This window comes from Daphnia pulicaria, chromosome 1 (assembly GCF_021234035.1).
Source record: "Daphnia pulicaria isolate SC F1-1A chromosome 1, SC_F0-13Bv2, whole genome shotgun sequence".
Lineage (NCBI taxonomy): Eukaryota > Metazoa > Arthropoda > Branchiopoda > Diplostraca > Daphniidae > Daphnia > Daphnia pulicaria.
The window spans coordinates 20,251,602-20,368,749 of NC_060913.1; the positions used below are offsets into that span (position 1 = coordinate 20,251,602).

Here is a 117,148-nt window from a genome sequence, read left to right on the forward strand (position 1 = left end):
GGTCGGCGTTGTATTGTTCAAACAGTATGTTGAGGTCATCAGATGGATCAGTAAAAAGAGAGAGACTGGGCAAATCAGACATGAAGCAGTCGGCATCAATGCGGTCTAACTCACGATACGTAATTCTATTCTGTGGGCGCACAGGCCGATGGGCACGAATGAGCGTATGAATGGCAAAGTAATCTTCTATTAAAGCAGACACCATGCATTCACAGACGACGTTGTCGGAGATACGCGAGATAACGAGATCGAGAGTGTGGCCATCAAGATGAGTGATATGCCTCGGATGTGTTGGGAGAGGCCAAAAGAGTCAAGAAGGGTGAGAAACTTACAGGCAGTGGAGTTTCCCGCCACGTCGACGTGAATGTTAAAATCGCCAACAATTAGCAATTTGCCGCTGGATACCACGAGCAATTGAAGAAAGCCGGAGAAATCCGACAGGAATTGGCCGTCGCTGCATTTCGTAGACTGAGAAGGGGGGCGATAGACGATAACGAGACGGATGCAGGTAGAATTGCACTGGAGAAGAACCATCAAGTACTCAAATGATGTGGCAGTGTATCCAAAGGAGACAACATGGGTCCGATAAGATTCACGGTAGATGAGAGCTACTCCTCCTCCTCTCCTTCCACCCAGTCTGGCGGAGTGAACGGCGCTGAACCCAGTGGGGCAGATGTTCAGCAGGTCATCGTCACCGTGGCGCTCGTTGAGCCAGGTCTCAGTGACGGCAAGCAGATCCAGATCATAAGTAATGAGATGATGAGTGATGACGTCAACCCTCTTGAGTAGGGATCTTGCGTTAACGAGAGCAAAGGGCACGAATTTCTTCTTCGCTCTTGCCCTCCTCGCCGCCTTGCCAGCTCTGACACCGCGCTTACCCGGACGTTTGACTCGAGAGTTGTAAACAACACCCAGGCCCATACCCGGTTCACGCGAGATGCCAAGATTGCGGATGATATTAAGTATAGCATCATCGAGTTTTATCTGACTAGAAGTGGACGGTCGAAGAGAGAAGAGGCTTCTCCGAGACAATGCCTCAGGCACTTTACGTAAGTGACAGGTACAGTGGGTATGGAACAACAACACCAGCGAAATACCGAAATATTTAGCAAGATCGAAGAGAGGCAGAAGCACAGCCAAATAGATTAAAACAGGATCACGACGAATTAACCTCACCAGAAATGTAAAGCACACGAAACTAGAAGCACTTTTCCACGTATAAACAAGACAAAAAGTCGAGAGCCGAAATCGCCGCAGCCACTAAGGGCGCAGGCGAGCAGACGACTGTAAGGTCGTAGAGTTCCGCTTTCACCATTCCAAATTCATCGATTAACATTACTCCAATTTCTGACCAAGCCACTATCATAGCTGGAGTTAGCCTACCCAACTTTAAAGCTAAATATCCCCTAAATGGGCGGAAATTTCGTCTTTCTGCAAACACAGGCAAATCCGGAGTGCAGAGACGAACAAGAAAATATTTTTTCATAATTTTAAGGCCTTTTCCGGATTGATATTTGGAAAGCCGTGCCGTGATTTCGGTCTACTTGAGTCGTGGATTGCTTGTTAAAAAAAAAACAATCCACCAGTTTTCATAATCTTCTTATAAATCAGCAATCTTACGAAAAGGGTAAAAAATAATTAATACGCCTATTGTCCATAGATTTCCTGTTTTCCTTCCGATCTTCATCAGACAACTCACTTCCATCTTGTAAATCAACTACATCCCGAAGTCGTGTCGCAGTTACCGAAAACTCTACAGGATGTAAAATGCCCAGAGGCCATTAGCTTCTCATAATCCTTCCACCAAATTGTCTTATGCTTTCAATGCAATTTGAATTTGCGCCACGAATGCTGCATTGCCATTTACGGCAAAGTAAAAAAAAAATCAGCCGTCGGGCTACAAATCGCAGTCTGATTACATGAAAGCCCCAGATTTTCATGTCAGATTTTATGTAACTTTATTCTATTTGATATTCTCTAAATTTTAAGCTTATTTCTAGATTTTATTCTTATGGGGTAAATTTCCACAAAAATCGATCATTTTTTCGATTTTTGATCCCTTCCCCCACCCAAACGCCCCATCGCCCATCGTCAAGACAAAGTTTTTTTTATTTGACTTTGTGGTGCCTTTCATTTTAAGAACCTAAAAAAATTTATGCTTATGGGGTAAATCTGTGTCATTGTGGCTCCCGGACTATAACCTGTACATATAGGCTTCAGTTATTGTTTAATTTTAAGTATATTACTAATCTGGATTCCGTCGATGAGTCCCCGACGATAAAACGTTGTCGTGGTCCATATTACATCTTCGAAACAGGCGATGGATTAAGAATTCTACGGCAAACGCTTTACAGTCAGAGGGAAGGGTCAAAAGTAATACTACAGGAAGTGATACGCAGCACCATACTTCTGCCATACCTCATGCTGATTCATCAGAAAGTTCATCGGAGGAGTCCTCAGTTGATGATGACATTATCCAGTCAATTTTGCTGCAGAAAATGAGGTGTAAAGTCCAGTTCACCACCAATTCAGTTTTCAGTACATTCATTCAGCCCATTCTCAAATGTTTGTGTAAGCTTATTGTGAGAACTTTTTCTCACAGGGAAGCTGAAGTCTTCGTTCGATGGTATATTCCCGTACAACATCAACAGAATTTAAACAACAATTGATACATGCCTCAAATGGTTGGAGGCATTCACACAGCCGTAGCCGTATAGCCAGCGTCAAGCACAAGAAAGACACAAATACGACAAGTTAAAAACGGGGAACGAGCAGGCCAGTAGCAGGTCGAATAAACGGCCTGACACTTGACTCGTGAAAGGGTGAATCAACACTAGACTGGGTGAACAGCCCAGCGTTACCTGAAGAAAGAACTGCAATTGATGGGGTTTTATACGACAAACAAAGTCAACGCGATCACCAACGCAAGGTGAGTGTAATGAAAGAATGACAAAGGCAAATGACTTGTTTCCAGAAAAGAGGGGGAGGATATTTTCCAAGAAAGAGTAAGCTAGTGCATTCCTTACATTATCTTCAACAGTATTTTGATGCCGTCACTCTTGTCCAAGCAGAAAAAAAACAGGCTGGGTATCATTTCCCGCTTCCTGGACTCCCTTCCAGACGATTCTGGTGAACAAGACGGTCTGGCAGGAAGTGGTGGATGAAGTTTGGCTGTCATCAGACTCTACTCGCGGCCAGTGGCTGGACGGCCACTTCACTTATAGTTCCCCCTGTCCGCACGCTTTCATTTTCGAAGCTGTACCTAATTTGGCTTATGCACAGTTCCGTGGTCATGTCACCATCGATGATATTCAGTTCTCCAATGGCCCTTGCGTCGATATGTTCTGCTTCGATTGGTAAAATGTACAATCCTCTTATCTTTCGCCCTTTTTGTTCTCCATTTTCAGCTGAATGCTAATTCAATGCGGACTTTTGCCAGCGGTCTAACGATCCTGACGGAAATTTTAATTGGTCTTTGAGTCGGGGCTCCCTGTGGACGAGTACGGGGCCATTACGCAACCAGCTTTCATCGCAGCACAACTTCAATTTCGGTTTTGTACTCGTTCAACTATTGATGCCATACGATTGATGACACATCTTGGGAGATGACGCAAAAAAAGAGAGGGGACTTGCTAAAAATTCTTAGACGCGAAGTCCCATGGGGGTCGCGGCTTCTGTTATCCTCGAGTCTAATGATCTGAAATTATTTTCCCGTGTTAACGGATACGGCCAAACTGGAAAATTTAAAATAATTATAACTAATTCACGCATACTTTGCCCACGCTGAAAATTTTTATGCTTGTACAGACTATGCTATATGAGTATTAAATTTCAGGCTTCTGCCTTGTCCGAGATTTTTGCTAGGGCCTTGAAAAGTTTTAACCTTTAACTTAACTTTATGGTAACAAATTAAAACAAAATAAAAGTTTTAAATACACCATTCGAAAGAGCGAATTTTTTTCCTGTTTTTTCATTGATTTTGTTTTTCCTTGCCGTGAAAGGAAACGGTAAAAAAAGGTGAAAATCGCGATTTCGGTATAAAATTTTATTGCTGAACCAGAAACTTTGAAGTTGATTTTCAGCTTCCAGTTTGTTTTTAAAAATCTGATATTTTACACAGTGCATGATTGATGTATAAGGAACACACTGTAAAAAAATCAGACATTTCTATTTTTTCCGCGACGAAAAAATTCGAGTTGGGATGGAATGACCCAAAAGAATGTTTGATGATATCGCATTTCATAACTAAATGTGTTGATATTACGTTGGAATTCAGACTGTTGCGTAATATAGATGTCCTGGGGCAGAGTTTTATACAAAGCAGATGATCTCTACAACTTATATGAACCTCCTGACATTTGGCGCTCAGTTTGGACACTAAATCGTCTAAAAAAACAGAAACAGAGCATTTGAACATGATTTTACTGAATGAAAAAGTTATAGTATGTACCGGTACCATGTTGATTGGATCCCAGCTCATGTGAAATTTTGACAGACGTGTAAGAATGATCGCTCAACAAGAAGAGGGAACGCTGCACTGCTGTAGAAACTAAAATACAAACTATTTAAAAAACTTTTCGATAGAAAAACAACTAACAACCATCTAGAGAATGTAGAGTCTTCCATTAGTTGTTCTGATTGCCATCAGCGCTGGAATCTGAGGAAAAAGTTCGTCGACGAACGTTCAACTCGAAATCAAAACAAGAGTCTACGTTGTGGTCTATCACAATGAACTTGACACTCATCTGAAATACGAGTTTCTCACTCTTCTGTACTCAGGCACTAAAAAACCACCACTAGAAACTCTTTTTAGATCTTTTGTAGATCAAACTATTTCATTTTTTGAAATTGGATTTGATTGGTACGATTCTACTGGGAAGAAAAATACAATAAAAGAGATGTTTTTATTGTGTTGCCAATTTCCCAGCCAGAGCAATGTTTTGCAACCTAATACGATATAATGGTGCGTTTGGTTATGAGCACTGCCTGCATGAAGGCTCACGTGCTTGACATGTAAAAGGCATTTTTCAGGTTTTGATGTTATTCACCAACTTCCGGCCTTAAACGGACCAAGAATCCATGATTCAACACGCGTATAAAGCAATTCAAGAGAACGAACGATTTTGAGAAGTTAAAGTTCCTACCTAACTTCATCTAATCTCAAATCTTTACTTTGCCCGTGGAATAGTACCTGACATATTGACTTGTTTAACTTTGGGGCTTGATAATCAATTTTCAAAACAATGGAAAAAAAATAGAAACTGGTATTATTTTACGAAATTAATGTTTGTAAAAAAGTTCATGCAGTTCTAAGCTTCATTTGACTTCCAGATTAAATGTCCCGAATAGTACGATTTATGAAAAACATGAATCTGAGTTATATCTGAATATATCGAAGAAAAAGCATTTATGTTGTAGACTTCAGTTGTCGCTCTAAAAGAAATATTACCAAGTGTTCATTATAAACACTGGCTTCTGCTTGATATTGTTCATGAAGTGAAAATATTTAATATTGTATAAAAACATGTCTGACAACCTACACCTGTTAAAACAGACATAGGATACTCTAACTAAAGGACTAGACTTTTCGACAATTTCTATGAAACTCTATTCCTATGGAATAGTAATCAGCACCTTAGCCGACTCACATTGTGTTGTTCCCTATAATTTCTTTTCCCGTCATGAAACAATTTGTTTCAATAGAATTGTGAACAAACCGAGTTTTAAAATATCGCCACTAGACGATAAATTGGCTCCCGTGGGTATACTTGAAGGCGTGGTTGAATTGGAGGAAGGGGATCCAAATTTGCTTCGAAAAAAGCCCAAACCTTTCGGCTTCCTAAATAGAGATGGCTATGACGAAAGTCGACTTGAATCATATGCCATCTACCCATCACCAAACGGCCCAAGCTCCTGCTAGTTGTTGTCTTCAAGCGACAAGATTTGAAATCAGATTTTATATTTTCTGTATGATGAACTCATTAGCATAATTTTCGACTGGTTTCTCTTCTCAAATGAAGCTAAAAACTACCTTTTTCTTTTTTTTTGCTTCTTTTCTTTCCTGTTTTCAAATTGCATACCCTACCCTAAAATTGGCAAGACGCGTAATAATAAAAAATACAATGTTTAAAAAAAAGAACCAAAAAAACCATTTCTTCAGTAGCAATTATGGATATGGCTCCACAGCATAGTTAACTGCTGTGACTCTGTGTCCCAAAAATGATTATGATCGCAAACATGCCTATTTTTACGGAATGTGTTCGGACGAACAACGAATGAAATTGTGGGTGTCTATTATCGAAAGCTATTCCGGATTTCGGTCACTTAGAAAACATTTTCATTAAAAAAATACGGCAGTAGTGAGTAATGAGTTGAGGGTTTCCCTTGAAATTTCAAAATCAGCCGGGGCCAGAATTGCTGGGAATTCGGCTGCTAATGATGAAGGGAGGGCATTAGCCGCTAGACGGCGCGCGGAAAAGTGTCATGGCCGCTTTAACACGGCAGTGTCGCATCTCCTTATCTCTGGTTCAAACGAACTTCGTTTGGAGGACAAGGTTGATGTCTAAACGATGTCCAATTTTCACTTTTCTTTTGTCCCAAATACTTCAGTGTCAAAAGTATTAAAACTACATCAAATTTGCTACCTGGGTACTAACAGAAAATATTGATAAACTATTTACAGATATAATTAGAGTTTTCATTCATTTAAATTTTTACGTACAGTACCTACACAAAGTTTGGAAACACGGCGAGTGTTTCCGGCAAAAATCAGCGTTTAATTAAAAAAATTTGAAACTTTGTCCAAATGCAGACGACTATGTCATCTACCGTTTGTGCAAGTTTCAAGTAATTATTGATATATTTGAATTTTTTATGATTTTTAAAGTAGTATACACTTTAGCTTGGAAACATATGGCGAGCGCCGATGTTTCCAAACTTTATATCTAGTCTTTTGCGGATAAACTTCAATTCACTAAAATCTACAAAAAATCATGGTGAAAGAAAACTTTGGACCGTAAGCCGCCGTGTTAGAAGCGCGGAAACACTCGCCGTGTTTCCAAACTTCGTGTAGGTACTGTATAAATATAAAATTTTAATGTCAAGTTGATTAGGTCGAAATCGATCTCCCAAAAGGAATATGGTTGGGTCAAATTGTATACTTTTGTTTTTGGATTTCGTTGTTGTAAAAATACAAGAGAAAACCAGATTTTATTATCAATAAAACCATGCCAGTTATTTAATCAGGTCTAACAATAGTTATTATAAAGTATGGTTTGAACGAAGAATCATTTGGGTCATTGTATCATTCATAATAAGCTTTGGAAGCGCCCATTCTGGAAACTTTTCGAATCCAAACATAAAACTGCCATAGCTTACTGTCAACACACAAATGGTGAAGACACATATAATGTTCATGAAAAATCCTGTTTTCATCTGTAATAGTTGCCGTTCGTGTAAATTGGTCTTAAAATGTATTTAAAAATTGTCAGTTACCATATCTACTTGATTCATTTTTCCTGCAGCGAAAACGATTGCATTAGGAGGAGTGGCGACTGGTAACATGAACGCATAAGAACTAAATCAAACAGGCATTTAGTAAAAGCAGATAACTTCAGTAAATAATAAATAGATTATTTACCATGTGACTGTAGCAGGTAGCATGAGAAAAAGAGGGTTTACTTGTATGGTATTGGCCTGTTTAAAGATTCGTGAAAAATATTTACTTTTTTATGAAAATGGATGATTTTTACATATAATACTTGCCATTTCAGATAGAATGGGCAAAAGGATATTTGCCGTAGCCGTGTTAGACGCCCTTAAATGTATTACTAGTTTATTAATCGATCATTGCATTAAAGTTTTATTGAGGGATTAGAAACCAACCCGTTAATATGATAAAATTTCTTAGTAAACATATAAGCAATATGTTCTTTACCAAGCCGTCCACCACTCATTGAGACAGCGGGCTATCCCATCATTTTAAAACAATCGAACTATTTTTAGGTGTGGCAGTTTTCTCGTCAATTGCGTCAACAAAAACCGAAAAAAATCAAAATTTTGGCTACCCCCCACTACAATAGCTAGAAGATTGTGGTTTTCACCAATCCACTTAGCGAAAACTTTTGAACAAAGCCCAACTATTTGTTTATTTTTAAAATCCCTAACGATGATTTCCGAAAAATCAAAACTCCCTTAACGGTCTTAATGAGTGGTGGGCGGCTTGTTAAATCATAACGTAAAATTTTATCAAATTAAGATTATTTTGTTACACTTCAGTTACGGCGGCAGTCATTATACAAATGGTCAACATAATGATGAACGGAGGTAGGACACTCAAAACAGAAAGCTGAGCTCCAAGCCAAGTAGAAAGTCCGGATATTTTGGACGCATCAGAAATGGCAAAACCACCACCTTAATCAATCAAAACTATTTATTTTCGTTACAATTTTACATAACGTTTATAATATTACCTAGAAGAAGGACGACTCCCCAAGGTAGTTTGTCTTGTACGTACTTCCATTCCAAAAGTGCGGAACAAGATTCAGAAAATTGAGTCACTAATAGAAATGAATTTATAAAAAATAAATAAATGTACGTGATTAAAAACTGACTAATGCCTATAATTTGTAATAATCATTTAAAAAATACGCCACCTTCTCCTACATTCCGGAACCACCAAATCTTTGGCTTTGCTGGTATAATAAAAAGAAACATAACGATTGTCATTACCGCAGTCGCATCGTCTACTTCTCTGCCGAATGATAAAAGGTAAAAAATTGTCAAAACTATCATTCTCCTTAATATTTAAGTGTTTATGTTAATTACACTGCGTGTAAATATTCCGACCATCCAGTGATGAACTGTGGATCGCGAAAAAACCAAAGAAAAACGCACACAATGAATAGAATCAGAGTCGCAATTTCGTGAAAGGTCATTGGACCCAATTCTTCGTACTTTTTTTTAATCAAATTTTTAACGACTTTTGTTTTTCCATCTTCGTCGGTTGTTGTTCTATGAAAGAAACGAAGGTTTTATAAAGCAGAAAAAAGGTAACTTGAAAATGAACATTAGGTCGTGGGTGCTGTATTACAGATATGAGAAAACGACACCTGTAGCCGGTGTCGAAGGTAGCAGAAGTCTTCGTGCCACACCCGTCAGTCTTTATCCAAGATGTATCCCTAATACTATATTTACCGATATTTACCGTTTAAATCCAATAAACAGATATTGAAGCCAAATCCATGCCAGGAAGGTATTGATAAGCATTCCTGGAATATTAAAAGCCATCCACGAAGCAAAGTTTAATCCAGGAGCAGGCCCATATAACCTATGCAAAAATTATTATTTATTTCACAGGAATGTACTTGAAATATAACAAAAGTTTGATGTGAAGTAAGCTAGGGTCTTTCAGTATTCACTAATTTAAAAAAAAAGGCGTTGTTTTTTTAGTTTCGTATTTAAAGGAAATTTTAGATTTCATCCGTTCTCAAATGATTGACTCGGCTTTTCAGCACTATTTGAAAAACTCGAGGGTTAGTATGGGTTTTTTTTAACTAATCCTCAAATTACAAACGGCAAAAATCAGCGTTTCATTTAAAAAATTTGAAACTTTGTCCAAATGTACACGACTATGTCGTCTACCATTTGTGCAAGTTTCAAGTAATAATTGACATATTTGAATTTTTTAGAATTCTTAAAGTAACATACATTTTAGCTTGGAAACATATGGCGAATGAGCCGATGTTTCCAAACTTCATGAGGGTACTGTACCAATTATTATTCTTTAGTAATTAGTATTAACAGAACTCGCTTAACAATTAATACTTTTTTTTGCAATAAAAAACATTATTTGCAATATGTTCCAATAAAACAATCCATTGTTTAAAACTATCAACTATTCTGTAACATCTTAGCATATCCTATTGGCTATTGCAAAGATCATCAACGACTCACTCATTCAATATTCCTTTTAGAGCCAACTGTGGACCCGATCCAATCAGAGACCCAGTTCCCCCAATATTAGAAGCGTATGCAATCGACATGAAAACACCGCTGCGGATTTTCTTCTTGTGTTCTGGATTATGTGTGCTGTTTCATGAGAAAGTAAAACATGTTATACAACATCTCGTAATTCTTCCCAATTACAACTGCTAGTATAAAGTAAATGAAATCGAATTAGTCCAATTTTTTTGAGTTTAGTCCAATTGAGCCAGTTTTTTTGCTGTTAGTTGAAATTTTTCTAATTCTTCTAATGTAACTAGTAACAACTTGTAATTTGTAAAATAAGAGCATAAGTGATTGCAGTGAATTAGGCTTGAAGATGAAGCGCATTTATGTATATACTACCGACCTCCTACGGCCAGAAGGTGTCAGTTCTAGGCAACTTTTACCTACATCAGCGACGGAATCTATAGAACCAACAGTATCGATGCAACAATCAACATTTTCGGAACTAAGATTCATGTCGACTGATGTATTCTCAAACGAAGTAACTGGCGACTCTCGGAATGCGTTCACTCCTTCATTTTCCTTCATGTTAAAAAAAACGTGTACCATGTGATTATTGCCATCCTCTTGTTGTTTTACTTACTCTAACAGATTAAAGAAATTTATGTATTTCAGGAAAAAATAAGAAAACCTTAAACAGTTCTTCAACGACAGCTTCAACGATCGGAACCATCTAGTTAATAAATACAAATATTTTGCGTTTTTGTCGTCGTATTTGGGTTTTCTCAAAAGAGTATATTGACAAGCCTACCATGGCAGTAGTAGCTGTGTTCGAAATCCACATAGAAAGAAACATTGTCACCAACATGAAACCTAACATCAACCTATATTTTGAACCAATAATATCAATTTAATTCTTATTAAGAAGTGTAATTCTTGAAAGAAGTTCAGTATATCAAAACTATCCAAACCATCGAGGGCTAGCGCCAACAAGCAACAAAACCCTTAGGGCCGTTCTCTTATGTAAATTGCAGTGTTCAATAGCCAGAGCAACCATCAAGCCTCCTATGAGCCAAATATAAATAAATAAAAGAAACAGCAAGCAATGCAAATAGGCTACTGAAGTGTACCAATATATACACCATATATATATATATATATACTACTTTTATAATAGTATAAACTATAAATGATTGGGTATTGCTGATAATTATATTGAATGCGTAATTTGAACATACCTATAAACATCATGTTTGTTTCCTAGAAGCGTAAAACGAAATTTTAAAATTGTATTGTTGCATTAAATATCTAGCTTGACGCAATTTATTTCGTGTATATTTGCAATTCCTACTTTCATGTAAGCTGTGCAAACTTTTCCAGTATCCATTATGCCTAGCAGAGGGAACAGAACAACTGGAAGCAAACTCGTGATGGGTACAGGTAAAGCTTCAGTCATCCAGTAAATGGCCATTATGATGATTACATAGCCTGTTCGTGCTTCCTATACAGATTAAAATATTCGTTCTTTTCTTTAAACTAGTTGAATTCATCTACAATTGACTAAATAAAAAATATACACGATGGACCACTTAAATCGTATATCATTAAACAATCAAAACCAAAATTAATTGATAGTTCTATGTATTTTTGTATTTCCTTTTTTTATTTTGGGATAGTAACGAAAATAGAAAATAGTGGTGAAGGACTGAAGGGACGGGAATGAATCATGCTCTAACTCTTACGAATGGAAGTAGAATACATTAACTGAGTCTTAGAATGCGGGTGCATTCCACCTTCAAGGTCGAACAATCCATTAAAGCTTTTGAACTGTACTTCAGTTCTTTAATTTCCCGTTCATCCATATTAAATAATTTTAAAACTTTTCAGTAATGAAAATATATATTATTAAGTTTTATTTTTCCAAATCGCTTTAGGCAAGTAGTCTAACCTTCGTGTTCTTTCGTTTGCAAAATACTATACAAAGAGCAGGAGTTGTTAATCTGGATAGCGCGTAGACTATATGAAATGCTGACATCCACTCGTTTCCGGCAGAACGAGTTTTCTTTTATCAAAACCAGTTTCTGCGCTTTCTGATTGAGACAAATTTTGTTGACCACTGGCAACGGTCAACTTTTAAGTCATAATTACTACAGTCATACATAAAAACGACAATATTTTTATGACATAATAATTTACAGGCTTTTGAGTTCCCGAGGGCAATAGCGGACAATAGCTACTATTTTTGGCTGCAGCGTTGCGCAAAGTTTGCTTAAGATTCCAGTAATGTAAGTGAATAAATTCATATGCTCACAGTTAAATATTGTCTCAAGTACCACTTACCTTTCCATTGCCTAGCACTGGTAATGGCAGAAGGATTAACGGCAGAAGGACCAACACGTACGTTTTCCAGTTAGAAGACAAAGAGGGAATAATGCGAAAGCGTATTGTTTCGATTAATCCCATTTCGATCACCACAGGTGGCTTTTGGAGGAAAAAACTTAACAGAAAACCAGTTTAAGTTTGATTTAAAATTTTTAGACAACAGGATGTCACACAGAATTCCGTGAGAAGAAAAAACCAAAGATATGAGTGAGGAAATGGGAGAGTGGTATTTGTGACCTCCGCCGAAGACTTCTCAATCCCAACTGCCACACATCTCTCCGTGTACCACTGTACCTGGTACTACACTGTATGCTCCAAGTTATATTCTGGACTGCTGATCTATACAATTTCAAAGTTTTCTAAATATCAATTTACCTACTTTCCTTTCACATTATAATGTTTTTTTTTTTAGAAACTGGTTTTTAGTGATGTTGTCTTTTTAGTTATGTAGCTGAACCATTGCAATAACTTCATGAAACTCGTTATAAATTCGAGCACACTCTAGCACACTACCACTCTTAAACAAGCCGGCAAATTTCAACACAAAATTCCCCAGAACTACACATTGGAAAAACCAAAAATTAATGCATCCAGGTTTATTTTGCATCGGTTTCATACCAGTTTATACCACAATCAGTTTGCTGTAAGCCATCTTCGTAACTTCCCCAGGCATCGCTCCAGTCATACAACACTTTAGCATGAATCCAAGTCCCGTTGTGTCCCGTGAATATTGGTAATGTTACAAAAAAAAGAAGACTATAAAGAGAGCGATGTATTATTTCATGAATGCTGGCCAGAAACACGCTCTGTTAGAGGGTAAAGGAAACGCGCGAAACTTGCAATTTGACATAATTATATCTACACTCGAGGGCAAATTGCTTGACACCATTAATTTTGCAAAATCGTTTTACATGCTTGTCTTCTCAAAGTGTCTGAATGATCATTTTCTTCTTCGCATCATGAGTAAACCGATTTACTTTGAAAATCTCACTGTCATAAAATGGCTTGAGATTAAGTATGTTGATCTGGCGAGCCTTCAAATTTAAAAAATGAACAAATAAGTCGAATATTTTTTACATGGAGATAATGATTTCAATTAATTCATACCCGATCAACGAGGTCAGATTCTAGAACCTCTACTGTGTCTGGCTCACTGTCGAAACGGTTGCGCAAATAAACTGTCTGTTCATGTACCAACTGGCGAAGAAGAAAGAAGAGCAATTCGTTGTTGTCTCTTTTGTAGGCCAGATAACGGGCAAACGTCTATAAATATGGGAAGATACGTACATGTCATCGTGAGTTCGTGGGATAGTTTAGAATTTCAAAAATAAAGAGAAGAAAAAACGACTTACTTTTCGCATTGTTCTCATGACCGAATATTTTTGGGTATCAATGAAGGATTCCAGCATGACCCGAATGGCCATGTTAACATCGTCATCGATAACATATTCACGTAAGTGGAGCTTAGCGTGTGCTTCTGCCATTCGAATCATACTTTCTATGTGGCGAACAGTGATAGGAATGCTGCCAGTAGCCTACGCAGCGATGAAATCAAGACACAAATTACAGTAAAACGAAACATTAGGTTCAACCTTAACAATTGCAGTAACTGAAATTGAAGATGAATTTAGAAAACTTACCATCGACTCTCTTCGAAGATCGCTGTACATACGAGCGATCTTATCTTGATCGATTTGATGTAACTTTGGATGGATCTTTTCACGAGCATATGTGATATATTTTCGGAGAAGATCTTGAGGAATTTTGTCTACTCCCGCAAGGTTCGTATCGTTGATGTCAACGGGAGCGCTTTCCTCCTGGATGGAGAGAAATCGAGTTAAAAATTTCTGATGGAAAAATTTGAATAGATGAAGCAATGTACTTGATGATCTGACACATTTTCATTTGGGTGGTGCCGAATATGCGAGTTGACGACGAAGCGGGCAAGATATTCATCCTGGACGGCATCAACAGTGTCACGTACAACGCAGAGGATATCGAAACGTGATAAAATAGGTTCTGTCAAATCAACCTACAAAAATAGATAGCAATGAATGACACTGAATTCGAACAGAATTATCGTAAAATAATTTGTTACGTTTTCGGAAAAAGTAATAGACGGATCGTAGCGTCCACCTAACGGATTGGCGGCGGCCATGACAGAGCAGCGAGCCTGCAAAGAAGTTACGATACCAGCCTTTGAAATGGAAATACTTTGCTGCTCCATAGCTTCGTGAATAGAAGTACGATCTTGGTCATTCATCTAGCCAAAAAAATAAAATGGAATGAGAAGTGACATCAATATAACATTTTAAAAAGAAACAATTAGCATACTTTATCAAACTCGTCGATGAGACAGAAACCTTTATCGGCTAAAACAAGGGCGCCGGCCTCTAATGTCCACTCACGCGTAACGGGTGAACGCTGGACATAAGCTGTCAAACCGACAGCTGAAGCACCTTGGCCAGTTGTAAAAACGGCTCGTGGAGCAATCTTCTCCACGTATTTCAGAAACTGAGATTTCGCGGTACCAGGATCACCGCAAAGCAACACGTTGATATCACCACGCACCTGATGTTTCTGACCGGGATTCTTAGATTCCCCTCCAAATAAAGCTAAGGCAAGAGCTCTTTTGATATCCTGTAAGAATAAAGAATTTTTGACTTTAATGCTTTTCTAGAAATGTAACCAATGGAGAAAACGTATTTACGTTGTGACCGTAGATCGAGGGTCCAATGCTGGCGACAATACGTTCAGCAAGGCGTTCGTCTTTGCTGAGACTCATGATTGCTTTGACGTCCTCGTCAGTTAAAGAACGAGTCGATGCATCTCCGTCCTTTTTGGAAATATGATTGGCCAACAGAACAGTAGCAAATACAGGGAATCCCTGGGCAGTGTTTAGCGACCCATCATAGTTGTTGGTGTAGACGCCAGTAAGTTCTATTTCATCACCAGGTTTGCAGGTATCACACAAATCTCCCAATAAGATTGCGTCCTTTGCTCGTGGAAGACGACCAGCAACCACTTTACCAGGAGCTTCTTGGACTGTAACTCTCTGATAGTTTTGATATACTGTTTGCTCCATATTGATCTAGAAAATGAAGTTGAAAAAAGTTGCACATTTAAGGTTGCAATTAAGAAATTTACAAAAATTACAACTCGGGCCTTACCTGAAAAGGGCCAGTACTCTGACACTCTGGACAGGACGTTGGTTTCACTTCATTGTTTTGTGATTGAGAGAAAGGTCCCAAAACATATGAGCATTTGTTACAGTCGTACTTGACGATTGAAAGCTGTGGCAAAACTCCCGTCTTGAAGAAACAAATAGTTGGAACTTATCCCCGAATTTTAAGACAAATTTTATAACAGGGCGAAAAATTTACCTGTGCAGTGACGACGCCGTGAGTACGGACTAGTTGGTTCAAATGTAACTGCCGCAACGAACGGATGTCTTCCACCAGAGGTAGATCAGTAATCCGAACATGAATTTCCTTAGAAATTCGTTCATATTGTGGAAACATCGCCAGTACAATATCCTTAGTCGCTTCGTCAAAGATGGCCAGCATTTCGAGTGGTGCTTCAGGTAAAAAGTAGGCCAACACATGCTCTTCAGATGCAAGCTTGTTATAATCTAGTTCAAAGCTACTTTTGTTTTCTGGAACCGGCAGAAAATAATGCAAGTTTTAAAAAATATTTTACTTTTAGCAAATTATCACAAACCTTCACACATGTGCCGAATTTTCTCTTTAAATATCGCGTTGCCTTTTGAATCTGTGTAAGTTCGCAAAAAGTTCTTGAAACGGTTGAGGATCTCCATCCGCGGAGCAAGAAGTGACACCCATTCACTTACTGAATAGCCTTGCATGTCTTCCAAATTTTCAATAGATTCAATTGCCTATAAAAATATAAATCAGAATTCAGCCAAGATCTCTAAATGTAAAACAATGTATCTTCACACCTGATCATCTTGCACTTCCATTCCTTCAGCAGCACGTTCGGCCAATCGTCGTTTTCTTGCCGGACGGCTCTCATCATCATCATCACTCTCATCTAAACAAAACAATTCATTTAAATTATTGTCAAGACATTTTTCAAAATGCCAAAAACTTGCCATAGAACAATCCTCTTCGCATGTCTCCAACACCCATGTCTTGATCTCTTTTTCGCATTGCTCTTTCTGCTTCCCTACGACCTGACTCAGAGATAGCATCATAATCAGATTCATCCAGCTCTCCTCCATCATAACGATCCAGAGCAGGAATGGCCCGATAATCTCTGTTACAAGACATTAGCATTTGAAAAAGAAAATACAACTAAAGCATGAATTGTCATGTCAAATGAATCCTTACGCCTCCATGTTATCGCCAAAAAGCTCCTCTCCTTCATCTTCATCCTCTTCCAAAACTGCATTGTCATCATCATCTCCACCTAAATCCTGTTCATCATCAAATTCTGGTAGTTCATCATCGGCAACCGAGCCAGCTGCTCCTGCATTAGTAATTCCAGTTTCAACACTTGTAGCAGAGGCTCGTGATTGGGGCCTAACTCTTCTTCCTGCTCTACGGCTGGATGGAGTGGCAGGCTCCAAAGATGATTCACTCATTGGTGGGGGTGAAGCTATGTTATAATCCTGTCAATTATCAAGAAGTTGATCACCAGTAGTATACAGTGTGGGGATTCAAAAGAATTTCCGACACTTACCGACATGATTCGTGGCAATTATCACAGAGCACGGGATACTACAACAAAATTTGGGCTGAAGTAAAAACCTCGACAAGTTAAAGGAACAAACAACTTAACGGCGAGGATCAAATAGACAGGTCCAATCACCAGCAGATGTAGAGAAGCAACAGATAGCCTCAAAGGAGAAGAGAATAGTGGATAAAGAAATTTGGCGGGAATACATGCTGTGTTGTCATTTCCTGATTGCCATATTTTGCGCTCACCGCTCAAACAAACTGGAAGCAGCTCTGCTGGAAGTGGAACTGGGTGAGAGATGGGTGAGAGAGTGGATAGATATTTATTAAAGCTATGATATACATATAATGTATCATATTATAATATTATAAGATTATACACATACATTCGAATTTATACCAATTACTCTGTGAAAAGTGACAACTCTTCACAACGATCTCCATGCGCAGATGCGCTCTGTGTCTAAGTCTGAGAAATTCTGAAATAATTCTTTTTGTTCTCGATACCCATCGATACCCTCTATTTTTAATACCACATTTAAGAAATGTTTGTACTATGTTCACTACGCGACATCAGCGGGACGCCGGACGCGTCGATGTAGTAGATTCTGATCTTGTACAAACAAATTCGTCTTTATTTAAGCTTAGTAATAAAAGAGACTATTCCAAAGAAATGCAAGTGTTGGTAACAAATTGTTCCTTTTACGATTAACCTAATATGATCAGGCTGATTGCTGCATTGAAATGTGGGAAAACATGACTGTTCATGGAAAGGTCGTCAAGGTGCTTTTGTTGGCAAAAGGCAAAGCATAAGTTTACTCTGATCGTTGAATTGTAAAATCAATCGCTGGGAGGAGACAACGAATAGGACCTAGAAAAAACAGCAGTATATATCGTATGACTCGTTGACTTGTTATATCCATTTGATGACCCAAACCTGGCGCACAAGGATGTCCCTCCAAAGTTCTTATTTTTCTCTGATAGAGGGACACAAGTAAATGCAAATGGAGTCGCTAGGTGTCATTGTTAGCAATGTACAGGCAAATGGCTGAATAAACAGTGAGTGCTGCAAGCATGTCGATGCCCTTGAATGCTGATTATTGTCCTTACTTCAGATCTGTGATTCCATTGTACATGTCAAGTAAAGTTTAGGAAATTCTCTGTTTTCTCTGTAGTTTAGTGAGATATTCTTGCTTTTCTCCCGTTCGTGATTTCTGAGTGATTTGTGTTGGGCTGTGTTGAAAGACGTTTGCTGCAATGAGCCTCAAGAAGATACGCCGACGACTTTCTCAGACTTTCCGTTTCAGCATCGAGAGCTCCTTATCAGAGTTAGCTGAACACTTGACCATAGAAGAAAGCAATGGCGAAGTCAAGAATAATGGTAATGATTTACACACTACATTTGACAGTTTCAATAGTTCTAGAAATAATAATAGGTTCAAACTTTTTCCTTCTTCATTCAGGCATGCACCACACATCAACCTTCACGAAAAATCATAGGAGACTTTCGCTGTCTCACTCACGAATTATTGATGTCAATCACAGGCCAGGTAAGAAGAACAGTGCCTTCCAGTTATTGATTTGAAGCTTCTTCCCCTCTCACCACTCTTGTAGACTGTTGGGTGACGAACATTCCTAGCCAATTGAAAGAAAATATTGGCAGAGCATATGCTATGTCCCTTTCTCTCTTTTCATTTCCAATGAAATTCTGCTGCCGGTTGCTAAACAGTTGAAAGTGTCATTTCAGAGTTTCAAGCTAAAGTAGAAAAGCTGTTTTGGTGAATTAGAAGATAGCATATCACTGGATCTTTCTCCGGCCTTTGGTATTTTCCGGGTTGAATTTTCGTATCGAGGCCAACCGTTTTGAGATGCGAAAGAGGGTGTGATCCATTTTTGTCGTTGGAGTCCCAATCTCGCCCAACAGGAATCCGCTGTGATAAAAGTCAATAGAGAAATGCTCCTTCCCATGCATTTATTACAGATAATCTACCAATTCTTACAAGCTTCTAGAAGTCACGATGGGAACGTCTTAACCCAAAGGGAAACAGGACAGAACCTAATCAGATCACATGATTATTGTGCACCGGCTGAAAAGGTCTCTAGAAGCATGTAATCCAATCATTTTGTCAATGCCGATTTGCCAATCGTTTTGAACGTTGAACGAGTTCAGGCCGATTGCTTGACCGTATCAACCTGTGAGGGTGGACACTGGACGATGTTTCATAACGTAAGCTTATGATGTCATGGGAGGCAGGGTAAACCGGTGCGATTTTCTGGAAACGGAAACCGCAGACTTGTCATTCGTCCTTGAGAGAGCGAGAAGAGAGAAAACAAAAATGATTCTTTTCATAGTCAAGGAGAAGTTATCATCAGGTACGACCTTAAAAAACATTAGTACGTGGTTGTTTTCTTCCTTTTTTCTCTCGTCGTTTTTATTTTTATGTTACCCGAGTCGTCACGAGTTGTGCTCTTGCGACAGCTCTCGCTAGATGGCTGTATAGGTACGCCGTGGTGGCGGAACGCTGCGGGGTAGCGTGTCTTGGGCCTCTTCCGCGGAGGAAAACTCCTCCCCTTGATCTCTGTGTTGTACATGTACACAGCTCTCTCTTTCTCGTATAAGATGTTGTGAGAAGGGAGAGACAGATGCCAGTTGCAACTGGGAAGAGTATCGTCTCCGTCGAAATCCCGATTTGCCCCTCCGTGCGTTGTATAGCGTGCGTGCCGTGGAGTCTAAAGGTCACATGTTGCCAGTCGACAAACAACATTTGACTTTTTTTCCGCCTCGATTCCAAGTTTTGTTTGGTCAAGGACGGATTGGCAATTGGCAGAGACTTGGCAGTTAGTCGAATCGTGTGATTGGGCAGAGTGTGCGTGCGTGTGTGTGTGTGTCTGGCTGCTGCTGTTTATCGACTGGCTGATGATTAGACTTGGTGTGTGCTGTCGAGGATTGAAGTGAATTTTGACAACATCTGGACATGCCTCAACTGGCGGAAGTCGGCGTCGTCACGTCAGTGGTGGTCATGGATGAGATGTCGTGGTCGACGGTGGGTGGCCACAAGATCGGCCACTGGTTCGCCTCGTTGGGTTCCAGGGGACGCGGGCGTCGTAAAGCGGCCGCCGTAGCCGCCGCCGCTGCCGCCGCCAATTCCGCCAACAACGGCGTCGCCAATAACAACACCACTCGCAGCTTCACTCTCGGTAAGAGACTCCAGGTTAATCGGACTGTTTTTTTGTTTTTTTGTTGGTTTAAACTCGGGTCCAATCCATTCAGGATCCCGACACTTGGAATAAGCCGCTTAGATCGATACTCCTCTTATATTTATGTCTCTCGTCCAAAGAACATTTTCTACACGCACGAAACCAGAAAAAAGAAGAAAACAAAAATCTTGTATATAGTAGAAAAAAAAGACAAGGAGACCGAAACGACATCGAAAGCCTTTCGATTTACCGTTCGCTGTCGGCTGGCTGCCTTTTACGCTCTCTCATACTCTCCGGTTCGATGCGGTTTCGCGAAGGTTTTTTTGTGTGTCTCTTTTCTCTCGGTGTTGCTTTTCCTGCCTTTTTTTTTTGGTTCTTTTATCGAGAAAAAAAGGGGGGAAAACAGACGGTAATAGTCACGGTTTGGCAGGGTTGTACGGAATTCCGCATTCCGTCTCTTCGGTCTTGGCAAAAAAAAAAAAAAAAAACTTAAATTCTCTGGGAATGAGATTTCACCATTCTTTTGATTCCAGTAAGAGCGAAGAGGATGAAAGGTTTTCTCATTAGAAAACTTGCGAGTTCTTTCAAAGTTTATTCCAGTCTGGAAGAAAGAAAATAAAAAAAAAGATGACCCTCTCTATCTCTGGTGCGGTCCGGCAAAGTTTCACGGCCGGGCAGATTTTCAGTAGGGAATCTTTAAAGAAGAAAAACCCGAGTGAAAACGGAAGTTGCGTGTGTAGTTCGTCAAAAAAAAAAGAGCTAGCCCTGCATCTCGGTCAAGGAACTTGAAGCAGCAACTGGAATCTGGTCTTGTGCAATATTATCATTGGTAAAGTTTCTGTCCGTCTATTGACACTAGGTCTCATTTCTTCGTCAGAGATGGAGGGTGGGGGGAATGGGAAAGTCGGATTACCATATGACTGTAGATGGACTTTGGATGGCAGAACCACGACGACGGTCCGTGGTCGAGCATTATTCATGCGAGACTCCAAGCAGCATCTCAAAAGCCTCTCTAAGCTGCTCATATGGGGGTCTTATTGAGCCTTCGTTTTGTCCATGGCATAAGCAGTTTTCGTATTCAAGGCTAGTACCTAAGCTTAAAGACTCTCAAAAAGGGAATACATCTATACATGCATGGATGGCGTATGTATATACAATATTATATATATAGATATATATATAATATAGTTTATGCGCGTATTTTTATCTGGGAAAAAATGGGCGAGTTTCTGCTCAGACAATGGCATCTCTTTGTACTGTCGATCAAACGATATTGCTTCTTTTCTGTACAGTTATTCAGGTTCAGCTACCTCTCACGTTATTTATTTTTTTTCTTTTTTCTTTTCTTTTTACTTCCTTGTGTTGGTTTTGTGTTCCCCTATTGTCCCAATGGGAGTATCGATCCCCCGTGTCGATATATCGCAAGATACTCGGATCAAAATCCACCTGGCATTCGCTTCGGAATTGTTGCCTGAGCTGATCCTTTTCGTCATAATGCACACACACACACACACACACACACACACACACACATCCCCCTCTCTCTCTCTCTCTCCTTCTCTTTGGAGTGATCCCATTAATCATCCAAGCGACACTGTTTATCTCTCTTTTACGTCTTTTCCATTATGGCTGATGGAAGAGCACTCGTTTCGTTTCTCAACGACACAGATATCATTCTCACTCTTTTATTTATTTTTTTTTTCCAAGGGGAAAATAGAATGGCGTCTTTTAATCTCCCCTCAGACTTTTTTTTTTTTGCAGTGCTCAATGGCGACCAGTGCGTTTTTTAGATAAGAGTGTGTGTGTGTCCCACTTTTGATTTGTCGCCCGAGTTCTTTTTTTTTCGGCAATTCCTTCCTTTTTTTTGGCTGACGGAGGTAATATACTCTGATAATGAAAGCGGACACCCTCGCTGAAAGATGTTTACTTTCTTTATTGATGTTTGCTGATGTGAAAGACGGCCGATACCCTATTTTCTTGTTTGGATAGAATTTGTGTGTTTTCGCGACATCCTCTCTTTTCTCTCTATCTCTCTCTGGCCGGATGAAAGCGGAAGGCGGAAGAAAAGAGCCCGGAGACGATGTGACAGTCGCAGAGACGTCAACTTGATCGACTGGAATGGGATTGCAGGGCAACTACACGACATAACCCCCACGGACTGATGATCCGATTGAAAGGAAGAACATGGAAAATAGAAAGAAGCGAATCATCCATCTTTTGACGGTCGATTCCGGTTAAAAGATTTGCTTTCCATCAGTTAACAGAAGAAAAGAAAAAATGAAATAACAGTTATTGAACTTGTTAGGTTCTGCGCAGGGGAAAAAGAAAATAACCCGCACAAAAAACTGACATTCGTAATCTTCGGTAACTCGATCAAAGTAACAAATTACACTGGAAATGGGAAGCGTCCTTTTTGAAAAATGGGTTATAAATAGAAAAGTTCTTGTTGAGAAATAAAACAGAACTTTTTTGAACAATCGATAACCGCGGTGTACACGCGCACGGTTTTTGTTGTAGTCGATCGATTTTTGTTTTTTTAAGATAAGAAAGCGTTTGCTAGGTAAGCATGATTAAGTGACATTGAGCAGCAACTGTGAATGGCTGGCACTTTTTTTTTGTTCTCTTTTGTGTGACATTCCACCACCTCTTGGCCTCTTTTTGATGTGACAAAGTCAAGTTTTCCAGCTCGTCCTTGCTAACGAGTCAGTTAATGAGACCAAAGAAACTGAAAAAGAAAGTAAAAAAGACCGCCTTAGATAATGAAGATGTAACGCAGATAAGGAGGAAAAAAAAAGTTGTTTCCAGATCATAGAGCGGCGGCGGCCCCCACATCCGAACCTTAAATGAAACGCGCGGTAGCGCAAGCATCCGGTTTCTCCGGCCCGCCACACCCTGAAACTCATCCATCTTTTTTCTAGATTACTTATTTTTTCTATTTCTATTTTTACTTAATCTTTATTTTTATTTCTTTGCTATCGCGGTGCCACATTAGTACCGCCAGACTTGGCCCTAAGAAAAAAAAAATCCCCAAAGTCATTATGGCAGGCGGGTGGGAGATGATGTCAGTGTTTCTATATTTTCCTACACGAATCTTTCTAGCATGGGAAAAATCGATCAGCATTTTGTGTGTGTATTTGATATTTATTTTGATTCTTGAATGCATATTCCTAACATGGAGATTGCAAAGTCAACTCTCTCTCTCGTCTGAAATGTGAAATTGAATTTGCCCGACTCTCATTTCGGATGTGTCATTCAATCACCGAGCGACGTGCAGAGAGAGAGATGTAGGTGTAGATCTCCCTGGGATGTTGTCGGCCAGATGAGGGTGGTGATGGCAGAGGAGGGAGGGCGGGCGGGGGGATTGTAACGACGCCTTCGTGTTGGCGCCTTGTAAATCTCCCCTCGGGGTACAATTGAATTCGTTTTATTTTTCTCCCTTCCCCCCCCCCCCCCTTTTTTTTCTACACAGACGTTCTTCTTCTCGGCTGGCTGTCGTCGTCGTGATCAAGTTAGAGAAATGACGTCATGGAAAATATATCTAGAATGACATGCACGGACGTCAGATTCTTACTTTTCCCCCCCAGCCCATTTCTCCCCCCCCCCCCCCCGCTATTGAATTGCGCTATTGTTGTTGTGCGCCGCTGACGGAACTTGACTATGACGTCGATCAACTCGCACACAGCGTCTTGTATCTGGTGTCTTTCACGGTGGTATAAATATCTCGCCGTTGTCTGTGCGCTGCTGCTGCTGCTGCTGCTGCTGCTCGTCTCGCCTCCGCAGTTGTTTTATTCACTGCCCAAGAAGCAGCACACAACTCCCCCGACTAGCAATTCTTCTTCTTCTTCTCCCTTTCCTACTATATTCACGCATACACACACACACATTTATGAAGTACAATAGTTAGGGTGAGGAACCAAAAAGAGTAGTACGTGTCTGGCTGGCGAGTACAATCATTATTCTACCGGATTAGGTTACACTTCTACTTTTCTTTCTTTCCCTCTCTACCGACTGCTGCTGCTGCTGCTGCTGGTATATTGCGTTCAATTACCAGGCCCCCTTCTCGGTTACCTCACCCCCCCCCCCTTGACGTTGGAGTACGTGCTCTGGGCGAATCTTGATCGATCCTGTTCAAACGAGAGATTCCCTGGCGCCTTTTGTCTGTTGTCTGTTAACATCTCCATTCGCTTTTTTGTTGCCTTATTCGTCTAATGTTTTTAATGACCTGCAAAAGGGCTGAAATGGAGGGTTTTTCCTACCCTGCCAGAGGGATCGATTTTTGTCGAGCAATCAAAAAGTGATGCAACTCAAAGGACGGTGGATGGTGGTGGTGGGGTGGGAGAAAACTTTCTCAGGCCCCCACGTTCTTACGATTAATTGCGGATTGTATCCTTTCAGACGAGATCTTAAGCTCTACAGAGTAGAGTAGTAGGATCGTGTGTGGGGGGGGGAGGGGTAGAGAACTCCCTTCTTCTCTACACTGCAAGTCTATATGATGACATTTTGATTGCCACCCGGGCGTCTCCCCTCCGATAATTAAATCCCGCGTTGAATAAAGACGCCTCTGGCGCCGTTTTTTGAATATTTGGCATTTCCTAGTCTGATATTTTACCCAAATAAACAAGCTAGAAGAGAGAGAGAGAGAGAGATATTCATGTCGAAAGACGAGGCTCTCATTTCCTTTGGGAATCCTGACTCAGACTCACAAGAAGAAGAAGAAGGAAAAAAAGCTCGTAGCTTTATTGAAATGAAAATCAAAAAGTTGGATCGTCTTCGCCTTGGAAAAAGAGACCACACAGCCAATGAGACTAAAAGGAAATCAGTTTTCTGCGTTTGTGTGTAACAGTTGGAGCACGGGGTGCAATTTTCTCCGTTTGATGACACGCTGGGGAAGGATCGATCGACATGGCCCAATGGCTGGATGCCAAGTGGTTTGGCTTGACTAGTTCCAACACGCTTTTCCATCTCCTGTCTCTCCTGTGTCCTGTCCGGCGCGCGCCCGTGTAATGTTGGCATGGCTGGGCTGGGCTTGATCCGTCTGTTTGTTTTTCCCTCCTTTCCAAGCCGTCAATCACGTGCTGCACGAGAATCGGCCGTGAGTGCCGAGTCTCTTGAGCTCCCATGATGACGTCAAACCCCCAACCGACACACTACTACTACTACTAGCCATCCTTTAGAAGACAGCAGCAGGATCCATCAGCGTTTGTCACACAGCCCCCCAAGCAAATTCCGGCTATGCAAATGTTCCCCCCCCCCCCCTTTCTCTCATTCTGCTGATGATGATGATGATGTCGCGGGATCCATCTGCTCGATAATGTTGACCGGATTGACACACACGACGACGACGAGCTATATAGGCAGGAATGGAAATGAACTTGGTCCGGCCGGATAGGAAAGATTTTTTGTATTTACTTTGGAAATCGTTTGGTCTGTGTGGATCTTTTCCAACTCTCTATACGGCCCTGAGGACCCTCTTTTTCCGGCTGCCCGTATGTTTTCTTTGGAGATCCGCGTGCTTGAATGACGTCGGGATTTCCGTGGGACGCTTCTGACTCCGCCTCGTGATCGCGATGGGTTTTTCACGTGCGCCACGGGTAATCATCCGCAGGTGAACGTGGCATTGATGACTGACTTGGACCGAAACTTTCTTTTGAAAATCAAATCCAGACAGGATCAATGGATCATCATTGGGCAATGAATTTTTGTCCGTTGATTTTTTGATGATTCAAACAGTCCCGATTTTTATGACTTGAAGCAATTGGTGAATTTCACCTCCCAAACATGTGATGTGCTGGCCCGTCCCATCCACACACACACGTGTTGGTTCGCTTTGACTGGACCAGTGGACCACCGTCCGCATGGAAACCTTAGGAAATGCTCGAAAACGTGATTCACGTGTATCGGGGGGTGTTGTGTAGCCTGTTAGTCGGTCCGTCGTTAGCGCCAACCACGTTGCCTCGTGATGTTCCAATTCTTGATTGGTTTCCCTCTTGATTCTTTTGTGACACATGGCTCGGGAGCATAAAGAGACGGGCGGTCGGTCCGTCTTGGTTCAGTATCTCCACTGAAAGTCTCTCGAGTGAACATGTTTTCGTTGTCTCGTTCGAAATTGACCCAGTCAACTTTATCTCTCACCTCCTCCGAAGAATTCGACGATTGTTACAGCCAAATGGGTTCGCCACCGGCCCCGTCTCCTTCCCGCTACAACTACCAGGAGCGCGTCCTCGCCTTGTTTATCCAGCAACAACGAACGGATTGCTGCACTTCGTCCTCCTCGTCGTCGTCGTCGACGTCGCCATCGCCCGACAACGCCACTCCGCTAGGTGTGTCTTCGTGTCCCGCTCCACTTTGGTCGGACATTTTCGCGTCTACAAAAAAAAATAGAAATCGATTGGCTGGGAAACACAATCGGACCCGCATTTACTTTTGTAGTGAAATCGAAGACGACAAGGGCCGAATTTTATTTTTATTTTTTTGTCTAGTAGTTTTCGAGGGGCCTTTTTTTAATTTTAGAATTGGGTGGACGGAGGGGGGTGATGGGAACCACTGGGCAGGAGTAACACATTGCAGCTGGCCCGGTTCTCTTTCCACTTATCGCCTTTCCACTGAACAGAGAAAAAGTGGAAGGGAAGAAAGAAAAATATCCAAACAAGAGAGAGAAAAAAAGGGAATAAGGCCAACAAAAAATACAAAAATCTTATTTCTAGCGGGCACGATTTATTATTGGACGATGGACGTCACGACTAGCTGCTGCTGCTGCTGCTGTGTTTGGTCAACACACAGCAGCACATCTGTTTGCCTATAGAGTGGGCCCGGCAAACAAAGTTTGCTCTTGATACCCCCGTTGAAAAATACGCTGTTGGTCCTTCTTGTCCTTCATGACGGTCAATATTTGATTCAAGAAGAAGAAGAAGAATTGGGTTTCCATGACGCATCTATTGCTGGACCCGTTTGTTCTCGGATGTTTTGACGGGTATTTTTTTTTCTTTATTGATTTAGGGCTTAATTGCTTGACGTTACACAGTTGCATCTAACGGGTACAAAACAACCAGATTCATCCCGTCTTCTTACACGTTTAAAGATGGAGACAAATTTATTTTGAGGCAGAATCCATTTTCTAGTTTCCGTTTGGTCTGAAATGACCGTTTTCAGGTCATTGCGTGATTGTCGGTTGATGAAAAGAAACCAAGTTTGACGTCACATAAAGTCCGTCTTTAGAGGGAGGGGGGAAGGGACCGCTGATGAGGAAGGAGGTTCCTCCGACTGAATGACCGGAACTGTTCGTGCGTTTGTCCATCTTCGTGTGTAGCTACAAGAAGCAGGGGTGGGACAGGGTAGTCGTAACATTTAGACGTAATGCGCAGCACATTGACGAGCTATTGACCATCTTTTGTTGAAATCAACTACTAGGACCCATCATCGAGTTTCCCGAGTTCTTTTGACTTGCGGAGGCCAATGGCTTCCAAAAAAAATGCGCCCGGACCGCCAGTTCCTTTTGTGAGCGTTTATTTTCGGCCCCTGTGAATGGTGGCTCGTTAACAAGAAAAAGAGACGGACGAACGAACGGAAGAAAGAAAGAAAAGCAGAAAAATCTCCCCTCTCTTTCTCTTCTTTTTTCTACTATTATTAGTCCCAGAGAGCTGAGTAGTCGGTAGCTCTGGTGGCGTAGCAAACTGACCTTCTCCATGTTACTACCCGCCATTTTTTTTTAGACCAGTCTGGATGAATAAATAATGACTTTTGATCTTTCTTTCTGTATCGGCAGGTGTGTTGCACGAGCATCCGCGAATTGGCTCCGATGGCGAATCGGAAGAAGTTTCCTTGGCCTCGGACCCGGATGTCACGTCGCCAGTCAAAATGCGCCAAAAGAATCGCCGTCTGAGCGAGGTCTGTTTTTTTTTCTTCTTTTTCTTCTTCGTCATCATTCTAATTTTGTTTTTGTTTATTTTTGTTTATTTTCTTTTTGGGTTGGAGCAGCAAGACATTAGCAAGCGTTTGTCGTTACCAGCCGATCTTCGGATACCCGAGTCTTTCCTGGCCAAACAATCGAGCAGCAGTCCCATCTTCGACGGGCCGTTGACACGGACCAACCGGAGACAGTCCCTCTCTGAGATCGGCTTCGGCCGCATGGAGACCTACACAAAACTCGACAAACTTGGAGAGGTCAGCTCTTTTTCTTTTTTAAATCAGGAAAAAAACCTTTTAGATTTCTCCGACGGTATGCATTTTTGGGGGAAAGTGTGAGAGTGTGTTGTTTATGTTGTCGTGCGTTCCCCTGCCAGTCTATCTATAGCCACCGCCACTGGGAGCAGTAGCAGGAGCAGCTACGATGCATTTTCTCACACATCTCCTATTTCAGTGGCGATGGCTTTTCTTTTGCTCGCGTTCCATTCGCATTTTGGCCAGCGGCCCAATCAAGTCAGCGGTGCTGGAATGGCGGAAATGGAAGGGGAAGGGGGGTTTACTGGAAGTGAAATGAAGAATGAAAACACACTCGACTCGATGGGACAAACTGGTCCTGTTGTTTGGGTGGGGTGCTTGGTGGAGGTCTATAAATCCTTGAAAAGGACAACTAGTCCTTACAGCCAAGGAGTCGATTCCACGTAAACTGCGTGACACGTTCGTGACCAATTACGGGCATCTCTTCTTTCGAATGGCCGTCGTCTGACGGATGGGGGTTCCAAAGAGTGGAGACTCTTACTGCCTTCTTTTGGGGGTTGCCTTAAGGTGACTCTATTGGGCTAAATAAAGTTGGGTAGCAGCTGTGGCCCTTGCCTTTGCTGCTGCTGCTGCTACTGCTCGAGGCCATCACGTCTCCTCTCCTTATTTCCCTATTGTTCGCCTCTCTCTCCCCAACTCCCCACCAACTGTGAAGGATGTGTAGTGAGTACTCGGGGGATGTATTAATCTAGCATCTCTTTTGTGCAGGGAACGTACGCCACCGTCTACAAAGGCAAGTCGCGGCTGACAGACAACCTGGTGGCCCTCAAGGAAATTCGACTGGAGCACGAGGAAGGCGCCCCCTGCACGGCCATCCGAGAGGTTTCCCTACTCAAAGACTTGCGCCACGCCAATATCGGTAAGGGAAATCGCCTGTTTTCTTTTTTAACTCAACTCCGACTCACTCCTCCTACCAAATGGAAACATTCTTTCACCCTCTCTTCGACGCTCTTTTCAACAAAATACAAATCTCATTTCGTTTTTTTTTTTCCTGCCGAACACGGCTCCGTGAATCCAATCACCGACCCATCACCAGGGTGCAGAGGGGTTCTCTCTCTAGCTGAAGCTGTGTGTGTGTGTGTGGCTAAAAGCCGCCGCTCTATCGATCCGATTCTCCCGAAATCAAAACTTAACAAAATCCAACCTGATCCGAGTTGATGTAGGATTCATTTCCATTCTCCATCAGAAAGTTAACTTTTCTTTTTCTATATTTAGCTCAGGGGTGTGCAAGTCCTTTTGCGATTCTAAGGAACTCATTAAAAACTTACTTTCTATGCATTGACATGATTTCTATATACTACACCCAATGTCCAGGGAGAATGAATAATGCAGCGTCAATTGTATTTGATTTTTCTTTTTTGGCCCATCGTTATGTTCTGCACGAATTTTTACATCTACGTAGCAGATTACGAATGGGGGAAAAAAAAGTAAAAAATTGTCGACAGACGCACTATACTGATCATAATCGAGTGTAGTGGCCTCAGCAGTTTGCCCGTCTAGGCATTATCGATCGGCTGAGTGGGTCCGTGTGTTTGTGTGTCTGATTTATGGCTCATTGATCGAAAGTTGTGAGCGATGGAAAACTACCGTTAGTTGGTAGCCCGACATGAATCGATAGGCAAACTGATTGGGCCCCGACTAATTTACTCCGCATGGAGCACAGGGGGGTGCTCAACTGGGAAGTAGTCCACACCACCACCTCTCTCCACCCCTCTTCATGTTCCAGCTTCCCACTCACATACACACTTTTCTTTTTTTATTACTTCCCAATCTCCTATTCCGGACGAGCTTTCATCACCGGTCAGTCGCTAGGTCCCGTCCCTAATTGAATCTTCCGATAGAGAAATGATGGCCGTTCTGACCATTGGGAGGGGGGGGGGAGGTTGGAATTGGGGAGAGAAACGGAATTGGTGGAGGGGGGGCTTAAATGCTCTGATGATTCAATTCAAACGTGTATGTATCTTTTTTTCCTCTAGTGACCCTGCACGATATTGTGCACACGGAGAAGTCATTGACGCTCGTCTTTGAATACCTGGAAAAAGACCTGAAGCAATACATGGATGATTGCGGCAGTATTCTCAGCATGAATAACGTCAAAGTGAGTAGTAGCAAATAACTGACATTTTTATTGCGACATTTTGCTCAATAATTTTTTCCTTTTTTATTTTTACTTCTCCTTGTTGTGTAGATCTTCCTCTATCAGCTTCTGAGAGGACTTGCCTACTGTCACCGGCGGCGTATCCTGCATCGCGATCTCAAACCACAAAATTTGCTCATCAATGACAAGGGCGAACTCAAGGTTGGTTTTTCTTTTTTCTTTTTCTTTTTACCATTTTTCTTTGAAAGTCAAACAGTCGTCGTCGTCGCCGCCGCCGCCGCCGCCTGTTTGGCTTTCAGATTATATATTCCTTTGTTGCCCTGCTGGCCTCAATCTGCCATCGTTTATTTCTCTAAACTAAAGAGAAACATGCCTCCCAAGAAATGTTTGGGTAGCTGTTTGCCGTTTTTAGATTTAGAACGATATTATATTTTTTCGGTCACGTTTTTCTGTGCGAATTGAATAATTTTGCTTCGGTCCGGTTTTGGCTGGTCTCTGAAATAAAGATGGCCGTTGCGGGGCATTGATTTTCACGTAGGTGTATGTGTGTGTGTTTTACTAATTGTTTCGTGTATATTTGGGTACCCCCACCACCACCACCACACAGCTGGCTGATTTTGGACTGGCTCGAGCTAAATCCGTGCCGACTAAAACCTATTCGAACGAAGTAGTGACGTTGTGGTATCGCCCACCCGACGTCTTGCTGGGATCCACCGAATATTCGACTCCCATTGACATGTGGTAATAATGCAACTCGTTTCTTTTGTCTCTCTTCTTCTTCTTTGGACCTTCTCCATTACACCTCCATCCCTACGCACTCACCCACTTCCATCACTACACCCCTCAGTCGCCCATCAGAGACTTATTGATTGTCTCAAACCCGTTGTTATGGAAACCTTTGCAACGAGAGAGACACACACACACATATTGTGTGTAGCTGGAAATTCCCCGAGTTCTAAAATTTGATTTCGCCATTGTGTGCAGGGGAGTCGGGTGTATCTTCTTTGAAATGGCGAGTGGCCGGCCCCTCTTCCCCGGTTCAACTGTCGAGGACCAGCTGCAATTGATTTTCAGTCTGCTGGGTAAGACATTTTCCTTCCGACTTAAAGTTAACTCTACGTTGTTAGTAAAAAACTGCATGTAAGGCAAGGCATATGTCTATTCCGAGAAGAAGTTGACGTTTGCATCTGGCGCACATTTTTCTGATGATCTTTTCTGGGGCGTTTTCCACAGGGACACCGACCGAGGAGACGTGGGCGGGCATTCACGGCAACGAAGATTTCTTGTCCTACCGCTTTGACCATTGCGCTCCGCAGTCCCTGATCCACAGAGCGCCTCGACTGGACGGCGACGGACTCGATCTTTTGAACAAGTTCCTTTCTGTAAGACCCTCAGAGAAAGAGAAAGAGAAAAAAATCATCAGAATAATTTGTTTTGATCCTTCTTCACATCTTCTTTTCTTTTTTATGTTTTTTTTTTTTTGTATTATTAGTATGAAGCCAAAAAGCGGATCTCAGCCCAGGATGCAATGCGCCACCCGTACTTTCGATCCCTGGGATCGATGGTGCACAAAATACCGGACGGTAAATCTTTGATAACCCGAGCTGAGGCCGCCATTGATGCTCATCATTATTTATTTCTTCTTGTCCATTGCAGTCGCTTCGATTTTCACCTGCCAGGGGATCCAGTTAACGAGGGATCCAGGCTACCGGCCATCCAATCACGGAAACCATTCGAAAACACGACGTCAATCGATGCTGCTGTAATGATGACGAAAATAATAATAATAACGAGAAGATAAACTTACACCCAACTTAACGAAAAAACAAAAAAAGGTTTAAAAAAAGACAAAAAAACAAAACAGATTAGGGATGGAGAACCCGCAAAAACTCCCATCTTGAAATATGACACTCGTGTTTTCGTGTTATTCGGCTCGATCTTCTTACGTTTCAATTTATCATATTTAAAAAACAAACAGGAAAAAAAAGAAAACCTCCTCCCCCTACACACACACACCGTTGTTCTCACGTTTCCATTATTTCGATCCTTATTTTTCCCCCCTTCAATTCTCGTTTTTTGTTAGCGTGTTTAAAAATCATGCCATTCTTTTCCTTCTTAAAATTCTCCCGAATTGATTGAATTCTTCTTTTTCTGTGATGCAATATCGTCCGACCGTTCCGGTCGTGACTCCTCCCGTCTTTCCTTTTTTGATTTTTCCGCCCCCCACTCACATCTGATTTTTTCTATAATCCAAATAATGTCCCCCCCCCCCCCCAATTGATTTCATTTCCTCTCCCGTTTCTGGGTGATGGGCCACCAGTCCCTTCCGTCTCATTCAGATGGAACAGATTTCTTGCATGGGGTGGGCAAGGGGCCCCTAGACTTAATGAAGGTTACATAATCAATGGAGTGTATGGGGTTGTTGCTGATTTTGCACTTGTTGGCGGATGCTGCGGATCGTCTAGCGTCTTGTGTGTGTCTGTGTGTGTGTGTGGTTGTCAAAAACGCGTGTGTGTGTGTGTGTCTGTTGTGTTATTTGCTCGTTCGGTTCCCGTGCGAGCCCCATTACAAGATAACGTGTGTGATTGTGTATGTGTGTCGAGTCAAAACTGCCAACCGAGCTGCTCACAAGTCCGTTCCCTCTCTTCCGTACGTGTCACGCAGTCGTGAAATGTTTCGTCTCATGTGGAGGAGATTTGATACTTACGCGCGCCAGTGGAGGCCATTTTTTTTTTTATTATTATTTTTTGTTTGTTTAATTTTTTTTCTTCTTTAATTTCATTTTTTTTTCTTTTTGGAATTGGCATGAGACTTGATGACTTGGGTCCGACTTTTGTCTTTTTGAAACTTCCCGCCCTTCCCCCACCCCCGCCCTTCTTTTTTTGTTGACTCTCTCTCTCTCGCGTCTGTTGATGTGACCTACAAGTATATGCATATAAAATATAATTATATCACGTATACACGCACGTTACACACGAATAATGTGCGGGAGGGTGGTGGTGACGCGCGCGCGGGTGAGGATCAAATTGTTTCGAGATTCGATTTCCACTTTCAATTCGTTTGTGTATGTTGTTGTTGTTGTGTGTGTGTGGCCAGCAATGACGCGGTGTGTGGCGGCGGCGATGATATGACGATGTTGTTGATGACAAAGATGACAATAAAAAGTGCAGTGCGTAGTACAAAAGAACCTACCGGAATCTTGTGTGTGTGTGTGTGTCTCTATGGCCGTTTCCTCTCTCCTTCCGCAGATGCTTTTCATTAGGGATATGATGATGGTCTGCTACATGCAGACGACACAGTGCTGTTTCTGGAAGAGGCAATTACCGGATTAGTTTCGCCGCCCCGACTTCTTGTTCACACACGGAATGCTCACCATGTGAAAGCGCTGGGTGGGGCCGGCCGCCCCTTATTTCCCTCGGCTGGAAATTGTAATCATATGAAGTGGTGCTCGACTCATTCTTCTACTTCGTAATATGCATTTGTCTTACTTCTTCTCTCCGAGTCTATATGCAGTGCCAGTGGGTTGGTGGTGGTACTGTCGGAATACGGAAGGATGTTTTAACTTTTAGGGGAGAAATATGAGTCCATCAGCAGACATCTAGCGGCCATCGGACACATAAATTGTTGTCAATGACGGGAGACTCTCAATCGAACCAACAACAACGGCGAAAAACACATCGCGGCCGGGCCGACTAGGGCCGATGACCGGCGAATTGAACGAGAGGACAAAAGAAGTCAACCCTGTCTGCTGGCCATTTCCCCCCTCTCGCCTTTCATCCATTTCATTTTATTTGGCCGTCAGCCTTGAATTTTGGGCACGTCCGACATCAACTGAATAATACTAAAAAAACTAGTCTCATCTGCACGATCCCCCTCCCGAATCAACCTACTGCCATCACCAAACTCCTAACCTCCTATAGTGCGCCCATCCCGCCGTGACGACTTTTATTCTCTTTTCTCTCTTTTCTAGTTACGCCAGTTTTGTTTTCAAATCATAAAACAATGCGCATTCCAACATCCAACTGCATCCAACTGCATCTATCGCTAACTAGTCAAACCGCAAAAAAAAACCTATTGATTTTATTATATAGCCATTTTTACTCGTTCAGACTATCAAATATTCAAACTTGTGTAAGAGTAGTACTCAGCCTGGCCATCAAGCCAAAGAATCGTGAGCGAATATAAAATCTTTTTTTAGAAAAGAAATTCGCAAGAAATTGTTATGACAGGTGGCGTTGTTGGCCGACATGAGGAAGGTCGTTACGGGCACACGCCCAAAAACGATGTGCTGCAAACTGAAATCGTTTCTTTTATATGTGTACATACACGGACACTTAAATCGTGTTAACCCAACTTAGCATATCAATGTCGATTTGCGTCGGAAGAATGGCCGTTGCCAAGCAACGCATCAACAGTCTTTTGTTTCGTCTACAAAAGGGAATGGACAAGATCATCGTTGAGGCAACAACACGACCAAAATGTCACAAAATTCGTGTGCAAGTGTTTGGAGACACGGAACTTTGGCGATGACGAAACACAATTGGCTAAAAGGACGGAAGTGACGGTCATTGGGGTTTTTGTTGGAACGATTGCCAGACTCCCCCGGCCCCTTGGTACTTCACTCAAGGTCTTGACGCGCGCTATCACTATGGGCGCTTTCGAAAGACGAAAGAACAGAATATTTATCTCTTCTTGAAGAATTGAAATTCCGCAGAAATTACCCAGAGGGGGAGACAGAAGAGATAGAGGAAAAAGAGCCAAAGGCAATAGCAGACAAACATCTTTTAAGTCCACCCCAAAACAGGTTCTGTGCCACGGCAGTACAGCAGCAGCTAGGGCCGGCCGATCTCTTTCAAAAGCCGGAGGAGTCTCTGTCCAGACTTTTTATTTTTTCTCCACCCCACCCACACGTACATATACACATTTGACAACAAACGAGTGTAACTTGAACTCTCGTCTGTTCGTGTCTTGCCGCTTTGGAGAGAACAACAGTGTGTGTACTGTGTGTGTGTGTGTCGTGAACGAAAGGAAGGGGAAACCGGATGGTGTTTGGTGCAGTGTCGGTTGACGTGCACACATCAGATTTTCGCCTTGACTTTGCTGCTGTTGCTTTTTATTATTTGACTTTTTATAGATATTTTGTTTTTCCCCAATCTGGCACGTCCGTTTTCTGGCTAAAACTAACCGAAACAGCACACAGACCGGGCGACCCCCCGAGATCGAAATACAAAACCCAAAACAGCATCATGGCCGTCGTCTCGTCCAACAAAAGCCAAATCTATCCTTCACACTTGCTCGAGGAAACACCCGAATTTCAAGGTAAGCCAAGCATAAACTACCATCAGATATCCGACCGACTGATTGAATATTCATGATTAATCACAAGGGTCATATTATAGTTATACCTATATGAGGCTGTGTGTTGTTTGTGTGTCACGGACTAAATGAGGGCGTCTGTCAAATCTCCCAACATTTTTTTTAAAGCTATTTCGGGGCGTGTTACCAAATACACGCCTTACGATTCCCTCGTGAAACCCAGTAAGACGGTTTCCATTTCAACGAAAACTGAGTTGGGCCATTAGATTTAATGTACTGCGCTGTTGTGTGTGATTGCAAGGGATCTCAAATCATCCGTTTACATTCTATTGCGTGTCTGCTACGGAAATCCTAACGAATCGCGCACAGCAATAAACCGTATCCTAAAAACTTATATTGGTGTTGTCGACACGCAATACTCGCGGCAGATTCCATAGTCATAATAATAATAATAAGTAGATTTCCAAGCTTTTGAAATCAACGGCGGCTTTTATGACGGCCAGAAAAGCTTCAAGATATAAGAATTCGGCAACTGAAAAACATGCCCAGCTATTATTCAGTTGAATAAAACTCTGAATTGTTCAGTTTGGCCGTGTTAACGTTAAAGTTAACACAAAAGCGTCCAATGACTACACTCTACAATTTCAAACTTTTTCCCTTGCTATGCCCTAAATTAGTCTCTAGAAAAATAAAATAATCTTGAAAGTTTGTTTATCTTGCAAGTTGTGTGGGTGTTTATCAGTTAAAACGTAAGTCACTTAACGCAGTAACTCTTCCTGAAAAGGGGGGCCGTATTTCTCTTTCAACTTGTGTAGAAAATAATGAGAGATTTATGCGTCGAAATGTTTTAACTATAAAATCCCCTTGCTAGGTTTTTGAGTCGCTCTAGTTTGTTTGTTTATTTTAAACTCTTGCCAGTTGCTTATCAAATGTTTGACGTCGTTTGGGCGCCTTCCGGTAATTTTTTCCCAATGTATTTTTAATTCATTCATATACACAACAGATGTGGTAGCAAGTTCGCCTACCGGTACTTCAACCGACGACGCTGACCTAGCCGCTCTTCGCACGGGCGTCGTTCTGTGGAAACTTCGTGCGTGTGACTCTTGGTACCGACGGCGTTACTGGGTTAATACCCTAAACATGCGTCTACTCTACGATCCCAGTCACAAACCCTTTTGGCGCAACTCCAAACAGCACATCGACATCTCGGACATCAAAGATGCTCGACTAGGCTGGAAAACGGGTTGGTTTTGATCATAGCAAAATCCATAATTATATGGTATGGTGGTAATTAAGTTTCCAATGAATTTGCTGATGATTCTAGACATCTTCAACCGAGCCGGCCGGCAAGCTGAGAAGAAACGCGCCAAAGATCCCGAGCGGCCACCGATGCTGAAAGAAGACTGTTGTTTTTCGATTATTCACGGGCAGGCGAACAAAAGCCTGGACCTGGTGGCCAGTGATTCCGAGACTGCCGCCACTTGGGTCAGAGGATTCAAGTCTTTGATAACCGTCGTGCAATCGGCTGAGAAACGCAGATCGGATCAGCAGTAAGTATTAAATTTCCAGTCGAAGAGCATCATACAACACCAGCTCATTAGAGATTATAATAAAATTCCTGGCCAGTTTCTGGTTTCCAATTAACGTTTCAAGTGTTGTGGCAACACTGTATTAGTATTTCAAATAATAATCTCTTATTAGTCAAGGGATTCATATTATCTTTTCATCATTTTCCAGATGGTTGAAGCTGTTGTTTAATAAGGCGGATAAAGACGGTTCTGGCGCATTACATTTCGAAGAATGCTGCGAACTTTTATTGCATCTTAACATTAAGGTTGATCCGGAAACAGCCATGAAATTATTTCAGGTAGACATTATACTGTGATTATACATATGATTGCTTGAAATTATTTGGTAAACTTTTATCTGATTGTTTCTAGATTTCCAATGTGAACAAGAGAAAAATCAAAGGGGAACAGGCAATTGATGCTGAAGAGTTTATCCAGTTTTATCAGTTGCTTCTCGTCCGACCAGAGATTGAGACCTTATTCAGAAAGTAAATTCTAAAATAATTTTCTGTAAAATTCAATTGGGTTTATTAAATGATTTATTATTAGATACTCGGAAGAAGACGGGGCTTCAATGTCGCCAAACGGCCTGAGACAATTTCTAGAAAAAGAACAGTCGATGAAAGAAGTCAATGCGGAATTCGCCGTCGGATTGATTCGCCGTTTTGATCCATCGCCTTCCAAAGAAATGGGGAGGATGACTCTCGCCGGTATAATTGAATTCCCTCCTCGAATGGGAAACGACGCCCGTTTCTTATTTAACTTGTGCGCTCAAATTTTCACGGTTTCAACTCCATTCATTTCCTTTTCTTATTCGCACGTTCAGGTTTTACGGCGCTAATGACGTCTCCCATGTTCGATGTCCTGGATGAAGGTCACCGTGATGGAGTGATCCAGGATATGACCCGTCCTCTCTCTCACTATTTTATGGCTTCATCCCACAACACGTACTTGTTTTTTTGTTTTTTGTTTTTTTCTCTTTTTACAAAATCTCGAATATTCCTTGATTGCGTCAAATTTTGATTGGGATGTTAATAACAAATTTTTCTTTTTTTCGTGACACAGGTATTTAACAGGAAATCAACTGACCAGCGATAGCAGTATCGAGGCCTACATATCGGCTCTGAAGAATGGATGTCGTTGCATAGAACGTAATATAAAATACTTCCATCTCGCTGTGACAGTTGTTGAATAATGTTTTTTTTTTTTTTTCTTTAGTGGATCTTTGGGATGGACCCGAAGGAGAACCGATCATCTACCACGGAAATACTTTGACTGGCAGCGTTCCAGTCAAAGATGTTCTGAACGACGCTGTAAAGCCATTCGCTTTCAAGGCGTCTACATACCCTCTCTTTCTGTCATTCGAAAATCACCTCAGCCTGGAACAACAAGCTGTGCTGGCCACTCAGATCAAAGATGCCATAGGAGGTAGACCTGATGGGGTATCCCTTAAAACGAATGTCAATTTAATCTATTACAAATGATTATTTAATAGATCTCCTGTGCCTCATGGACGTCAAGGATATGAAAGTGCTTCCGTCTCCTGAGCAGCTTCGAAATAAGATCGTCATCAAAGCTAAAAAGTATACGCATGGTGTACCGCAGAGTCTACCTTTGCCTGCAGTCCCTGTAGCCCCTGCAGCCAATGCCAGTCCGTCTTCTTCTCCTGTTCCGGCACAGGAAGAGCAACCTACCGGGAAAAGCCCAACTTCAAACCCGCCGGTCGTTCCTCCGAAAAACGCGAGCGAGAATAAGGTAATTTTGGAGAGATGAAAAACAAATTTCAGAGAAAATAGAAATTAGATTTTCTCTTGATTTTTGGTAGTCAATTTTGCAACCGGTTGCAAAGGATCTGCTAGACATGATCAATATTTGCGAAGCCGTCAAGTTTCACAGCTTTTCCCACAGCCTGAATAAAGGTAAATCTGATATCCATGTGTAATATTCATTTGAACCGTACATCATTAAAAATTCCGTTTGATTGTTTTATTATTCTCGTGAAACCGACAGATGAGTGCTATCACATTTCCTCCTTTTCTGAGGGCAAAGCGTCGGATCTGATTGCAGAATCAGCTGATGCTTTCGTTAAGCACACAACACGTCAAATGGTTCGCATTTATCCCGCAGCGACGAGAACTACCTCGAGCAATTTTTCGCCATTTCCTCACTGGGCAGTTGGTAGCCAAATCGTGGCGTTAAACTACCAGACCAATAGCAAAGAAATGCGACTCTACCGCGGATTTTTTCGCCAAAACGGCAGTTGTGGTTACGTGCTCAAACCCGATTATTTAATCAACGACAAATTTCCGGTTGCCCTCGAGCGCGATAAATTGCTCAAATATTTGAAAGTAAGGATCATCAGCGGCCAATATTTACCCAAAGTGGGGGATAACGAAAATTCAATCGTCGACCCTTACGTCACGATTAAAATTCTGGGTCATTCGGCCGACACCTTTACGTTTCGCACTCGCGTCGTGACCAACAATGGGTTCAATCCATACTGGAATGAATCGGTCGAAGTATTTCTGCGAGCGCCAGAGTTGGCCGTCATTTGCTTCACGGTTAAAGACAGCCAAACTATTGGTGCCAGTCGTTTTATCGGATCTTACGCCTTACCCGTCAATTGCCTAGCCCCAGGTATACACACACAATTTAGATCAATTTAAAAATGGCAGTTTAATGAAATTATGCGTGTTTTTTTTTGTTTTTGTTTTTTTATTATCAGGATATCGTCACGTCCCGTTAAATTGCAATGGGGAACCGCTCTCTTCGGCGACGATTTGTATTCAAACTGAAATGAAAGATTTAAACTAGTGATGGATGATCAAAAAAGCCATTTGTAGTTGCCATCAAAAAAATTGTGTGCCATTACATATATTGGTTTCTATATGCGTGTTCGTTCTCTGACGAGGGAACAAAAGGGGATTGTTATATTGAATTTTGCAATACAGGATTTCGCTCTATTCCGGGTCATCGCACTTTGATTTCTATTTATTTGTTCGGATGTTTTCATCGAGAATTGGATACGGTGACAAATCTTTTCTGAGAGAGTGTGCTAATTGGCACGGTCACCTTGTCCCGGATATGGAAATTAGTTGGTATTGATTCAATTGAAAAACCTTTGCACCTTTTTCTCATTCGCTACGCTCCAGTGAGAGTTATGTGTCCCCACACATGACACGGCTTCCGGCCGCACGGAAATAGATTCACAAAATTCTAACCTTTTTCCAAATGTATAATACCAACTATATATAATTTTTTTGTTTAGTTCAGGGCTGCTTCTATATGCGCGCATGGCTGTATAGTGTACGTCCTCCACCTCGGTCCTTTCGACTCGATTCATACCGGGGTAAAATATATATCCCGACCGACCGACCAGCAGACAAAAGGGTTTTCGGTGAAAAGGGAAAAAGCTCATTAATCTCCGGCTCTGAATTGCGTGTGAACTTCAAAAAGAATTGTCAACTTATGAGTAGCGCAGAGCCGCAGATCTAACTCTGTTGTGTTTTCGACGACAGATAACACTATATTATTATTGAAATTTCCGCTCTTCTTTTTTCCCTTCTGTTTCAGTACTTAAAGGAAACTTTCGTTTGATTTAAAATGAGTTCAATTCGAATGCCCTTAAAACCATAAACCTATTGGATTTCCAGACTTATTATATATAGGAACGTAATGGTGTAGAATTTAAACTGACATCCCATGCAGTGCGGCTTTTCTCTGCTGAGGGAGGGTTGCGGTGATCTGCTATCAAAATGGTGTAAAAATGTAATTGCGTGTCTGTTCCATGTTGTACCAGCGAGTTGGATGAAGTTGGGAAAGCTGGACGCGGGGAGCCGTTAACTAGCAGATCCCGAGAATATAATGGAACGTGGACAAACATTGGGAAAAAGGGACGAGAGGATGTTTCATTTCCCCTCGTCTCTTGTGTGTGTGTGTGTGTCTCGTTTCTTTTTCCTTCCCTCTTTTTTTTTTTGTATTCACCGCATTTGCGCCGCTATCAGCTGTCTGCTTCCGGTTTCAGCAGTTGCCGGGACCAGACTCTCTCTGCTGCACCATGACGTCACTTAATGATGAGGAGTCCTATGGTTCCTCTCTCTCTCTGATGCTCTGATGTCCGTCTCTCTCTCTCTCTCTCACATTCTTTTTTTCCCTTTTAGCTGTGCTATGAGGTATTGTCTGCTTGCAATGGAGGCTGGAACAAGTGGGCGGAGAAATAAAGGGACAGGTGAGTAGGGATTCACGTAGGATGGAACGATAGGAAGGGATGTGCTGCAAGTGACCATAAAGTCTCCGCGTCGGACATCACTTGCATCCAGTTGCTACCGACTCTCAGGTGTCTCCAATCCTCGTTCCCATTTTCTCCTCTCTCTCTCTGTCGACACTGTCGCAATCAAAAGACCCGCGTTCACGCTCCGTCGTTTCGTTCGGCAGTTGACGGGATTTTTTGGCTAATTTTAATTTGTGGCGGATTCGACTTGGCAAATTGTTTTTTTTTTTTTTTTTCATTTCTTCTTTCCACCTTTTGACCACCGACTACCGAAACCGCTCGCCAAAACCATTTAACACGGGTGCCATGCGAGTGAGGTTGACGGGCGACCATTAGTCCCATCAGGCTTTGAATCACAAGATGCGATCATTCACTCTAGTTCATAACTCAATTCATTTCATCATGGTGCAGGCAATTTCTCTTCTCACTCTCTTGCGCATGCTGACTGAAGGTAATTCATTATATCTAATTTTTCTTTGTGAAATGTTCGTTTCATTATGTTTCACCCAGTTGAATTTGTTTTGCACTATACTTATAGTTGTATTTTAAATAGTATCAGATGCGTGAGTGTAAAGACCTAAAATAGATTCTAAAAATTGCTTATACCTCCAGGTAGATCCTTACTGATGTAGAAGTATATAGGAATGCATGCGCGTATTATGTTTTTGAATCAAAACCGACGAACACGCGATGCCACTCGTCAAATGTTGCCGTCACAATTCTCCATCATTTCCTTTTGCCTAAGCGATTCTTCCGGCTTGGCTTCCGAACTGAGGACAAAAGCAGGCGGAGTTTCTATATATATATTTTGGCTCCGCATGGATACACCTTGTCACAGTTCCAAGTGTATAGGACAACAGGTGGATAGCGGTTGACCGGTTGACCGACTGTTGCATCTTTTTTTCTGACGTTATTTTCGGTTATTTTCATCCTATTTAGGGCATTTACTTTGAGCTAAATTACTTTCATTTGAAAGATGCGTCGCCGGTTATAGAGTAAAACTCATTAAAATCATTATTACTATTAGGTCGACAGATGTATGTATCTCACCTATCGATATGATGAGCGGTCGTGTAGGATGAGGATCGCTGGATCGGTGGGAGTGAAAGGGTGGTGGGATAGAGTGTAACAAATCAACGGGCTGTTTAAAGAATTGAATAGACCACCGGATATGAATCGACAATTCTCTTGTTTCTCTCTCATTCTCTCCTCTTTCTCTCTCTCTCCCTGTTGCTTTCATGCCTCGTTTTCTCCACATCGGAAGTGACTCCCCCCTCTTCTCTTTCAGCTCTTTCCACACCCCCAAACATTTCCCGCCTCTCTCTCTCTCCCCCTTTTCATTCGAATATTCTTACACAACACGATATAATATGAATGTCTCTATACCCTCGGACACATCGATCGGGACTGCGATAACCTTCGATCGGCAATAATCGTGTGTCGTGCAGTCCCGCGATCTTCCTAATTAGGCACAGTGCAGAGTCCCAATAGATGTAATTGTTGATGCGATACGCGTAATCAACTGTGACGCTAAACCAATGAGGTATAGCTCTGGTATTCAATAGATGGTAATAACAATGGATGCAAGTTGATGATCAGGATATCGGTTGGATCAACGCCCAGTTTCGTAACAGAAAATGAAGGGACCTACATGCCAATTTCGAGAAATCACGCGTAACCGATTGGGATCTAAAACAATTACATCGAGGTGCAATTCATCCATAGGCTTCAATCGATATCATCCTGCGGTTTTAATTCTACGCTTTCTGATCGAGTATAAGGTGTTTGATTTGAGTAGATAGTACAGATCTAAACCAATGCAGTCATTAAATGAAAAACTAACCGACGGTAAAATAGGTTGAGACAAGGTAATTATATGCACAGTGGTGAGACCCCAACTTATCCCCCGTCAATCCTTATTCGCTGTGGGGGGAGAAACGAGATTGACATTTACGAGTGGAATTTTCCGCTCGGAAGTACACGTTACAAGAGACGGTCGTACGTGGAAATGTGGCGGTGTATAACGAAAGAATAAGAGGGGTGGAAATGTTTTGTCTCGCATTTGGGCCATATGCGCGGCAGTTAGTCTAAGAGGGATTGAGTCATAGAGCGGTGGCGTACTGGTTCCGATATACACACGGCGTCGTTCCGCAGCAGGAACAGGATGTCCGTCAGTTTTAATAATACCCTTTGCCGCTCTCCCTCCACCGCCATCCTTTTTGTAACAGATTGAGGTTAAAAGCATCTACGCACGATTGAAATAAATTAAAAAAAAAAAATGCCCTTTCGTTTGTTTGCAATTAAACTCGATTTTAAGGGGATCAGTATTTGAATAAGGCGTACAGTAAATATGATTGACAGCAGGAAATAGTGAATGTTTCAAATAATAGGGGAGAATATCGGCTTAAATGTATATAGACTAAATTTAAATACTCAAATTAAATTTCGAATTTTTCTTCTTTTAAAAATTAGACTATAAAATTTAAAATATCAGACCTATTTGACTTTTTCAAAATAAACGAAATTAACCAATTCCAAAATGAACATTTTTAAATTTCAGCTCAAACGTCTTGCAACTTTGGATTGGGTCGAATAGTGTACGAGAAATTGCCCCATCAACAGCTCCAAGGCTACGACGACGATGTGGTATGAACAAACGTCACATCATCTTATTTAGTTCTCAAATTTGGATTCAAGTAACAGACAGAGAAACAATCAAGTCCTTTAAAATGTTTTCACTTTTGCAGGTACGGGATGCATCTCCTCCGATGCAAGTGTTAACGAGATGTCAAGATCTGTGTCTTCGTGATCGAACGGCAGCCAATAACCTTGTGCGAACTTGCAGTTCATTTGATTTTCAACCGGGCAAGCGCCTGACACTTCCCAATTCACTGCCCGCTCCTTTCAATTCCCCGTCAACATCACCGTCAGTGGCCGGTGCTGTAGAATATGACGAGTCTGTCTGTTTCTTGTCGCGAGAACTGCCCCGCCCAGAAGGACTAGGGGCCCTCGTCAACTTACCCGGTCATTTTCTATACAGCGAGGTCTGCTTAAGTTGTAAGTCTGATGTCCAATATTAATCATTTAACATATAATACCTAAGTGTTATAAATCGTATTCTGGTGCTCTTATTGCTTGATGAACATATTAGCGCATATTTAGACTTAAGATTTACAGATAATAAGGAAATGTTGGTTAATTAAGTAGTAATTCATAGTTTGATTTGATTTGAACTGATTCCTACAGCGGCCAGGATTGAGCGTGAGTGCCCAAATAGGAAATCAGTTTTTGATCGAATTACCCGCAAGCGGTTTCGGCCTTCTGGTTCGAAAGAGTACTTTGTGAATAATCGTACCGAATGCGAGGATAAGTACGCGATTTCTTTAAAAATTATTTCAATGTTTGATTGAACGGAGAACAAATATCCACGAATCTCTGAACTTTTCACCGTAGATGTCTGAATGAATACAGCTTCGTCTGTCGCTCTATTTCGTACGACAGTACGTCGAGGACGTGTTCGTTAAGCCGATACACGCGCCGCACTCATCCCGAACAATATGAAGACGATCCTGGATTCGAATATCTAGAAAATACCTGTTTATCAGGTATATTTTTTTTAAATTTAATTTTCCTTTACTTTAGAAGGCTGTTTAGGTGTTTCCCCCCGATTCATAAATTTACGAAGTCTAAAAATGTTTTGAAAATTTGGTATCTTTCAGAAGATCGTCGCTGTGAGGGTCAACTTACTTTCGTTCGTGAAGAACGCGGCCAGATGCTAACCGCATTCGACTCTGAAATAATGATAAATACGACTATAGAAGAATGCCAAGCCCGATGTTTATCGGCAGACACGTACTAAACTATATTTTCGTTTCATCTGAATGCTGAACGAGTATTTCACCATCGAAAAATAACCCTTTTCATGATTTTAATACTTAGATATTTCTGTCGTTCGTTGACCTACGATCCTATTTCTAAAGCATGCGTCCTCTCCAGCGAGGATTCAGCTTCGCTGAGCGACCAGGAAGTGGCCACGATGACCGGAACTGGTTATTACTACTTTGAAATTCTATGCATGGCCCTTGGTAAGCAGACTGTCACCTTTATTTTTTATAATTTCAAATTGTGTCAAAGCGTCTGTCGAAGATTTAATGCATCTCTAGAACGGTTGAATTAGTCCTAAGAATACTAATAAGTTTGCAATGCATAAAAATGAAAAATTTGTATTTTTTAATGTTATGGCAAAATAAATTTGACGCAATATTTCTGTGGGGACTTAACAGGAGCAAATGAAGTAAATCCGCTATCACAGCGAGGTGAAGGCGAAGCATCACCACTTCTTGTCGACGGCCGCCGAAGAGATATTTTAACGGCATTTCAACGTTACCGTAATTCACGTCTCTCAGCCGATTTCCAAACGGAAATTACCGATCGGTCGTTGGCTGAATGTCTCGACGAATGCCTCCGTCAGGTTAAAATAATATTCTGAATTTTGAAATTTCCTCGGAAATTTCAGTAAAAACTCACCGTTACATTATTTATGAAACAGACAAGCTACCGATGTCGATCTACGATGTACAGCGAGCGATTCAGAGTATGCCGACTTAGTCGCTCCGATCAAAAGGATGGCCGACTAATTTACGAGCCTGATTACGATTATTATGAAAGCCTCTCAGGTAAGACAGCAAATGTTTATTACTAATAAGCATATATTTTTATATAAACAATATATATATGTATTCATGAGAATAGCAGTTATCTATAACAACATATCGTTTATATTCTAAATAACTTGAAATAACTTGAAGTGAATCGGATAAAAGCTGATTTTTCGCTTGAATCGAGTCAAAGCTACTGTTGCAGCAATTTTTTTTTCTAAACAATCTGTAAATGAATTGAGAAAATAATTAACGTCAGCAGGCGGCGTCATTGGTGGTGGCGGACTCGGTCCAAGCTCTATAGATGACTACAACCCGTCGCTTGTGACACCTTACCGCCCACCTTTTATCATGCCCGGCGGCAGTCAGCAAGGTTTTAAAAGCTGTCTTAAATCTTATTTGATATCAATCGCAAAACGTAACACTTGCCTATACTCACGCTGCATATTACAAAAAAAAAGCAAGATACAAATTAACAGTCAATGAACGTTATTTGCAAATCACTAAATGCATGAATACAGCTCCGTTTGCCTCATAAGGAATCACAGGACACATGCATCAATGAATAATTGTGTCACCTACCAAATACCGTTTTACTTATTTATACTACTAAAAATCTCATTTACCACACAATCGTCATCTTATATTTGGCTTATTAGTTGTATAAATCTATTTGACATTAAATTCATAATCTAAGATTTACGTGCTAACAAATAATCACAACACGCGCACTTGAAACACTGTAGTTATGAACGAAACAGTATTTGAGAGTTCGTCGAGCTTCGTGAACCGCCCGGAAGAATTCGGTGAAATTACTGGTTCGTCAGCAGTTGGCGGTTTTGCTGCGAGTTCTGCCGTTCCTGCTGGAAGCTGGCCGCCAGGGATTGTTCCAGAAATACAATCAGGTTTTAATGAGCCCATCCGCCGTAGTCCATCTATATATCAGTGTTGGAAACAGCAATGTAGAACCTATTATCTATACTTCCTATGCAACCATTTAGATGTTCCTGAATCTTCGTAGTTTTATTTAGCTACATTAGTACGATATCGGGATAGAAGGTTGCGGATTTATTTTCCATTATAAGGAAGTCAAGTCAGAATACAAAACTCAAATACTAATTTCAATACTGCACGAATTGTATTTAATAGCTTTTGCTGGTGGTTGGTTGATTTTTTTTTTAACCCACGCACATCGCTACAACACATTATTTATTAATTTTACTGCAAAGCCTGGTTGTGGTATCTTTGAGAGATTTAGATGGTCTAACATTTCCGTGATTGCACTGTAGATGATCCGTACTATGCGGGGCCATGGCCAGCAGGGAGCGGTATTAGCCCAGGAGGATTGCCGGGAGGATCTTCGACGGGATTGGGAATTCTTCCCGGAGGAAATCAACTGGGAAATCGTCCTCGGTGTGAACCTGGACGAGAACACGATGGATTTCGCCAGGTACGGTACATTTTGCGAGTATTCTAGAATGAAACCACCATAACAAATTTCATTTTTCAAAGGCCGCCACGCGCATGCGCCTTCGACGAATATACGTTAAACGCTACTTGGTGGCACCGTCCCTAGCCCAGTGTGAGCGTGAGTGTCAAACAGCGCGCGATTTCCGTTGCATTTCCTTCAATTTCTAGTACTACACAATCAAAATTTTCATTTTTCAAATTTAAAATAAAACCTAAATCCTTTATTTTCTCCTAGTCGTTTGCCTTTCTTTTCGAACGCAATTGGCGGGGAACGAGAAAACTGTGAGCTTAGCGATCGATCAACTCGCGAATTAGACACGAGTAATCCGTCCTTCTTTGAAACCAATGGCGATTATGATTTTTACGAACGTTCTCAAACATCTGACTGCCTTGACGGTATTAGCTGTTTTTTTAAAGATTTTTTAAAAGATTTTTTGACGTGAAAATAATCCAAATTTGTAATATTGTAGTGAGCCAAGTATGCAATGAGGACGGTATGGAGTTCACATTGCGCACCCCGGAACCGTTCACTGGACGAATTTACACTTACGGATTCTACGATCGATGTTTCTTTCGTGGTACAGGGGGCCTTACCAATGTTTTGCGAATCACAGGTCCCAGAGGTTTTCCTGACTGCGGATCACAGAGAGTAAGCTTCCAATATTAACATCAATGTTAATATTATATTTTAAACACAACAGTAATGCATTATCATTTTTTGGACAGCATGGAGACATATTGACCAATATAATAGTTGTCCAATTCAGCGAGATGGTTCAAACCGCTCGTGACAAGCGTTACAATCTCACGTGTTTGTACGGTGGACCTGGTGAAGCTGTCGTCACTTCTGGTTATATTGGCGCTGGGTAATTAAAGAATGATTTTCTAGCTAAATTTTGAATGGACTGATGACGAATCGTTGTATTTTAGATCTGGTAGTCCTACACCAATCGAATTCCTTCCAGCGCAGAACATCCTGGATTCGCGCGTTCGACTACTTATCATGTATCAAGGGCGACCGACCACTACCATCGCTGTTGGTGATCCTCTCACCTTCAAGCTCGAATCGTTGCAGGGCTATAACCTAATTGCCGATATTTTCGCCACAAACGTCATAGCTAAAGATCCATACACCGGCAAGAGTGTTCAGCTGATCGATCGTTTTGGGTATTTTTTTAAATTTTTAATGTCTTGACACGAAAAATTTAATGATGTACTTATCTATTAACAGGTGTCCTGTGGACGACGGAATCTTTCCATCTCTAGATCGCGCCAGGAGCGGCGAAGGTTTGGAGGCAGCCTTCAACGCTTTCAAAATACCCGAATCCAATTTTTTAGTTTTTGAAGCCACCGTGAAATCTTGTCGAGGCGGATGCCAACCAGTAAGCAAACTCAGTTTAATTTCTTAAATTGTTTTTCGGAAATGTTGATGATTGACAATAAATGCGTTTTTTTTTTAAGGTTTTTTGTAATACCAATAACGTACCGGGCCGTGGTTCTGGACAGTCTTACGGCCGAAAACGGCGTGATTCCCCGGCCGGTTTTGCTTTGAACAAACCTGCCTGGTTAAGTTTGTCTAGCAGCAGTAGCAGCAGTACCATGAAACCCATAGAGGACACGAATGAAGAGGAACTCGTTATGGAAATGCTTAGGGTAAATTTTCAATATTTAAAATGATATAGAGTAGACTGTTGATCTCATGCACTTATCTAACTTAAAATGATTGCTTATCAGGTTTATGCTAATCGTGACGAGATTCCTGAAAACACTGTCAGTCTTCAGAAGCTAGATATTTGTCTGTCTCGTGTAGAATATTACAGCCTCATAACTTCGTTAGGCATCATACTGCTCATCTTAATAGCATCTTCATTTGTGGCCGGCCTTTGTTTCAGGTTCTTTACATGGCACGCAATTTTGTTATTCGTAGGGAATAAATTTTCCATTTTCTTGCTGTAGACGTTACCGTTTACTACACTTCAAAAATGCGGGAGCAGATGCAACGGCACCACACTCTATGTTGAGTCATAACACCTACGGTCAACAGCGGCAGCGCAACTTGTTTCATCATACTCCTTCAGCTCGGAATTTCGCTTTTATTAATCGTGCCTTTGACTTGCGGTATGTATTTTAGTAAGAAGGCTAATTCTGGCTAATTCAATTTCTAAAATTCCATCGACTGCATTTGTATTTGCAGCACACCACCAGAATCTACTGTCGGTGACAGGCAAACTGAGCTGGACTTTGGAGAAGGAGAAGTAGCAGATCGAGCAGTCAGCAGAAAAGGACAACACAAGCAGCAATCGCGGGCTTTTCAAGACCCGAGCGAGCCAATATATACTGAGCCGTCGTTGTTTGAGCGGTCACGAAGTCTTCGCAGCGTGGCCGCTCCCGACCTCCGCCGTGTCGTCCATCGAACAACCGCCGAACAACCGGCTATTAAAGAAGTGCCCGATACTGAGAGCGCCGCGTTATAACAATATATATTCACCTGCAATGTCTTTATCCTTTCTGACAGTTTAAACTTAACTATTTTTTTTCAATTTAGTTATCCACGTACAGTACTATAAAGGATTCACTATATTATAAGTAGATTGACTGCACTGTCTTAATAGGATGTTTTCACTTTATTTTACAATCACACATTAAATGCAGGATAATGATTAACATGGCTGTTTCTCGTGACTTGGGCTTATGATTTGGACTCATCACGAAGTACAGTAGATACCCCCCCCCCCCCCCTCCATAATTAACCTTCTTCAATTACGGCTACAAAGCGTGCGACCCTTCTGTGTGTTCTGGCGAAATGGAATCAGCCACCTCCTCCAAGCGCAAAACTTCTCTATTACGTGACCTATACTTTGCAATTTTTGAACTCTCAAAGTGAAACTTCAATTTTCCACAATCACTTTTTTTCCCATTTTCGTGTTTACTTTGAGGAGGTTGAGGCCTGGCCACATCGTGGTGTCATGGCAACGGAAATTTTGGAAAACGATTGTGGAAAATTTAAGTTTTCTTCTAAAATAAAAATAAGCAAAGCAGGCCGCTAGGGATGAATGCTTTTAGCACCTGAGTACGGCGAGTGATTTTATTTCGGATTTCGACAGATCTGACAGAAGAGTTGTTCTTAGTGGATGCACCCTAAGTGCACCCTTCTCAATATTCTTAGAATGAAACACATCAAGGATTTCCCCAATATTTTAGTGTTGACCAAAAAAGGTGATTGCTACAAAAAACCCGTCATTTTTTACAATCAAGGAAGATGTTGGCGATTTGAGGAAGCATGCAATATTAGATCAATTCTATCAAAATTTGATCATTAACTATGCGATTCTTGCATTGAAACCCCTCTCCAAACTTTGTTTCGGTGTGCTTATTCCGGTATCTGATGACTGATGACAATATATTCCATTACGTTAATAACTAGAGCAGTATACACTTTACACAATGTTCTTTATGTTCACCAAGATGTTCACATTACAACTGAATTGGATAATTTCATTACAATACAGCAAGAAAGGATAGGTAAAAAAGAGACTCTTTTTTACCTATACCTTTAAATACCTATCTCTTTTAAAGAATATGCTCATAAGCGAAATGTAAATTTATTCCAGGACTGCCTAAATGCCAGAGTAAAAATCTGGAAATTTTAAGGTGAAAAAAAGGGCACGTTCTTGAGAGTCTCAAGACCTTTAGGTATATGTAGGGTAGAAGATGACTTTATCTTTAAAGTTCATAATTCAAAATCATTTTTTAACAAGCAATCCACCCCTCAACCGCAGCAAATCCGTGGACCCACCTTTTTTTCTTATTCCACTATGGGATCTAAAATTGTAAAAAAAAAAAAAAAATACAGGCCTATCTAGTTTTAGACTCCGGATTTGCCTGTTATTTCAGAAATGTAATATTCCCTGCCGTTCGGGAGGTAATTAATTTGAAAGTTTGGGTTTTCAAATTTCGTCGATTTGGGGAGGCCTTTGTAATCACTTAAAAAAAAAGTGAAAATAAAAAAAACTCTTTCAAAAGATTGCTCGGCCACCCCTCAATGCAAATTCTAAACGAAATCTTTTTTCCTGATTTTATTGGCCGAGTTATTAGTGATCTAGTATCATCATTTGATCGATTTCCCACCCAGCCAAGTCGCCATTTTTATCACTCTCCCTCGCGCTCATTCAAGTTTTCCGAGTCATAACTAGCGTCTCAGGTTTAAGGGCGAGAGTTGAGAAATCTGGCGATCTCGGCGAACAGTTTCATACTCCGTAACATTTCATACTGTACCTTCTTAGCCAGCTCTCTCCCCCGAATAATCCAAAAAAGTTGGGGAATAAATTGTCGGTCCCTGCGTGATGCATCTGCAATAGATGTCTTCCACTCCTTTATCTGGCGGGTAGGGTTGTGAACGAAGCGGCTGTTGCGCTTTGGTACAACACCGCTAGGGTGTCAACGCCCTGACGCACGGCAACGTCCTTGAGCTTGACGCGTCGTATCGTATGCCAGTCAAAAAGGTATACTTTTCGTCTAAATTCGTGTTATCTTTGCTCGCCATCACTACTCCCTTTCCCCACCAAACTACCTTTTGCGAACAGTAAAAGATGTTGCCGAACAGTAAAAGAGGGTTGTAGGCATCATATAGGGCAGTTTTTTTACTCTGTCGATCCGACCGCCAAAGCGTAAATCTCCGTCTTGTCCGAGTTTCCGACTTAAAGCCAACAGATGAGAAAAGAACGAAGGGGTTTCCTCGTTTTCCTCGACCATGGTTCTCCTGGAAGGATTCCGTTTAATAAGATCCTCCGTGTTTCCTTCTAGCTTTAAGAAAGACGAAATATTAAACTGGTCTAAGCTGACTGCCAACCTATCAAACAGATCAGGAGTTGTTTGGTCATGATACAGTTTAGTTGTTTTGAGCTCTGTGGGCGCGGCCATCCAAAGCAGGTCCGTATGGCAATCTGATTCAAGTTTCCGGAGAAATTCTGGGCCGCCTTGCCAGATTTGCGCCGTTCTTTATTCTCAAGTAATGCTGGCACCAAGAAGATATGGACCATTTTTCATTTGTTATTCATGTTTGCCGCACATACCAAAACATTTTTTTTTATAAGTTTTTGGGTATCACGTTTGTTGATGACTGTAGGCACTGAGCTTAGAAAGCGATAAAAGACATTTTCAATCTTAGTAACTGGGAGTAGATGGAGGCAAAAAACTTGTTAACGAAGCACATTTACGCTTTTATAAACAGCAATGCGGTATGCTGAAAAGACCAATCTTTTGTAACGGTCTGAATATACACTAATTCCAGTGATATCCCAAACCTTTTAATTTAACAAAAGGAATATTAAGAATATTATAGGGGAGACTGGAGTAAAACGGGACACCGGGTCAAAAGGGACAGTGGGGGGAAAAATAGTAGATGTTAATAAAACTTTACAATTTTTTAGTATGTTATGTAAATCTGTATAATCTACTTTGGCATGAAATTTGGTTGATTTTTGTCAATAACTGCATGAGTTATTGACAAAACTAAAAAAACGGTTTTTTTTAGAAATTTTTGTCTCCGCCATTTTATGTTTATAGAAAGAAATAAACGCTAATGGCATGTAAATTTAATATGGAAATGAAGCTGATTCATTTCTTGATCGTTTAACAAGCGATCCACGATTCAAGTAGACCGAAATCATGGAGGGGCTTTCCAGATCTAAATCCGGAAAAGGCCTTAAAAATATAAATAAAATATAGGCATGTTTGTCTTCGCACGCCGGATTTACCTGCGTTTGCAGAATTACAAAATTCCCACCCGATTAGGAGTTATTTAGCTCTAAAGTTTGGGTTTTTTGAATTTTGTCAGAAAGTGGGGGGGGCTTTGACATCCATTTTCGGAAAAGCGGGGGAACTAGGGAAAAAACTAATTTTTTCAAAAGGTTTGTTGCATACTCAACCACCGAAATCCAAAAGGAATTTCCTTTCTGGATTTTATTGGTTGAGACATGACTGATTTAGTGAAAGGATAATTTAGCTGGTTTCCCTCCCTGGCTTGCAGCCATTTTTTCGTACGGTCCGCTGCGCTCCTGGCGGAAGCCAGCAGAAGGTCTTATATATCGGCCTTCACATTAGACCCATTGCATTTATACAGGCCTTCATATATAGTGGACCCAGATTTCTTATTGGCCGATGTATAAGACCTTCTGCTGGCTTCCGCCAGGAGCGCAGCGGACCGTACGAAAAAATGGCTGCAAGCCAGGGAGGGAAACCAGCTAAATTATCCTTTCACTAAATCAGTCATATCTCAACCAATAAAATCCGGAAAGGAAATTCCTTTTGGATTTCGGTGGTTGAGTATGCAACAAACCTTTTGAAAAAATTAGTTTTTTCCCTAGTTCCCCCGCTTTTCCGAAAATGGATGTTAAAGCCCCCCCACTTTCTGACAAAATTCAAAAAACCCAAACTTTAGAGCTAAATAACTCCTAATCGGGTGGGAATTTTGTAATTCTGCAAACGCAGGTAAATCCGGCGTGCGAAGACAAACATGCCTATATTTTTTTTATATTTTTAAGGCCTTTTCCGGATTTAGATCTGGAAAGCCCCTCCATGATTTCGGTCTACTTGAATCGTGGATCGCTTGTTAAAACAAAAATTAGAATTTTAGATCAATTCATTTAGACAGTATGAACTTTTTAAAAAAAGAGTCGTAATCGGGAAATCGGGACAGCTGTTTTTGCCTAAAATGGGACAGTTACGGACCAATCAGCGTACAGCATTTTTAAGAGGCTCGATTTCCTGACCTAGCAACGCAGGATGTCCTACTGCTCCATAAGGAATTTTGTTTATATAAGAAAAAAGGTTCATTAACAAAATAATCAAATTGAAACATTTCTTAAATTATAGAGTCTATGCAGTAGGACCCAATTCAATTTTTTCAATTTTTTCAAATGTATTTAAAAGAGAAAACAGAGGACGTCCCTCACCACCCACCCCAGTGTCCTCAATTACCCCAAAAAATAGGCCCCTTCCACAAATCTGAGGCAACTTTAAAGGTATTTTATGGGGAAATGGTTCATGATTAAATTATATAAAAAATATGAGGGGTTCATTATAACATGGAATACATAAAAACAAAATTTTAAAGAAATTAAATAATTAGTTTGGGAGATATAGGGGGAAAACAAAAACCGTCCCATTTTACTCCACTCTCCCCTAATATTAAGGAATTTAAGCACGCCGCTTACCACACAGCTATTTAAAATCAAAAACTACTTCTGCCGGCTTTTAAAATAAATAACCTCGTAGATTAATTTAAGTACTTTTTCAGAGTCATTTCTTGTCCTTGAGGACATTAAAACAAAGGCTAAAGAGACTTGTTTCATTTAATTCGATAAACGAATCTTGGAGTGTGTGGATCACAGCTGCATAAAAGGGGCTTTAACGATTCGAAGGTTTCGTCAAGAAACCACCGTTTTACTCTTTTCAACAGCTCCATTTGGTGGTCCGTGAATAAAACTAAAGCAAGACCTGGTTTCATAGCGCATTAATATCATGCAACTGGAACTCCTTTGGTGGTACTTTTTTAACTAGGTCAAAATCAATTTTGGATGAATTAAGTGGTCTTTCATTCCTACTCTACACCAATTTTCGATTTTACGGAGAAGAGTTTTTGTTGGATTAAAAAAAAATAGAGAAGATTTTCTACAATGGCTTTGGCTGGTAGCCCAATCAAAACTGAATTCTCGAATTCTTGACGGCAACTATTTGACGGCTTGTAGTTGGTCAATCTCGCTTCCTAGCCTGGATGTATCCAATAATTAAGTACCAGTTAGATAAAGAAATCTATAAAAATGGGTAAAACCACTGGAATACCACTGCTCGGTGGCCCATGCTGCATGGAACCCTCAAAAGTTGTTGTGAACTTTTCAATTAGGCAGTCCGGATCGTCCATCTGGGATCACGAGTGGACCAGCATCTCAGCCGGTGCTAATACTAGGGCTTTCTTTCCTCGAGCAAAGTCGGCAGCGATTATCACGAAGCATCACATTTCCAAACAGGTTGTCCAATTTCTATCTGGACATTCATTTCTTAACTCCCTTCAACGTCACTTTGGTTTTAAGGACTCTCCTGCTTGTGGCTGCGGTGCTCCTCTCGAATCCACAGAGCATTTTCTGTTTTACTACCCAAGTTTCTCCCACTTGTTCGCTTTTCCGTGCAGCCTGTAGTAGTAGCCATGTCAACTGGCTACTTACTCTCCCATCGATACCGGCAAATTGCGTTGTATAGGAAGCTATGTGTCTCTTAATTCACCAAACCAAACGTCTCCACTAGGGCTTCCCTTAAAGAAGCCCCGCGTTCTTGCTAGTTTGAGTTCTTCTTTCCTCGTGTCTTTATAGGCCAGTTTATTTTTTATTCTCTTTTTATTCACTCGCTAAGACCCTCGGATGTCATTCTGGGCCCCAAGACCTTCTTATGCGATTCCAGAATGCAACAAGCAGTTCTTACGCAGCGTTGGATGGATCATTTGCTCTCCTCCCTATTTCCAGTAAACACATAATTCACTCTCCTGATCTCCCTTCCCCCTCACGCTAGTCAAAGTTTATCCACTGTAACTGCGCTCTCCGCTCTCCGTGATGGTTTGAGGCTGTACCGGCGGTCGTCGTCTGACGGTCCAACCCAGCCGAGTAGACTAAAAAATCCAAAACCATCCGGAGCTCGTGGATGTGGCGCCCACTCAGTGTGGGGTAAATAGGCCTAGTTTCCCATTTTGTGTATATCTCATTATCCCCTATTCGTGTATATTTTACTCAAGAGATGCTGCTCTGTGTCACCACATCTTCCCTGTATAAATGCCTATACATTTGGGTAGTACTCCGTCAAGAGTTGCGCCCAGTTATTAAAAAAAAAATACCACTGGAATAACAAAATAATTGGCGGAATCAAGCTTCAAGGATCACCGTCAGACTTTGCCACCAACAGATTGGGCAAAAGCTGAAAATGAGTATACGTTGGTGATGAGACGATTGCTGGCGTTAGTGATGATGGTTGAATGAAAATGTTTGTTTCATTAGATGCAAATATTTATTTTGATGTACAATAAATGGAGATTTAGTTTTGCCACTTATGTGCGGCAGCTTTGACATCTTGTGGATGAATAACCAAAAAATCTTCATTGAGATTATGCGCTTCGATTTGATTGTTTACTTAGTTGTAATTTGTGATATTTACAAGCCATGAAAATGAGCCAGCGATTAAGCCAATCGGCTTCTTCTTCCTCATCCATCATGTCAAATTATGCTGAGTATGACGTAACTTACCACGTTTAGTTGGCAACTCGCAAGGATATTACAAACAATATTGTGGTTAACTTCGGTGGATTGCTTCTTTTCGCTAATAATGAGCAACACTTGAGACCTGTACCAAAGAACTGTACGATTTTTTGGTGAGGATTACATTTTTTTATGTTTCCTGAAACCTGAAATATTCGTCAGAAAACGTTTCGGAACCATGTGATGTACCACGACCACTCGAATAATTACTAGGGGGGGGGCACCGATATGATTTCATTGAACAAATTAGTTAGTCAGACACTCAATTTTACATACGTCCAAAAGTTTTTCTCTTACACGAGTTAGTGTCTTTATTTTGCCTGCTCTGTCCGTTTCCGCATTTTCTCCCCTTTAAGCGACGGTTCGCCACAGATATAGTGATCACAGCCTTGCCAAGAAACTAATACCAGATGCCCCGGACGGTACCAATACCAATTGAATTCTCCTGGGATTAGCTAAACACGAGCCTGATAGAATAATTCTGTGTGAAAAATCACGCTTCACTTTAATCAAAATGTTTGTCTAGTTTCCAAGCCCAGTTTTCCATTTCAATTTGACTTAGAGAGAGAGTTGTGGACGACTGGGTCTTTCTTTGTTTGCTGTTGGAAAATCAATTTCTATCCCAATTTTCTGCCTTGAAAAAGTCAGGAAATTTGCTAACAGATTTGATTAAATTCTTTAAAAATGTCTATCAACCATCTAAGGTTATGCCTTTGTGTATTTGTAATACTTTCCAAGATATTAACAAATTTTTTTAATTAAAAGGATGGATTAACAACGATGGATCCATCCACTGGTGTAAAGTAAAGCAAATTCTTTGTGAACTTAGACGACTGAAATAGGTTTTCCAAAAAAAGGAGTAAGAAATAGAGGAGAGCGGGGTCACACAGGACCAAAAAAATTATTTTCCCAATATCTCTTAAACTATACATGATTTCTGATAACAAATAAATAGCAAATTGTTAAAGGGCCCAATATCTATGTCCCCTAATTTTCATAAAGGTCGGATCATAAGTTTAGCTGTTTTCAAGCTTTGAAAAAAAAATGGAAAACAAAATTTATTGGGGGAAACTGGACAGAGAGGGGGTGATAAAAGATATGGTTATAACTCTAATGCTATTGCAAAGCTATTGAAAATGAAATTCTTAATAGTAAAATTTGTCATTAAGGTAATATAATATGTAAAAAAAAAATAATGATAATATGTTATCAAACTTTGGTGTTTAATGCTTAGGGGGGTTGAATGGACAACGCAGCGCTAAAAAATTACATGGAGGAGGGGCTTAGAAAGTTTCACATTTTTATAGCCTACTGCTCTTGCAGTCCGTTATTACCCCCAAAAGATGTCCAGTACTACCCGCAGCAAGGACATTTTTTAAAATCATTATAATTCTCAAACGATTGACCGTAACAAAATTTTTTTAACAAAACATTAAAACAGAATGAATAAAGTATGTTATTCAACCATTAAAATTTTTTAAACCGTTAAGGTTGTTTAGTGATACACAAAAATATGGAAATGACAAACATAAAATTTGACCAACATTTTTTTATTTTTTCTATAACTCAAAAACTATTAGCAGGATTTTACTTAAACTTATACCCTGTAGTTGTAATGAAATTCTTCATTTCACACAAATTTTTATTTTTTTCCTCATCCCCACCGTCAGTTATTGAGCTTGTCCCACCTGGTACGTGTCCAGCGTGACCCCGCTCTCCCCTACAAGTAAATTTTTTTTCATCTGTTTATATTTCTTTGTTTATATAGTACCAAAAATTATAAGAAAACGTTCTAATGAAATGGAGAAAGTCATGTGAGCTCTACATCAGTCTATACACAAAGAGTTGAAGTAAAGCGGCGATTGGAGGACGATTTCTCACAGAACAAAGTTCCCTTGGTGGTTTTTGGCCATAAAAAGCGTTATTATACAAGATATCGCACCAATCTGGAGCGTCGATCAAATTTTTCATTTACTTGTTTTTTTAAACTAAGTAAATAAATGAAACTCTGTTAGAAAGATTATATATTAATAAATAAAACACTTTTTGCTTCAATTCCATGTCGAATTGAAAGACATATTCCTTTTTATTGAGTATATTTGTTATATGAAAGTATCAACATTTTTTTATTTGCAGATATATTTCTTTGGTTATTGATGAAGAAATACCGTGCAATGAAGAAGATGTTTGAAAAACTGAAGCTTGATTTCAATGCTCTAAATGAAAAACAATTTTTAAAGGAATACGTTTTCGTCATGAAACCTGTTTGTGAATAATTGAAAATTCTAGAGGCTGACAAACAAATTGGAATGGGCTATTTATGACCAAGTCTTACTCTAAAGTTGGCGTCTCTTAAGTATGACACTACTATCCCTCTTTGACAGGCTTTAGTATAAATAGTCTATTGGATGCCATTCAATTTAGGATAGTTTTTCTGTGTTTATAATTGAAGTCGTTGTATGACTGTGGAATTCAGGATGTTTTTATATTTCATTACGTTGGAAAAAATGTTCTCTGACAACAAACTTTGGCTAGCAAAATATATCAAATCCCATGTTTAATCTCTCATTGCTAAACAAAGATAAAGATAATATTGAAATTGTGAAGTGTCTCAAGGCGGCCTCCCACTACACCCTTCTTCTTAAATATATCTCAAATTTAAAAGAGTAAGCAAAAAATTAATTGACTGGCAATTTATTTACATATCAAATGAAAGAAGTGACGGTACGTCATCTATCTGGCCATCGCGATACTTCTATCTGGCCCAAGTTCAGAAAAACAACGAAAGAAGAATTTTTTTGCTTTAATCGCAAAGAAAACCAAAAAGAAGCGATCTCTTGATGAGATCGAAAACTACCTTAATTCGTGTGGCAGTTTAGATAAATTGAGTGACTTTTCAATTATCCAACCGATATATAAGTAACTGTTTTAATGTTTCTTATTTCAATTGTTTTAAAGGCGTTACTATGTGACACTTCCATTTTCTGCATCAGTGGAAAGACTTTTTGTGATAGGTATTAAGTCATACTTCCCAGGTGTGGTTTTGCATTTTGCACAAAATGGGAACAACAAATGTGACAACAACATCTTCTCACCTGTTCAAATAGCAATCAGCTACTGTAAGTTGCTCATTATATACCATAAGAAACAGGAACGAATGTAAAAATGAAATAGGCAGGAAACTGTAAATTCCCTTGTTTTTATTTTTAAACATCGTCTAGAAGATGGCGGCAAAAATTTTTATGATTATGAAACACTATTTCTGAGAGGAGGAATGATCCGCTATCGTGGCTATTCATCTACACACCGGTTAGAGACAAGTACTGCATTCCATTAGATACGTAAAAAACCCGAAAAGTACAGTTACTTCAAAGTGCCGTGGCTTAGGTAGCCAACAAAAAAAAAGGAACGAAATCCGAGGCAATAAGACTGTCTTGTTACGATATCTAGAGTTCAAGAACACACAGACAGCAGAACTTTCCACCGGTGTCGTTATGTCCACCATCTCAAACAGTACACACATTATGAAACTTTGCTTTTTTATTCTTTTTCATCACCTTGTGGTATTTGCGGTTTTCCAATGGACTGTCTGATGAACGACATTGAAGAGTCTCCGATGTAACGCAGCAGCACTTTTTCCTGGACGAAAACTGTCAATCGACGTGAAAGAGTAAAAAGAAATCGAATTCAAATTAAAACCACAATGTGTCGTTCGGGCAAAATTTTGCGTTAACGTTTTCACAATTTCGGTTTTGGCATTAGAAATCAGCGGAGGAAACCGTGATGGATATCGCACTTACGCACAGTTAGGGATAGATCCAAAATGGAAGGAGGAACAGAAGCAACCGAGAGTGTATCGTGGATATCAATTGGCTGGAACCTCTTTGAGTCTACCTAGTTTCCGACGTCACAAAATGGCCGATTCCATTTCCCAGCTTCATTTCTAAAATTTTTCTTTGGCAGTAGCCCGTGCTCTTGATACACGTGATCACTCTAACGTGATTAGAGTAGGCTATGATTTTAACCTAAGACATGAAATTAAATGATACTTCAAAATTTATTCTACAAAGGAAAGGGAAAATCTCCAGTTAGAATTGTTAAAACAATTCTGGGGGAGGCTTACAGGGATGCTGGATTGTTAGAACCAACAAATAATGAAGTATTAAAAGTTTTGAAAAACATGAAAGAAACTGATAAAAGCATTGTATTAGCAATGTAAAAAAATCTAAGAAGATATTTACTGTGACATTCAAACAAAATTGCCAATGGAACTGATAATACTCCAAAAAACACGACATAAAAAACCTAGACAGAAAGAATCTTTCAATATTCACATTATTCAAGGATTTAAGAAGATGCTGGTAAGTAAAAAAAAAGTTTTATCATTAAAAAATACAACCTATTGAATGTCTTTCTTTAGTCGGACAGATGAGATCACAAAATGTTTGGGAAAGTGATATTGAATTAGAGTAAGTTTCTGTTTCCTTACCAAATGTATCAGTCAAAGAAGATGCTGATAAGTAAAATAATTATTTTATCATTTTAAAGTCCAAGTTATTTAATGACTTTCTCTAGGTGGCAGATGAGATCACTCAAATGTTTGATTTTTCTATCAACAAAGAGTCAGCCTCTGTTTCCTTACAAAATGTATACGTCGAAGAAGATGCTGGTAAGTAAAATCATAGTTCTATCATTTAAGGGGGTGTGACTTACTCTGCAAAGCCGTATGAGATTAACTGGCATCAAGATGTTACTGTTCTTAAAAGTAAACAACAAGATTGTCAAACATTGATAAAATGGTGATTTCGTGAAAAAATCAGTTATCGCAATTCTTTTTCACCATTGTCTTATCTCTTTTCATGATTTACTTCACAAAAAAGCAATTGAAGCTGAACTTGAACTCAAGTTCAAAATCAACACTTTACTTGTTTTTAATTACACATTTACACATTACTTTTTTGCTTTCACACTATTGATTATTTATTTTATAATACTACTTAAAGAGACAGAAACAGAACCGACCGAAAATTTGATTTAGATTTTTAGTTTTTGACGTTTGGAAATAAGAATAAAAAGAAGAGAATGTATAGGAAGGTATTAATTTTTAACACTAGGTGTCGCAATGTTATAAGCAATAAAATGAGCGACAAAATTTAAGCACTGCACAAATCAACGATAGTTAAGCCATGGCTTACTCTATGGTTAAGGCCTGTAGACTAGTATCTACTGCCATTAAGGCGAGAGGTGTGGCCAAATTCCCTATCCTTGCCCGGGCAAGAGCCAGTAAAAAAAAAAGAGGCTACACTTTCGCCATCTGGTATTTCAAGATGAAAATCTCGTTGTAAAGTAAATAAAACTGCGTTAATCGTATTAAGTTCAATAGAAGTTGTTTAGGAAAACGACAAAATAAGGTAAAAGTACATGTGCATAATTCCCGCAAAATTATTCTAATCAATTACTCCGTGAAACACAACCTTTATTATAAACTGTAAATAAAAATAGCTTCCTCCCGATCGAGAATTGAACGCCATGCCTGTAGCATGGTAGTAGACAACGCTAAACAGTCGCCCATCATTGCTTAAAGGGATCGTAAAAAACTTGAAAGATTACATATCTACCTAACCATTCTAACGAGAAAGCAATATCGAACGCCAGATTGCGAAGTTGCAGCCTCGTTTTTTCTTCTGATTGCATCTTGCACGGGGAAAGGATAGGGAATTTTTCAGATCCTCTCGCCTTCATGGGGCAGGATTCAAGTTTACAGGCCTTAACCATAGAGTAGACCGTGGTTGAGCGTTGGCGCCTCACCGTTTAACTGCAATTGAGCAGTACGCCACATAACTAAAAAAATTTAAGTGACCGACAACTCTGTGGCTTCCAATGAACAGTCCCGGAGGGCGTCAAAATTCAGCTTATATGCTTTTCTTATGCGGTGGTTTTACATAAACAGTACAGTGCATACTTATAATGAAACTAGGTCTCCAGTTACAACATTTTTGGAATTGAATACAGGGAAATTATTCAATTTTACGTTTTCGACAGCACGATATATAATGAGACCGCAACACACTCGAAGTATAAAAAATTTCGAGCTGTTCAAACCAAAGGACAAAGCTGTTGGCAATGGCAATGGAAAACAAACTACAGCTGAAACCATCCTTTTGTTTTTGAACTTTCATAATAGACAAGCTAATAATAGAAAATTCATAATAGCAGCCATAGTCGGTTACATGTCAGTGTCAATTTTTTGGGGCTCAGAAAATGCAGCTTTTTATAAACCTACCTGTAAGGCTACTATCTAAGATTCTTTTGCCTAAATCCAAGATTCAATCGCTTTAAGCCTGCAAACCTCTTAGACTATAATTGTAAGAATTTTAAAAGTATGAAGTTTTCTTACATTTCTTGTTTAAATTGCAATTTCCGTCGTGTTGTGGCATTTATTTGAATTTAACTATTTTATTACTAAACGAATTTCTTTTTCCATCCTGATTGAAGAAAGCAAATGCTACAACGGGCTCTCTTTGTTTCACAAATTGTTGTTTTCATTGGTTGTTTCTGAATCTTATCAACTGTCGTAGATTAAGATCCCTTTTTGCTGGCTGGAGGCACTACTTGAAACACTTTTCTCGACCATTATCGCCAGGCTTACTGAAACATCTCGAATTCAAAATTCACGCTAATCGCTAATCATCTAGCACTTGCGCATTTCTTTTTTTTCTGGATATTTTCCAGTATAATTTCAGTAAAAGTTCTAAACAGTTCCGATGCCCAGACCCCAGGAGGTTTACCTCAAGTCAATCCATTTTTTCAGAAGGGAGTTTGCGTGAGTCAACTAACTGTGTTTAGGCTAGGCATATTAAAAATGTAAATAAATTTATTAAATACATGTGTTTGTCTCAAGTTAAGCTGGTGATTGGCTCTTTGTTAAGTTGTTGATTGTCTCTGTGGCAAATGAGCAACAACTTCATTTTATTTGTGTTTGACTGGTTTAATCATAAAGTATTGAATATGTTGCGTACTCGTTAACGATATTCATTTAGAAAATTTACCATCCCTGGTGTAGGAATCTTATTTGTTTCATTGGATGTGTGAAGAAATCAGATTTTTTGTTTGTTGAACGTCAAGAAAATCATCAAAACAACGATTTCATTCGACTGTTGACATTCCTCACCTATATTTTGCTTGACTCAGCTAGTCCATGACAAAAATTACTTCAATCCCTGACGTGATATTAAAATATAGTACGGTTTACTGGATAAAGGGAGTCACTAAATGGACATTATATTTCCAATTTCTCAATGTTTATTCAGGTTTTATTTTTGAAAATTAATAGCTTGGTACTTGGTAGCTGGTACCTTTATACCAACTAATATTTAAACTAAGGTGTATCTTGTAATCATGTGTATGCAATAATTTTATTGATTAATTTTCAATAATTGTCAATTTGTTGTTACAGGAAGAATTTATTACTTTCATTAGTTTAAATTGTCGACGACATTTGTCATCGCGAAAGGTAAGCAAGACAATTTGATTTCGTTTAAGTTGCTGGTATGTGTTTTGGCTGTTTCCCATTTCTGCATTTCGTGAATTTTGGACGAGTCGCACTTTTCTATCAAGTAGCAGTTACTTGTGGTCGTGGGAGTGGTGGGCGAGTTTTGAAAGGAAGACAAGCAATAATAAAAAACCTACCTACAACTTTGCTACATTTCATCTGAACAGTCAACGGTTGTTTGGACGTGCTTTATTGAATTGTCCCCATCAGTTGCTTAGCTGAGGCCTGACGTTATTTTAATAATAGAGAAAAATCTCAGTGATTTTTGCCTGTTTCTTCTCTGGCAGAAGTGATTCTAGTCATCATAGAGTTTGTTTATCGAATGTTGACAGTGAACTTTATTACTCCATCGACAGTGTGTCTTAAACAAAATTTGTTTTTAACGGAATCCTTTTCAAACACATAGATTGCTGAATTTTTAAATTTGACAGTGCTATCGTTAATGATTCAGCCAAATTATTTATATTCTGGATTGGAGCCCAGTTCGTTAATATGTAATCCTTGCTTGGATATTTTGATAAACATTTAGAAGATTTAGAAGATAAGACCCAACAAGGTCACAAGCTCCAATATGATAAAGGAAGTATTATCAAGCAACATGCAAATTTCATTGAATTACAATGAATAAGAAAGTTTTTCTCTGCAACTTATTGATAGCGTCACTATAACTCCATGAACAGTGGGACGAGCGCTAGAATATTTCGACATTTTATTGAAAGGATAATAAAGTTCATTATTTCAAAATTGTTGTCGTAACCCAGTTAGTAGTAAATCAATCTCAAGATGTATTTCCCGTGCGTTTGTTATCCACAGTGAGATGGCTAAATCATCTTGCTGACTGATTTTCACTACGCATCCGCCCCGGATAACTTTCAGATATTCATACATTTTGATTCGAAGCAGTTGATAAGCGTGAACAATCGATTCATTTTATTTGCTGACAGCGAGAATTATCAACCAGCATTACAAACGATGCACAGAATTTTTTAAAACTTTTTGTCGATGTTTATTGCGTTTTGAAGATCTATATGTATTTGTCTGTAAATTTTGTCTTCATTATTTATTGCGTGATTGAGTTTATAATCGTAAGATTTTCGATCAAATGATAAAGTGAATTCGCTAACGTGTCAATCGAAAAGTTACTTCCTCTTTTTTACTTCCCATTTGAACGTGATTTCCATTGTTTTTTGAACTTCTCATGGAGATCTCGAAGAATTTGAAGGGAAAAGCTCATTAACGCTGTTGGCGATATCAACTGAACGTTTATAAATACAACTGATTATTAATTAATGTCTTCTTTCTAAATATAGCTTACTAAACGTTAATTCTATATGTGATTAACATATAGTTTGCTCCAAGAACATAGGGGCTCTATAATAATAAAGCATCAGGTTTTCCATCCACTGTTTCATGAAGCTCATGTATTTTTAACTCACATTTATTCCACTTTGGTAGCAATCTTATAGTTCGACAAAGGAATTATTCACCTAAAAGAAATTCTTTGTGATTCTGCTGGTGGCCATGCACAAAATTTTTCCAAATTTTTTATCAGCTCTGGGCTAGCTCGTAAGCTCGTTTCGACAACAATGGATACTTGTTTGCTTCAATTGTTTCGTGATTCACGTTGTAAAGCAGAGTATTGGCAGATTGTGTGAACTTGTGCATTTTTACAGAACTATTTCTCTCAATCTCATTTTCTTTTCTAACATTAGTAAAAACGAGCGAGTTCACTTCCATTTATTTTTTTCATTGAATCACGCTTTAATAATCACTCTTTAGAATCATTCTTTGTTTAAACTTTTAAGTTTCAATTGAATAACGCTAGTAATTTCCTTCTGCAAACAACTGCACCTAAAGAACCGAAGCCATTTTTGAATGTTTATTGATGTAATTTATTTATGCGATTAACTTTAATTTGTTGTTACAGGAAGAAATTACAAGGGCCTCAGCCACCTTCAGCGTCATTCGTTTACATCTTCTACGGAATTTCTCATCGCGATAGGTAGGTAAGACGATTTGATTTTGTTATAGTTAAAGGCAGCTGTAGGTATGTGTCCATCGCTGGGTTGGTGTTGAAGTTATTTCCCATTTTTGCATCTCCTCAATTTTTACGACCAAAATTATAGGCGCGCATGTGTGTACATAATAGACGCGCCATGCATCGACTCTATTAGCTCAATATTTGGAAAATAAGTTTGCTTTGTGTGGTAATGCTAGCCTTTGTTTCCTTTTTACTGTCATATTTTAAACTTTTAGAAGTTCACCTTTCCACGATGTCTTAAAAGAATTACCATTTGATTAAAATTCGTTGATAATTAGAAAAGAAAATATAACATTTCTGGTGAAATTTTTATAATTTGAAAATAACGTGGTTGAAAATATAAACCACACGGCGGTTTGCTTGTAATGATTGCCCGTAAGGAGGATCTCAACTTCAAATTTCAATTTCAATCTGTTTTTTCTTTTTTTGCAGGGTAATTGGCCTTGTGAAGACGATTGGCGAGCCAATTTCGCCCAGGCCATGTTCTGCGCCGGCGCCATCGTCAGCAGTTTCCTCTTTGGTCTATTGGCCGACTGGTACGGCCGGCTGCCCGTTCTGGTGCTGAGCAACGAACTGTCCTGCGGAGTGGGAGTTGTCACTGGATTTTGCTAGGTATTCGTCGATTTCGTCGTCTGCCGCTTCCTTGTCGGAATGGCCTACGATCTGCATTTCGTGTAAGTCTTCGTGGCCGATATTGATCACCTAAGCTCATTATGACTCCAAAATTCTCGGTAGGATGATGTACATCGATTGGGCAGAAGGTGGACCCTTGTGATGACCATGGGCTTTGCCGTACTAGCCGGTGTAGCTACCGTACTCGTCCCACAGAGTAAGTTTCATCTCATCATTCTTATTCGTTTGATGTCCGTTTTGTCTTGATGTCGAACCCATCAGCAACTGCGCACCATTTCACGGTTATCGGTTGTTCACTACCCCCAAAATTGATAACTTTCATAGCAGCGGTAATTATCAACGCCATTTGAAAATTTCCTTTTTTCTCTCCAAAATTGAAGTTGCCTCGAATTCTTTATTCAGACGAGGCTGGGATTTATTTTGCTAAGCCAGTCAACTGCTTGCTTGTGTCATCTGTTTTGATTCGTCCATATTCCGCATTTTAGTCCAATTAGTGTTTATTGCACTAATTGGACTTACTAATACTCACTAATTGAAAGCCAAGATAAATAAGAATCGTCGATCTCTAAGTACTGCTATGAAATATTCTAAATGTTCACCATCCATTAAGAAAGTTAATAAACTGAATCAATTATTGTCTACTTTCCTGTCAAAGTCCTGTTCATTACCTGAAATGGAAAAACATGCATCATGGCCATTGGCGGCCATTCCCAATCATCCTAGGAAAAATGAAATGAGCATTAAGCAAGTGAAATAAATCTATCAGGTGCTTATTTCAGTGAGCTTTTATAAAAGAAAAAATTATCCTACCAAATTCTTTCCCTCTTTTTTTATCACACTGCATGGCCAACACATGGTTCTGAATGGGAAGCGTCATTTTCAGGCATTTAGGGTACCATTATTACCACGTTGGAAAAGTTTTTCATAAGCTGAAAAGCGAAAACAAATGTCACTTATAGTCTTTATAGACTATAATTGTAAAAATTCTAAAAGTATGAAGTTTTCTCACATTTTTTGATTTAATTCCAATTTCTATCGTGTTCGGCATTTGCTTCGATTAAGAATTTTAACTTTTTTGTGACTTAACGATTTCTTTTTCCATCCTGATTGATGAAAGCAAATTATAAAACGGGCTCTCGTTTTTTTAATAATTTGTTGTTGATTTCATTGGGAACTTTCTTTTCGTGCTTTAGAAGGCAAGATCAATTGCGTTATCGTAAAACGTGGAGAAAAAACTTTTTTAAATTCTTGATTTAGCGCTATGAAAGTTTTTTTCAAACACAGGAAGAACTTGGGGTTATATTAAATAAAATTTGTTTTATTACATAAAAAAATTCGTTTCGTCATATTCAAAAATCGGTTTTATAATTGAAAACGTTGCACAAACTTGGCTCTGACAACATTTTACTCTTAAACATGCTTACAAATATTTTTGATTCGTTGGTTCTACGTCATATGTAAAACGGCAGATTTTGAATACATTTAAAATGTTTTAAAGAAAAAGAAAATGTTTCAAAGAAAAAGAAATGAAAATGTGTTCCTTAATGTTAAAAAAGTGTCAAGTCTATATGATTTGTGTATAGACAGTCTAACTCAGCAAATGAGTCCCCGTCAGAAAAAGTGTGCTGAGTTGAGAAAAATGAAAATTGTGAACATCACAGATTCTGAATTTAATCCTAGTCTTTTTGAACAAATGTGTAAGTTACAGAATTCTAATTTCTTAAGTTACACATTTCAAAAATCTTACTTTCCTATTTGGGATATGTAAATTTTTAGCTCAACAAATCTTGGCTGAAGTTGCTGTGGTTTACAATGAAAGGTATTTATAAAAAAGCAGTCTTCATGGAGATGTTAATGCTAACCCCAGACGGTTAGACCTTGTCCATTGAAAATTATTATGGAAACCACAAATAAGTTTACTTAAATTTTCTTCTTTCAGATGCCGGTAAATATACTCAAATACTATTCAATAATGATGTAAAGATTATTCACAGTTTTTTATTAAAGGACTACAATTATTTTGGTTTTGGAATAACCATGACATTCCAATGGAAAAATTTATCACCTCCAATTTCGAAATTTAAAAATTGCAATTCTTGCATATTGTGTCAGTTCCAATAGAACTGGACAACCTTTTTAACACTAAGAGCTAATTTTCCAGATTTGAGGTTTATTCTTTTAAAAATTTGTTGCGTTTAGAACATAAGAAAAGAACATTTATTTGTTTGAGAGCGCTGCAACCATCAGCGCAGGTGATGGTGGTATAATGGTCTTGGAAGATCATGTCACATCAGTGAAGACCAGTGACTGTCAGGTATATTATCTTCGATTAGTGGACAATGATTTTCATGTCTTACACTAATTTTAAAATCTAAGTAACCTCCACACGTATACAAGAGATTATACCAAAGATTAAACTGTTTGTTTAGCCCCTCTACTTAGAACTGTGGGGAATTCTTTTATATTCTCAAAGTTAGAGGGTTTTCACAAATTGAATGTTTGTGATAACATCGAGTATTGTAATCTATTAATTGTAATGTATTAATTATCTTAATGGTTGTCAATGTTATGCAGAATTTGAATCCAAGGTTTGTATGTTGTCGTCGGGAAGTTCAGGAGATGCCCATGTTGTAAGTTGAAAAGAACCCCTGTATCAGGAAATTGGCTCCTGAAAAATAAAGCGAAAGTTACAATATGGATATTGAGGATGAATCTTCTATGAAATTCTTCGTTCACACTGCCAAAAGTATGCAAATTTTATGGCTATCTTAAACGCATGTAATTAAAAAAAATCGACAATTGATCATCGAGTGAAGAGTGGACTGAATCAACTTGTTCCACACCAAGACCGAAATAGGTGAACCTCAACATACCTAAAAACACTAATGAAAGCAACTGGACAGTCGGCAGATGTTCGCAACATTTCAATAAGAAGTCACTCTACAATTCTCCCGTCTGTTGTAAAAGCCAGTGAGGCATTATGGACCTTCAGATATCGAAGAGCAAACCGTGAAAAGATATACATAAATAATCAGGGTAGGGCCCGGTAGTTTTAAAAAAGTACCGCTACCGAGGTAGCGGTAACTTAAAAAAAAAATTTAACCGCGGTACGGTACTACCGCGGTAGTTTAAGGGGCTACCGCGATAGCGGTAGTCGTTCATCGGTAGTTTTGGGTTAAATTGTTAATAAAGTGAAATAAAAGCGTTGAAATGTTTGAAATCTAATTCAATTTGAATTAGAAATGTTTATTGGTTTTCAGAAACAAAAGTTTTTCAAAATTTTGATCTGACAACCCATTTCTCAGCGGTACAAAGATCCTTCCAGCAATGCTGAACAAACGTTCCACAGATGTGGAGGATGGAAGTGCTGCGTTGTATTTCAGAAAAAGCTGTTTTAAAGTCGGATATTTCTTCAGACTTGAAAGTTTTGTTGAAGTATCCGACAAAAAAAGATCAACTTCATTATCCACACTCGATCAGTAGGGATGGTTGGAAAAGGAGGAAAACAAGAAATATGAATGTCATTCGGATATATCTTTTTTTTTTATTTTTTTGGAGGGTGGGTGGATTATGTCATCGATGGCAACCATAGTTTCTCTAATCCCGACACTTTGTGTGTGTCACGGGCACTTCATTTTTTTCTCTCTTTCCCTTATACAATTATTATATTTGAATAATAATCATAAAAGGGTTTTAATTAATTTTGTAATTATTATTTTAATATAGATGATGATGATGATGATGAAGACGATGATGATGATTTTGTGAAACCCACAAAACGTGGCAAACGAAAGTCCTTAACAGCAGACCAATTGTGGGCCATGCATGAAAATCTGACTGACGAGATAACAGTTGTTCTTAAACATATCACTGCAGTGAATTTCCATACACCATTTGGCTGTTTAGGAAAAATGTTCGAACTGTCTGGGGCTGAGCCATTTCTTGAAACAGATATGATAAAAAGTTTAATTGAAACATTTTCTGTAAGTATTTCATTCTAATTAAATAATAATGGGAATATAAATATTACATGTAACAATAAATTTTATTTTATTCCATATTTTACAGAATTTGGGACAAATTGAAAAAACAATTCTTTGGAAAATGTCAGAAGCAAGTATGATGGACGCATTTATTCGGAAAAGAAAATTCTACGAGATTCTAAAAGAAAAGACCAAGAAAGCAAATCGGATTTGTTGTAAGTTTAAACTACATAGAAAATGAGTTAACAAGATTCCTTCGGTAACGTCCTTCGGTAATTTTTTTAAACGTTAAAGAGACAGAAAATCAAGGTTATAGTAGATTAATACATACTATAACGTTTGGAAAATTCTGTTTCCCTTTATTATCTTCCATAATTGATTCTTTATAACTAATTGAAAAATAATCTGTAATATTATGAGTGGTGCGAATTATGAATGGCGGAGGATTCGCCCCGCCACCCACGTCGCACTTCATGTTTAGATTAAGTTATAGCAATATTTATTACTATAGTAACATGGAATTAGAAAAATTATTAGTTACATATTAACTACAAAGAAATGGATGTGCTCTTATAGCAGTTAGATTAAACCACCGCTGAAAAAATCTTTATAATTAAGGCATATAACCTAAGTGTTTTACGACCGGTTCCGAAATCGAAACTGATGGTAGCGTCGCTAGCGATATTACCATTGCTTTACTTCGACTTTGGTTACATTATTTGGTGTACTCACCAACCGGGCCACGCATTCCCTTATAAAAAAATGTCAATGTTGGTCTAATGGTTAGCAACTCGGGCTGCCACTCGTATTGTTTAGGGTTCGAATCTCGATCCCGAAAAATAAATTTGTAATTTTTGAAAAATTACACTTAAAAAGCTTTCGGAGGTAAATGGAAGTGGAAGATCGGTGGTAACTCTTCACGAGCACCAGAAGATCTTGATGACTGTGAAGAGGACAAGGGAAGAAGAGAGAGATGACCCAGAGCTTCAAAATGAGTATAATCAAACATTTTTAAATGTTCCTCAACTTCTTGGTTGATGACTAACTGTTAAAAAAAGGAGGAATAGAAATTTTACTTGATCAAAAAATTTATTAAAATCAAGACAAAAAACAGTAAACAAAAAGAGGTGATAATAAAACAAAAGATTTAAAAAAGTAATAATGGGAAAATACAAAGTAAAAAGAAGAATAAAGACGAAATCGAAATCGAACATAAAAACAAAATCAAATAATAAATACTCTCCACAAACGTAGCAGAAAACTTGTCTTGCTAGGAAAGATCCAAACTTTTTTTTTGTTTTTGTTTACACTGCTGAGCATGCACTGACAGTTGGAAGGTTACGCAAAAAAAGCGAATTCACTGCCTAGGATTCGGCAACCAGCTAGGTAACAAGTACGCAAATTAAATTTTTAAAACAGTAATGAAAATAAATGAAAACCCCGTTACGCCATGTATCAAATTTTGAAAGAATTATGTACAAAATTTGGTGACGATTGGTCATTCAGGGAAGAAACGTATAAAGGAACACTAAATGGACATCAGACCCTCTGAATTTCACTACTAGCTACTACTACCCTACCCCCTATACCCCACACCCTATATTGTTAAGGACCTTCGTATATAAATATACCTCAGGGATAATACTAAAAGTTTTTTTTCCAGCAATTATTGAGAAAATGAAAATCCCACAATCCAAAACCCAACGCCTGGTCTTCCACGACATTGAAAAATCTCTAAGACGTTACCCAAGACAGTGTTCTAAAGGCTTTTGTGAATTTTGCCTCAGGACCTTCAAAACTAATAGTAGTGCGCATAAACACGCCAGACAAGTACATAACTCATCATTCCAAGATGCAATTGCGAAGTACTACGACCTTAGCACAATCCTTTTTAAATCCAAACTTTCAATTGGTATGGGAAAGGTTTCAAACCACCAGCATTTGTCTTGAAGATTTTGAAGCTCTCCTAGATCCAGCGTGCAAGGTAAAATTTACACTACGCAAAAGTTGTAAGAATTTAAGCCTTTAAACTTTTTTACATAGGCAAAGTTACTGGCTGAAGTGCATAAATTTGAATTGGAAACGGGAAATCAATCTCCAGACTCTGAAGATTCAGATGGTGATGTCATCTTCGGCGAACAACAAGTCGAATCAACTGGCAACATAGTAACATTAATGAATTATCAAGATAATCTTCGTCAAATTCATGATGCAAATCCGTTGGAACCTCATGGCGTATCTAATTTGGTTTCACAACTTTATGCTGAAGATAGCCAAGAAGAAGAAAAAGATGACTTTAGAAAGAGTACAATTATTAAGGAGGAAATTGATCTGTTTTCGTATGCAGTTGTCGAAGTTGACAATTCGTCGCTCGATAGATTTATCGAGCCAATTCTCCCCTTGATTTTATCTTCCCATTTTGCGCAGAATTCGACATTTATGGAAGCTATTGAAGAAGATGAGAGCTTCATAATTCATGAATGCGATTACAAGTAAAAATTTGACTATCATTGTTATAATGAACAATTCTAATCGTAATACTTTATTTCGCTATAGGATTTTGGGCAACATTGACAAATATCAACCTGATATTGTGATAAGTGCAACCACAGCAGTGTTGGTCGTGCACGAACAAGAAAAGTTTGAGGAAACCCGTTTGAGAATTTCGCTAGCCAGTTTAAAATTCACGACATGCTGGGTAATAATATTGGCCCCTGGAGGGCTAACCTTGTCCAAACCGCCTGTACAGTGGGAATCTCTCAAAGTTTTAGCCAAATTCTACGAGAACAATTATTACCAGAATGATACGACTGAATTTTTATTGCTAAAACGCATAGCCAACACTTATCGAGATGTGGCGTTCTTCGTCAAGGGTGCTGCATTAGACGAGATTCATCAAGATATTAATTCAAATCATCATCCACTCAGTGTCAAAGCCAAACTTTTGCTTCAGTTTCCGCAATTGAATGCCGTGACTGCGCCCTTAATTGCCCAGCACTTTGACGCAAAAGAACTCGTTACGCTGCCCGTGGAGACGCTCTGTAATCGGATTCCTACTCTTCGTCATACCATCAAAGTAAGAAATTCTATCTAAACCCCTGTCGTTGAAGTCTAAAGTCAATTTTTTCTATCTCATGTAATCTGTAGATGATTCGCAACTACCATCACACATCGCTACAGTTACTGTATGAAATGGATATTGATGAACAAAAATCGTCAATTGAGGACATGGACACACACCCTTTTTTCGGTCAACTCAAACACGGTCAACCATGGAATCTGGAGACAGTAAATGTGAAGGAATGTGAGCTACGCAAGTTACCAACGCTCAAAACGAGATCAAAACTGTAAATTGATCATATGGAAGAAATGGGCACGCCTTTAAGCGTTAGTCAGCATAAAACATGTTGTGCTCTCCTTTTCCTTGTCAGCCAGTCTATGTTTATTCTCTACTTCTGCAAAGAGCTTTTCTTTTCTTTTCTTTCCTGCGTTTCATTTTTTTCTAGTTAAAGTTTACATGCAGTAGTCATTTCCAAAGCAGTTTATACGCATTAGTCGTTTACAAAGAATTTTTGTGCTCTCCTTTCCCTTGTCAGCCAGTCTATGTTTATTCTCTGCTTCTGCAAAGAGCTTTTCATTTCTTTCCTGTGTTTCATTTTTTTCTAGTTAAAGTTTACATGCAGTAGTAATTTCCAAAGCAGTTTATACGCATTAGTTGTTTACAAAGAATTTTTGAAAGGTCCAAAATGACATTTGAACCAGATTTCTCCTCACAATGTCTCAGTTTATGTCATTTCGTTCCGTTACACGTCCTTAAGTTAAATATGCGTATAATAAAAAAAAAACACACCAAAAGTGTTGCTTAAAAAAACTACATGATCAATTTTCAAATTTTAAAAAGTGAAATTACCACTGCAACACCCAACCTGCTTCTTGCCTGTAGATCCCATCTCCCTCTCGCTCGACGTCATACCTCAGTAAGTTTTTCTTTCCCCCAACAAAAATTTAGGGTTTCTTGGTTGTAACCTCAAGTTGTGTCTTTTTAATCTGCCTCAACAGGTCGCGCGACGAGGGTCTCAACCTCAAATTTCCAAATTCACCTCAGGTATAGTTCAGACTACTTTGGTTTCCCCCCCCCCCCCACTTGGAAAGAAAAGTGTTTTTATGAGGTTCCTACTAGTCATTGGATCAAATTTCATTTTTCCTTTTACAAAGAGTATTGGTAGGCGTTTCTTCCGCTGTCCGGCTGCTGTAGCTGTTCACCATTATCAGAAACTCAGAAGCCAATTTCCACTAGGGGCGCTATCACTGTGAAGAATTGGCTGAATTGCTTACGTTATCTAGTGTGTGTGCGTTTCTCCCACATGTTCTAGTTCAAAAGTGTTACAGCACAGCACACATATTTGTTTTTGGTCTCCTAAGTGTTACACATTATTATTCTCCTTTCCCAGTTTCATTTGTTTAAGAAAATGCTACCTAAAAAGAAGACACAAAAGGCCAATGGTTTTATGATGTTCATGATTGAAATGAGACCAAGACTTGAATCTGATGGGCACAAATTTCCTGGGGGTTTGATGGATGTTCATCTTGTTTGTACTCCATTATGGAATGTATAACTGCTACAAAATTATTGTTTTTTCATGCATTTAATGTGTACACAAATTTTACAGAATCTGACCACAGAACAAAAAGCCGTTTACACTCAAAGGGCAGCACCCGTTATGAAAGAAGATGACGAAGACGAAGAAGAAGCTATTGGATCTGTTCCACGCTTGCCAAACACTTTCTGTGAGTTTCTTAGTTTTCTGAACGTGTTTTATTTGGTTATCGAAGATACTTATTTGTTTGTTTAATGATCTACAGCGAAAGTTGTCATTAAATCCATCGTGCCGCGCGTAGCAGCCAATTTTGGTAAACCCCAAAGTGTCCTACCTGGAGCTGGGCGAGGAATTTTAGCTATTGGATCTGTTCCACGTTTGCCAAACACTTTCTGTGAGTTTCTTAGTTTTCTAAACGTGTTTTATTTGGTTATCGAAGATACTTATTTGTTTGTTTAATGATCTACAGCGAAAGTTGTCATGAAATCCATCGGACCGCGCGTAGCAGCCAATTTTGGTAAACCCAAAAGTGTCCTACCTGGAGCTGGGCGAGGAATTTTAGCCTACAATATTGCTGACATGTGTTGCGAGCATTACGACTTGTCTTTGCTGCCTAATCGCCACGTTCCTGCTAGCATTGATGACAAACATCGCTACATTGTTATGCCTAAAGCTAACAAGGTTCAGGATGCACAGGTGATAAATATTAATTACTATTTTCCAATACAGTACATGTAAGACCATTTTTAGCAGACACCCGTTATGAAAGAAGATGACGAAGACGAAGAAGAAGCTATTGGATCTGTTCCACGCTTGCCAAACACTTTCTGTGAGTTTCTTAGTTTTCTGAACGTGTTTTATTTGGTTATCGAAGATACTTATTTGTTTGTTTAATGATCTACAGCGAAAGTTGTCATTAAATCCATCGTACCGCGCGTAGCAGCCAATTTTGGTAAACCTCAAAGTGTCCTACCTGGAGCTGGGCGTGGAATTTTAGCTATTGGATCTGTTCCACGTTTGCCAAACACTTTCTGTGAGTTTCTTAGTTTTCTGAACGTGTTTTATTTGATTATCGAAGATACTTATTTGTTTGTTTAATGATCTACAGCGAAAGTTGTCATGAAATCCGTCGGACCGCGCGTAACAGCCAATTTTGGTAAACCTCAAAGTGTCCTACCTGGAGCTGGGCGAAGAATTTTAGCAGGAGCATCACCGATGAAATTAGTTTTGGAACCCATAACTCCAGGATCACCTTCACAAGAAAGTGCACCATCAACTCTCGCTGGAAGAGGCCATGGCCGCGGATCTCTCTTAAGTGAAGTTTAAATCGTATTGATACCTTTCTTATTATCTTTATATCCTTACACGGTTAAAAAAAATTATCAGTTTTCTCAGCTGCAGAAAATATTTCGCTACAATTATGTTTTTTTATCTATCCCAAAGTGATGTCTTACGGGGAAATTTCCAAAAATGTCTTTCTAATGTTAATTCAGAAATAGATTATGACTTTCTTTTTCCAGTACTTTTCCGTATTTCCCATTTATTTTAAAAAACCAAGGGGAATATTCCCTTTTCAATATAATTGATTTATTTCATTAAGATGCTAACTACCGCCTTGACATTTACAGTCTTCAAGACGGCATACATTTGGCCAGTGCCAATAAAGACGCTGGGTTGTTCGGTAATGTACAGTATCGTCCAAAAAAATCCGAACACCATGGTCTCTTTCTTTATTTAAAAAAAATATTTCTGCATTTTTTTCTTAATTCTAATAAATGAACTTTGTAAAACAATTAATTCTACACATAATATGAAGTCTTGAAAGTTAAAAACAAAGAATCTACATTAAACTGGGCTTTTGAAAAAGGGGTGCGTTCGGATTTTTTTGGACGATACTGTACGTCATTGATATGGCAGCACCCACCTGCGAAAAAAGTGCCACTCACCATAAAAATTAAATGTCTAACTGTAAGCAAAACCAAAAATAATTACATTGTCATCGATTGTATCAATTTTTCTAAGAATCTTATTATATTATGTTTATTAACAATGAATTGTCTCACAAGTTGCGTCAAAAAATAGTTGAAAAACTGAATAGTACTATCCGACCAAAGCATTTCCCTCCTGGCAAATCAAGTAACACAAACCCAGACGTAGTAGACTATATCTAGACTATATCCAAACCAGTTGCCCATGCTGATCGTCTCGAGAAGCTCATAGCTACTGTTTGATCTACTTTATTTACGCGATGAAAAGTTGGATTGAATGGCGCTACCAGTGAAATACTGGAACATCATGTCAGGTTTAGAATCAAAGAATTAGTCCGTTCCTTTGAGGTGATAAACGATTGCTCAAAAAGAAGAATTGAGTTTCTTTGAGATTTTAGAGATGTTTGTCATGGAGTTGGGAATCAGTATTTATTCCAAGTTGTAGAGTGAATTTGTCAACTAAAAATGGCTTATGGAATGTTTGCACGGCCAACCAACATATAGCTTAAATACCCGGGTTGAATTCAAAATTTTCGTCAACGGAAGAAACACAGTTTGGAAAACGTTTCGAAATGGTGTAGGAACTGCTTGGCAGGTTGTGGAGACTGAGATCAAACATAAGAACCACTGCTTGGGAAATTTTTCGTTTTCTCATGTGTAATCAGGGAGATGGTCTTCCTGGCCAATGATGGAGATCGAGATCCAGGGGAAGAAACACTGCATGGTGGACGTTGTTTTTTCTCAGACATAACCAGCGAACAGGACAGCCTTTCAGGTAAGAGGCTAGATCGAGATCCAGCGTAATTCATCCATCTGGAGAAACAGACTGGGTCGGAAGATTTGTAAGTGAAATAGATCCAGTCGATTGGTTTTCTTTCTGATTAAAAATACAACAGGGTGTAAATGACAGCCTTTCGACTGTTTTTAATGTAATCATTGTGTTTTTGGTTCTTTTTGTTTCATGGTCAAAAGAGCCGAAAAATATTTGACATCCGTAAATCACCTGTTGTTGGGCAAGATCCTTCCAAAACGAAATGTGTTGTACGGTAATTGTGTCAATCATGTTTTCGTAAAAAAATTTAATTTTTATTACATATTCCCCCGGACCAACTCTGAAAATAAGGTCATCTTTATTTAAACGAGAATAAGCTGTTTTGTGGGTCAAAAATACTATATTTTCCATTCCAGTCCTTATTGAATATTATTAGCTGGAATTCTTAACTGGATCTGCCATAATGAAACAACAAATGTGAATCATCAAATTAATAAAGTTTGTGTAACTTAATACTTTTGTCTTTAATTTTGAACACACTGACATAATTGCAAAGAATATTTCCGAAGGAGGGATACATTTCCCGTCACATCTTTCTGTCACAAAAGTTAAAAAAAAATAATAAGTAGAACAAAAATGTATGAAATTTATCTATTGAATTTATTTATATTTTTATACCTTTGACATAGACGATGGTAAGATGTCCCCTTTCCGTATTGTCTTCGTAAGATTTTGATGTCATGATACTGACAGAATAATAAAAAGCCTTGAGCAAATACATCCACTAGTTTCTCAACCCGATTTTTGAGACCCCTTAGTTTGCAGTTGAACGATTCGGAGGAATTGGTATCTCCAGTTTCAAGTCCATGCAGAATGCAGCCCAATGTTCAAGCCCTGTGAGACAATCACAGTGTAGTACGTGGAATAAGGGGTAGGAATGGTGCAGAATTTGGTGCCAGTACGCCTACTTCATTAATCAGCAGTACAAAAGTGAGATATTCAGAAAAAAATCTTTAAATAATACTCAATATTAACATCCACAAATTAATGATAAATAATATAAAGTTAATAATAAAAAATAATCAACACATATTTTGGTTCCATTTTTATTTCGTGGCAAAATGTCAGACAACAAGAGTTAAAATAATTGGCCTCTCGTTTCAATAGCAGGCCTGTAAGACCGGTATTAAAGGCTCAACTAGCAAAACATTTCGATTTCAATTTCAACAGGGACATCAGAAGACTAAGTATAACTTGAAAGAATGATAGATGATAAGTATAAGATGACAGTGACATGACAGCATGACAGATGACAGTTAACCACCCATAAACTAGCCAACAAACTATTCTCATAAAAACTAAAACAAGGTTTGTTTTGCTTAGGGATGTTTAACACTTCCTTATCTATAGGTGGAATGTTTCGATTTCAAAATCCATTGGGTCACCCGAAGACTAAGTATAACTTAAACGGCTTCCAAGTATTTTTCAGATATTCCAGCTGTAAGTATGCCGTTGGTATCATGGGGCATATTTTTAAGATCCACAGTCGTATCCATAGACAGCAATTTAACGAGGCACCAAACACCAAAATTGCATTCCAACACAATCGTTGTTCAAGAAATTGAAGAACTAATAAAATTATTTGCCAAACTGAAAACAAATATCAAAGCCATTGTAACACACCAACCCTAAACAAAAGCAAGAATCACAGCCCTGTAAGCCATGGTCCAAAAAATCCAAGTGATTCAGCTACCAGCACTTTGGGCGTAACAGAAGTTAGCCGGCGTCATAAGGAGGTCCTCGGCATAATAAACAGGCGAACCGATGTGTCACAAATCATCTAGTCTTTAATAACTCTTTTGATGGCACATCGTCCAATTTGAGCGGAATGGGTAAAATTGGCATCGATCCATGGGTATTGTGAACAGTATCTGAAGATTTCAACAACAATTTTTGTCCTGCCCCTTTTAAACTCGGTTCAACCAAACGCCTCGATGGTTCCTTAACAACTGGTGTGCTTTAAGAAGGATTTGGCCTTTCCCCTGGAGGAAGTAGATCAAAGCTCAGTATGGCAGCTTCATTATCAGTATTTTCTTGTTCGCAAAGAGATCTGGAGTTGTCCGATCAATTATCAATCCAAAGAGACTGAAAACATTTCAAGTCCAACATAAGTTTTAAATGGGAGGAATCTTCACAATTTGGCGTACAGTTTGAAAAGGGAACTAGCTGGCAAAACTGGACCTTAAGATCGCCTACATGACGGTCCCTATTTTTTGAAGGGCAATGGCAGTTTCTCCAATTTTTTGTAGGAGCGTCAGTTGAACGAATATGTTTCCCTTCCCTTCGGCCTCAGTCTAGTTCCGTGGGCATTTAATTAACTTCTAAGGGTGACTGTAGTCTTTTTTCGTAAACGCGGCATCCGGTTAATCATATATTTATACGATATTTTGGTAATAGCCCACTTCCATACTAACGCTAGATTAGTTTATTTACTTATCATATATATGATTTATCTACTAAAGATTCTTTTAGTTTTCACATTTGACCATTGAGATGTCTGGCAGTTGCACTCACACAGCCCATATGCATTCCATACGCACACACTATCTATCACTGGAATATGTGACTAAACTTTTTTTAAATGTTTAAGTTTTTAAAGATGATATTTTCTTAATTTTGAACACCTCATTAGTCAAGTTTTTACAGATTTTACTTTCTTATTTGGATCAGCTCATCAAATATTCTTCCTCTAAGTGGTTGTTCGCAGCAAAACAAATGCCTACTAGCAAAAAAGCAGTAAAGGAAGCTTTGCGTCTGAGTTTGATTACATCAGTTCTTTTCATCCAATGCTGCTGTGATCGTGAGCTTTGGGAAATTTTGTGCAGCACATCCATTCACTGCTTGATTTCAAAAACTTTATCGTTTCACCGACCTAGGTCGTTTCAAAATAAATGATTTTATTTTGTGATTTGTATTCGAACCGAATAAAAGTTTTAATTCTAGATCGATGCCTCAAATGATTTTTTTCTGGGATGTTGGCTGTGGCCTGACGGATTAAGCATTAGAGAAGAAATATAAAAGTCAAAATCATCCGTACAAAAAATTACCACTTATTGTTTTCATTAGCAAATAAAAACTAGGTACCTTAAAGAGTTGATCTAACGATTCAATGTTAGCATCAATTAATCGCAAAACAAAGTCAACTTCCATAACTGAATTATCCTTGGCATTGACAAAGTGCAAATAAGCATCCGTCCGGGTTTTGTCAAGTTGCCCATCTTCATTGGAGTTACACTTTCAATTCATCCACATTGACAATCGATCCAGTAATATTGCCCAATGCTCTGTTGATTCAATCGGTGAAAATGTATTATATTCACAACTTGTTAGACTTTTAATAATTGAGACGTACTCTCTGAATTGATCGATGCGTGTTCTCAGAAATTGAGGATGTTGCCTCAGCACAAAATTGACGCGCTGATCCTGACGTAAAAGATAGACTAATACTCGAGTAGTGTCGTCAAAGCCACTAGAATCATTGACGTAAACCTTTAAGACGAAAAACAAAAAGATAAAAACCACCAATTATTTGAGAATAACACGAACTAAAAAATTTACCTCCATACTAAAATATCCCTTCATGTCTCTCTGGGGATCAAAGTTAAGCGAAATGATTCCAGTATCACGATCGATGGCAAAAGGATTGGCCCCAATTATTTCTTCTTGACCAGTTCGAGTCGAAAGCGTCGACTGTACAGGTTTTCGTATGTAATATCTTAGTTGGGCGTTAAGTTCGATATCTGGGTCAGTCACAGTAACTCGTACGACTTCAGAGCCGAAATCAGCTTCGGTTGTCAAACCTCCTTTAAATTCCTCTGCATAAGGAAAGCAAAGTATTAAGCTATGGATTCTATTGATTGATTAAAGACAATTTTATACATACTCTTGTCGAAAGTAGGAGGATTGTCATTGATGTCTGACAAACAAGGTGCTCGGCCGGGAGTTGGACATTCTGACACTCGGATTTGACCCGTGGACTGATCGACATTGAACAAGGTTACATTGGTGCGTTGATCCCCTAACAACAGTTCGTACTTGAAGCCTTTCTGGCCATAGAGACCCGAGTCGCGGTCAGTGGCCGTTCCAATTTCCGTTTCATTTGACGCTTCCTCACTAACCGACAAAGCGTAAAGTTCTCGTTCAAACACAGGAGGGTTGTCATTCTCGTCCTAACAATGAAGGGCATTGATGGACAACAAAAGGTGGGCATTGATGGGCACCAATGCACACCTTTTAGGTGCGCATTGAGATATAAATGAAGAAACCGATTGATATATAGGGCACCACTGACGCCAACCCAAATAAGGTTCTATTTAACTTCCCAACCAGCCATACATATAACACACTCACAGAGAAAACGTACGGCAATCAGGGTTATTTTCAAACGTGACTTCTCATTTGAAAATAATTAAACTAAGAAACAAATCACACGGACATTTAAAATTGAAATGGAACCGGACAGAAAGAAGAAAAAAATAAAAAAAAAAACAAACAATAAACTGACACATAAATAAAATAATTTGCGAACAGAGTATTAAACTTGGACGAGATACACATAGGGATAAATCTCATTGGAAAAAAAAACTAAGAACCAAATCGCGTGGACGCTTAAAGTTGAAATGGAACCGCAAAGAAAGAAAAACAAAATAACTATCAGACAAATAAATGAAATAATTGGCGAACAGAGTATTGAACTTTGACGCGATACATATGGGGTTAAAAAAAGAACCGGCAAATGACTATCGGACAAGGAAAACATTTTACAACTTGAAGTTAACAGAGGAGGGAGGACTCTTGCTAGTCATTTTTTAAAATTACATAGACGAGACTTCTTCTAGGAATTGTGATGAAGCCATCTGGTAACACGGCACCCGTCGGCTCCATATATAGGAGAGGACCCCCTCCCTATGCCTCTCAGTCTCAGTCTGATCGTCATAGAGCACTGGTCGTATCCAATACACTGATCCGAGCCGCATTCTACTCTCTCTCTCTTGTTCTGACTTTATCACAGAAATGGAAAAAAACTTAGGTTTGCGACGAGTGGAAACCTTGACTGAAAGCATTACCAAAAATGAGACTGGATCAGATATAAGCGCACAGCTTTTGACCGATGTCGGCAAATAATGACAAAATGGGAGATAGGGAGAATACTGTCATACAGGAAATCTTTGTTTTTTAAATGAGTTATTTAGGGGGACTTTCTTTTTTGACTTCAAAGCAAATTAGGGCTCTCTCTCTCAGCCGGCCACGCAGAAATAGATGAGCTTCATGGTATAATAATACTTAACAATAGAAAGAAGCCTTCAAAAGCGGTTGCATCACTATTGATGAGCTCGTGCAGGCCTACCACCACCAACTTTCATCCGTGTTAATAATGACGACCAAATAGAGAGAGAAAAGGAAAGTTGAATCAAATCCTTGTTAATCATTAGACAGCGTTGATGAAGTGTAGCAGTTGGCAGTTGGCGGAGGTCCCAATAAACTCCGTTGAAATATTGAACAACACATCAAGTGCTCCATTGTACAGGTGCCCCATCAATAACGCATGAAATCCCATTTCCAGTCGGTCGTTATTTAGCACTTGGGTTTTTGCTCGACTATACTACCAGCGAGAAATGAATAAAACAAAAAAGTCGCGGGCTGCTGCTGCTGCTGCGCAAGGGCACAAACTGATTTGCTCAATCGAAAAAGAATAAAAAAGTGTCGGCAGCGACGCGATATCGAATTATTTCCACCGAGTTGAATTAACTGTGTGCAGCTGCACCCCTACAGCAGCAGTAGCAGCAGCAGCAGAGCACCTTTTTGAGCCCTAATTCAAGCACAATTCTTTTGTACAGCCTGGAATTTTCTCTTAATGCTATCTCGCACCAGCCGTGTTGATGTATCTGTTTCAAAAGAAATTAAAAAAACAAACCAAAAAAATTGTTTAAATTTTACATTTGTTGACTTACGGTTGCAAGCTGCGGAGAGAAATTCATGAACCGTTGGTTCTTTGCAGTCGGGAACGCCAGTATATGTGCAGGTTACAATGGCATCAAGCAGTTCTTCACCACTACACATTGTGAAGTTGAGCTTGACACCACCTTCATTTTCCTGTGTTGCTGGAATTATTTCGACTCCGTAAGCCATGTAAATTACATCACTTGGTGGCATGCCCGACATCTCGAGATCTTTCAAGGTGTGAGCCTATTAAAAATGCATCATTACTAATACTCACTAATTGAAACCCAAGATAAATAAGAATCGTCGATCTCTAAGTACTGCTATGAAATAGTCTCAATTTTCACCATCCATTAAGAAAGTTAATAAACTGAACTATACATCAATTATTGTCTACTTTCGTGTCACAGTCCTCTTCATTACCTCAAATGGAAAAACATGCATCCGAATGAAAGTTAATCGCAAAAAACTGCATCAATACTTTTAAAAGTAGCTTCGGTTCATTGAGTGCAGCTGACAGCAGAAGGAAATTACTAGCGATACTCAATTGAAACTTAAGTTATAAAAACAAAGAATGATTATAAAGAGTGATTAACTCAAACAAATTAACTAAAGGTGACTAGTTACCTCGCTTGATTTACAAATGTTGGAAAAGAAAATAATATTGAGAGAAAAAGTCTTACCTAACATTTAAAAAATGTGAAAAAATCCCTAAAATAAGAAGTTACAGGTCAATTATTTAAGTGCACCGGCAGTTACACCCAGTGAATCTGTTTCTGTTAATAATTGAGCTCTTAAAATGAAATCGTAACAAGTGCTCGGGGAATTTTTTAAAATCTGAAAGAACATGAAAATCGGGCGAGAACTGCTGTCCTTAAATTTTCTTTCGTCGGCTAAGCATGCTGATTGCTAATGTGCAGACAATATTCTTAGGTTAACAAACCGGAAATTTAAAAAAATACATAAAAATTCACCACGAGACAGTCCACACAATCAGTGTCTTGCACACAGTCTGCTTTAAAACGTAATGAAGAGAAAAATTGAAGTAAACGAGGAAGCACTGGAGCCGAAACGAGCTTACGAGCATTGGCCATTGGAGATTGGTCAAAGAGGATGAAGAAGTTCGGAAAGGGAAAACTACTAACGTAATTTACTTCAACGCACAATTAGGTTTTTTTATAATAAAATCTTAGCAAAGTAAAAATTAATTTAGATTGAGTACCCGCGCATAATTCGAAAATTTACTGCGCGCACCATCTAACACCCATAATTAACACAACGTTTTGTGACCAATATGATCACATGGAAGAAATGGAAAAACATTTTGATGTTGAGAAGAAAAACGAAAAAGAGGAGCTATTCACACACATATAGTTAGAAGCCAGAACAAAATGCAAGTATTTTGCCTACCTTGCTTGGTTTTTGAAAACAAAAGAAGGTTCCACTACGACTCCACTCCACTGAGGCACAGCAATAACATGGCCATTGGCGGCCATTCCCAATCATCCTAGGAAAAATGAAATGAGCATTAAGCAAGTGAAATAAATCTATCAGGTGCTTATTTCAGTGAGCTTTTATAAAAGAAAAAATTATCCTACCAAATTCTTTCCCTCTTTTTTTATCACACTGCATGGCCAACACATGGTTCTGAATGGGAAGCGTCATTTTCAGGCATTTAGGGTACCATTATTACCACGTTGGAAAAGTTTTTCATAAGCTGAAAAGCGAAAACAAATGTCACTTATAGTCTTTATAGACTATAATTGTAAAAATTCTAAAAGTATGAAGTTTTCTCACATTTTTTGATTTAATTCCAATTTCTATCGTGTTCGGCATTTGCTTCGATTAAGAATTTTAACTTTTTTGTGACTTAACGATTTCTTTTTCCATCCTGATTGATGAAAGCAAATTATAAAACGGGCTCTCGTTTTTTTAATAATTTGTTGTTGATTTCATTGGGAACTTTCTTTTCGTGCTTTAGAAGGCAAGATCAATTGCGTTATCGTAAAACGTGGAGAAAAAACTTTTTTAAATTCTTGATTTAGCGCTATGAAAGTTTTTTTCAAACACAGGAAGAACTTGGGGTTATATTAAATAAAATTTGTTTTATTACATAAAAAAATTCGTTTCGTCATATTCAAAAATCGGTTTTATAATTGAAAACGTTGCACAAACTTGGCTCTGACAACATTTTACTCTTAAACATGCTTACAAATATTTTTGATTCGTTGGTTCTACGTCATATGTAAAACGGCAGATTTTGAATACATTTAAAATGTTTTAAAGAAAAAGAAAATGTTTCAAAGAAAAAGAAATGAAAATGTGTTCCTTAATGTTAAAAAAGTGTCAAGTCTATATGATTTGTGTATAGACAGTCTAACTCAGCAAATGAGTCCCCGTCAGAAAAAGTGTGCTGAGTTGAGAAAAATGAAAATTGTGAACATCACAGATTCTGAATTTAATCCTAGTCTTTTTGAACAAATGTGTAAGTTACAGAATTCTAATTTCTTAAGTTACACATTTCAAAAATCTTACTTTCCTATTTGGGATATGTAAATTTTTAGCTCAACAAATCTTGGCTGAAGTTGCTGTGGTTTACAATGAAAGGTATTTATAAAAAAGCAGTCTTCATGGAGATGTTAATGCTAACCCCAGACGGTTAGACCTTGTCCATTGAAAATTATTATGGAAACCACAAATAAGTTTACTTAAATTTTCTTCTTTCAGATGCCGGTAAATATACTCAAATACTATTCAATAATGATGTAAAGATTATTCACAGTTTTTTATTAAAGGACTACAATTATTTTGGTTTTGGAATAACCATGACATTCCAATGGAAAAATTTATCACCTCCAATTTCGAAATTTAAAAATTGCAATTCTTGCATATTGTGTCAGTTCCAATAGAACTGGACAACCTTTTTAACACTAAGAGCTAATTTTCCAGATTTGAGGTTTATTCTTTACAAAATTTGTTGCGTTTAGAACATTATAAAAGAACATTTATTTTTTGAGAGCGCTGCAACCATCAGCGCAGGTGATGGTGGTATAATGGTCTTGGAAGATCATGTCACATCAGTGAAGACCAGTGACTGTCAGGTATATTATCTTCGATTGGTGGACAATGATTTTCAGGTCTTACACTAATTTTAAAATCTAAGTAACCTCCACACGTATACAAGAGATCATACCAAAGATTAAACTGTTTGTTTAGCCCCTCTACTTAGAACTGTGGGGAATTCTTTTATATTCTCAAAGTTAGAGGGTTTTCACAAATTGAATGTTTGTGATAACATCGAGTATTGTAATCTATTAATTGTAATGTATTAATTATCTTAATGGTTGTCAATGTTATGCAGAATTTGAATCCAAGGTTTGTATGTTGTCGTCGGGAAGTTCAGGAGATGCCCATGTTGTACGTAGAAAAGAACCCCTGTATCAGGAAATTGGCTCCTGAAAAATAAAGCGAAAGTTACAATATGGATATTGAGGATGAATCTTCTATGAAATTCTTCGTTCACACTGCCAAAAGTATGCAAATTTTATGGCTATCTTAAACACATGTAAATAAAAAAAATCGACAATTGCTCATCGAGTGAAGAGTGGACTGAATCAACTTGTTCCACACCAAGACCGAAATAGGTGAACCTCAACATACCTAAAAACACTAATGAAAGCAACTGGACAGTCGGCAGATGTTCGCAACATTTCAATAAGAAGTCACTGTACAATTCTCGCGTCTGTTGTCAACGCCAGTGAGGCATTATGGACCTTCAGACATCAAAGAGCAAACCGTGAAAAGATATACATAAATAATCAGGGTAGGGCCCGGTAGTTTTAAAAAAGTACCGCTACCGCGGTAGCGGTAACTTAAAAAAAAATTTAACCGCGGTACGGTACTACCGCGGTAGTTTAAGGGGCTACCGCGATAGCGGTAGTCGTTCAGCGGTAGTTTTGAGTTAAATTGTTAATAAAATGAAATAAAAGCGTTGAAATGTTTGAAATCTAATTCAATTTGAATTAGAAATGTTTATTGGCTTTCAGAAACAAAAGTTTTTCAAAATTTTGATCTGACAACCCATTTCTCAGCGGTACAAAGATCCTTCCAGCAATGCTGAACAAACGTTCCACAGATGCGGAGGATGGAAGTGTTGCGTTGTATTTCAGAAAAAGCTGTTTTAAAGTCGGATATTTCTTCAGACTTGAAAGTTTTGTTGAAGTATCCGACAAAAAAAAGATCAACTTCATTATCCACATCAGCATCAACTGGATTAAAAAATGCCTTAAAGAAATCCTTTTTCTTTTTTTTTCCTTCTTGGGCTGAAGTCGCTGCCTTGAGATTCACTGGCATCTTCTGTTGCTCCTCTTTTCCTATTGTTGCTGTGATAGAAAAAGACAACTATTAGAATTAAATTTACTGATTATATTTTGATTAATCTACCTCTCTGGCGTACCGCTCACTGGGACTGGATCTTGTTTGTGTGACTTAAAGGCATTCATTAGTAGCTGTGTCTTCGCCTCCTTATCTCCCTCCGAAATCCATTTGTTTTTGAAGTGAGGATGCAAAATGGCTGCTTAGATTAATTCCTGGTCCTCAAAACAGTCTTGGAAGCGAGTGTTTATTGATGAAAGCATTACTCTGATGAGGGATTTGCAATGCTTAATCGTCCTATCGTCAAGCAGCATCTTCAGTTTTTGAATAAGGATAGTCAGCGTTGGCAAGAGATATCCGATCGAAACCTTCACATCCGCTTGAAGGACATCCAGGGCTTCTGACATAGGTTTCATTATCTTCACGTATTCACGCACCAGTTCTTCTTCGGCTGGACGAAAATACTGAATACCATAGACTTCAAAAAGAGCTTTAAGCTCGGAACGCTTCTTGTTGATGAAATGTTTGCCTCGTTTCATGGCATTGTAGTAAGAATTCCACCTGGTCTCATTATTTATGATAAATAGTTTGCCGAGGCGCTTGCGGATATTATCAGAGACTTTGGCGCTTCGATTTTGTTTGGCCCATATTGCCTTGAATTTCTTATCTGTTGATTCGAAAAGATTCTACAAAGAAGGTTCCATGTTCTTATAAATATCGCATTTGCAGATAAGGTTCAACGTGTGACATGCACAGCGTCGATGTGGTGGCAAGACGTAGATGTTCTCAGATGTGAAACGTTCATCTAAAATGTCCATCAAAGGAAAAGTTTGGTCAAATATATCCGATTCGTGGCGTTCATCTTCCTCATCATGAGGGTCCTCGTCTTTATTTTCGACCGCCTCTCGGTCGTCAACCACAAGGTCACCACCGATATCATCGCAATCGTCGTCTGTTTCGTCAAATTCAGAATTTTCCTCGTCAAGCACATCCAAAATATCAGCATCTTCTTGAACCTATTAAATTAGCAATCAGTCAATCACAAATATCTATACAGAATTGAGATTTATTAATGTTAAATACCAGTCGATTAGATTTACTAACACAAGATGTGCTCGCTCGAACAGTCATGGCTGGTGCAGGTACTGTAGTTACAGTGGGGGTAATCATCTGGTGTTTGGATTTCGATCCATACAAACGAAAGGCCTTGACAAAGTTGCTTCCGTTGTCAGTGATGGTCGCAATAACTTTGTCCAAGATGTCGAACTCCTCATACACCGATTCAAGAAGCTTCGCAATAACGTCATAATCACATGTGCCAACAACTCGGCGGACAGCTAGGCATGCAGAACGTCTTTTCAGATTCTGATTTAGCCAATGGACAGTGATTCCAATAAAGGCTCTTCTTCGAGACGTCCACCCATCGGCTGTCGTGCAGATTCATTTGGCATCCTCCTTCAATTCATTTTTAAGAACCGCCTTCTTTGTTATGTACGTTGCTGCAATCTGTTTCCGATAAAAATCGCCGACCTCTCCTTTTACATCGGGGGGCCAACGTTTTCACAAACATTCGAAAAGCTTCTGTCTCAGTGTGGTAGACGGGCAAAACACCATCGCAAAGATATTTCTAACAAAATATTGAAAACACATTGTAATCACGAAGTAATTAATAAAACAGCTTAAAACTTAGTACCGTAACGCAGGCGTCCAATTCCTTCTGTGTCAATGGTTTCCTGTAACCCGAAAAATGAATCTTTTGTTGAGTAAAGGATTTCTGTTGCGTTTCGTTGTTTCCCTCCAACTGATTCTGATCGTCCTTGGCACTGTTATTGGTTGAGATAGGTAAACCTGTAGCCATTGCCTTCTTTGAATCAAGATCCCTGCAAGCTGCATTGAATTCCTCTAGCTTCTCCTTATGACACGACTAAATGTAACCATATATAGAATTATTTTCCAATATTTGAATATTTACAATTGTTTTCCTTGGATACTCACTTTAACATGAGAACGAAGATTTCCCCTGGAATTTTTTACGGTGGAAAATGGTTTATCTCTTTTGCATCCCTTAACTGTGCAGATGTATAGTGAATTTCCTTCTTTCTGTGAAGGTCCATGATATTCAAAGAAAGATAATGGGTAGGCAAGCCTCTTGACATGTCCTTCTGTCACAACATCCTGTGGTACACTATGACGACTTGACAACAACTGTTTAAAAAGTTTTTTTGCGCATTACTGCGTCATTGTTGAATCAAATAATTGTTAAATCCACCTTTTTAGAAAATTATGTTGGTCTTCAAGCGTTGGAGCACATTGTTTATGGTATGTAACTGATTACTGATAGGTAAAGATGTTGCATCATAAAAATAACATAATTTTTGTTAAAATCACAGAAGACACACCCCAAAAATTACCTGATTCTGAACCACAATGGGGAACTAATACATGGTCCTTTTTTCCTACTGGCAAATTGATGGAGTAAAAAGTCCAAATCAAATGAAATCCAATAGTCCTTGAATCTGCAATATTAAGAGTATGTGGACAACCTAGCGGACCTTATGACTTCGTCTGAGAGCAAGGGGAAAAAACGATTAGTCGAAATTTAAAGACCGCCTTGATTCACACATGGCTTTGATATTCGAAGACGATGAAATTTAAACTCATCGATCAAATTATCAACATCAACAAGAGCAGCTTGAAAAGCTTAAAGATTTCCTGGAGTATCCAAGACGGAAAAATTCTTTTTTTTCACCGCCCAGTTGAAAGCAGAGAATCCTCTTTAGTCATTGATAAGTTCGTTTTTCTTTTCACGAAAAAATAAATCCAATGAAGAAGCCCTCGTTGAAAGAAATAATTTATCCAAACCTCGGAGGCATTTGGTTTCTCTTTGAATTTGGAAGCAACTGAAGTTCGTGGAAGAATCTATTGATTACCACATAAATTGATGATTGAAAAAATGCTATACGGAAGAGAGGAAGAGACGGAGGAGGATCATCGACTAATTATAAAAGTGACTACCCCAGTGTGCCCTACTAAAAAGTTGCTAGATTTATGGAAAATGGCCTAAGGACCAACATTACCAGTTCTAAAAAAACAGCAGAAAACTTTCGTTTTGATTTGGGTTCCTCTGGTGGTTCAGCTTCAGACCAGAGATTTTGGGTTTCAAGATTACCGAAGACGTTGATGAATCTCTCTCCCTTGGACAAGACACCTGAGTGTAGATCAAATATACTCGCTCCTCCTGATGAATGCCCAAACTGCAATCCCTTTTGGAAAATGCCTAGCAGTGTGTTGATTTGATCCTCCACAAATAAACCTTCCGTCACAAATCGGCCACACTGTTTCATTCTACAAGCTACGACAGGAAACAAGATTATTTATTACCGATATCCAATGCTAAGTATGAAAAACCTATTTTACCTTCAAACTTGTTTATTTCATCAAAGAATGCTGTTGAGCAAATTAATGGCTGTTTGAATTTAGTTAGTTCCTGCCTTGACACCCAGGTGATTATTTTTTTTCTTCCATTTCATCACAATGACTATCACTAACACACCTGTCATCAAAACAGCCCTTGACCAAAGCTGATCTTCCTTTTTGATGCCGATGGGTCCGAATTTTGTTTGAATATTTGCATCTTAGCTTTTCGCTGTTTTCTTCTCATCCGAGATTTGGGAATCTAGTAAATTGCATCATCATGGTATCATCACTTACGACATGTTGACAAACTGAGTAATGAGGTCGAAACTCAGTCTTTGGGTATTTATCGATATCAAATTAACACAAAGGGAAATTCTCAAGAGATAGAAAATAACAAAGTAGGCGTTAAAAATACAAAAGTATTTGCAGCTTTGGATTTGGATCGAAAATAACTTTAATTTTCCGAATGTTGCTCAGAGTCCACACGACAGACGACTAAAGACGAAAGGAAACGGCGGCAATTTTGGATTATTTCCTCTACCACTAGAGGCTGTCTAGTGGTAGAATCATAATCCTAGTGAAAGTCAAAATAAGCTTAAATTTTTTCCTTTAATTCATCCAGTTCACCAGTTGTTCTTCATCAGCAACCTCTTCAACATCAACATCAGCAACGTCTTCTCAGATGGCTCCGAAAAAGATTGACATTGGAAAAATTCTGAAGGCTGCCGTGGCGGCTCGAATTCGTGTGAAAGTAGAAAATTGGTTTGATCCCCCAAGAATAGTTGAAGAGCCAGGAGGAAAACCGAAAGTCGTAAGTTTTTGTATTTCATACTTTTTTCTGCATTTCCAATTATCTTTATTTTCAATTCTAGAAGGCAAAGTGTAAATATTGCCTGGCAGACCTGGTAATTAGTAATGGAAGTAAAAGTAATTATATGCAACATATTCGACATTGTCCTGTGAAAGCTGACGGCAACGAGCCGAATTCGCTCGAAACTCAGAAAGAAAATATTCGGTTCGAATTTAAACAAGCCCTGGATGAACTGAAACAAGCATCCGAGACATCGGACCAGGAGCTGTTTAATCTACTCAACGAGAACCATCCGCCGAAGCGAGGAAAAAGGTCAACGGAGCCTTTAATGATATCGCGGTTCAAGGCAGCGTTGCTGCATTATCATCCCGACAAGCAGGATATTGAAGAAGACGGCTTGAAGTGGATTGTAATGTCCGAAGAAATCACGGTTTTATTGAACCATCATTTTGAGCGGATAAGATATGCTGTAAAAATGCTAATTATTTTTGCTAACTTTGTGCGAGGATAATGACATTAATTTCTGATGTAAATTATAGGACCCTGAGGCTGAGTTAGAAAATGTCAAATACAGGACAAAACGACACGATACCAGTGAATCAGAAGATTTGAGTCAAAGCGAAGATGATATCATTGAAACAGTAGTTAACAGATACTAATTGTTCACCTGGAAAGCTCTGGCTCATTTTTTTGGATTTACACTCCAATTCACTCGGCTGCAATACACGCAAGGGACATGAAAATCATCGACTTATTATTATTGAAAATGAAAGATGATTGCATGAAGCAGTACAGAAACGAAGAGAAACTTTTATACCTTGCCTACAGAAACGAGAACTGACTAGGGGCGGAAATGGCTTCAAGGTTGAGGGGAATCAACAGGATAGAAAAACCTCAAAGTTGGGCTATGTCGATCACTTGGTGGTTCCCTTTGGTCAATTCTCCTCTTTGCCTCTGATTATTTACATACGCAAAGTATTCTATATCACATGATGAGAATTTTTGTCTTTTTCGGGGGAATCTTCTCTGGTCATGAAAAAATCGAAAATTCTCCAATCATCAATCCTCAACAACTCCTTTTGCTCCTCCACACGAAAAATAATTTTGTTTTTGTTTCTTCTTCTTCGAATGTTTTTTTGGTTCACCTGTGTTGTCGTTCAGCACTCGGTGAAAGGAATGGTCGGCCTCTGCTGGATGGCGGGACTGCAATGCTGTTCCAGGACGGCCCGCTGGCCACGAAGATGCGCTCGCCGTTCATCAAACTGAGGGCCGTCAGTCCCGTATCCTGCTCGTACGGGTACAGGGGGCCGCCGTTCGAGTGAGAAGAAGGCGGCGGGCGCTGGCTGTAGTGGTCGTTGCTCCCTCGAAGCCCATGTGGATGGGTGGTGGATGCGAATGTTTAGCGGCAATGTCAAACTGGGTCAGGCTCGGGAGATGGCCGTCAGGAGGTCGTGGGTCCCACCACTCGGCTGGCTCTGGCTGCTCAGCTGTTGCTGGTGGTGGCCGTGGTTGTGGTGGTGCTGGTGCTGGTGCCCGTGGTGGTGAAAGTTGGAATCCGGGATCACACAGCAGACGACTGTCGTCATGGAAACATAATTATACGGCACTTTCACCGTAACGTCGTTTCTTAGAACTGGCAATGCTGGTCACTTCTTTCTCTAGGGGCTAATGGAGCGATGTTCCCCCTTTTTCTCATCTTCCGTGGCTATACTATTAAATTCCAAACCAAAATTTAAAAAACAAACTGATATCCAGGCTTGCAGACTAAACTTTTACGCGTTTTTTCTTTTAAACCTTTTTCAAGCTTGATTTTCTATCTTAATTGTATTTTTGTACCACTGAGATGTCACTTATAGGGTTCTGGCCCGGGACAGATCCAGGTAAAAATCCCGCTAAGTGACATTCCTAATTTCCTGTAACAACAATTTTTCTTTGGGACGGTTTTAGGGACGGATCAAGGGTACGCGGGAATACTGGCGCCATTTAGTAGTGACCAAATGAAACTTTATATTTAAACTCTAGATCCTTCATTTTTTAACGTGGCTGAACAAAGGTAGAGTTGAAAGTAGAGTTAACTCCAATTTTCAAACTTAACAGTTATTTAAAGTTTTATTTATTAATGTTTTTTTTTGTGTAATAAATCAAATATTAAAAATTTGTAAAAATTAAACATTGGGTGTGCTTTTCCGTGCGACCATTTTTTTTTAGTTTGATCAGTAAAAGAAGGGTTGCCGTTGGCGTCTGCTAGATCAGAAGTATTTTCTCGACAGCTCTCAATTTCAAGTGAAAAGTTAATTTATTTGTGGGTCCTCTGGCTTTTCCATTTATCAATTGTGAACTGTGAATAAGATGTGCCCACGATTAAGTGAGTTTAAAGTTCGTAACTATAACGCAAGTATCTCTCACTTCTCTGGTACTTTTCGTCTAAATCCGCCATTCTCCCCTCCCTTTCCCCACTAAGCTACTGTTTACGTGGGAAAGAAGAAGGATGTTACCTTTTACGAACAGTAAAAGAGGGTTACGGCGGTTACGGGCATCATAGGGCAGTTTCACTCGTCGATCCGACCGCCAAAGCGTAAGTCTCCGTCTTCTCCGAGTTTCCTACTTAAAGCCAACAGACGAGAAAAAGAACGAAGGGTTTCCTCGTTTTCCTCGACCAAGGTCCTCATGGAATGATTCCGTTTGACAACGTTTGATAAGATCCTTCGTGTTTCCTTCTAGCTATAGAAAGACGAAATATTAAACTGGTCTAAGCTAACCTATCAAACAGATTAGGAGTTGTTTAGTCATGATACAGTTTAGTTGTTTTTAGCTCTGTGGACGCGGCCATCCAAAGCAGGTCCGTCGGGAAATCTGATTCGAGTTTCAGAAGAAATTCTGGGCCGTCTTGCCAGATTTTTAGCCAAACTTCCTCTCCGATGATATAACAAGTAGAAGCTTCGACAGGGTTTAATTTCCAAGGAACAAAACGCCATTCCTTACTCTTAGTCAATGTTTGAACCTCTTCTACACTGATGGCAAAGAAGATGTGATAAAATGAAGTTGTGATCCATATCTAATTAATTATAGTACTGCTTTCTGTACATAAACATCTTCGATGAATTGGACGCACGAAACAGCTCTGGACGGAGGAAGCGACATAAGAGAAAATTTAACCCGCATTCAATTCCATTTTCGGCTGAAGGGGGTCTTCTTTGGAGTCAACTTGCTGCTGGCCTTCATGATCCCAATGAGAATTTGACCACTCCGATATTGGTTACGAACATACAATAGAGTTGCACATGCCTCCTCCGAGGCGTTTCCGAAAATGTGAAGCTGGCTCTACGATGTCCTCTTCTTCCGGGAACAGCCAACGTTCGATAGATACGTGGACCAGCTCCTTCATTATTTGGAACCACGACTTAAGGTAAGCTCGATCTCCTCCTTCCACTGGAACTAACCGTTTCAGCCCCTTGACTCCTGATTCTCGAAGACGGACCTTCGCCTTTAAGATGAGAGGTGGTGCTATCTGCTGCTGATGCTGAGTGGATCAAAAAAAATATCGTAACTTTACTGGTAAGGCTGAGGCGAGGGTATTCTTCTTTCATAAAATTGCTGATCCGGAAGTATAGAGTCTCACGAAGCACTTTATTGCTGTCATTATTGATGTATAATAAATTGAACAAACGAAAACAATATTTAATGTTATAACTGAAATTGTATTATGTGTACATACTATTCTGAAGTATAGTTTTAACACTTGAAAATGAAACTGTTATTTTCAGTCAGACATTTTTTTATTGAGAGGTAGGGAAAAAGACTCGTATAAAAAAAACCTCGTAGATTAATTTAAGTACTTTTAATAGTCATTTCTTGTCCTTGGGGCCATTAAAACAAAAGCCTAAAGCGACTTGTTTCATTTAATTCGATAAACGAATCTTGGAGTCTGTGGATTACTGCTGCATAAAGAGGGCTTTAACGATTCGAAGGTTTCTTCAGGAAACCACCGTTTTACTCTCTTCAACAACTCTATTTGGTGCTCCGTGAAAAAACTAAAGCACGACCTGGTTTCATAGCGCATTAATATCATGCACCTGGAACTCCTTTGACGAGACTTTTTTAACTAGGTCAAAATCAATTTTGGATGAATTAGGTGGTCTTTCATTTCTACTCTACACCAATTTTCGATTTTAGGGAGAAGATTTTTTGTTTGATAAAAACAAAATTTAGAGAACATATAATGGCTTTGGCTGGTAGCCCAAAACTGAATTCTCGAATTCTTCACGGCAACTACTCGACGGCTTGTAGTCGGTCAACCTCGCTTCCTAGCCTGGATGTATTAGGTGGTCTTTCATTTCTACTCTACACCAATTTTCGATTTTAGGGAGAAGATTTTTTGTTTGATTAAAACAAAATTTAGAGAACATATAATGGCTTTGGCTGGTAGCCCAAAATTGAATTCTCGAATTCTTCACGGCAACTACTCGACGGCTTGTAGTCGGTCAACCTCGCTTCCTAGCCTGGATGTATCCAACAATTAAGTACCAGTTAGATAAAGAAATCTATGAAAATATGTAATAACACTTGAATACCGCTTCTCGGTGGCCCATGCTGCATGCGACCCTCAAAAGTGGCCGTGAACTTTGAAATAAGACGTATCGTCCATCTGGGATCATGAGCGGACCAGCAGCTCAGCCGGCGCTAATAGCAGGGCTTTCTTTCCTCGAGTAAAGACGGCAGCGATTATCACGAAGCATGACATTTCCAAACAGGTTGTCGAAATTTTATCTGGAAATTCATTTCTTAACTCCCACCAACGCCGTTTTGGTTTTAAGGATTCTCCTGCTTGTGGGTGCGGTGCTCCTCTCGAATACACAGAGCATTTTCTTTTTTACTGCCCTCGTTTCTCCCATCCCGTTCGCTTTTCCGTGCATCCTGTAGTAGTTGTCATGCCAACTGGCCACTTACTCTCCCATCGATACCGGCAAATTGCGTTGAATGGCAAGCTATTTGTCTATTTATTCACCAATCCAAACGTCTCCGCTAGGGCTTTTCTTAAAGAAGCCCAGCGTTCTTGCTAGTTTGAGATATTCTTTCCTCGTGTCTTTAGAGGCTGGTTTATTTTTTATTCTCTTTTTATTCGCTCGCTAAGACCCTTGTTTGTCATTCTGGGCCCCAAGACCTTCTTATGTGATTCCAGAATGCAACGAGCAGCATTTTCTCTCCTCCCCATTTCCACCAAACACATTCTTCACTCTCCTGATCTCTCTCTCCCCTCTCAGCTAGTCAAAGTTAACCCAAAGTAACTGTGCTCTCCAGTCTCCGTGATGGTTTGAGGCTGTACCGGCGGTCTATGGCTGACGGTTTTGAAGGTCCATCCAAGCCGAGTAGACTAAAAAATCCAAAACCAAAACATGGAAGACAGATAAAAGCATTGTATTAGCAATGTAAAAAAAATTCAAGAAGATATTTACTGTGACATAACTGATAATACTCAAAAAAACATGACATACAAAACCTACACAGAGAGAATCTTTCAATATTTAAATCATTCAAGAAATTAAAGTTAATTAATAATTAATTGAAGAAAATTTATTCCAGTGATGATGAAAAACCTCCTGTAAAAAGTAACAAAAGAAGAGGAGTGAGTTCGAGAAAGAATATGTGGACCGTACAATCAATCCGGAAGGTATTTTTTGTTGTTTTAGCCATAATCTATTTTCTAGAAATAAGACTAGTATTCTAGTCTAATCTTAAAATGATCTCTAGAGTTACGTGGTCAATTAGAAGCATCCAATTATTCAGAAAAAGGGACCTAACTTTCGGCTGTCATGGAAAGCAAAGCTGACAAGACCGACAAGACAAACGAAAAACACAAAGTAATCTAGGTTCAAACAATGGCTTGCGCTTTTTTTGCTTTTTCTTTCGGTCTCTACGAAATATCAGTTGGATAGAATCACTTGAACGGTTGGTTACAAAATAAACTTGTTTCTCGCGTTGAATTTCTATGTCACAAATACTTTTTCAACTTAATACCATCTAATATCTTTCCAACCCAAGACTCTAATCCACCACAGTTATTTTTTTGAAGAAGGCTGTAAACAAAAGTTTTGAAGTGTACGACTGTGTTACCAGTTTTCCAATATGGCGACTCAAAGTAGTTTAAAAAATTTTAGCAAATAAAATTTGAAATGAAACTTAGATTCCAATCAATACCAATAGATAGCCTCGAAAATAGGAATTTTTTAAATATATGAATTATAGGGTATACTGACTATAAAGATGAGTAAATTCTATTAAAATTTATGTCACTAAATTACTCATGACTGCGGAACTGACAATTATTTTAAATGTCCTAATTTATGTCTACATGTGTCTCAAACTGCACAAAAGTTGACAGCAATCGATAGCCCTTGATCAGAGTTATATTTTTCTGTTAAATTTATATGCAGTAATGAAACACGGAAAAATTTCGGTAGCGAGAGAATTATTTCGTTTGGTCGACTTGGTCGACTATGAAGCAGGTTCGCCAAAAAGAAGGAAAAAAGATTTTCCTTCGTGGTAATTTTTCCGCGCTTCGTTAATGATTATAAATTTTACAGAAAGTGGTAGCTCTGATCAAGGGCTATTGATTGCCGTAAAGGTTAATGAGGTTTTACAAGTATTTAGGCTATAATGAATTTTTTAAATTCAATCGCCAGTTCCGTACTCATGAGTAATTTACTGCCATCAATTATAAAGGTATTTATTCATTTTTGATATTCAATTATACGCTATAAATTATATATTATACCTCAAAAGGTTGTGGCAAATCAGAGCATTATTATTAAGCTGGAACTTATATTTCTATTGATAGTTAATCTGATGCCTTTATAAAAGAATCCATAATGCTTTGGCATAATTGGATTCCCTCCTTGTACCGATTGGAAAGATTTCAAATCTTAATAAGTTCTCATCTTTTCATGAAATCATCTACATAAAAAACATAAGGGATATTTAGTTATAAGGACATGACACAGAAAAAGATTACTAATAACCCTTTTTTATGTGATAATTGCCAAGGGAAGAAGCCGTTCAAAAAATCACCCATAGAGGTTAAGATGTTTTCCCTTGATCTTCAGGACCGATTGTTTGGACGTGCCATTCGTTAATTTTTTCTATAACTTAAGACGATTTTTTCTTGACAGATTGGAGCCTAAAAAATCAAGACACCAACCATTCAGTCAGACTCTTATTTGTTCCAAGTTCCAACTGTATGATATAATAATTAAAAAAAATTGTTTACATTGTTACTCATCAACAGGATTTATTTTATTTGCTGTAAAAAGAAAACTAGGATTTTTTAAATCTGAAAAAAAAGTTTGTAAAAAGAAACCTGAAGGGCAAAGTACTGATTATGGAGTGGACACCAAATTCTTCCGACATTATTCAGTGGTATGGTTTGATGCCTCTCTTGGCTATTCATTTGTGGGTTGGTAATCCTGCAAGATAAAAAGAATTAACTACTCTGCACGCTTGAAATAAAACAAATATACGCTCACCTTTGGGTATGTATGGAAGGCTCCAAAACACACCTCGTCAGCTGAAATAGTGTAAACAGGATTGGGAACTTTCCTTTCGTCCGTTAGAAGGCAAGATCGATTGCGTTATCGTAAAAAGTAGAGAAATTTTTTTTTTAAATTCTTGATTTGGCGTTATGAAAGTTTTTTTTCAAACACAGGAAGAATTTGGGAAAAGTTATATTAAATCAAATTTGTTTTATTATATTAAAAAATTTGTTTCATTTTATTAAAAAATTGGTTTTATCATTGAAAACGTTGCACAAACTTGGCTCTGGCAACGTGTTACTCTTAAACATGCATACAAATATTTTTGATTAGTTGGTCCTACGTCGAAGTTAAAACGGAAGATCTGAATATATTAAGAATGTTTTAAAGAAAAAGAAAATGTTTCAAAGAAAAAGAAATTAAAATGTTTTCCTTAATGTTAAAAAAGTGTCAAGTCTATATGATGTGTGTATAGACAGTCTAACTCAGCAAATGAGTTTTCGTCAGAAAAAGTGTGCTGAGTTGAGACAACTGAAAATTGCGAACATCACAGATTCTGAATTTAATCATAGTCCTTTAGAAAAACTGTGTAAGTTACAGAATTCTAATTTTTTAAAGCTACACATTTTAAAAATCTTACCTTCCTATTTGAGATATGCAAATGATTAGCTCCACAAATTTTGGATGAAGTTGCTGACGTTTACAATGAAAGGTTTTTTTTAAATAAAAGCAGTTTTCATGGAGATATTAATGCCAACCCCACACGGCCAGACCTTGTCAATTGAGAATTATAATGAACCACATAAAGTTTACTTACATTTTATTCTTTTAGATGCCGGTAAATGTACTCAAATTCTATTCTAAAATTATGTAAAGATTATTCACAGCTTTTTATTAAAGAACTGCATTTTTTTGGTTCTGGAATAACCATGGCATTCCAACGGAAAATTTATTCCCTTCAATTTCGAAATTTACAAATTGCAATTCTTGCATATTGTTTCAGCTCCTATTGGACTTGACAGCCTTTTTAACACTCTAAGACCAGATTGTCCAGATTTGTGGTTTATTCTTTCAAAATTTGTTGCGTTTAGAACATAACCAGAGAACATTTATTTTTTTAGAGCGCTGCAACAAGCAGCGCAGGTGAAAGGGTTGCGGTAAATTGGTGTTGGAAGATCATATCACATTAGTGAAGATCAGTGACTGTCAGGTATATGATCTTCGATTGACGGACGATGATTTTAAGGTCTTACACTAAGTTTAAAATCTAAGTAACCTCTACATGTATACAAGAGACTATACCAAAGAATAAACTGTTTGTTTAGCCCCTCTACTTAGAACAATGGGGAATTATTTTATAGTCTAAAAGTTAAAGGGTTTTCACAATTTGAATATGTTTGTGATAACATCTAGTATTGTAATGTGTTAATTGTAATGTATTTTTTATCTTAACGGTTGTCAATGTTATGCTGAATTTGAATCAAAGGTTTGTATTTTGTCGTCGGGAAGTTAAGGAGATTCCCTCGTTGTACCTTGAAAACAAAATGCGAAAGTTACAATATAGATATTGAGGATAATCTTCTAACAAATTCTCTGTTCACGCTGACAAAAATAAGCAAATTTTATGCCTATCTAAACGCATGTAATTTAAGCAAATCGAAAATTGATTATTAAGTGAAGAGTGGACTGAACCAACTTGTTCCACACCAAGACCGAAATAGGTGAACCTCAACATACCTAACAAACACTTATTAAAGCAACTGGACAGTAGGTAGATGTTCGCAACATTTCAATAAGAAGTCACTGTACAATTTTCACGTCTGTTGTCAACTCCAGTGGTTGAGGCATTATGGACCTTCAGACATCGAAGAGCAAACCGTGAAAAGATAAACATAAATATTTGTGATTATTTTATCAAGCCAAGTTTCTCGTTAGTGCACTGGGACTCAAAATTTATAAAAAAAAAAAAAAAAAAAAAAACAGTTTAAAATTTATCTTTGCAACGAACTTTCTATCCATTTTTCTCATCAGGTATGTCTCTGGCTTAGTTGATGATCGAGTTGCGATCTTAATCAGTGGTTTTCCGTAGGTACCCAGTCCAAAGCTTTTAGGCATTCTGACTATTCCTAATTCGCTGAAGCGCAGCAAAAAGCTGTGATTGATTTATTGAATGAAGGGATCAAGTAACCGACACAGTCATTGGATTAGTTCTCGAGACAATATCCAGCAACACCGGGGGTTTGAGAAGTAGTGCCAAAAAGGTCGAAAACCAGTTTAGGTCACGTAGTGTTTTCGTTTTATTACCATTATCATGAATATGAGGTGCATGTCCTCTGTCTGCATGACTGTGATGAAATCATAGGCAAAAGAAACATGCCGTTCAACGGACAAATATTCAAGATATTATTTAAAAACAGTTTCAAGATGTATCCTTAAAGGTATTTTTTAAACAACACACTGTTTGAAGGGTTATTCAAATTTTAAATTTAATGCGCTTGAACAGAATAGAGTGGTGTGTGACTAACTTTTAATGACGAGGTTACAGCTATTGAAAATGAGTTATGGAATGGGAACGAAGCACTATGAAAAGAAAACGTTTCCACTCGAAGATAATGGCAGTTTTTCATAGGCGTTGGTATACCTTGACGCAACATAAGTCTCAGGACTCTCATTATTTTACCATCAGGAAGCCAGGTAAAAAAAATAAGTTGCAAGTTTTAGCAGATCAATTATATCTACTACAACAATTACACATAACGTGTTCACCACCACGATCGATAAATGGCCTACGGAATGGATTTGTTGAAAATCCAGCTTTTATTAATTTAAGATGTCAGATGACGAAGCTCATGCTGTCAGGCAAATTTCATCATCTTGTTTTACGTAGCCGCATTTCTACGTTCATGGCCTATAAACCCCGCAGGAGGGTGATTTTTCTAAGGGTCTTGTTATATTAAGTTTATTTAACAATGAATTGTCTCACAAGTTGCGTAAAAAAATAGTTGAAAAACTGAATAGAACTATCCGAACAAAGCATTTCCCTCCTGGAAAATCAAGAATTCCTAACACAAACCCAGACGCAGTAGAGTATATCCAAACCAGTTGTCCATGCTGATCGTCTCGAAAAGCTCATAGCTACTGTTTGAACTACTTTATTTACGCGATGAAAAGTTGGATTGGATGGCTCTGCCAGTGCAATACTGGAACATTATGTCGGGTTTACAAACAAAGAATTCGTCCGTTCCTTTGAGGTGATAAACGATTGTGCAAAAAGAAGAATTGATTTACTTTGAGATTTTAAAGATGTTTGTAATGGAGTTGGGATTCAGTATTTATTCCAAGTTGTAGAGTGAACATTTTGAGCCTGATTCAATGTGTCAACTAAAAATGGCTTATGGAATGTTTGCACGGCAAACCAACACATAGCTTAAAAACCCGGTTTGAATTCAAAATTTTCGTCAACGGAAGAAACACAACTTGGCGAACGTTTCGAACTGGCGTAAGAACTGCTTAGCAGGTTGTGGAGATCAAGATAAAACAAAAGAACCACTGTTTAGAAAATTTTTCGTTTTCTCACGTTTAATCAGGGAGTTAAGTAGGATCAATAAATAGAACAAAAGTTTATGAAATTTATCCATTGAATTAGTTTGTTTCTTAATTTATATTTTGCTACCTTTGACCGAGACGATTCAAGGGTAAGATCTCCCATTCCGCATTGTCTTCGTAAGATTTCGATACTGACAAAATAATGAAAAGCCTTGAGCAATCCCGTACGCGACAGATAGCTTAAAAGTGCTTTTTTATTTTTTTCCCCGTTTCCCAAGCTTACGTTAGCTTACATTAGCTTATATTTCATATAGTAGCCCAAGAGTTAGGTTTGTTTTGCTTAACGTAGCTAGATTTTTTTATTCCGTCGATGATGTTTGTCTTCAAGCTTTATTAAGCTGAAAATTGCTTATATTTTACCAAGCAGACTTAAACTCAGGTCATACTTTTTTTTAGTAAGCTTGAACTTACTTTTACTTTTTCTTCCTTGGTTTTGATTCACCCGGATTCACCTTAAAGTTACTTGAAATAATAAAAGTAATGAAAATAAAAGCTTGGACAAGCTTTCGTTTTATCATCTAGGGAAAAAATAAGCTGAAAACAGCTAAGATTTTCTTTTTGATTTTATGCTATATAATTCTTAAGTTAATGTAAGCTTATTCTATGCTATGATTAGAAAAGTAACGATTATATAAGCTGAAAACAGCCGAAAACAGCTAACTTTTCTCCTAATTAATAATCAGCATATGCTGCAATAAATATGTACATCATCTGCTCTCTTAATCTAGATTCTTTAATGTAAATTATTATTTTTACCGATAAATTGACTATTTTATAGTCTTATTTCTTACGGATATACCCTGCGCTTTTCAACTACCTGCGCCATATCAACTAAAGGCTAAATATACATCGAGTAATATATTCAATAAGAACAATGTTAAAAGTAATTTTAATAAGTGATAACGATGCATTAAAAGGATTAAGGGAAAGAGAAAAAGAAGAGAAGAGAAAAATATATCTGGTGTAATTTTGGTAGTTTTCATTATTGAGAAATTTAACATATCTAATAATGCCACATCAGGATCAACGGTGACCGTCAACAAAGAACGCAGCAACCCCTCATCACATCAGCAATTGGATAGGTAACCCAGAATTTACGAAAAAGCTTAGAAATATAAAAGTTACCTTAGTTAAGCTTAAAGAAAGGTGCGCGCGCGCCATTTCTTTATTTCCCCCTTTTTTTCTAGGATAGATGAGAGTAAGCTGAATCAAGCTTCAGAAAAAACAGCAATTCTTAGCTCACCACGGGAACAGCTATGTTTAGCTTATATATTTCATGGTTCTGTGTGTTGCAAAGTTAAGCTTACTAAATCTTTAGTAAAAAACGAAATTTTTGCGTTTTTTCTAAGCTTAAAAAAGTACTTTTAAGCTATCTGTCGCGTACGGGATAACATCCACTGTTCTCTTGCTCATCCCAATCTTGGAGACCTCTTAGTCTGCAGTTGAATGATTCGGAGGAATTGGTATCTCCAGTTTGAAGTCCGTGCAGATTGCAGCCCAATTTTCATGCCTTTTGAAACAATCACAGTGTAGAACGAGGAATAAGGGGTAGTAATTGTGCAACATTTGGTGTCAGTACGTCTACTTCATTAATCAGCAGTACAAAAGTGAGATATTCAGAAAAAAAATCTTTAAATAAAACTCAATATTAACATCAACAAATTAATGATAAATAATATAAAGTTAATAATAAATAATAATCAACACATGGTTTGGTTCCATTTTTATTTCGTGGCAAAATATCGGACAACAAGAGTTTTAAATAATTGGCCTCTGGTTTCAAAAGCAGGCCTGTTAGACCGGTATTAGAGGGTCAACTAGCCGAAAATTTCGATTTAAAATTCCATAAGGACAACAGAAGACTAAGTATAACTTGACAGAATGATAGATGATAAGTATAAGATGACAGTGACATTACAGAATGACAGATGACGGTTAACCACCCACAAACTAGCCAACAAACTATTCTCATAAAAACTAAAACAAGCTTTGTTTTGCTTATGGATGCCCTACACATCCTTATCTATTGGTGGAAAGTTTTGATTTCAAATTCCATAGGGTCACCAGAAGACTAATTATAACTTAAACGGCTACTAAGTATTTTTCAGATATTCCAGCTACAACTATGTCGTTGGCATCATGAGGCACATATTTAAGATCCACAGTCGTATCCATAGAAAACAATGTAACGAGGCACTAAAAACCAAAATTGCATTCCAACACAATCGTTGTTCAAGAAATTGAAGAACTAATAAAATAATTGGCCAAACTGAAAACAAAGATCAAAGCCATTTTAACACACCAACCCTAAGCGAATGCAAGAAACACAGCCCATTAAGCCATGGTCCAAAAAATCAAAGTGACCTCTAAGTGGTTAGTTCGCAGCAAAACAAATGCCTACTAGCAAAAAAGCAGTAAAGGAAGCTTTGCGTCTGAGTATGATTACATCAGTTCTTTTCATCCAATGCTGCTGTTATCGTGAGCTTTGGGAAATTTTGTTCAGCACACCCATTCACTGCTTGATTTCAACATCTTGGTCGTTTCACCGACCTTGGTCGTTTCAAAATGAATGATTTTATTTTGTGAGTTGTATTCGAACAAAATAAAAGTTTTAATTTAGATCGATGCCTCAAATGATTTTTTCTGGGATGTTGGCTGTGGCCTCACGGATTTAGCATTAGAGACGAAATATAAAAGTCATAGTCTTTACTGTTAAAAAGGAATTTTTCTCGTATGATCCATCACTGGTAATGTGAAAAAGGAAAGTTGCAATGAAAAAAGTTGCAGCCAAGCGAGCTTTACTAATCAAGAAGTGTAATAAAACAAAAAACAAGTCTCAGACTTCTATTATCGAATTTCAGCTTCAAGTAGAAGAAGAAATTTTAGATCTCAATGTTACGTTGTCTTCCAACTTGACAACTTTAGAAAAGATACTACTGTGTTTCTTGTCTGACAGTTAATTACATCAGATCTAGTTCACATAATTTAATGTTCGTCAATAGATACAAGCAGTTGAAATTCAAAGAAATTTTCGATTGAAAAAGAAAATCTTCGTGCATTGAACGAACGATGGGTTTGTTAATAATCATTTTACTGATAAAGTTAATAATGAACAACTGAAGTTATGTTCTTCATATTTTATTACATTTGATCCAGTTACTTATTTTTCTATCGTGAATTAAGGATTTCCTAAATGTAACCACTGTCGAGTTACCGTTATGGATCCCTCAATTGGAAAATTCTTGCAATTTTTTGTTTCCAATGGAAACTTGCAATCTTATTTTTTATAAAACAACGTTTGACCATTAGCGTGCCTTGTAGCAACTCACGATTTTCAGTCCTGATTTGGTAAGAGCTAGGATCGCTCACAACGTTGTTTCTGGAGGAAGCAAAAGTTGTATTAGAGAGTATGCTCAAAAATAACAAAAAAGCAGTGTAAGAAGTGAAGTTCAAAAACGAAATGAGAAGTTATTTCACAGTAAATTTTCATGATAATTTAATTTATTCTTTTTTTAGGACGGATTTGGGTCGGGCCCACAAGAGAAATGTTTGCAACCGGATTCAAAGGTCGGATCCTATGTTGTGGCGTGGAGAATTGGATTCAGTGGACATAGAAATGTCACTTGCCAAAGTAAAAGGTCCCAAGTTGCCTATGTTCGTAGTGCAAATGGCCTTTTCCCATTGCCATTGCCATATAAAGATCAAATAAACCCTATATAACGTCACAGTTTGAATGCTTCAATTTCATCGGCAAAGTGATTGCAAAATCTGTTAAGGATTCCAGACATGCATGCAATACTTGCTTTAATTCTACGTATAAGACAACATTAATTTTGTCTTTCCTCATTAGTGTAGTTTACAAGTTCGATATTTCTGTATCCTACTTTGGCGAAATGAAAAAAATGTTTATTTTATGTTACCCCCGGATGACACCGGGAGTATTTTTTTTTTACTGAGAGAGTGTTATCGCTTGTTCTTTTGTATTGAGTGTTATCACTCGATATTTTTAAATTTTTTTGTCACTCGTAATATGTAATTGAATTGTATTTCTTTTCGTCCAAAGATTTTGGAATTTAATTATTTGAAAACTCAGTCTGACTCAACTTCAGCTTGTCCTTCCATTTCTTCCAAATTCCTCCAATCTTTCTTCGAATGATTATGGCTAAGCTTGGCAAATTTTTCTAGAAGTTCTCTAGATGAAAATTTAATTTCATTGGCCTGAATGTCACCGGCCTGAATGTCCGGGACCCGTTTGGATACATTCCTCATAAAATTAATCTCGTTGTCAAAAATTGTTTCAATATTTTGGATTGTGTAAATCTGCTGACGTCAATTGGGGCAATCGCTTCTTACTTTCACAGAATGGAACCAGCAAAGTTTTCAGTTTAATCAACAGTGAACAACAACAAAAACTGTAACACACAATATCTGACGTTTCGCCGTATTGTGACTTGTGAGATAAACAATGAAGTTGTCTGCTATAATTTTTTTTTATTGATTGGCGAACAAAAATATCAGTAAAACATTTGTCTCGATCGAGTATCGAACCACCGACTTCATGATTCCACGGCGAGCGTGCTAACCACCTAACCAATACATCGATATATACGGTTACAAAATACGAAATTTAACAACCAACAGAAACAGTTTTCCGCGCAAACGGCGAAAATTCAAAATGAACTTTCAGCGAGAAACTTGAACGTGCGACTCAACGAATCACGGCGCGGGTACTCTAACCACATAACCAAGTGTACGCTGACAAATATGCTATCGTGCAATTAGAAAAAGAGTTATGTTAATTCGTTTGCGATATGGTGGCAAAGTCGATATCCACTTCACCTGCACCCAATATGAATTCCTACAGATGCCATCAATATTAGCCATTATTTTTATGAGATAGTATTTGTGTATGCGAGTGTGTTTAGTTGTGCTAACGCAGGTAATTGCCTAACTATTTATACCACTTTGTTCACCTGTTTAGGGTCGACCGTGACTAATTAGTTTCGTCTACCTGCATCATTAATCCAAACACACTTGCATACACGATCCTATCAATTAAAATAATGGACAATTTTGACGGTAACGCAACAGTTTTTGAAGAAGACGAAGAGTTTGATACACTCATGTCACAAGTCGATGAGGTGGATGTGAGCCGCCTCATAGAAGAGAAGGAGGAAGAGGAAAATAGTAGGAAAAGAAAAGCGGAGGAAGAGGCAAAAAATGAAGAAAAAAACGAAAAAGACAAAAGAATAAATAGAAGAAGAAAAATCATTGAGGGTACAGCAGCAAGAGCTGATGAATGAAAAAAAGTAAGTAGATGAGAAGCTAAAAAGAATTCAAGACGCCAAAATGGAAGAAAAGAGGCAAAAAGCCTTGAAAAAGATGGAAGAATCGCAAAAACGGAAGCAAGCGGAGGAAGAGATTTCAAAAATCTATTACCCCGAATTCCAGGCTGAAAAGGTGCTAATGGAAGTGCAGAGTATCCAACGAACAGCTTGGAAGGCAGCACAAATGTAAGATAAAGATATTTGACATTCAAGGTTTTTGTTATGTTGTGTGAGTATCAATTTTAAGTGCAGAAATTTGTCTTCGCAGTCTTTTCTCCAGCATATTCTTAATTGCCAGGGATTTGGCTGGGAAAAAGACTGTGAATAAGAATTTTTGGCCTAAAACAGACAATCCCAGCAGAAATTCTTTTTCGCAGTCTAAATAAGAATTTCAGCTGGATTAGTCCATTTCTAGTGCAAAACTTCTTCACAGTCTTTTCTACATAATAATCTATATTGTCAGGGATTTGGCTGGGAAAAAGACAGCGAGTAAGAGTTTTTGGCTCAAAACTGGACAAACCAAGCAGAAATTCTTGTTCGCAGTCTTTTTATCAGCAAAATGTTAATTCCCTAAGATTTAACTGGGGAAAAGACTGCGAAGATAAATTATTTTCAAAACTGAGCCGGGCACAGTAATATTCTTTTTAACACACGGTGACAGTATAGCCTTTCTTGACAAACAATAACATTAGTGGGAAACCACCAAAATTTCGCTACTTTAACATTGTATTTCCCATTATTAATTAATTTTGTTTCCGTTGGTGCCGTGCTTTGATTGTTGGACATACAGTGCCCAGGAACAGGTTGAAGCCGCAAACAAAGCGGTCGTGACTGCTCGGGAAAATTACCATATGCTTTGCGTGAAAAGGGCACAGGTGGAAAAAACCATGGGCATCACACCACGCCATCAAACCTCAAACAGCGCCGAGAACATCCCAAAAGCGCCTCTGGAAGGAGCAAACTCATCCAACACCAGAAAAATAGAAGACTTACCCAGCGGGGAAGCACAGCCAAAACCCTTAACAATTCCCCAGACCCCATCATAAACCGAAATTGCAATTGAGGAAGCCGAAACTCAGCCCCCTCAGCCACCAAGCAATACACAATAGCTTTCACCCAATACTGCCTTTGTAGTTTGCTTTCATTTTTCTGCTGGTGAGAAGACTGCGACTAAAAACTTCTGCTGGGATGGTCCAGTTTTAGAAAACAATTCTTATTTGCAGTCAGTTATTTGCATCAGCAAAAGCTCAGGAAAGTAAAAGGTTGCAGAGGAAAAGAGTGCAAATAAGAATTTCTGCTGGCATGGTACAGTTGTAGGAAGAAATTCTTATTCGCAGTCTTTTCATCAGCAAAATCTCAGTAAAGCAAAAGTTAGCTGAAGAAAAGACTGTGAATAAGAATTTTCTGCTGGGATGGTCCAGTTTTATTAAATTATTCTTATTTACAGTCTTTTCATCAGCAAAATTTCAGTAAAGTAAAAGTTTGCTGGTGAAAAGACTGTGAATAAGAATTTCTGCTGGGATGGTCCAGTTTTAGGAAATAATTCTTATTCGCAGTCTTTTCATCGGCAAAATCTCAGTAAAGTAAAAGTTTGCTTTACTGAATACTGAACAAAAAAAAATTGAATCAACCAGAGCATAAGTAATAACTTGTATTTGATTTTCATAAGAATTAAGCTTAAGTTTAATTTTGACTATTAGCATCTTAAGAAACAATGAAACCCGCTGGTCATCTCTTTTATGGAACGTTTCCTTGGACAACATATGGCGATTTACAACGTATTTACTGATCTCAAATCTTATCTAGCTTTCCGACTTTGCCATATTGAGGGATTATCTGAAACCTTTCAGAGAAGAATGTAACTGCATCTTCGGTTATTACCATTATGAATTGAGTGACGGTTTTTAGAACTTTTTAGAACCCTTCTCTGTCCACTCCTTTGCTTTTTCCCTGTTTACTAGGTATGAAATGTGTAAAAACAATTTAATCCCAAAGGGTAGCAAAAGGTCCCAGCCGTAAAGTGGACTATCTTAAGGAGAAAACGACTTTAGATTACGAAATCCAAGTCGTTCAAGAAATTGGGATCAACGGATGAAAACTCGCAAATTTTTCGGATTGCTACGGAGAAAATGAACTCCATTTGACTGGATGCAACATGAACAAAATTTTTTTTTCTACAGCTCGTTCAAATCTTCAATGTATGGCTACATGTGCAACTCCCCAGGTGATTTAAATGGGAAACTTTCTAATCATGTAAGTACTGCATAACAAATTTCATAAAAGCACTTTCTCACGCATGTTACTTTCTTTTTTAAAAGTAGCTTTACAACTTGAATAAGCTACGCTAAGGCGGCATCGAACCAAGCCGTGTAATTTACATGTCCTCTGGTGTCGAAATTATTACCAGTACGGAAGATGGAGCAGTAGTCTTAATTAATTTCACTATGTTTTCTGGTGTCGAAATGATGCAAAGAGGGGAACAGTTGTGATCAAAAAATTCCCCACCCTTTCCAAAGAGTGTACAGCCAAACGTCGATGGATATATTTACGGCATGTGTGACGGTAAATTATATGAAAAAATAACAAACAACAAGAAATAATTAAAATTTAACCATAGAGGGGACATCACGCATGGTCCGTCACGTGAACCATCGTAAGAGACAAGTCCGGTCAAGAAGTCGAAAGTCGAAAGCGATAATGGAGAGGATCTCAATAATAATGACGATGACGAGACGGATGATGATGGAAAGGATCTCAATAATAATTACGGTGACGAGACGGATGATGATGGAGAGGTTCTCAATAATAATAAGGGTGACGAGATGGACGATGATGGAGAGGATCTCACATCTCCATACACTGACTAGAAAAATGTCTTTAAAAATGCTACCACCGCCCTCTTACATCTACAATTCAAGTACGTCCATATAAAAACAATGACAATAAGATGATGCGTCACCTTTGTACCTTTTGTCGGTATTTTGATTTTAAAAAATAAATTTCGTGAAATGAATCAATCAGCTCAATTGTTAAATGTTCTCAAACGATTCGGGAAATCGACTTTTTGCGCTAATAACTCGGAAAAAAGAAACCGGAAAAAGGAAAAAAAGAAGTAGAAGATCATCAAACCGCATAGAACACGGTTTGTTAAAATTAAAAAATTAACAAAGTGTTGATAATGTTTAAACTTGTTTGAAGTATTCGAGGAGATACAAAACACGTCCATTGTAAATCAGAACTGTCAAGTGAGAGTCAGGGTGTTACTAAACAGTAACTGAAGAAGAATATAGATAGGTTGTCTCACCTTCACAATCAGCGCTATCTGGTGGCTGTTGCAATACAACAAATATGATTACAGATTACACTAATAGGGTTCATCATTAAGAAGTCATGTACATTCAATATCTGGATTGAATATTATTTCTAACACGATTGACACAGTGGAAACCTATAACAGTAGTATCTTTCACGGTTATTGAGGGGTTATTGAACGTCATATGTGACTGTCATTTCTTTAAGTGAAACAAAAAGCAGCCCGTTGGATACCTTGCTTAAGATGAAAGCGATGAAAAATTTATTTTTCCATTAAAGGGAATGGATCTTTAAATGACGATGTAACTTATTTTATCGTATTTCTTGTATGATTTTTTTCAGGAATTGTTTTTACTGTACTTGTATTTACCAAACTTTTGGTTTTTCTCGGTTGAAAATGTCGTCTTTTTTTGTTAATAAGTTTTAATTGCATACAAATCGCTCGACGTTAACTATATGTGTTGACACTTTGTATTCAGCCCCTTTTAACGCAAAACAAAATAAATGAAAGACGATCGAGGTCCCTACGACGCTACCACCCCATCGATGCTCATACTCTTTTCGACTCTTACGCAACGCAGCCCTGGCTCAAAATCTAGCAGTTTAAGTTCAAATTCTTGTAGTCCGGTTTTCAGATGTATAACTGACTATCATCATCAAGAAGATCGTTACGATTTTCAGAGACAGGTTGCCAGTGAAGCCCAGCAGGAAGTCGGTGGCATGCAGGTGGCTGGGAGGGATGGTCGTCACTTGCCAGCCCGACATGGGAAGAAGAGGCTTGGCAACGCATTGGAGGTCAACGGCCCAGAGAACGTCGTAGCCAGGCAAGTGAAGAAGAGACTCGGTACCGTGATCAAGACCAACGGCAAAAGAACGATGCATTCAGGAACGAAACCATAATCGCAATCACTGCCATACTCCACACGCGTCTTCTGTGACACTACCAATTTTTTATGTCAGCAGCTTCGGGAAAGTTTTAATAACAATTTTATCAATTCTTATTTTGAGTTCATGTCCTCAATTCCACAGTTCTATGGTCCGTCATTTCAAGGATCCTTACATTAGAGGCTAGAACTGTTTAAGGTGGAAGTGAATGAGAAGTATTTCAAGGCGGAACAGGTCAAAGTTCTTTATGTAGCCCGTCCACTCTTTTTTTACGGGAGAAGATGTGCGAGAAGGAAGAATTCAGAGGATCATCAATGTCCAATGCCATGGGCCACATCTTTTACGAAACTACGACCAGCCTAAGGGAAAATATTTTGAAAATATCGGACACCAAATTTGTGTCGACTTTTCCAAACAAAAAGGAAATTGGTAATTCTGGAAAGGCTGGTCAAATTTTCAAGCAAATTCAAGATATTGGTACTATAGTTTGGAAGATTACTATACAATAATGAAACAGGTCAAGAACAGTCCATCTGATTATGTTGCCACGGTTATGGAAAAAACCTGTTGCTGAAACACTGAATTACAAACCATGTTTCCTGTGTAAAGGGTGGGCTCTCTTAGCATAAAATGATAAATTGAACCAATAATAGTTAAAAGTGCCATCCTCGTCACAAACAGAAAAAGGAACATTGTAACATGTAAATACGAAATCAATGTAACATGGTTCAAGACCAAAACACAGAAAGAATCCTAAATACATTCAAAATCATTCTTACCTTTGTTGAAATTTTCCAGCATTCTTCCTTTCATACTGGGTGTATAGAAAATTGAGCTCAATTAAACGATAACAAAAAAAATTTCGACTTCCTTCTCTACGCGAGTTTGATTTAAGAGTTAACGGAATACATTATTTCTTGGTTGGCAACAGTTGCAACTGGATCAGCGATGGCTGCCGTTCGGTCAGTAGTTTGTCCTTGTTAATAAAACAGATTGAGTAAGACGGCAAAACTGGAGACTGGGACGTGGAACCAAACTAGTTGCCTTGCCGCCGTGATGGTGCATGGCGATTCTACTAAAAATCATAAAACTGTATGAATGACAAAGATTTTTTTTGAATTCAAGTCATGTTATATTAGGGATATTTTCTGATGTGGCATGATTTTCCAACAACAGACATCATGAAGGGTTGGGCGTGGAAAGAACGGATGTGGTCGGATCGGTATAGTTTATTTTTAATTTTTTTTTTGTTTTCTTCAAACATTTCTTTAATAGGAATTTCAAACCGAAGTTTGAAAAATGGGAGATTACCAAAACATTAAAACACATTTAGTTTGACCGCAATTTGAGTGAGTATTTGAGAGTGAGTATAAACGTGCCTGTAATGGAAGCAATATGACTAGGTCATTAAGGAAATGTAGGAGGTAGGGTTAGGTTGATTTACATACGTCTCTGGGACATTTGCAGTAGCACGTTTTCGTTACTGCGCCCCGAAAGAACTCTTGGAGTTCATTATTAGTGCGTTTGTTAACACGCGAGTTCACAAGCGCTATCGGCTCGACTTTCATTTTGGCAGGAATTTTTGCCTTTACTTCAACGTTTATTTCAGTGGCAGGAGTCATCGCCTTATTTGAACATCCGGGGTCAGCTTTAGCCAATTTCTAAATAAATTCAAGAAATTTCAGCAATGAGTACCAGAAAGAATTGTCTGTGGCTAATATTATACCTTTTGAAGTTGCTCTGCTTGGTATGAAGCTACATAGGCACGCTCTTTAGCTATAGTATCGCCAATATATTATTTCATATCAGCATATGTTACCTGTTGATGTTTCTGATAAGCTAAGGTGCGCTCTAGCACTTTTAGATCGTTCATAGCTTGAGCATATTTTTGTTTAAACTCATCAATAACCTTTCTCGGTTCCTTACTGTCAGCTTCCAATTCAAGGGTTCCTTTTTAAGATCAATGGTGCTACGCGAAGGTTTTCCGTCCATTCTGTCTACCAACAGGAACATTTAAATTCTCTTGCTCTAGCGGCTCCAATTGCTCTTCGTATTCTTTGCCACACTTATGATGGAGACATCATAGGATTGTCGGCAACACAGAAAAAAAAAACCTAGAGCAATATATTATACTTAAGCAGTACTATATCAAGGACGCGACGAGAAAATGGAGCAGCTATTGCAAGAACATTTAAATTTGAAACCATTTAAAACTTTCGTCTTTGAAAAACAGGAAAATACGAAAACTCAAATTCAAATTGTTCGTGCTCCAATCCAACAATAACAAAACCAAAAATACCAAATAACCACCTTGAAAAAAGAAAAAACAATTATGCGACCTACCGTTTCAGCAGAGCTTTAATACACGCCTCGAACGGGAACCTTGAAGTGAACCGTTGTTGAATCAGGCACACACAGAACAGATATTCTAATTTTTTGGGGACCATATTATCAAGCCGGGCATCTTAAATTAAAGCGAGGAAATATTTTTCAGACGTTAGTACTTAATATTCAAGGACTACCCTTCCTACACAGTTTTTCTAATTCTTCTTATCACTTATCGACCAGTCAAATAGAAACGAAAGAAAATTTCAATTGTTTACTTGAAAAAGTGTTTCCAATTGACCTTGCCCAGCCTTGATGAGATTTAACTAATTCATTATGTCTCGGAAAAGCGTAGGTGAAGTGGGTAATGGCCTTGACTATAACCGTAAGGAACAATATTCGTTCAACTTTTTAAAATATAACCATCCAAGGTATGTTACGTAAAAACGTCTACTGCCTTTGAAGCGGAAAATAGGACAACCTTGAATTGTAAAATAAATTTTATGTGCAAACTGAGACCAACAGGTTCGGTCGGTTGAATCCATTCACTTCTTTATTTTCTCCTTAAAAGTTGATCGACACCCCAGTCTCTACGCATCAATTTACTGTATTAAGTGTCGTGGGCTGAGAGGCATTTTTCACGCTGCGAAAACCCACATGAGCAAAGTTCACTTTCACTCACCAAAAGATGCAACAAAATATGGTTGATAAAATTCAAATTTATTTATAATTTTTTTATAATTTTCTAAAATTTTCCCTATCCCTCGAAGTTTGTTTCTTCAAAAACAGGGGTCCGTCTCGCGAATTTAGCATGGGGAGATAGGACGACTCCCCCTCTTGTTTAGACGAAATTCTTTAGTGGTCATCTTGAGAACGG

General features: G+C 38.8%; 7 protein-coding genes and 5 long non-coding RNA genes across 17 annotated transcripts; 5 read left to right on the forward strand and 7 right to left on the reverse strand.

The window, feature by feature from the left end:
• Positions 1-4,073: 4,073 nt before the first annotated feature.
• Positions 4,074-6,334, reverse strand: LOC124321302. Its single transcript, XR_006914242.1, has 3 exons — positions 4,601-6,334; positions 4,451-4,549; positions 4,074-4,386 (listed from the first exon to the last, which is right to left on the reverse strand). It is a non-coding gene; the product is annotated as an uncharacterized LOC124321302 (long non-coding RNA).
• An 856-nt stretch (positions 6,335-7,190) lies between these two features.
• Positions 7,191-12,626, reverse strand: LOC124320892 (solute carrier family 13 member 5-like). The gene is made up of 17 exons (XM_046783798.1): positions 12,289-12,626; positions 11,300-11,449; positions 11,187-11,208; positions 10,920-11,013; positions 10,760-10,832; positions 10,640-10,681; positions 10,352-10,530; positions 9,955-10,089; positions 9,206-9,328; positions 8,827-9,012; positions 8,655-8,752; positions 8,472-8,558; positions 8,271-8,412; positions 7,765-7,816; positions 7,640-7,695; positions 7,495-7,576; positions 7,191-7,434 (listed from the first exon to the last, which is right to left on the reverse strand). The coding sequence occupies exons 1-17, from the start codon at positions 12,409-12,411 to the stop codon at positions 7,261-7,263; spliced, it is 1,818 nt and encodes a 605-aa protein (XP_046639754.1). The 5' UTR covers positions 12,412-12,626; the 3' UTR covers positions 7,191-7,260.
• A 460-nt stretch (positions 12,627-13,086) lies between these two features.
• Positions 13,087-17,207, reverse strand: LOC124320891 (DNA replication licensing factor mcm2-like). The gene is made up of 15 exons (XM_046783797.1): positions 17,032-17,207; positions 16,680-16,960; positions 16,442-16,605; positions 16,289-16,380; positions 16,051-16,225; positions 15,714-15,985; positions 15,501-15,641; positions 15,041-15,421; positions 14,665-14,970; positions 14,429-14,593; positions 14,213-14,362; positions 13,971-14,147; positions 13,683-13,865; positions 13,438-13,593; positions 13,087-13,364 (listed from the first exon to the last, which is right to left on the reverse strand). The coding sequence occupies exons 1-15, from the start codon at positions 17,035-17,037 to the stop codon at positions 13,254-13,256; spliced, it is 2,760 nt and encodes a 919-aa protein (XP_046639753.1). The 5' UTR covers positions 17,038-17,207; the 3' UTR covers positions 13,087-13,253.
• Positions 17,208-18,092: 885 nt separating this feature from the next.
• Positions 18,093-33,731, forward strand: LOC124313154 (cyclin-dependent kinase 17-like). Of its 3 annotated transcripts, XM_046777931.1 has the most exons (12): positions 18,093-18,408; positions 18,491-18,577; positions 27,988-28,109; positions 28,200-28,385; positions 29,151-29,301; positions 30,419-30,540; positions 30,631-30,741; positions 31,148-31,281; positions 31,525-31,622; positions 31,774-31,922; positions 32,033-32,123; positions 32,197-33,731. In XM_046777931.1, the coding sequence occupies exons 1-12, from the start codon at positions 18,285-18,287 to the stop codon at positions 32,304-32,306; spliced, it is 1,485 nt and encodes a 494-aa protein (XP_046633887.1). In that variant the 5' UTR covers positions 18,093-18,284; the 3' UTR covers positions 32,307-33,731. The 3 variants fall into 3 exon arrangements, with proteins under 3 accessions (XP_046633887.1, XP_046633878.1, XP_046633869.1); XM_046777922.1 differs by lacking the exons at positions 18,093-18,408; positions 18,491-18,577 and adding an exon at positions 19,695-20,225; XM_046777913.1 differs by lacking the exons at positions 18,093-18,408; positions 18,491-18,577 and adding an exon at positions 26,273-26,545.
• On the reverse strand, positions 33,600-34,771 carry LOC124313166. Its single transcript, XR_006910680.1, has 2 exons — positions 33,914-34,771; positions 33,600-33,847 (listed from the first exon to the last, which is right to left on the reverse strand). It is a non-coding gene; the product is annotated as an uncharacterized LOC124313166 (long non-coding RNA).
• A 527-nt stretch (positions 34,772-35,298) lies between these two features.
• On the forward strand, positions 35,299-40,387 carry LOC124313144 (1-phosphatidylinositol 4,5-bisphosphate phosphodiesterase delta-1-like). The gene is made up of 13 exons (XM_046777901.1): positions 35,299-35,859; positions 36,860-37,099; positions 37,181-37,406; positions 37,594-37,723; positions 37,797-37,912; positions 37,974-38,134; positions 38,251-38,371; positions 38,490-38,575; positions 38,643-38,852; positions 38,920-39,179; positions 39,250-39,343; positions 39,435-40,061; positions 40,150-40,387. Exons 1-13 carry the CDS (start codon positions 35,583-35,585, stop codon positions 40,236-40,238), a joined length of 2,637 nt encoding a protein of 878 aa, XP_046633857.1. The 5' UTR covers positions 35,299-35,582; the 3' UTR covers positions 40,239-40,387.
• A 1,284-nt stretch (positions 40,388-41,671) lies between these two features.
• On the forward strand, positions 41,672-51,242 carry LOC124327796. 4 transcript variants are annotated; one of them, XM_046786805.1, is made up of 21 exons: positions 41,672-42,145; positions 44,255-44,340; positions 44,442-44,751; positions 44,941-45,064; positions 45,148-45,299; positions 45,417-45,546; positions 45,634-45,779; positions 45,978-46,165; positions 46,244-46,370; positions 47,099-47,257; positions 47,642-47,802; positions 47,865-47,989; positions 48,058-48,218; positions 48,293-48,471; positions 48,549-48,688; positions 48,753-48,989; positions 49,054-49,204; positions 49,284-49,475; positions 49,557-49,714; positions 49,779-49,940; positions 50,017-51,242. In XM_046786805.1, the coding sequence occupies exons 1-21, from the start codon at positions 42,055-42,057 to the stop codon at positions 50,294-50,296; spliced, it is 3,459 nt and encodes a 1,152-aa protein (XP_046642761.1). In that variant the 5' UTR covers positions 41,672-42,054; the 3' UTR covers positions 50,297-51,242. The 4 variants fall into 4 exon arrangements, with proteins under 4 accessions (XP_046642761.1, XP_046642771.1, XP_046642753.1 ...); XM_046786815.1 differs by lacking the exon at positions 47,099-47,257 and adding an exon at positions 46,612-46,725 and having other exon boundaries at positions 41,673-42,145; positions 45,414-45,546; XM_046786797.1 differs by having other exon boundaries at positions 41,673-42,145; positions 45,414-45,546.
• A 9,370-nt stretch (positions 51,243-60,612) lies between these two features.
• LOC124329328 lies at positions 60,613-62,068 on the reverse strand. The gene is made up of 3 exons (XR_006916747.1): positions 61,835-62,068; positions 61,611-61,758; positions 60,613-61,426 (listed from the first exon to the last, which is right to left on the reverse strand). It is a non-coding gene; the product is annotated as an uncharacterized LOC124329328 (long non-coding RNA).
• An 11,603-nt stretch (positions 62,069-73,671) lies between these two features.
• On the forward strand, positions 73,672-75,168 carry LOC124325627. Its single transcript, XM_046784436.1, has 3 exons — positions 73,672-73,822; positions 73,887-74,406; positions 74,478-75,168. The coding sequence occupies exons 1-3, from the start codon at positions 73,770-73,772 to the stop codon at positions 74,679-74,681; spliced, it is 777 nt and encodes a 258-aa protein (XP_046640392.1). The 5' UTR covers positions 73,672-73,769; the 3' UTR covers positions 74,682-75,168.
• A 1,440-nt stretch (positions 75,169-76,608) lies between these two features.
• LOC124320531 lies at positions 76,609-76,850 on the forward strand. Its single transcript, XR_006913973.1, has 3 exons — positions 76,609-76,624; positions 76,682-76,757; positions 76,833-76,850. It is a non-coding gene; the product is annotated as an uncharacterized LOC124320531 (long non-coding RNA).
• A 12,898-nt stretch (positions 76,851-89,748) lies between these two features.
• Positions 89,749-90,576, reverse strand: LOC124349748. The gene is made up of 2 exons (XM_046800613.1): positions 90,146-90,576; positions 89,749-90,078 (listed from the first exon to the last, which is right to left on the reverse strand). The coding sequence occupies exons 1-2, from the start codon at positions 90,230-90,232 to the stop codon at positions 89,749-89,751; spliced, it is 417 nt and encodes a 138-aa protein (XP_046656569.1). The 5' UTR covers positions 90,233-90,576.
• Positions 90,577-90,587: 11 nt separating this feature from the next.
• Positions 90,588-91,218, reverse strand: LOC124329206. The gene is made up of 3 exons (XR_006916592.1): positions 91,058-91,218; positions 90,756-90,986; positions 90,588-90,689 (listed from the first exon to the last, which is right to left on the reverse strand). It is a non-coding gene; the product is annotated as an uncharacterized LOC124329206 (long non-coding RNA).
• Positions 91,219-117,148: the final 25,930 nt, after the last annotated feature.

Excerpts from the sequence above, each read along its gene's own strand:
- LOC124320892 (XM_046783798.1), bottom strand. The coding sequence starts at position 12,411 with ATGGGATTAATCGAAACAATACGCTTTCGCATTATTCCCTCTTTGTCT. Across the intron at positions 11,450-12,288 it reads CAGTGCTAGGCAATGGAAAG|GAAGCACGAACAGGCTATGT; the intron begins GTAAGTGGTACT and ends TAATCTGTATAG. Across the intron at positions 8,559-8,654 it reads GTTCCGGAATGTAGGAGAAG|TGACTCAATTTTCTGAATCT; the intron begins GTGGCGTATTTT and ends CATTTCTATTAG.
- LOC124320891 (XM_046783797.1), bottom strand. Across the intron at positions 14,971-15,040 it reads CCTCGATCTACGGTCACAAC|GATATCAAAAGAGCTCTTGC; the intron begins GTAAATACGTTT and ends TTATTCTTACAG. Across the intron at positions 14,594-14,664 it reads TCATCGACGAGTTTGATAAA|ATGAATGACCAAGATCGTAC; the intron begins GTATGCTAATTG and ends TTTTTTGGCTAG.
- LOC124313154 (XM_046777913.1), top strand. The coding sequence starts at position 26,308 with ATGTTTTCGTTGTCTCGTTCGAAATTGACCCAGTCAACTTTATCTCTC. Across the intron at positions 29,302-30,418 it reads CTTGCGCCACGCCAATATCG|TGACCCTGCACGATATTGTG; the intron begins GTAAGGGAAATC and ends TTTTTCCTCTAG. Across the intron at positions 31,923-32,032 it reads TTTTGAACAAGTTCCTTTCT|TATGAAGCCAAAAAGCGGAT; the intron begins GTAAGACCCTCA and ends TTGTATTATTAG.
- LOC124313144 (XM_046777901.1), top strand. The coding sequence starts at position 35,583 with ATGGTGTTTGGTGCAGTGTCGGTTGACGTGCACACATCAGATTTTCGC. Across the intron at positions 37,913-37,973 it reads ATTGAGACCTTATTCAGAAA|ATACTCGGAAGAAGACGGGG; the intron begins GTAAATTCTAAA and ends ATTTATTATTAG. Across the intron at positions 38,135-38,250 it reads GGGGAGGATGACTCTCGCCG|GTTTTACGGCGCTAATGACG; the intron begins GTATAATTGAAT and ends TCGCACGTTCAG.
- LOC124327796 (XM_046786797.1), top strand. The coding sequence starts at position 42,055 with ATGCGATCATTCACTCTAGTTCATAACTCAATTCATTTCATCATGGTG. Across the intron at positions 48,219-48,292 it reads AACATCTGACTGCCTTGACG|TGAGCCAAGTATGCAATGAG; the intron begins GTATTAGCTGTT and ends GTAATATTGTAG. Across the intron at positions 49,941-50,016 it reads AATCGTGCCTTTGACTTGCG|CACACCACCAGAATCTACTG; the intron begins GTATGTATTTTA and ends TTGTATTTGCAG.
- LOC124325627 (XM_046784436.1), top strand. The coding sequence starts at position 73,770 with ATGGAAGCTATTGAAGAAGATGAGAGCTTCATAATTCATGAATGCGAT. Across the intron at positions 73,823-73,886 it reads ATTCATGAATGCGATTACAA|GATTTTGGGCAACATTGACA; the intron begins GTAAAAATTTGA and ends ATTTCGCTATAG. Across the intron at positions 74,407-74,477 it reads CTCTTCGTCATACCATCAAA|ATGATTCGCAACTACCATCA; the intron begins GTAAGAAATTCT and ends TGTAATCTGTAG.
- LOC124349748 (XM_046800613.1), bottom strand. The coding sequence starts at position 90,232 with ATGATTACCCCCACTGTAACTACAGTACCTGCACCAGCCATGACTGTT. Across the intron at positions 90,079-90,145 it reads TTAGTAAATCTAATCGACTG|GTTCAAGAAGATGCTGATAT; the intron begins GTATTTAACATT and ends CTAATTTAATAG.